General features: G+C 53.0%; 5 protein-coding genes across 6 annotated transcripts; 2 read left to right on the top strand and 3 right to left on the bottom strand.

Annotated features, from left to right (window-relative positions):
* Positions 1 to 236: 236 nt before the first annotated feature.
* On the bottom strand, positions 237 to 40,509 carry NUP214 (nucleoporin 214). 2 transcript variants are annotated; one of them, XM_050320148.1, is made up of 36 exons: positions 40,430 to 40,509; positions 38,732 to 38,927; positions 37,928 to 38,079; positions 37,435 to 37,639; positions 36,893 to 36,963; positions 36,489 to 36,552; positions 35,851 to 35,954; positions 35,437 to 35,543; positions 34,756 to 34,822; positions 34,131 to 34,254; positions 32,139 to 32,300; positions 30,610 to 31,054; positions 29,233 to 29,408; positions 28,444 to 28,535; positions 28,038 to 28,127; positions 27,533 to 27,682; positions 27,125 to 27,283; positions 24,906 to 25,009; positions 24,215 to 24,394; positions 23,673 to 23,758; positions 23,486 to 23,569; positions 22,923 to 23,159; positions 22,061 to 22,225; positions 20,988 to 21,096; positions 18,202 to 18,277; positions 17,422 to 17,530; positions 16,358 to 16,460; positions 14,717 to 14,790; positions 11,163 to 12,923; positions 9,659 to 9,729; positions 9,054 to 9,210; positions 7,653 to 7,802; positions 5,654 to 5,825; positions 2,124 to 2,266; positions 1,169 to 1,193; positions 237 to 473 (listed from the first exon to the last, which is right to left on the bottom strand). In XM_050320148.1, exons 1-36 carry the CDS (start codon positions 40,469 to 40,471, stop codon positions 440 to 442), a joined length of 6,246 nt encoding a protein of 2,081 aa, XP_050176105.1. In that variant the 5' UTR covers positions 40,472 to 40,509; the 3' UTR covers positions 237 to 439. The 2 variants fall into 2 exon arrangements, with proteins under 2 accessions (XP_050176105.1, XP_050176106.1); XM_050320149.1 differs by having other exon boundaries at positions 9,054 to 9,207.
* Positions 40,510 to 42,101: 1,592 nt separating this feature from the next.
* Positions 42,102 to 54,261, bottom strand: AIF1L (allograft inflammatory factor 1 like). Its single transcript, XM_050320131.1, has 5 exons — positions 54,140 to 54,261; positions 49,567 to 49,633; positions 46,502 to 46,543; positions 45,207 to 45,369; positions 42,102 to 43,601 (listed from the first exon to the last, which is right to left on the bottom strand). Exons 1-5 carry the CDS (start codon positions 54,215 to 54,217, stop codon positions 43,514 to 43,516), a joined length of 438 nt encoding a protein of 145 aa, XP_050176088.1. The 5' UTR covers positions 54,218 to 54,261; the 3' UTR covers positions 42,102 to 43,513.
* A 526-nt stretch (positions 54,262 to 54,787) lies between these two features.
* Positions 54,788 to 87,788, bottom strand: LAMC3 (laminin subunit gamma 3). The gene is given in 33 exon segments (XM_050319923.1): positions 54,788 to 56,784; positions 57,435 to 57,534; positions 57,668 to 57,814; positions 57,941 to 58,140; positions 58,265 to 58,367; positions 58,559 to 58,720; positions 58,831 to 58,963; positions 59,243 to 59,377; positions 59,492 to 59,568; positions 59,832 to 59,920; positions 59,923 to 60,036; positions 60,360 to 60,498; positions 60,580 to 60,758; positions 60,840 to 60,982; positions 61,096 to 61,249; positions 61,581 to 61,826; positions 61,909 to 62,097; positions 63,829 to 64,047; positions 64,303 to 64,415; positions 64,643 to 64,838; positions 65,146 to 65,262; positions 66,679 to 66,815; positions 67,026 to 67,124; positions 67,205 to 67,322; positions 67,501 to 67,689; positions 68,085 to 68,251; positions 68,844 to 68,974; positions 69,171 to 69,475; positions 73,013 to 73,545; positions 75,533 to 76,150; positions 79,216 to 79,327; positions 87,208 to 87,358; positions 87,643 to 87,788. Coding segments are annotated over 29 exon segments (4,725 nt in total). The 5' UTR covers positions 73,392 to 73,545; positions 75,533 to 76,150; positions 79,216 to 79,327; positions 87,208 to 87,358; positions 87,643 to 87,788; the 3' UTR covers positions 54,788 to 56,539.
* FIBCD1 (fibrinogen C domain containing 1) lies at positions 85,613 to 101,790 on the top strand. Its single transcript, XM_050319924.1, has 7 exons — positions 85,613 to 85,740; positions 90,682 to 91,158; positions 92,084 to 92,243; positions 92,968 to 93,104; positions 98,180 to 98,276; positions 98,631 to 98,810; positions 99,078 to 101,790. Exons 1-7 carry the CDS (start codon positions 85,669 to 85,671, stop codon positions 99,335 to 99,337), a joined length of 1,383 nt encoding a protein of 460 aa, XP_050175881.1. The 5' UTR covers positions 85,613 to 85,668; the 3' UTR covers positions 99,338 to 101,790.
* Positions 101,791 to 103,184: 1,394 nt separating this feature from the next.
* On the top strand, positions 103,185 to 103,691 carry QRFP (pyroglutamylated RFamide peptide). Its single transcript, XM_050320098.1, has one exon. It carries the CDS (start codon positions 103,305 to 103,307, stop codon positions 103,689 to 103,691), a length of 387 nt encoding a protein of 128 aa, XP_050176055.1. The 5' UTR covers positions 103,185 to 103,304.
* Positions 103,692 to 107,183: the final 3,492 nt, after the last annotated feature.

The following is a 107,183-nucleotide window of genomic DNA, read 5'->3' as shown; positions in this document are numbered from 1 at the left end:
ACTCAGTTTTAGCACTTCACTGAGATAAGCATGTGCCCCATCCTAGACTTAAAATTAGCAGGGTAAACCTCAGCCCCTTCTTAAGAGCCTGGGATAATCAGGCATTCTCTTAAGGAAGAATGTGCTGGTTTGTGTCAGGAACCAACTGGAGCTGCTCCCTTGTGTAAGGCAAGGGATGAAGAGAAAGCTGGAAACCCCAGAACATAGGGAGATAAACCCTTCCAACACAAATAACATCAAGGCAGATAAAATAGTTTAATATAGAGCGAGAACAAGTATTGCATAAAAATAAGCAAAATCTTTTCTTCTTCTTAAAAAAAAAAAAAAAAAAAGTCTGAGAACTCCTATTTAAAAGAAAAGCTGGTTGGATATTGATCTTGTAGGTGACTCAAGAAGGCAGGAGCTACAGCACAGTTCTACAGGAGAATTCAGCACCTTCCTAGCTTCTCCATCCACTAAATCCAGAGGAAGATCTGTGGAGCAAGGAAATGAAAAAAAAAAAGAAGAAAAAAAGAAAACCACAGCAATGAGTGCTAGAGCCTCCCTCAGGCAGCATTAATTCAGCAGATCTCTCAATCAAACCTCCAAGTCTCCCTGGTACCAGAAGCTTTTTATGAGAACACAGGAGTATTTCCAGCATCTTTTACCTGAGCCTGCAGCAACGCACCCTGAGTAGATATAATTGTGCTTATTCTAGAGCCTGTCATCTGCAGGGATCCATGATCTCTCTGCTTGACAGGGAAACAAAGTTTAAGAAAGTTGCTGGAAGGGACCCAGCCAGGCAGAGCGGATGACAGAGTTAACCTTTAGCTGTAAATCATCATCTCGCTTCAGCCACAGAAGTACCAATTTATTTCATTCCTTGTTTCAACCTGATAAATGGAAGAGATTTTTAGATTCTCACACACATAGTCAGAGCACACACATCGTGTCCCTGAGAGGTAGAGAAAGAGCATGATCCAACTGGAAATTCTCTCTTGTGAGACAGATGAACCTCACTGGAAAGCACAGAGCCTGGACTTTGAGCTCTCTGCAGTGCCACCAAAATGGAAATCAGCACCAGTATTTAATTGTTATTTTCAGAGCTTGCTCTTGTAAACTATTCAACTCTTTCTTCTGATTCTATTTGTATTTTTATTGAAAAATTAGATACAAAAATGGTACTTACGTGTTAGCTGAACCAAAACCAAACCCTGCAAAATTAGAAAAAATAGTTGTTAAAAGGGAAAAATGAACACATGAGATTTGTAGTAAATGCCCCCTCCCACACACAGATTGAAAAATATTTCTTTCCTGCCTTAGGCCTGGAAAAAAAAAAAAAAAAAAAAGATGGGCAAACAATGAAAGTCAAATCTCCGTCTAGGAGAGAAGTGACTTGCCTGGTTCCTCAGAGGGCTTGGCTTTCACTGCTCATCAGCCAGGCCATTCATTAGCAGCACTGCAGACAATGTGCCTGGTTTATTCAGCTCTCTGAGAGCAGCTTTCTGGAGATGGTCTGTGCTTTATGCAAGTCCTTGGTGACAGGCAGCCACCACTGAACGTGGCCTTCCACAGGCCCTGCTCTCAGCCCTGGGTGAATCACTGAGTTGTGGCATGAAAACCACTTGGCTGTTGGTGCTCCAGCTCAATTTTGCAGGGCATATTCCTCTGACAGCAGTACTTACACACAGAGACCCATGTGCATGAGCACTGAGGGGATATTAATTATTTCTCAGTATTTTCCTTTGAGGAGAAAGAGCAACTCCACAAAAAGGGATGAAAAGCAATAATCTGGTGAGGTGTGCAGAGGAGGGATGTACTGACATGCCACGCAGCACATCAGGGATGGAATTAGGGGCTAAAGGCTGAGAAGGTGCTATAGCCCACCCTGCAGCTCAGTCTTCCAGGACATGGTGCCTTCCCTATAGCAGAGCAGATTTTTGGCAGGGAACTGATGAGTCACACCCAATTTCCAGGGAAAACCAGAGATATTAGGGTCATTATATTTTCACAGAATCACAACTACGCTGAGTTGGAAAGGACCCACCAGGGTCATCGAGTCCAACCCTTAGCCCTGCACAGCACCATCCCCAAGACCATGTGCCTGAGAGTATCATCCAAATGCTAATTTTGGCCCCTCCTACCTCCTCCACCTGTCCCAAAAGCAGAGAATCCGCTGCTCTGTGTGCCGAAGCCGGTGCCCTGTTGCGACAGGGATCCAAACGTGGGGGTATTTTGGTTTGCCAGGGTGCCAAACGATGCCGTGTTGTTACTGGTACCACCAAACCTGCAGTTTTTAAAGAGAAAAGCTGTGTTTGTAAACACCTTCTCACTTACACTGGAAGTCTGTCCCCATACCAGCTAAGGGAGGATACATCAAAAGGTGAGAACAACTGATATGAATAAATATGATGGCTCATTTTGGAAAGAGAGTTTCTCGTTTGGGAAAGATTACTGTACATAGAAATGTCTCTTCAGCTCCCATTCTTAACATACACCAGGCAGAAAAGCAATTATGTTCATGCTTGCACAGGGTATGTTTTCAAGTGCTTGGAAATACCAACTCCAGCCATCAAATGGAATATATTTTAATTCACCTCTCTGTGTAGTTTTCACCAAAAGTAGTGCATCATTTAGTTTCACAAACAGGGCAGCAAACAGAATTAATATGAGCTGCTCATGGCTGCAGCACAAAGCAGAGCACAGATACAGAACCCACATTCCCAAATTTCAGGGTGTACCTTACTCACTGCCCATGGAACTGTCCGCACATTTCTCAATTCCTTTTTTTTTCCCCAGCCCATTTTGAACCACAAAGAGTTCCAGTGCTTCCCTGAAGATCTGCATCTACCTGGCACTTCTCCCCACCACCTCTGGCTCACTTCCCTAATTGCCTTTGGGGACTCAGATAAGAAACACTTTTATATATGGAAATCTGTCTCCTTTCTCCACCCACTCCGTCCAACCAGGCAGTGCAGAGCTCTCAGCACGACACACTAATGAGACCACGACGTGCATTGTGGTTCTCTGCCCCCTCTACACTTCTCCTAATTCTGAATGTAAGAAATGCACTCAAAGAACGACCTTCAGGTTTAACTTAAACTAGGAAAAAATGCACACAACGAGATTTCCAAATGCCAAGCTCTGCTAAAGCTCTGCAAGGGCACAACTCTACCAGCACTAACCCAGCTTGAGCAGAGCTGGACCAGTCACAGTGTGCCAGCTTTGCAGAGCTGTGCCTCACCCAAGCTCCTGTCATTTCTGACTTAAAATATGACCTGACAGCACGTTAACCCACCTCTCCATCCATCCACATCCAGTAGGCTTAAAAAAAACCCCAAAACACAAACCCACATCAAAAGCTATCTCTCCAGATAAAAGACAGCCCTTGCAGCAGTGTGACAAGCAAGTCACCTGGTAAAAGGACATCACCTCTCCTCTCCCAGACACTGCCAAGTGCACACACACTGCTCCTACAGACAGCAGGAGATACCAGGGCAGTTCAGTGACTTTGCATCTCTGGTCCTGCTACCCATCCCCTGTGCCTCTGCTTTGGCTCTTGACCCCTGTACCCTGCAGGCAGCTTCAGCTCAGAGCCACAAATGTGCTTTTCTCGGGAAAAGCAGAGCAGGTTTTTTTAGTTCTTTTAAAAGAGAAGCAAGATGGGGTGATACTTTTAGAACAAGAGGTTTTGCAGTGCTCCATCTTCTCAGGACTGCACCACAACTCACAAATCATGTCTATCCGGTGTAAGGCAGTGGAGGTGAAAACAGTGACAAGGAAAACTTGTGGTTCAAACTGCTGCTTTCAGCTGCAACTAAAACATGCCTGTTGGAAAGGCTACACACAGAATGAATAAGGAACAGCTTAAGCTATGGACAGATTTTTTTCCAAACATATAAAAGACATGAGATGCAGCCACTCCCCGGTAACAATTTAATCCAACCTATCTTGCCCAGGTTTCCAGGTCTTTTGTAAAGCTGCTGTGCAAAACACAATTGAGAGGCACTTGAGGTGAGTTTATGAAAGCAAAACATTATTTGCTCACAAACAGTCAGAAATGCAGACTCTGAAGAAGTGTAGTGGTTTCTATTTTTGACACCCCAGTCATCTATTGAGTGATGCAGATTTTTCAGAATTGAGGCAGTATGAATCACATGTATTTCAGTCAGCAGGGTGTTCTCAGGAACTTGAAGCTAATACGGCACAAAGTACTGGCAAGTAACTTCTTTGGAATTGGGAATTTTAAAGTTTCACTTCAGGAAAAAGGCAGAAAGGAAATCCCACACAGATGCTACATTATGCTGCAGCATTAAACTATTGCTCAACATTTTGTGGAGAGATTTGAATTTTTGTAAAGCTGCCTGGGAATTCTGCACACTCAAAGTTTTAAAAATCAAAATCAAATTCCTCGGGCAACTCTGAAAATATCAGACTGAGTCTGCACCTTTCTAGTAGAGAAAAAAATTGTCAAAACTTCCCACAAGTTCAGTCACTGAATTATCTTTCTTGATTCTACAGACTGCTTATGCAAGACCTCTGTTTCGTCAACACGCTGCTTGTTCTGAATCCCATTTTATCTTTTAAGCTTCCAACGTTGTCAGGGAGCACATCCAGTTTCAGTACAAAATCCTGCAGCACAATGGCTGGATGTTGGAACTGAACAACAAATCAGCTGAGTTAAGCCAAGCCAAGCCATCCCTACAAGTGCATCCTTCTTTGTGGAGATTCAATCCCACCCTTCCCAAAGGGACTCTCCAATTTGCTGCACCGGAGCTCAGGGCAGTAGAAACACCCAGCTGAAGCCTCTCACAGCTCAGGGGTACCTGCCCTAATCTCTCAGGGGATTAACAAGTGACACTTTGGGATGTTCTGACGTGCCTTACATAAAGGCAGTTCCTCCTGAAACCAGACAAAGAGACAAACACTTGTGAAATATGTAAACAGCAGGATTGGGAAGACATCCGGTTTCCTCTCCTCACTGGAAGTTTTTCCTCTTTTTAATTGGCTCTGTTCAGTCTGAGTTTAACTGCAGGGCGTGAGGGAGCACTGCTGGCTGGTAGCACAGCGTTCAAGAAGTGCACTCACTGCCAGTTGCAGAAGCTGCTCTGCAAGGTTTGAAATTCTGTATTTGCTGAACAAAGCCAGGAATAATGTGCTGTCTGCTCTGGTGCCAAGCACAGGCTTAAAGGGGTGCAGAAACAGGTAAAAACAATCAGTGTGGGATGAACAAAAAGCACTCTGGGAGCACAGGCTGTTACAAGTGCCACATCCCACAGGTGAGGGAACAGCCTGAATTCTCATTAGTAGCTCTAGCCCAAATCCAGCCAGTGGATAAGGTGGCTGGAGAGAGTCACAGATAACAATATTTGTTATTTTCCTTGCTGGGCATAGTTTGTAGCCCTAGGTTTGCACTCATTAAGTGAAATACTCCTGCATTTCCTTAGAGAATTGCAAGATGACATCTCTAAAGCTAAAGATTCCACACAGTAGCATCAGCATTAAAGTAAGATCACACACATTACTTCCTTTGGGGTTAGAGTCTTAAGCTTCGTGCCTTAATTGTTGTTTTAAAACAAAGAAACAAACCATCCCCGTATTCTTCCCGTTAATGCAGAGGTAACTAAGCATAATCTTGTCATGCAGGAATGTTGTTTTCCCCGGGTTGCCTTACCCAAATCCTCCAGCGCTGGCTGCTGCAGTACCCTCGCCGAACACTTTGCCTCCCGTTGAGCCCAGAGGGCTTGAAAAGGTTGGGGCTGAACCGAATGCTGGCACCCCTCCGAACCCAGGGGATCCCCCGAAAGTGGGAGGGCTGCCAAACACTGGAGCAGCACCGAAGCCACCTGAGCAAAACAGAGGCAAAAAAAAAAAAAAAAAAAAGAAGGAAAAAAACAAAAAAAAAAAAGGGACAAGAACATCACATAAATAATAACACAGAGAAAAAGAAAGGAAAAACTAGGTTTCCAAGTAGATAATGGGGTTTTTTCCATCTTATGGTATGAGCATCACGTTATTTATAAAACTGACTGCAAGGTGTTTGGTTGCAAAGGAAATGGGGAAGAAGTGCCTGAATGCATGTGGGAAACTGCAACCAAATCAAATGAGTGTCCAGAAGAAGACCACATTCTGGGTTCTCTTGTGCTACAGCTCAATCCTAGAGCTGCACTAGAAGGTGGTAATAGATTGCACATGCTTGCACACTGTGAAGGAATCTCTACTTGCTTTATAAAGAGTAACTCCCAGTATCTTAACTGTGAGACAGCAAGTGTGCACAATAACCATGTTCCAGTACAAATACATACAACAGGCCTTAGACTGGTGCTTTTATTATTATAATATATATAACCCCAGACATATTCATTCTTTACCATGGGAAAAAAAAATCTCATCTTACTTAGTCAGTTTTAAAGCTCTGCTCCTCACCATTTAAACAAAGGACTGTCCACAGGACTGCACAGAGCAATGGGGAATGAGAAGTCTCCTGCCAAGGGCAGGTGTATGAACACTTGCTGCTGTGATTTTATGCAGGGTTTTACCCTGGCTCCTAATCTAAAGCTCTGGAAGGACACACACAGGCATTCTGCAGACAGAACTTCTTGCAGGTGAGTGCTTAAAGCTGGAATAACTCCCGAGTGCAATGGGCAAGTCTGCCCCATCTCTCAGGATCAGAGAGCAGATGTAAGCTTGGTTTTTAGGTGCTCCAGTGATGCAAAGATTCAGGAGGTAGGGTATTATTTAATCCCAGTTCAAGTGGTGGAAAGTAAAATACAAGGATTAAATGCCAGGTCAGTGGAACTGCACAATTCCCACAGGGAATCACGAGCTGCGCTCTGCTCTTGGCAATTTCTGTTCAGGGTTTAGCTGCCTCCTGCAGCCCTCAATGGACTCGTACCCAGATTATTTTATTCTCTGTTCATCTGCTGATATTATTGGCCTGTTTGTAATTGCCACTATGGAACGGGAAGGACACCTGCTCCTTTGTTTGATTAGGGATGAGGATGGGATAGCACCGCACATTTTAATACCCAGGGTGAAATTCCAGTCCATGTCAAGGTAATGGATACTGTTTGGCTGTAAACACAAAAGGTCTGGAAAAAAAAAATAAATGCTAGGCCTGAATTATTTAAACACAGATCAGATATCTTGTTACCTCTATCTCTAGGAAGTTACAGCATTTATCCCAGGGGCTGAAGCTTTGCTCAGCATACACTCTCTTTTGCAATGCATTTAATATGTTTCACTTTCTTTTTCACTATTTGTAAGTAGTGAAATGGGGATACAGAGGGTTACAAAACCCAGAGTGAAGTTTGTAAGATAATATTCCAAGGAAGTATTTAAAATAGGAATAATTAATTCAGTTCCACATTCTGTACTCTTCGCTGTACAGAGTATAAGACCAGAACTAAGCTCTCTGTTCTTAAATTGCAAAGGGAATTTTTGGAATGAACATCTGAGGATATAGCTTACTGGGGGCTTTCTTGCACAAGAGTGTAAATTTTTGCCTTGAACCTACTACTTACAGTTCTATTCATAAGCCATTAGTTATTTGCATTTATTGTTCAGAGACAATGCTTATATGTGCAAATGAGTCCAGTCTGTAGAGAGCTAAGTGGCAGAATTTTAAATATTTCCCTGACAAACTAATCACAGTGGGTGGATTCCCAAAGTACCTGCTTTGTTTGGACTGGAGAACCCGAAGCCTTGGGAGGCCACACTTCCACCACCGGAGCTGAAGGTGCCCGTGGGCTTCTGCTCTCCAAAAGATGAGCTGCCAAATCCGAAAGTCTTTGCTCCGCTGTTTCCAAACAAGTTCGAAGAATCTGGGGGGATGAAGAACACTTGTCAACGGCCAATACTCATAACAGTCAATATTCTACACTGCACTTCATTAACTGAAGAGGCATAAAGGAAAATGCCTTTTCCTTCCCCAACCCCCAAGCACGCAATGAACACCACACAGTGAAAACAATGCCGAGAGAAGCCAAGTTTTCCCCAATTATGGGGCTTTGTAGTTCCACCAAGATCCATTCTGGATCTGATGGACCACTAACAACCCTTTATTGCTGCAATCTACTAAATCACCACGATGGATGATTTGTTTAGATGCATCCTGTGCCCCAGTCAGTAAAAGACAATCCCTCAGTGAGAAATCCCTGCAGCTACAATCAGTCTCTCCAGACAACACAAATATCAGCAAACCACAAATTAAAGATTCTCGGCTGTTCTGGCAATGGCCAGCATTTCTACACGTTACTATTTGACAGGACCTTAAAGCAGGAGAAATAACTCATGTTTTCATCTTTCACAAGGCTACACTGAGTTTTTGCATCTACAGTCAGGACACAGAACAACCAAAGCCTTTCTCTGGTGAATCATCTGTTTTATTTCATCACAAAACCCAGCTCTGCAATGAATTATTAAATTGGCAAGGTTAGAAAACTGACCTCAACCATTAATCCCAACGGATCATTAAAGATGTAATAAAATAAATGGGTTTACTCTCTCAAGACTTGAAGTGCTACTTTTAGCCACTTGCAGCTAATTCTGTAGCTACCTGCTTAACCACAGGTCATAGCAAAATTTGATAAAATTATTTTGTATGTGCTGCACAAAGACATTCATTTTTAGGAGAAGGTTGACAAAACTCTCCCTCACATATTTGTTAACTTGATTTCTCTTGATTCTTTAACAATTTTTACAGTCTTAGGGCAGATGGGAAATAATCAAAGCTTTCTAACTTCCAACTAAGTTGGAGGCAGAAATGCAGTGATATCGATTTAGAGTGTCTGATTTTAAGGAAGGATTTGGCCAAGAATTCCCTACAGAATATGGGCACTCTTCACACTTCCCGCATCTGCTTGTTTGTTTCAATGGCTTCCCTACTTGCTTTCCACAAACCTAAAAGAAAAATTCTGGATTATACATCACACACACTCTCAGTTACCCCCTCAAAGCCTTTTCCAAATTAACACAGAATTTACTCAAAGACAGCCAGCAGTAGAAAAGCAGATGGGATCACGAAAGCAGATGGAAATCACAGCACATTTTGTATTCTTGTTTTGCTCACTTACTCTGGGAAGCTGCAGATCCAAATCCTCCACTGGAGGAACCGAAGGGATTCTTATTGGCTGCATCCTGACTTGGCTTTCCTCCCAAACCACTGAAGAAGCCTCCATCTCTCCCACCACTTCCAGCTCCAAACAAGCCTCCACTGGAAGAAGATGGCTGCTAGAAAACAAAAAGGACAAAAAAGGGACTTAAGTGAAGTCAAAGCAGCACAAGGCTGCTCTTCCTGTCTGGCTCTGGCCTATTCTGGACTTATGAAGGGGCTGACAAACCAGCAACCAATCACCTTCCAACACAGAATGCCATGAAATTTTATTTAAGTTTGCCTCAAACTTCATCCATGGCATAGAGTAACACCTTTGAGACTTGCCCTACATTGTTCACTTTCCCCTTAGCATGGAATAAAGGCAGGTGACTTACTGCATCTCTGCCTTATCTTGCCTGTGATAAAATGTGCCTTCAAACCCCTCAGAAAACATTCATGCAGGTGTTGCTTTGGTGAACATATCCAATTGTATTTTGTTTTAAAATATATCAGAGATAGAGAACCCTGATCAAGTCCCCTACACCTCACAGTCCCGTGTTTCTACAGAAAGCCATAAATACTTGCCTGGCCAAAGACAGTGCCTCCAGAATTAGCTGCTTGCCCAAACACAGAACCTGTGTTACTAGAACCAAAACCTAAGAAAAGAAAGAAAAATAAACCACCAGAACTATTAGTAGGGTATAAGACACTCAGGGAGGTGACAATAGTCCAAGACAGGGAAAAGACAGCTCCTCCATACTGAAACCCAGGGATACAAATGATGCTACCAAACGTATCTAGGCTGCACAAATACAAAGCATGTGCCAACACACAAATACTAAAATACATTGGAAGTTTATTTGAGAGTCGTTCTCCTTCTCTCGCTGTCCAGCTTAAAAACAAACAGACAATAAGAGGCCTTTTCACTTGTGGGATTGTTGCTACCACCAAGAGAGCTGGATTTCTGTTAACATGGCTACAGTAGTGCTGCAAGTCGAGCACGAGCTCTGGAGCTTTCTGATTGCCCTTGTGTAAGGAGGATCTGAGCTTTGTTACCTGATGACTCCCGTTAAAGATAGTGAAGTGTTTTGATTAAAAAAAGAACTCCCCTTTCCATTTCCCAGTTCACTTAAATGCGCCTTTTGTAATAAAACTTGCATTTCTATAATTAGGAACACCTTTCTCGAGCAGAGTTCACTTCCCCCAATTTAACTATTCTCTGTTACTGTAGTTAAAATGAACAAGCAGTTGCCTCCAGTGCCATAATTTTTAATTAAATGAGCCTAATTAGTTTTTCTTCCTTGCAAACACATGCTCTATTATTACTATGTACTTTTCACTTTTCCCTGGGAGGTCTCTGAAGATTGTACAGACAAACCTCTGTAAAAAAAAAACAACCCAATAAATTGAGCACTGTGGAGAACAAAAGGACACTGACAAGGGAGGTTTGGTCTGTGTAGGTATTTGATTTAACTGTGTGGACAGGTAGATGGTCGTGCTACTGTTACATTTAATTTTGAGATGTTTCCAAATGCAAAAGCGGATTTAACAGATTATTCCTCACTAACTCATCACTTTGAGGGCTTAAATGTTTTTTTTGCCACTCCAGATGACAACATGGAATTATACCTGTTTGTACATCCACTGTTGCATGTCCTCAGTGCAGCCCACTGAAGGAAGGGTTGCATCTGTATTCATTGCCTTGGTTCTGGTTTCAGAGCTGCCTTGCCTCTCCCACATTTACAATTTACAACACTTACATTTCTTGTGCAACAGGCAGGACAAAACGTCATTCCAAATAAAATCAAGGTAAACTTGTAAGTATAAAATGAAGGCAGGATGGATTGACAAGGCTGCACTCAAAGAGAGGCCTGCTGATGAATACTGAAGCAGAGCAAAAGCTTCTTTGGTCTCCAACATTAGTCTCACCCTCACACACACTGAAGCTCCTGTTCTTACTAATTGAAAAAAAAACCAAACCAAAACAGAACAAAGAAAGAAAAAACCCACCAAAGAAAAATGAAAACCATCAGGTGCCACAGGGGAAAACCACCCCCCCCCCATGTCACATCTCCCAGTTTGCTCTCACCTGAAGCCTGGCAGAAGCTGAACGCAGCAGATGATGTGGTGGTGGTGACAGCGGCGGTGCTTCCGAAGACAGATCCCCCCTGCCCAAAGCCAGTGCTCTGCCCAAACACAGGGGGGTTGCTCTGTCCAAAGAGCCCCCCTCCAGTGCTGGCAGATGGCTGTCCAAAGAAGGAGCTGGAGCTGTTGGTGCTAGCCGGTGCTCCAAAAACATTCCCGCTGCTCGAGGCTGCCGTGGAAGCCGCCGGTTGGCCGAAGGCCGGCATTGTCCCAAACCCAGACTGGCTAAAGGTAAAGCCACTTGAAGAGCTGCTGGCAGGCTGCCCAAAGATGGGTGCCTGCCCAAAGGCTGGCTGACCAAAGCCCCCCGTCGTGGTGGTGCCAAAAGCAGAAGTACCAAAGCCCGAGCTGGCGGCCGGCGTGGTGGCGGCGGTGGCAGTGGACAGAGCGCTGGTGGTGAGCTGCCCGAACGGAGAGGATGCCGTGGTACCCGCTGGGAGCTGCCCAAAAACCGGTGGTGTGGAAGGAGTGGCAGGTGCATCACCAGCAGCAGGCTGGCTAAATGCTGAGCCAGAAGGGCTGGAACTCGGAGGCTGAGAGAACACCGAGGAGCCTGCAGAAGTGGGGGCAAACACGGGGGCAGCCACAGCCGGACTCTGCACAGCTGTAGTAACATCAGAGGGAGCAGCCAACACACCTGTGGCTTCTGCAGGAGAGGCAACGTTTGCTGCAGAGGTGGGTGCTGAGACGCTCTGATCTGGTGGGGTGGTGGCTGCAGACATGGCAGGAGGCACTGGGGCCTTCAAATCACTGGTGGAGGCAGGAGCAGCCACGGCCTCAGGGGCAGGCGGTGCCGCTGTGGTGCCAGAGCCCTCCAGGACGGTGTCCCCAGCTGTGGCCTGGGGTAAAGCGGGTTCTTTCACAGGCTCTGAGAGCTGTGGCTGAGGGGACTGTGCCACTGGAGGTGAAGACACAGCTGCTACAGCTTCATTTTCAGATGTTTTTTCTGACACAGATGGTAACTTGGCATCCCCTGCAGACTTACTAGAAGTTGCAGCAGGGACAGCAGCTTGTGATGAACTTGAGAAACTTCCAAATGAGAGGGACGTTGAAGCAGAGAGAGTAGAAGGGGTAGAGGTGGATGTGGTCGAGCTGTTTGTTTGCTGAATACCAAATGAAAAGGTGGGTTTGCTGCCACTAGAGCCTCCAAGGTTAAACACCCCGGAGGACCCTGCGTTGGTTAACTGGACATTGCCAAAGAGACTGCCTGTGGCACCAGTGCTGATGGACACAGAGGCCGTGCCAGCTGATGTGACTGATGCTGAAGCAGCTTCTCCAGCTTTTCCTAATGTCAGGGGAGCAGCAAAATTAAACCCAGAAGGTATTGTAGATACTTTAGTTGACTGTGTTCCTGCAACACTGGTGGACGGTGCTTTAGTGGTGGTCTTGGCATTATCATCTACTTGACCAACTCGTAGTCCTGAGAAGCTCCCAAGAGTTTCCCCAGCCAGATTAGTCTGAAACAAGTGATCTCCTGGTTTAGATGGAGCAACATCCAACTTGCCAGAGGCTGTGGGGGGAGCAGAAGATGTTGTTGCAGCAGGTTTGTTTGACTGGGTGCCATCTGCTGAGGAGCTACTTCCTACTACGCCTCCTGCAGCACTTGCTGACTTGTGGGACCCAAAAGCAAAGGAGCCCTCGGGAACTGGGGCAAGTTTGGAACTCCCAGCAAACAAAAATGGCTGGGTAGAGTCTTTAGCAGGGGCTGTTGGAGAGAGAGAAGAAGAGGTTACAAATCGAGTTAGGGTATGCGAAGCTTGTTTATCAGTCTTACAATATTAGTCCACCGTAGCACTTCACAGATTGTCAGTGCTCTTGCCTCAAAACTATAATGCCTCTGACCATCAGGCAGCTGCCGCTTTCATATGCAGTCAGGAGACAACAGTGGCATCTGAAGCCTTTATAGCCAGGGTGGCAGTGAAAAACAGTTACTGTCATGTCACAGCCTTCACTTAACCATCCCTGTCTTTGAGTACAGACAATTCCTGCCTTTGGCTCCTATTTCTTTTTCAACTGTTGGATAAAAACTTAGAAGACCTGGTTACTATAGACCATTTGTTATTGACACCACTTTCACCCCTTCTTCCTTGGTTCAGGTAAACAATTCCTGATATTCACTACAGAACTCTCTTTAAACCAAAGGCTCAGAACAGAGTTTAGGTCATAAAAATACTTTCTGAACACTTGAAGAGTCTTCTACAGATTCAACTCTTTACAAATTCAGCTGTTTATAGACCACCAATCAGTTTCTACACAGCCTGCTTTCAGCTTTGAAAAACTAGAGAAAAGCTCTCAAATATAATTTCCAAAGCAGCTCCACTTGTAACATCCACTGCTGTCCAACAGTGTGGAACTGCTGAAGTTTCAAGGGAGACTGGGTGAGTTTTATTTCATGAACTGTCATTTCATTTCTGAGCACCAAATACACAATTTCTGACTTGAAAACACCGCACTGGTGCTTGGACCTTGGGCCAATTCGGACAAAGAATAGGAAATCTGCATGAATATCAAATAACAAAGAGCAAAAGCTTCTTAGCAGAGCTGTTATTATCCTTCTGCTTTCCCCTGTAAGTATATTAAGTATATTTAAGTAACTGACACTCAATAACATATTGCTTTTTTCCTCCTGAGGCACTGAAATTCCTTCTGTTGTTGTTCCATCACCAGCTAATGGAGATTTCACAGAGCATTGTGAAGCATCTGCCCTCACACAACGCTGTGGTTTGCAAGTCTCTCTCCTGCACCTCCCACTCCTCCTTTATCTGTGTTATTTACCTTTTATGTTAACCAAACCTTCAAATTTTAAGCCCAGTCCATTCTCTCTGCTTAACATCAAGAGAGTATCAGTAGCATTACTGTGACTGTGATGGTCTAAGGATAGAAACAAGCCAAGATTTGTAAGAAAAGGTGTTATCTCTTATCAGAGCAACCAGTAACATTGGGAGCAAGTTTTCGACCATATGACCTCTTTTGCAAGACCGGAATTAAGAGACAGAAAACTTCAAAAATATTATAAAGAAGATGTATCGGTCCCCTTTGTCCAGGTTGAGCAAATATGGTCTACCTATGAAGTGGAAAGGCAGCCTATGTATTGTCACTTCAATTTTAGAAGCCACACAAAGCCATTCCAAGCATTTCCCTCCGATTACTAAATGCTCATTTCACTGGCTGACAGTTTTCTCTGTCAGTCCACCTCAGCAACTTTAAACCTACAGATTAGAGACAGCAGAGGAAATGACTACAGATGTCACCCTTTTCATAAACTGGTACCTCCTAGAAGTTCCTGGCAACAAATATTTTGCTTACTCTTAACAGAAAGGCAGGTGGTCCCGACTGCTGCGTGTCACGGGGCAGAGCCCTGCATGCAGCCTGTGCATGTAATGTTATTGCAATTTTAGTGCTACAACTGCAATGTAGGACAAGAACCACATGAATTAAGAAGAGTAAACATTCTCTTAGTAAGGAAGAGATGCTGTTGGCACACTCTCCCAAACTAACCTTGCGAGGAAGCGAGGCTGAGCGGCGCCGGTGATGAAGCAGCTGATGTGACACCACTAAAATTAAACACAGGCCTAGGAGGAAAGAGGAGGAAGGCAAAGAATGACACTTAGCTCAAAGTGTTGAAACTTCCAACCATATGATTAAGACAACTCTGAGACTCAGACTTGCACAAAGCCAGGCACACAGCAACAGTTTCTCCAACAACTAAACTGGAGGAGGGAAGCGTGCACATGGACTGTGCTCCATTTGTTTCCTCTCTGACAAGCCTTCTAGAGGGTTACAGAGAGTCAGAATTGAAAGTTCTTTTGACCACCCCTCACCCTCCCATGTTCTTCCTTTCTGCTGTATATTCTTTCCCCATGCAGCTTGGCCACTGAACACCATGCCCCAAAATTGATAGCTCTGGGGAGACCAGCAAGAGCAAAAACCACAATGGCAACTGGAGTTTAAAAGAGCTAAAAAGGGAAGAGTCAGTGCATGTACAAAAGGGAATAACACCCATCAAAAAGGAGATCACTCACAGCGAGACAGAAATGAAGAGTTACCGTAACTATTTCACATTGAAAACATTCTGTCTTGCAAAAATACTGTGATCTTTCATAATGAGCACTGGGGTCTTACAGAGATCTTCATTCCCTGAGGCTCTTAAAGCTTTCTCTGATTCTCAAAGACCAGCTGCTGATATAGAAGTCAGGCTGTGGAACTAAGACATCACTGACAACAGCACTGTACTTAGCATATGGTTTGCACACTGAGGCACTGCACATGGGACAAAGGCAGGGTTGTTTGCTTTTTGAATCTGAATTTCCATCACTCAAAAGGAGCCTTTCAGCCCTCTAAAGAGCACAGCAAGGCATTTGGGTAACATCTACTTGACAAACGTGCAGAGAAATGGGTAAGTCTGAAAGAAACCAGCCATTTGAAAGTACGTGTGTTCCGAAATACTTAACGTTGCCCACTTTCATAAAGAGAAATTCACTGGAGTGTTAGACTGGTAAACATGCAGAATTTCAAACAATCATGTCTAAGGAGCTGTCCCTCTCCCCTAAACATAGATTATGTTTAGATATGATCAAAGAAGTATTTGTGCCATCCCTGAAGAAACACTCCCCAAGAGAGATTTCAGAGTAACTGTATGTTCCTAACATGTGTCTTGGTTCGTGTTATTGTTATGTAACACCCATCACCAGATGGCATGGGGCCTCTCTAGTCACCTTCAGGAACTGACTTTTTTTCCAAGCCAAAACATGAAATTTGTTCTGCTGCACTAAAATAAATAATTCATTCAGCAAGCCTGACCATCAGGACAGATTTCAAATCCTAACTGGGGACTTGTTCAATACTCCACTGGAGATAAACCCCCAAAGCAAGCCAGTCCTCCTTTATTCTTGATTAGTTACACACTGAAAAAATCTCAAAGCAATGCAATCATGTGCCCAAGTCTCAGGGACCTTCACACCTCACTCAGGCTTTCACAAACAAGATCCTGCAAGAGCTCTGGTACAACTCCTGCCCTCCCAGCCTAACATTTGCAGGTGCCATTTTATGGCATCACACAGCTTGCAGGCAACACCTGCTGTAACAGCCCATACTCATATTTAATGTCAACCACAAAGAAATCTTAAGGTTCATACAGACCCCGCAGGGGAGAACGAGAACGCTTTGTTAAGCTGGGAAGTTGTTGCTTGTACTGATGTCACAGTAGAAGAAACAGCTGTAACTGTTTTTACTGTCCCTTGTCCTGTAAGTTACAAGAACAGCAAATAAATATATTGATAAAATACACTTACAAACAAACAAACAAAAGCACCCTGTCATCCAGCTATCAGAAAAGGAATTAACAGCTTGCACATGCAGTCTGCAATTTAATAAACTTCAAATAGAAAGGAAATGCTGTCCAATTCAGGAGCTGACATTTTCAATAAACCAAAATTTAAGAAGCATTTGCCAAGTCAAATATGATTCCTAGCTATTTTTACTGTTTTTTACCCCTGGCTAAGAGGCAACCTACATCCACGGATTAAAGGCAAAAGACCAGCAGAGATGGATTTCAGACATTTATGCAAGAGGCTTATAAACCCATGTCCAATGCAAGCATTATTATCTAATACACATTAAAAATCAATTCCTTCCTTCCCTGTCTCCTCTTCCCCCGTTTGCATGAATGATTTAAACTGAGCATTCCTTTCCTAAGAAACTTCCATACTCTGTGCAGCTGATCACAGTATCTGAACTGGCTCTGAAGTTGGTCTTAGAGCTCAGTGCTCAACACACCCAGCACCAAATTAGTTCATGTCAAGCTTGTTCAGGTACTCCTATAATGCTGTGTGTTTAAAAATCAAACCAGCATGTTTTAAATGTTTAAAACCAGCATGATTTTCATGTTTTTAAAAACAAAACAGCTGCTTCTGATTTGCTGTCAGAGCACAGCAGCCTTTGGAAGACAGATTACATGTCCTGAGCCCACTCTGAACAAGGAATTGTATCACTGAATTCCAGGTGCAGGAACAGAGACAAAACACAGGGCAGGGCAGAAAACTACTCTCCTGTGCTTCTGTAACCTGGTTTCTCAAATTCTCTCCCTCAGGATTGGCACAGCAACCTCTCAGGGGAGGCAAATCTTTCTTCCTGCCTTCATTCACCCTGACAGGTGGCAAGAGACATCCAGGCCTCATTTCCAACTCCCACTCACGACAACTTACCTGAGATCTTGTTGACAGATGATGTTGGACCAGCTGTGGATGCCACAGTGCAGGGTGCACACACAGAGGAAGGTGGAGTCTGTCCCTTAATGGAGCTTGTTAGAGGTGTCTAAAAACACAACACCACTTCAGGTCAGTGCAGGCTAACAAATGTCCTTCAACATTGGCTTGGTATTATGGGTGTCATGCAATGACTTAAGAATAAAATAGAGGAAGGTGGTCAAAGCACTTAGTGCCTTTCAATCTTGGGCCCATTATGTCTTGACACTTAAATACAGGGTCAGTACTGAACTTTTCCAACAGGTCAGTTAGCCCCCATGGGCAGCAGCTCAATGATTCCAGGGGACCAAAACTGCTGGGTTGCTTTTTTTTGTTGTGTAGGTATAAAACCCAGCAGCCTGTCAACCAGTAAGAAATGTTTTCAGTAGGATAAGTAAACTACTCTGTCCCTTGATTGCCTATCACTTTTTTGTTGTTGTATCTACCTAACACAGTTTTCATCTGCTGGTTTTTTTTGCTGCAAGCCCTACTGCAGCAAGGCTGTGGCCATTAGAAAGCTGCAAGCCTTCAAAAGTGAGAAAAGGCAAGACATAACAAAGATACGTCTCTGGCATCACACTGGTGAGGTCACAGATAGATAAATGGTTTGTCAAGAACGCAGGGCAAGCTGTGAGAAGGGATTTTTAGGTGATTTGTTCATCAGCAACAATTAAACCCCCTAAGTGTGCTGAGCATGCACAGGTAGTGTATTCCCCAGGGAAAGGGTTCTACATCGGGTACCTGCTTAGCTTGATTTGTAGCAACAGTAGCCAAAACTTGATGAACTGCCTGGGCTGCAGAGTGAGGTACAGACGATCTTGAAAAGAAAAATTAAACAATTATATGAATAACTAGTCTGAAAGAGGATTTCCTCTCCTCTCAGAAAGCACAGCTTCCAGAAGCCTCGAACAACCGCCACTATTAAAGATTCCACGCACAACTCCAAACGAACAAATCTGATTAGAGAATAAACCTCTTAAATGAATCAGCCACATTTAACAAAGGAAGTCTGCAAGTGTGTTTAAACCTCTAGACTTAAATGATCAAGTCTTCTTCACACACTCCTGTCTCTGAAGGGAGTCAGGTCTTTCTATTTTACAGGGAGTTGATGAAAAATCAGCAGGTAAGGAGATTACAATTTTATGCCTTGTGGATAACAAATCTAAGCAGCTTCCTTTATAGTGTGCAACCCAGACAAATAAATGCAATGCTCAGAAGTGCTGAGCAAGGAGACAGAGTTGGGAGGGGGTAGGGAGAGCATTTCCTGTCTTTGATGTGTAGCACAAACATTAACAAAGTCATGGCAAGAACCGTGATAAAATTAACCTGCATTCTGCACTACAGGTTTGGGAATTTCACCATGAAATAAATTGTACATGAGAACCCCCAGACAACTGCTGCAGAAAGGCAGCTTCTTATGGGGTGAAGCATCCAACCTCTGCACTGTGGGCCATTAACACACCAAATCACTGTAACTTGGGAACAGCCATCCAGTTTTAGCGCCTCCTCAAGGTCTGTGGCCCACCAGGCTCAGAAGTTTCAATGGCCAGAAGATTTCAGAAGCTTAAATTCAACACTGGTTGCATTGTTTTGGTGGCAAAGGTCAGCTTTCTTACCCTAGCAGATTCTCTCCATCTTGACTCCAGATCATTTGACCCACAGGTTCTCTGACAAGGCTATGAAAGTGCTGGGTTTGACTTCAGTTGTGGAAACTGGTTTTTGTTTTTTCCAGTGGAAACCATCTATCAGTAACTGGACTGGGACCACCAACAGACCCAGTCACAGGCCACTGAACAACTGATAACAACTGAAAAATCATTCCTGCTTAACAACCCGAAGAGTGTGCTGTGGCAGCAAAAGGGAGCCAGGATGTCTGAAGTAGCAAAAACTGATAAATTAACTTTGCTGGGTGAATGCTCTTCATTTTAGTGCTGAATCTGACTGGCAAGCACGGTTCATTTGGGTAGAATTTTTAGAAAGTACATTTTTATGAGGTCAGCTATAAAATAAGACTGTAGAAAGCCTTCAAGATATCAAGGTAGCTGGAGATCTATAAATTAGAGAGATCAATCAATACTGCCAGTCTAAAACTACTTGAAAGTAAGACAGGTCTTTAACTACAGCTCAAGTGAAAACCAATCTATGTATTGCTTGCTCACATCCTTCTCTATGCACTGCCAGTACTTTCTACTTTTTTCATCGTAATTCTGATGAAAAAGAGAGTGGAAAAGTCTTCCTGGTCACAGTACTGCTAAAATGCTCCCAGACTGCTTCACAATTAAAATGCAGAAGAAACCACGAAGCAAATGTCAAGGTCAGCAGCTGAGCACCACCACTGTAAGACTGTTCTCTGTTTGAAAAGCTGCATCAAAGGAACCTCACCTTTTTTTCTTTGACAGTGAAGAGTATACACAAGTGTATGAAAACCAGAAGTGATGCAACAACGGCAATTGCTCCAGGAGCTGCACGTATAGCTAACAGTTGTATGGATAAAGCATTTGCAACTCCATATGAACTTATAATCAGAGATACGTGGTGAATTTATCCCACTTTATGCAGTAAGCCAAACTTTGCTCACACTTTTCAGCAGTGCCCTTGCCTTCCCAGCCCAGAATATGGTGGCCATGCACTATCCTGGTCTTAAGCAGCAGTAGCAACTTCAAGCAAAGACAGTTTCAAGGTCACTACAATGACAGAGAAAAGGACTAGTTCTGTGGTTGGTGACAGAGCCTGGTGATAAGACAGAAATCTCTGGAATGAGCTGAGCTGGCTGTTGTCTGTACGAGGCAGAGCAGGGAGGCCGAGTGTTACAGCTAACTCACAAGACATCGTAACAACAACTTCAAGGTTAAATAACAGAAGTCAGCATTCATAATTCACTCCTCAGGAAGGCAGCCTTGCAGCTCTGTAGGTCCCCAAAGTGATCGGTCCCTAGTGACACACAACTCTTCAGTCAAAAATTCTGATGTCAAAAAATCTGAGACAAGTTTCCAGAAAAGCCAGAGCACAGTTCTGCCTCCCTCAGGGGGTGAATCTGGGAACAGACAGAAGAGGCATGACTCCAGAGGTTTTCCCTGTAATGGATGACAAAGTAGAAGGAAAACATCTGGACAGCCTAAAGTCAGACCACACTCAGCGACAGAGGGCTGCACTTCCCTCACTGAAAGAGGCAGAACAGAGGTAGTGACTGGAGAGATACCAGGTCCAAAGTACATATTAACAGTAAAACAACTGGATCTCAGAAGGAGAGGATGCACAGAAATGCATTTCACAGACTAATGGAGAAGCAGGTTAATACTGGACTCATCATTTGTTCAGGACAAACCATTAGCAAATCCTTGAATGACCCGGAAAGAAGATCTTTCTTTCTTTCTTTTGTTCCACAAACCCAACACTCTTCTCTAAATCCCCTTTAGGTTTTCCACAGCCAGACTTAAGTAAAACACTGCTACTGCTCCCCACTGGCAGATGTGCTCTAGTGCAAGTGTTACCGAAGGCCACAGGAAAGAGGGGCAGAACTCACTCACCCTATCACTGCAGAGACAGCTGGAGTCAACCCACCAGACTTCAGTTCTCGCACATTCACCACCTGAGGAACGTTTTTCAGAGTTGATTCAGTCAAGGAGGTGCTTACAGCTTTAAGGAACAAAAAAAGAGAGGAGGGAAAAAAAGAAAAGATGTAAAGACAATCTCCATATGAAGCATTTCATTCAAGATGGTGCCTGAGTGACTCCAAAAAAAAATCCATCTAAGTTTCTAGAACATATGTGGCATATCTGGCCCAAGACATCTGGTACCTCAGCCCTCAATAAAAACACCAGAGAAGTGGACAATGATCTACACAGTTGGTACAATTTTCATTGCTTGTTGACCAATTATTCTTAAGAACTTTCCCTTACACACATTGTAACACCTTCAGTTAACAGCAGTGACCTGTGTAGTTACTCCCCAGTCTCTGCCAGAATTCATGTCACTACTTAACTTTCTGCACTTAGGCACTCCTCGGGCAAGGAGAATCAACTAATCCAATTCCTCTACCAGTAACTGAGTTGTGTTTCTTTTCTGCACTGGCACTGCAGTGCTGGAGAAGCACCAAGAAATGTCTAAAGCCAAACAGGAAAAGCTTAGGTTGGGGAACCTTTCTCCTGTCAACTCAAAACCTTACAATCAAATCCAAGGCTTAACTCAACAGTTCACCTTAAAATTTTAAGTTTCGATATTAATTTGTTGTACAATTCAGGTCTTTAATTGCACAGTTAATAATGAATAGTTATTAATACAGGCCAGTGACATCCTTTCTCTGGTCTCCAAGAGTTTCCTGCACACAGAGCAATGGTTGTGCCGGGACCTCATTGACATTTCTGCCACTGCACAGATGAGAAAGGCAGAAGAAATCTGAGGTGGGAGTTCCTCAGGCATTTTGTACGAGCAGCTTCCAGGAAGAAGGAAGACAAAGAAGCACTGGATAGCTCCGAGATGCAACAACTACAGATCTGCGTCACATTTTGCCTGATGATCTTCTCCTCTGAGAGAAATAAATTCCTGTGAAAGCCACATTCAGCTGCTCAGAGGTCACTTGGGCAATTAGCCATCCTTTTACCTGGGGACTGGTTAGCAGCCATCTGCCTCTGCAGAGCTGCAGCAGCTGCTGCTTGTGGTGCTGGAACAGTGACAGTGGGAGCAGGGGCCCCGTGTTTCACCGTCTTTGTTGCAAGCATTGTGCTGTCTGCCCCTTGTGGTATGATCCTGTTTGAAGAGGTGGGCACTAAAAAACAAAATGAACAAAAACATTACAGTCCACTGTATCTCTGCAAACCAGAGAAGTCTTTGAAAGCCTTTGCTGAACTGCAGTTCCTCTAAGTGAACAGTTTCCTTCTGACAGGACTGCTGTGCAGACCTTTCAAAACAATCAACACAATCTGGCAGTTTTGGTGTATCCCAAGGAATTTAGCAAGTAAGTCTCAATACGTGTCATTTCAGTGCATTAGAGGACTTTTAAGTTTGTTGTTACAGACACTTCTGCTGACACTTTATTTTTCTCTCTGGCTTCAGAGATTAAAAAACCTCCCTCACACAAGGAAAACTGAGCGTATGCAAGTACAGTTCTTAGTGAGAGTTGCTGGGCTCACAACTCCTAACCTTGGCCCCGTCAATCAAATGCAGCAGTGCTTCAGTTTCCTAGTCTTTAGGACAGTATTTTAGGTCACTACAGTCTGAAAGAACCAGGCTATCATGAAAACACAGTCACTGAGTCAAGGTCTTTTAGTACTTTTAGCTCGAGTTGATGAGTTAACAATGCCACTGTGCTACTGCTCCTGGGAACTTGGCAGCATAAATCTGCAATCCTGCAATCTCACTTCTCCAGTGCTTGAAGCACTGGCAGTGGATACAGTGGTTAAAGATGCCCACAAGAACATACTCAGAATTGGAGAGGCACTGCAAACACAACTCATGCAAAGTACCCAGGGAGAGGTGCTGCTTCCCAAAGGACGGAGACTGAGCCATCAAACCAGGCTGGATAGAGGGAGTTCGGACCACAGGAGCATGACGAGGGACTGGGACTGGAGCAGCCTCTTCTTCCTGGTCCACTGCTTGGGAATCATCATTCTCCAGCGACTGGGAAACTGAGGATGTTGAGCTGACTTCATCCAAATCTTCATAATATCTTGTGGACAGGAAGGCAGATCGGGACAAACTTGCTGCAATATCAGAAACAAAATCATGTGTGCATTAAGTTGAGGGAACCATCCAGCCCAACAGCCACAACAGGTGCAGCCTATTTTAGGGTGCTCTTCTATTGGCTTGTTTTAATCCTGCATTGATAGGATTTGACTTCTTAACTGCAAGGAAAGGCAGCCTTCAACCAGGGAGCAACTGAAGAAAATTCTTACTGAGAGCAGATGGGAGAACAGGAAAGAAGAAGTAGGGGTTGAGAAGCCAAAAGGTAACTTCAGGACTGAGTCCCACAGCAGGTAGTCAGCCTCTCAGAAACCACTTCAGACTTCTACAGTAACTAAAGGTTTACCTGGAGCTGTAGATCTAACTGGTGGAGTCTTCCTCTTGGCTAGGAAATTCCTCAACTGTGCCTGCTTCAATAGGGACAGCTTAGCTGGAAAATGGAAGACAGTTATTAGTCTGTAATCGAACTGCAAGTCAAAAAAAAAAGTAATTCACATTTATGGTGTGAATGCCAGGAAGAAAGGATAAATTACCAGGTGCTTTGGGCAGAGGTTTGGCGTGTGATTTCAAGGTAGTTTTCATCAAAGCATTGCGCAGGCTTTCAAGGTCACTGTCAAAACTGGGACAAAACAGAGCAGGGGAAAAACATCATCAGCAGAAAGAAGCCAACCAAAGCAGGAACAGAAGTGGGCCAAAAGAGCCACTAGAACCACTGGCGTATCTGGAAGAACAACCCGCTCCTCTGGACAGCGTGTGATTTAAACTGCTGTTTTGGAAACTTCAAGAGCCATTCACTTCTTCCCCCGAAGTCAGACCAGCAGTATCTCAGCCTGGAGAATCTATTATCCCATTTACTATAAAACCCCTTAACTTTTAGGGGAAATTTCTGGCATCGAACAGCACGTCACAGAACACAACTGATGAGCTTCTGTATCACCTGGGCAGAGTCCAGCGTAGTTTTTCCTGTCCTCCCATACCATGCCCACATCATTCTTTGGAGGATGCACCTTTGCACACTGCTAGGGGCAGGAGAGAAGGAGTGTCAGCACCACTGAGGAATTCATGTTTCACAAACCTCTGAGCACTGCTAAGGGAGGTATCGCTGGGAACACTCCACTGGGATGTCTGATTATACAGGCGGAGCTGCTGCAGGCTGTTCACCAGGTGATTCAGCCTCTTCCTCTGCTGGTTGATTATCTCCCGGTTATTAGCCAGGGTGTTAAACAAAGTCTCTCTCTCAGGAACGACCAGACGCCTGCAGGGATCAGATCAAGAGATAAGGACCATTGTGTGTATCTGGCCACAGGCAGGCAAGCAAACACCAAGTGGTTTAGGGGTTCTGGCTACTTAAAACTCAGTGAGGTCAAATGTGCTTTGTTTTGAACAACACAGAAGTTCAGTTCATCTCCAATGCATATTTCTCCTTTAGATATGCTGCCAGTTTATTCATTTAGCTCATTTACTTCATGTTTTATCTGTCAGTAAGGTTTCATTAGCTACCATCAATGGATTTCTACAAACCTTAATAGTTTTTTTCTATAAGCATTATTTTCACTGTACAGAGACACAGCAAGCTGGTAACATGTATGAAGCCAGAGAGTCTAAACCTGTAGCTCCCAGCAGGTGTCTTAGCCAAGTTTTATTTACCCAGACCCCTTGAAAAAGATCATACTGTTAAAAGGCTTCTGTCTGTTGATTAGAGACTAATTCCCAATTCACTGATATGTTCTTTATAGTATTTCTGTACTCCAATTTCAATTACTTACTTCTGCTTTCTCTTCTGTTCCAGATGCCGATCCCACTCCAAATCCAGAACGTCATTCACATCCTGAACAGCAAACTTCACGTACTGGTGCAAGCGCCGAATTTCCTACCATGCAAGATAAAGTCAGTTTTTAATTCAATTCAGAAACCTCAGTTTTAGAAGCTGAAGACTCTTTGCCATGCAGCACTTCCCCATATTTCTACCTGGGCAGTTTTACCAGCACAACTAAACCAGAGGAAAATTTACTTATCAGTTAATGGGGTACACACAGGGTTTGGCTTGGGCATTTTACCCCAGCTCTCATTTCTCTCTCTAGAAATAATACTTTCCATAATATTTGCAAAACATTGCCAGATCTTGAAAGAAAGGGTTTTACAAACACCAGGCATTGTACAAAACAATCCTTTTTTTTCAAATGTCATTTCCAGAACATGAGTCATTTGCTCCCATTTTATAACGCTGAAACTTCTAACAATTATAAGTGATCAAAGCTTTGCAAGCAACTCACAAGGCTCTGGGAGACCAGCGTTCACAGACTATGATTCATGAAAGCATTCACAAGTGCTCACAACTCCCACATTAAGGCAAGGAATTAATTTGATTTTTATAGGTAGGAAAGGAAAAAAAAAAGGCAAGCATGGAGAGTGACTTATCCATGTCCACACAGTTGCACAACTGCCACGGATAAGCCAGAGACCTCTGGCCTCAAGCCCTGCTCCTTAAACAAACCCAGCACTCAGCCTCATTACTGTCATCCCTGGCATGGCCATGGCTTGAACTCTGACTTTGTAAATCGGAAATGAAAACTGCAGTTGGTTTCAGTTCATCCCAACAGAATGCTCACTTCAAACACAGTGATGAAGCAGCCAAGGAACGTGGCTCGGGAAAAATTCCACTGCAAGTGTTTTCAAGATACAGCATGAAATTCTAGTGTGACATCCCCAACCTGAAACCAAACCTAGTTCTGCTGTGGGCTTAGCGTTAAACACTGCCAAGGCGAAGTTTTCTCTCTCCAGCAGCTGTAGAGCAGCAACTCTCTGGATACCAAATCAGTATGGCTGGACATCAGAAAATTTTCAGGGTCTTTAAAACTTCATTGAAAACTAAGACACAAAGCTGACTAAGGGAGCTTTTCTCACCCAGGAGAATGGGGATCATGCAGACTGAGCAAAATTTAAGAGTCAGAGCTTTCTCACAAACTTTCAGAAAGTTGACCTGAAAGTTCTCTCCTTACTTTCCAATCCAATTCCTCTTCTCCCTCAGTGTGTTAGCCTTTCCTCATGATCCTCTCTCTACAACAGGGAAACATGCATTTCAAGATTATCTCTGAAGTCACAAGCATAAGCTTGAACTGTTGCAGAGACATACTGGACATCAAAGCAAAGGTGCAATTAAGACTGTGAATCAACCTACAGAACCCAGGTGAAGATCAGACCTGAAAGAACTGACTTTGTGTCAGCTCATTTCTAATAACTGCATGCCTACTCCCGATAACTACTGCCACAAAGATGACATTCAATTATGCCTCCAGCCTGCCAGTCAAACTTTTTGAGAGGAACTTATCAGTGTATAAAAGACCAAGTATCATTTGTAGGGCACATTCACTCTATTTTGCTTAGGGTTAAATAGCCCTCATCACCAGAGCTGTAACAAAGAGTGCTTCACCCCTATTTTCTTTCATGTCTTTGAAAGGCTCTTTATGTACTGCTGGTTATTTTCCTTTGTGCCCCAGCTTTTAGAATATCATTAAGCTTTATGCTCCACCATCCATGAAATTAACCACACAATTCTGTAAGTCATAATAAATCATCAAATTGTTCCAAAAGGCACTTGCTGAAGATAAAAATAATTCCAAGAACTCTTCTATAAAGTGTAGAAAAAAAGCCCAACACTCTTTTATCTGAAATCCCTGAGCAAATATTACAGGCTGAGAAGGAACAGGATGTCAAGAGTCACATTCTGAGCTTAGAAAAGACTTGGATCTCAGGTGAACTGCTTCCCTTCAGCAGGAGTTTTGAATCATCACTGCAAACGGTAAAAACTGAGAGGAGCTTTAGGAGAGGATTTTCAGAGTGCCTTCAAACTCAGGGAAAACAAAGCTCATTGAACTTTTGCTACACTGTGTTGAGGCAGCAAATACCTAGGGCAGAACAACAATGCTGGGCACTTGCACGTTGCAGACCTCAGTTATATTTTATTTAAAACTCTCTATTTTCATACCTGAAGCTGTGCTTCACTCTTGGGATCCAAAGGTTTCTTGTAGAGCAAGTGTAAATACCCCGAATTACGGTTCTGTTCGTTCTGTTCTTTAGCCTCTTCTACCCCTGCAAACCCCTCCAGCAGGGTCGTCTTCAGAATACTGATATCTCCGTGAAGTGACTGCAAACAGAAATAGAACAGATGGGACAAGGTTCAGAGTACCATTTCTCACTGCCATCTCCAGCACAAGGGCTTTTGCAAGTAGCTGCCTGAAAGCACAAATGCAAACGTCACCCCCACATTAACACGGCAGAGTCAGATGTTCCATTTGCATCAGTTCAGCTTTGGCAGGTTAAGCAGGAACATCAGGTGAGGAACAGTCACTGCTGAGGAGCTAAATGGTTTACAGTTTGAAGATACCCTGCTCACCTCTGTTGTCTCTTTGATTTCCAAGAGGAAGGTGCGAAGATCATCTGACTCGGTTCGCAACATCTTCATTTCCTCTGGAGTTCCAACTTGGAAAGAGGCTTTGGAAGTCCGGGCCTTCAGCTCCTCCATCTCCTTTTGAAAATGTGCAATCTGCAAAGTCAAGAGGAAGAAAGTGCAGCCTATGAAACACAGCAGGGTCTGGAACAAATGTCACAGCTCCTGGATCACGCTTCAGCTGCACCATGAACACCAGTCACTTCACAGCCAAAGTGGGAAATTTCTCTTCAACATTGAACAGGAAAGAACAGTCCATCTTTTTAGCACAGTGAGTGAAGATGACTGAAGAGGACACACAGACAGCAACTAAAACCAAGGTTGATTATCTTGGGAAAAATTTCCATTCTGATTCCTAAGCTACTTGCAAGCACCATCAGGGTACGATTGAACTGAAGTGTCTGTGGTCTTAAAAGTTTCTAAAATGTAGAAAACTGCTTCAAAATCTCACCTCCTCTCTAATTCCTGCTATGACAGGGTCTGAATCCTTCCACTGGTGGGTCTGCTTCTCTAAAGCTGCGTTGGGGGCTGCTGATTTGCCCTGGAAAAAAAACAAAACAAAGCCAATATTAAAGGATATTATTCATTGCAACAGGGAGCTTAGAATATAAAAAGATGTCTCATGTTAGAAACTCCAGACACCAGATAATCTGATTATAACAACACAGATCAAAACACAGCTCTCTAAAGACATGCAGAGAACATTGTTTTACAACCACAGATGTGCTGTTATTTAAATGTCAAAAGCTAGCTAATTGTTGGACTTAAGAATACTAGTTCTGTCCAAGGAATTCTAAGCAATTCATAGGCCATGCAAAACATTCACCCTCTGAAGAACCCAGTCCAGTTCCTGTTACCTGAGCAGAGCTTGGCTTTGCTGCAGATGGGGTGATTTTGGGTGTCTTCTGTACTAAGGAAGCTGAAGGAACATTTTGAGCAGGACGTGCCACTGGAATTTAAGGAGAGGGACGGTAATTTATGAACTTATACAAAGCTTGAGAAAACAGGTTATGATAAGACACACAATCACTGCTGTCAAATCCAACAGCAGCAGTGCCAGGGGCCCTAGTCCAAGAACACACCTTCCTCAGGTGCCTTTTCACTCCCATCCAGTAAAATCTGCTAACAGTAAAACCAGCAAAAAGTGCTAACAGTAAAAACTGCCACTCTACAGTAGCTGGCTGCACCACTCCTGAGGGCCTCGAGACCCCCAGTCACACAACCATTTGACAGATGGAATATCATTCTGCTAACAAGGGAGTGCCATCTGATTTGAACTCATTTGTGGTCCTTTTGAACTCTAGTCAGCCCAGACGAAAAGAAAGGCATCAATTTGTGTGACTGCCCAGAAACATTCATAATCAGAGCTGCATTACAGAGCCCTGAAAATGCCAGGACTTCTGGATGAATGCAAGCAGCTGAATATAATTGTTTCACATATGTCTCTCTGAGGAATGAAGAGCACAAATGGAAAAACTGCTGTTTCAAGACTAAGTGCATCACATCATTACAGTGTGCCAATCAGGAGGGCCACTAAAGCAGGAAAAAACAAGAAAGAAAAAAGCCCAGTAAAGCTCTCTATGTTCTAAAACTTTTACAGCATTGTTTATAATGCACTATTCCCAACAACAGGGTCAGCCTCCTACCCGTGGCAGGCACAGGGGATGAAGTCTTCAGTGGTGTGGCAGGAGAGGCTGGGACAGGCATGGACTGGCTCAGAGAACCTCCAGAAGCAGGTTTTGAAGTGGTTGAGAAGGAAAACATTGTGGAAGTGCATTGGCCACTGCTGCTCGTGGGAGAAGAGGTGTCTACAGCAGTGAACCTGCAACAGAAAGCAGAATGTCTCTCAGCTCTGAACTGATCCCAGCTGCCTCCCTCCATCCAAAACGAAGCATTAGGTTCCCATGAATTAGCATCCACTGGAATCAGCAACAACTCAAGCTCCAGCTATAAAATCAGGAGTGTAGCTTCTGGAGATGGTGGGAAGGAGCCACTCAGGGTAATTTCTGAATACGTGGAACCACAAAGACTTCTACCACAGACCCACCCAGTGAGCAAAAGCCAAATGCCAGCAAAAAGCACTACACTGCTTCAAAATGCACCTCGTCATTTTGCACCAACTGCAGCAAATCTGAGCTGCCTTTCAGTGTCATCCTCACAGCAAGGCTCAAGCAGAAATTCTGCAAGAAAATATGAATTTCTATTCATCTGCAAACTCGTCTCCTCAAGGCAGCCAATTTAAATATTCAGCCAATTCACTGATGTATCATTTGCTTTATACACAAAATATAAAAAGCCTTAAGAGCTCTCATCAGATCCTGGTGTAGTAAAGATTTTCCTAATTAAAAAAAAAAAAAAAAATCATTTGAACCATCGGAAATTTCTTGTGATACATTTACATGAAAGTTGCTTTCTATAAAAAGCAGCTCCAATTAACACAGCTCTGTATTTTAAACCATTTTTCCTAAAAATAGAGAGCAAGTCTCAGAAGTTGGAGGGAAGAGTGGGTATATGAAATCTGAGAACACTCCCTCAAACCCCTTTGGCATAGTTTCTAATCAATATTATTTTTTTAGTTGGTGTGAACAAGCTTTAAAGATTCCAGATCCTGTATTCAGTGACCAAGCATCCATTTAGGAACAAAATCAAAAGGTCTGGCACCTTCTCTGTCCAACACAAGAGTGGCAAAGCCATCCATCAGCTGTGGATACAGCTTCCCCTCAGCTCTCCAAGCTGCTCTTTAGGTTGGGGGTAAGGAACCTTCAACAAACACTCAATGAAACTTGTGCTATCACCACCCCAATAAATCAGTCCCAGACAGAAGGACTTTCTGAGTTTTTAACCATGATTTAGCCAAGACAGCTACATCTTAAAGAGAGGCTTCCTCAGTGCTTTCTTGGGAGCATGGGGAACAGCTCTCGGGGCAAAAATCCAGATACCATCTTCAGAACTAACATAGGTTATCCATGCCTGGAGCAATTTAAGAAGGAACCAGCCCCTGCATTCACTATTTATCTATTTACTTCTCATTGAGGTTCACTTTGACTGAAGAGGCTGAAGGTGCAAAAGATGACTTCTGTGCAGCAGGAGCTGTGGAGAGCGGTGGTCCAGGTGAACTGTCCGCAGCTGGTTTAAAGTTCATGGACCCAAAGGGAAAGGAGGTGGCAGCAGCTGCAGTGGTGCCCACAGGAGGAGTCATGGATGCCTTAGAAGCAGCAGAGGAGAATGTTGCTGCTCCAGTCAGAGCAGGAGTCTGGGCTTGCTTGGAGGCATCAGTGGCAAAGGGGTACGGTGGAGGATCACCGCCTGAGGAGCCAGGTGTCTTCACAGCCGAAGGCATGAAGGAAAAAGCAGCTGCCCCACCCGCCGTGGGAGGCTGACTTGAGGCAGGAGCAGCAGGAGCAACACCCGTTACTGTGTCAGGCTTTAGAGAAGTTGGAGGAGTGGTTGGAGTTGGGGCAGTGCTTCCTGCAAGAAGACAAATGGGAAAGGAGGAGACTCGTTTGGCTGCACTGTCTAACGGCAGAAGGTATTGCAAGGCCAAATGCTGTTTGATGGGCACAGCTCAGCACTGCCTCACTCACTGGACAGACAGCACAGTGAGGAAGAGAGGAAGAGAGATGGCAGAGCTGGGCCTGCAGTCCCCAAACCCAGCAAGTGATACAGAAAGTGCACCCAGTCCAAGGCACGATCAATACCACAATCTGTCTAGATTAATGTTGTCTGCAGTTTCCTGTGGAAAGGCTTCACCTTTCTCCATTGATTTTGATGAGGTTCCTGCCATCTCAAGTAAAACAGGCAATCAGCACACAAGCCAGCCAGCTCTGCAGAGGGGCAGGCTGCCAAACAGCAGCATTGTGGCTGGGGAAGGAGAAGCAAATTTGGGCTTAGAGACAAAAATGATGCATCTGCAGTTATTACTCCTGCACTCAGACAAGCAAAACAATCAGCTTATCTGCCTACCCCCGCACAGGAAACTGCCTATGTCACACTACACGGGGCAACACATCTATAATTCAAACAAAACTGCTGTTCTTCACCTGCTGACACAATTTTCACAGTGCTGCAGAAAGCTATCGTTTAAGTAAGATTTGCTGCAGCCAAACACCTTGGTTTGCATCATGACCTCCTGTGGCAAAAGTATGGAGGAAAACCATCAGCTCTCTGAAGGGTGCAGACCGTGCTCTGGGTCTGCAGAGTGCTTGATCCTTGTCCTCAGGCAGAGCCTGCAGTCCCTGCTGCAGTTAGAATCGTGCACCCCAAAGCTGGACAAAGGGCCTCCTAAAACCGCTTTGGCCCTGTTCTCCAAAGGTTGAGTCTAAGAGCACAGCCTGCAAAGTGCTTGAGATCCTACAAAGGACAGGACTAGATGATTCCACACTAATGCAAAAAAGACACAGAACAGTCGTGGGAGCACAAAACACCCATCATTACACAGAAAAAAAAAAAAATGTTTTCAGTGACCACATACATGTCTGACTACCAAACTGACAGACCAAGATGACACAGATCCACAAACGCAAGTGTTCTCCTACCCCACTGGAGCACTTACCTGCTGACTTTGGAACTCTCTCCCCTGCCAGCTGCAGCGGCTCCGGGGTCACGATAAGTGACCTGACGCCCGGGTTCTGGTTGATCATGTAAAACGGGCAGAGCACACCGTCCGTGGAGAGCAAGATCAGAACTGGAGCTGGGGCAAGGATCTTGTCATCACCTGCCAGAGACCACATATGTCAGTCCTGCTGTCAAAGCTCCTTGTTCTGTTCCTACTGGCATTGCCACCTTCATGTGACTCGATGAGCACAGCATTTCCTACATTTCTCCCTTCTTGCTTATATTTGCATTTTTGTTACCTTGCTTCTCTATGAAATGCCCATTTTTTCTTTTTTCCTTTTCTGGTCCTTTCTGTTATTGACTTCATGTTTAATAAATTCATAGAGGAAGAGTTATTTTGGCACTCAAATGTCACCTCCTGAATGACAAAGCCCAACTTCCACCTGTGAATTCCTGTGCCAAGCTTTTTCACACTTTGAAGCAGTCCTTTTTCCTCACCTGTATGCTGCTGCTGCCTCCTCCAATCCTCTGTCCCTTTCAGCAGTCCCCATATTCCACTGGGTCCTCTCACCTCATTAACATTCATCTTCATAAAGTACCAAAGAGAATTGCTACATAGGAAGCTTTTTAACTTTAAAGAAAGCCAACATAAAACAAATATCCTCGTGATCTGAACCTCTGATATAAAACACTTGTGTTATTTGCAGCTGCTTTGTGAGTCTGCTTCAGCTGAAAAATTCTCAGCACAGTTAAACACTCCCTATATATCTAAATAAAAAGTCTATAATGTTTTAACTGCCCTTAATTAAACAAAAGAACTCATATAATCTAGAATGCAGGAAAAATCTGCTATAATCATGGTGCCTTGTTTGTCAGGTAGTGCAGTGGATGGCCATGTTTCTTTACCTATTGATTCTTTAATAGGTAAGGGCAGTCTCCACATGGGAACAAGCTCCAGGACAAAAGAGGTTTCTTTGCAACCTATACTTGCTGTGAACTGCAAAGCCAATTGGCTGCACTCTGTGAGAATACACAGAATGAGTTAGTGAAAAGCGTCTCCAAAAACCTTTCTAAAAACCCTACAGGTTTTAAAAATCTGTCCTGACAGATTGCTTAATCCAGTAACCGTATAGATTAACAGAGAAAAGGCTTCAAATTCAATTTGGCATTCAAGTACAAAGTTTGACCTCAATTCCCTACTGTAGGTTTTCATTCAGGTAAAGTTCTCAGCTAACTGGCACCCTCCTGTGCTCTTCAGGAACTCCTGACTGCAGTACCTTCCACTCTGCCTGAAGGCATCTCTATTTCAACCTGTCTCTGGGTTTCAAGGGAGAGTTCTTAGAATTCACTAAGATACAACAGAGTAGCTCAGATGTAGCTTCAGACTCTGACAAGGTGCTCAGAAGAGCCTTCAGGCAGCACAGAAGGTACAGCAACAGTGCAGCTGCCTTAGAGCACAGCAGGGTTTAGGCAGTACAGACCCTGTGCTTTAATGCAGAATTAAAACCTACACATTCACCTCAGCAATCTTTGCTGTTTCTGGCTTTGAAACCAACCCACTTTTGCTTTAGATCAGTGCAAATGTACTTCATACAAAACAGTTCAGCAAAAGGACATAAGTGACAAGAATAAAGAGCACCTCACAGGCAGCCTGAAATCCCCAGTGTTAGAACATGACTCATTTAAACTCACTGTTATCCCAGTTCTGTGAAACACAGGTGTAACTCAGGAGCTTTGTTTGCTAAGGCTGTTACTGTAGTATCCCAGGCTGCTGAAAGCTCCAAGGAAGAAATGTGCTTAACACTTTGCCATTTGAATCCTCACACAAAAGGAAGGCCATGTGTTGTTGGTTTGGTACAAACGGCAGGAGGTGTGTCAGTCTCCCTCTCAGAACCATCTCCCAGAACCCTGAGCACCAGGCTGCCCCTCAAAAATACCTCCTACCTCGAGATTTTTAGACTACTCCACCAGAAGGACTAACAAGACTTACTGATCATGATGGGCATGTTACTGGTGTAGTCCACAGCAACACCAACAGGCAGAGTGTCATCACTTTTATCTGTCACGGGAAGTTCTGCTCTGCTGGAGTCCTCCAAAAGCCACGATTCCCAGTTCTGCAAAAAGTGAGATTATTGACTGCTGTTTTCCTGTGATCAGCTCTCTTCACAACTCCAGCCTGAAGGACCAGCTAGAGAGCATCTACTTCAATTTTTCAGATTAACAAATGTCAGAAGTATCAGGGCCCTTCACAGATCTGTGTGTGACTTCTCACACACCACTGCATGTCACCTCACATGAATCACTTTAATAAAGTGAGCTGGACCAAATTTTGAGACTGTTAAATGAATCATGAAAACCAGACTGCTAGTATTTGGTTCCACAACCCACTGTTTCTGTTTGTGCTTTCTTTCTGTGTCACACAAATCTCTTGTTCATCTAAGAATTGTCTTAAGGTTCTGTACAATTTAGAAGCTTGTTTAGTTTTGGGCTGCTTTTAAAAAAAAACATCATCTCATTGCATTCCAGGTTTTATACTTAAGATTTCTGGGAAAGATGAGGTACACATGCACAAATACAACACAAAACATATTCCACAAATGGAACAAAAATATTACCTGATCCCCTTGCTTGGCAAGAATGCTGACTTCTGTGGAAGCTGCTGAAGCTGCCAGAACCAGATCCCTGTAGGCACGGACACAAGCAGGTTAAAACTAACATGACAGTCCACTGCAAGGTCCCCAGCTCCACCACTCATTATCATCTGTATAAATCTGCTACCAGGAATCAACTAGGAATACAGTTATGCAATACAAAAATGACTTTCCCTGCCAAGATGAGGGAAACATGTCTGGTACATCAATATAGAACTTCTGTCTTTCAAAGCAATGGTTTGACAACCCCTCTATCATCATAAACAACAACAGTCCAAGTCAGGTAGTTGAAAAGTTAGAACAGCTTCTTCAAAAGAGATACATAATTAAGTGAGACAAAAGGCCATGCTTTACCCACCCAGTAACTTAAAATCCCAAGGGAAATAGTTATGACAGATTTTAAACAATCTTATGTACCTACGTGAAATCGTATGAATTCTCACCAAGGGAGTATGTTGGCACGGAGACAAAGCATGCAGGAGAAATAAGTTGTACTTTCACAAAGCATTTTCAAAATAGCAATTTAATTTCTCTCAAACTCAGGTATTATATAGTTTACAAAAAGAAGGAACACAGTATAGGGAAAGGAATGACCACTCAGACACAAACACCAAGGAAATGATTGCCAAGATTCCTGCTACTCACCATTCCTCAACAAAGCTGAGGAAGTAATGATGCTGTCTCTCTGTGCAGCTCCCATAGCAGGGTTCCATGAAATTCACAAACTTCTCTGGTCGCTTCTCTTCCTTTTTCTGTAAAATCAACACTGATAATTTATCTTCCAATGCAGAAACCGAGTAATCTCCCATAAATCTGCCTGCACCAGGGTACACCAATAATGTCCTAATTCGATCTCAGCAGAGAGCAGGCTGAACTTATTGATTTTCAGGTGGATTCTACTTCCTCCACTGGATCCCCCCCAGCCTCTAAACCACGATTTACCACAGCACCAAACTTGAGTTCTACACGATGCCAACAATAAAAGCAACTTGCCACTGTAACAAACAAGTCAAGAACAAGCAACAAACACTTGTGTTGCTGTGATTTGCTGGCACTTACAGGCAATATGGCTATGACCACTTCTGGGGGTGTTTCCAGAGTCCCATCAGCTGCTGCATACACGATGGTGAAGACGTATGTGCCAATCCACAGTACATCCAGAACTGAAAGAGAAAGCAAATACCTCAGCCAGAAACACTTCAGAACGATACTTCCTGGTTATCTTGTTTTTAGCTGTGCACAGCACACAAAAGAAGAAAGACAAACAAACGGCAACTAACTCCTTAACTGCCAAGTTCCAATGATTCTGTTTTTCTAAACTTACTATTTTTGACATTGAAGAGGCAAAACAATGAGGCGAAACTCATGTGGAATATGAGAATTGGATTTATATTCAGAAATCTTCATGCTAAAGGGAGATACTTGTGACAGTACTGTCTTATCATATCAGTGAGCAAAAAATAGCTTTCAGAATGCATACTGAAAACATTCTAGAAATAGAGCAGGACTCTGGCCAACTGATAATTTTTCTCTGCAACTCAGAGATACAGTATTTTTTCCCAAATATTTAAAATAAATCACACTGTAATTACATAACCAGTGCAGTATATAGCTACTACAACTAAAGACAACAGAAGGAGGGATGAGTAAAATATTTAAAAAGAGAAAACAAGTTAATAAGAAATAAAAATGTGTACCTTTAACGGGATTGTCCGAGTCATAAAAAGGAGGACAAGGGATTACTTTCTTCTCCTGTAGATTCTGCAAATAAAACAACCCTTAAATTCTAAGAAAAGACAACAACAAAGCCAACTGCAAGTTTTGCAGAAAGCCCAGAGAACTGTTTTAGAGCAACTCACTTTTCAACACCCATCATGGGCCACTCTAAAATTGTGACTTTTTAGTGACCATGCAAAGCCTTAAACTAAACACAATATTGGCCTAAAACACTTGAATATTACTGAAGCACTGGGGCAGCACCACATGGCTCACACCACGTGCCACCTGACTAAATGCTGTACCTTGTGATGAAAAAGAGATGAAAAAAATCATATTGCAAAGTATTAAGCAGACATAAGGCCTTACCACCACCAATACTTACAGGCAGATATTGCACCACGGTGCCATTTTGCCTCCCTACAGCCAGTTGTTTTCCCTTTGGGCTCCAACACACTAATTAAAAAAAAAAGAGAAGCACTAAGGAATCAAAGAGTTAAAAGGCCCCACAAAAACAGGACCAGTAAATAAAAACTGCTAGTTTTTTTCCCCGTGCAAAAAATCATGAATCTGAATTAAACATGGAGTCCTCCAGACACAGAGCAAGCAAGTCTGCACAGCTCAAAACCCAACAGCTGACGAGGATTATTTGCCTATTTTCCTGGAAATGAGAGCCAAGCCTGAGACAGCAAAAACCACAGGTGAGCCCACTTGATAACTCACAAGACTCAGCTGCTCCAGTCAACTGGGAAAGAGCAATTCTGTTGCCAACACACTCTGAGTCTCAAGTTTTTCCTTTTTGGGAAGAATTTTTTTAATGTTAAGAAACCTCCTCCCGAGACAAACAGCCCATGTTTTCACGCCCATCGATGTGCGCCTGCTCTTCACTGTCCAGCACTCCCTGTGCCCCCTGAGGATGCCACTCACCAGATGTCACAGCCACAGAGGACGGGAGGGTGGCGTAGACCTTCACAGAGTCTGTGACCTGCAGGACAGAGATGCTGCCATCGGACAGACAGATGGCCACCATGGTGGGACTGGCAGGGTTCCACTTCAGGTCGTTGACTGTGGCCGTGCTCCCCGAGTCCTTGGCCAGTTTGTGGTGTGCAAATGCCTGTTTCTGCTGCTTTGCCTTTTAGGAAAGACAAATACATGAGACAAAGCTGAGCACAGAATTCTCCCAAAGTTCATTGCTCAAAGCGGTTTTGACCTTCCTGTAAATTACTGATTGATAAAAAGACGCAGATTTTTGAGTTTACTGAGCAATTGCTTTACAAGACATCTCTCACAGAGAGAGACAGAAAATCCCACCCCAGCTGTGCTCCTCCCTCTGCTGTATTCTGAAAAAACAAACCAACAAACAAACAAAAACCCAAACAAAACTCAAACCCCAACCAAACCCACTTTGCACAGTCTGTACCTGATTCAGGAATGTGCGGACGTCAAAAAAGCTGATGAAGGCACCGATCTCGCTGGACATCATACACACAGAGAGGGTGAGATTGTCACAGCTCAGAGCCAGGTGCTGCACAGGAAACTTCATGGGGACCAAGGTACTCTGGACGTTCTCCACTGAAAACACAAAAGGAAAGGAAGATAGAATGAGTGGGACAAATTTAAACAGCAAGAACTGCTCTCGTAAAAAAATACAATTAGGACGAGCTTATGCAAAAATCCACAGTCCCATTAACAGCAGCTGCCAAAGGTACCACAAAAAACTGAGGAAAACAGAAACACTGAGGGAAAGGGGTACTGTTTGCAGGTAGGAAAAGTCAGCCTCACTGCATGGTACTAAACACAGGTGACCCTAAACAGGAGTACAGAGCTCCTGGTGACATGTTCCCAACAGCAATTAAGGTCCTTCCCCCAGAGGGTGGTTGGCACTGGGTACAGCCCCAAGGCTGCCAGAGCTCCAGGAGGCATTTGGACAAGGCTTTCAGGGATATGGTGGGGTTGTTGGGGTGTCCTGTGCAGGGCCAGGAGTTGGACTGATGATCCTTATGGATCCTTTCCAGCTCAGGATATTCTGTGATTCTATGAACTTCATTTCAGCTAGAGGTACAGCAGATATTGTTGCTGCCTTCCCACACAAGAACCTGTGGCAACTCAAACCATGTCAGAGCATGGCAAGGTCTGAATTATGTATCGGAAGCCAAGAGCTCCGTGCCATAAATCCCACATAAACCTGTCCCTGCAAAGACCACAGGATGTCAGCGTGCCTTACCGATTTTATTGGGATCTTCTCCCAGCTGGTTCTGCATGAGAAGATCTCTGGTGTGGAAGATCTGCAGGCTGGTCCCCCCACCAGCAAAGACCAGCCCATATTTGTTGGACACTGCAAGGAGGCTGGAGCGCTCTTTGGGAAGGTCATCGGGAGCATCAAAGATACGGACCTTCTTCAGGGCCCTGAACTGAAAATCCTGTTGGGAGAGAGTTGGGAAAGAGCTGTTCATGTGCTGGGTTTACTTCAGTTTCTCTAAGACAATAAGAGCCTCTCCACATGAGCTGCAAACCCCTGCCAAGGCAGAGCCCACATTGTTTGTGGCCATCCCAACAAATTTGATGTCTCATCCAGGAAAGACTGAGATCGCACCACATTTTTTCCACTGGCTGAATTTCCCTTCCGCCCGCTGCCTGTGCTCGTAAAACCTGCAGGAGATGAATCTGTCTGGGACATCTGACCTTCTCAAGGAATACACCAAAATCAGCCAAGGGATACAGAGGAAAAGAGAAAGAGAAGGGAATAGAGCAAATATAGAACAGGACTGAACAAAACCTGCAGCTACAAATCACACATTTGCTTACACGGACCTTTGGTTGCCATTGTAACTTATGACACACAGAACAGACACAGGCTTTCCTCTCACCCACCCCCAGAAATTACTTTGTACACTCAGACACTCAGACTTTTTTTTTTTTTTTGCGATAATTTCTCTCATAATTCACATTGTCCTTTTGGAAAAACGAGGGAGAGAAAATCAGAGTGAGAGATAAAAACCTCCAAAACCACAAAGTGAATTAAGAAACAGCAGTTGCACTGTTACCATGCAAAACCTGGGGTTCCCTTTGGGAATGAGTCTCCCTTCCCGAGGAGAGAAGGGAGATCTAACACTGGGTCTACTGCCAGTAACTCCAGTCAAGCATCTGAGTTTTACTCCCAAATTATTTCCAGAGCATTCTGGAAGTGCATCCCTGCAACCTGAGGAGCTGCAGGAACTCAGAAACTTCTGCAACACAAACAGCCCAACTCCTCTGTTTCTGAGGGCAGAAAGCAGCTGCACAAAGACCCGCATGTTCTCCAGGAAACCTGTTCCCTCGTGTCCCTGCTTACACAGCCACGGGCCAGGCTGGCACCACGCAGCAAGGCTCCAGTTTACACTGACCCACAGCTCCCAAAGCCGGGAGATTCCCAGCACAAGGCGCGCCCATTGGAGGACTCAGAAACGCATCACTCTTCTCCCAAAACAAGGTTCGTCCAACCCTCCTTCATCCCTGGAAGTGCCCAAGGCCAGGCTGGACGGGGCTTGGAGCAACCCGGTCTGGTGGGAGGTGTCCCTGCCAACAGCAGAGGGGCGGAACGGGATGGTCTTTACGGTCCCTTCCAACCCAAACCATCCTGTGGTTCCTTCCCCAGGAGTTACCAAGACCCCCCTCCATCAAGGCCACGCCAGACCCTCCCTTGTAGGAGATTCTGCTGAGCCCTCAAGTTCTTCACAAACCCTGAAAGGACGCCCCGAGCCGACCGCGGTTCGTGAGTGCCCCAAGCCCCTCCAGAGCCCACCCCCCCCCCAGCAGCGCACACCGAGCCCTCCCCAAGCCCTGCTCCCCTCCGGCGCTAAGGCAAGGCCCCCAGCCCGAGCCACGCCGCCTGTCGAACCCCCCCCGGCCGGCGGTCTGCCCCGTTACACCCCCCGCCCCTCACCTTCATCTCCCGCTCGGGGATCACGTCCATGTCGTCCCCCATGGCGGCCCCGCGGCCGCGGTCCCGCCGGGACGGCCCCCACACACCTCCACTTCCGCTTCCGCCCGCGCCGCTCTGGCCGCCACTCTTGCTGCTCCGGGTCCTCCCAGCGGGCCCTGCGGTTAATAAACCCTCCTCTTTTTTTTTTTTTCCCCCATACAGAGTCAATTAGGTTGGAAAATACCTCAGAGTCCAACCACCACGTCAACTACTCCACAGCACTCAGTGCCACGTCCAGTCTTTCCTTGAGCGCCGCCAGCGACGGCGACTCCACCACCTCCCTGGGCAGCCCCTTCCGATGTCTGATCGCCCTTTCTAGGAAGAAATTCTTCCTGATGTCTATCGTAAATCTCGAGATTATGTCCCCTCGTCCTGATTTTTTCCACATGGTCTGAGGGCGGGGCCAGAGCCGGTGGGAGCTGCAGGACCCCCATCCCTGTTCCACCCTGAGGGGATCCATCCCTGCTCCACCCTGAGGGGATCCATCCCTGCTTCACCCTGAGGGGATCCATCCCTGCTCCACCCTGAGGGGATCCATCCCTGCTCCACCCTGAGGGGATCCGCCCTGAGATCCAACCTGAGCCTCCCCTGACACACCTTTATGCCGTTCCCTCAGGTAAAATCCTGTTCCCATGGTATGGACTGCAGTGGGAGCACAGGGATGCTCTGGGTCAGTCCCTGTACACCTCCAGTTAGCGGTGGCTGAGCTGGAAACACAGAAGCTCTGTGAGCTGGAATAGCTTTACTGTGCTCCAGGGAAACACGAAAGCAGCACGTGGGGTTTTGATCACAACAGGACCTCCATTTCTTTGCTTGCTCCTCAAGTTTTGGGGCTTCAGCCCCCACTTAGCCAGAACACCAGCACCAGGCATCACCCTAGCACTCAGCCCTGCGGGGACACATTGAGATGTTTCCATCTTTAGTAGATTGTGCTTCTCTTTTCCAGGACCAAAAAGGACAAGGATTTCCACAGACAGAAGCACTGATGGCCTTGGGCAGTGACCTGACCTGTGGCAAACCACATCCAAATTTCCCTTGTGCAATAGGCTTCCTTTATTTTCTGTCTGAACAATGGTTTTACACACACAGCCCAGAAAAGCAGGTGCACTCCCAGAGGCTACCAGGCAGCAGAAAGCAAACATGGGGCTCTGATCTCAGGGAAATCCTGTCCTTTTGAGAAACACATGGAAACAGTGCACCCAGTCATTCCCCAGGAAACCTGGTCTACCCTTTTGATAATTCACATCAGACAAGAACCTCAGGCAACTGTTTCAAGAGCAGAGAGAATGAAGAAAACCACCACACTCTTTCAGGAGAAGCATTGCAAGTGTCTGCTCTTGTTTATTCCTTAAAACAAGCACTGCCACCTGCTCTCTTTCAGTAAGTCAGGGTTAAAAAAAACAAAAAAAAAAAACCACAAACCAGCTTTCAGGAAGTGGCCTCTGCATTTCATCACACAAACTCCATGGCATTTGGTCGGTTATTACAGACAAAGATCAGATCAAGACAGTCCAAACCTATCTCCAGGATCTGCTTAGGGGTTTATATTAACAGTCTTGGACACCAGCTCCCTTAATCTGCAACCAATCATATGGACCAAGCTTCAGAGGAGATAATACACACTGACACACAGTGTAGGTTCAGGAGATTTATTTTCAGTCCTTGAAGCAGACTGGTGCTGCCTTTGCTCATATTTTTTCTCTCCCTTACAGTTTTGGTTTTCACACAAACAGTAGTGAGGATGGGGGGGTTTTTTTATTATTTTTATTTAAAAGTGCAGCCTTTGGCAGGAACAATCAGCCTAGTAGAGTTAATCATCTGTATTTCCTTTAAAAAAAAATGTACTTATTAAACCATGATTTTAAAAAAGTTAAAAGCTGTCAAGAACATTTAAGAAAAGAGTAGGGAAAGGGCAAAGAGCAAACATCTGGGTTCCAGAAATTGTGCGTGGAACGAGAATCACCACAGTAACCAGAGCACGGATAGCACAGCCCCAGCTCCCACTCCATACTTCCAGCCACTCTGATTTTGCAGACTTGGGGGCTTATCTATGAGGGAAATGCACCCCACAGGCCCAGGGGACCTGGATGAAACACATCCAGGAAGGTCTGCAAAAACCAGAGGGACAGAGCAGCTGCCTGAGGACAGATCCTCATCTGCAACTGCCCTGGCAGGGCCCAGTTTGGTCACCCAAAGCTTTCTTTCACCCAAAGGTTTGACTTCCCCCAGGCATCCTGTGGGGCTGCAAAGGCATCACAGCTTGTTTCTGCACTCCATGGGTGGGACAGAGAAACAGCCTGTTCAGAGGTTATGCTCCTGGTCAGATCCAAGTCGAGATTCATCAGAAAGGGGGTCCCTAAGGTGGCTTTAACCATCCTCCCTCACAGTGGGAGGTGTTGGACCCCTGGGATCTGCCTGCAGGACGAGCCCCTGGAGCAGACAGAAGCTGTCCCTGAGGGCAGCCGTGCCCACCCCAAGCCAAAGGGCCCTGCAGGCAGATCTCTGTGTCCAAGCACATCCCCACATCCACCTAGAACACGATCAGGCAGAGCCTGATTTGCACTTCTGGGAGGTCAGGAGGGCAAGAACTGATCCAAAGTCAGGAAGTATAGGATGGAGCAGAGAAGGCACTTATTTCTTTTCACCCACGAAGCTGCTCCCAGGGGCTTTGCCAGAGAAATGCTCCATGTCTGGCAGCAAGGCCCTTTAGGTACCTGTTACGACAAGCACAGCTCTGAATCCATATGCTGGGAAGAAAGCAGCTCCTCGTCTGAGAAATGCAGGAAGAGCAGAGGAAAGAGTAAGATCACAGGGGTGTTTTGTTTTTTTTTTTTTTGGTCTCACATTACACTTGGTGCTACAGCTTCTGTCTAAGAGATCAAGCAGCAGAAAGACACGAGCTGGGGGTCTCCAGCTTCCCTTGCTGTTCCTCTAAGGCAGGTTAGTTGAAAACTAGGAATGTCCATGGTAAAAAGTAACAAAGCACAGGTAACCTCTTTTACAGACCAGCAAAGCAAACAGTGCCCATTTTGCAGCCTGTCCTCTTCAAGGGAGGCTGGCTATGTCTCTCTCTGGAGGAGGACCAGAAGGTTTTGGGTTGCTTTCATTGGCTTTTCCTTCAAACATCATGACCCTGCAAAACACAACAGATATTACCAATTAAAAAAATAAAATAAAATAAAAAAGCAAATGCATCTTTACCCATCATTGGGCATTATCTGCTGAAAAAGAGCATCTGGCTCCTCTGCAAAGGGCACCCAATAATTAACAGAGGAAGGAAAGCCAACAGAGGGCAGTGCTGCCAGCCTGGCTTTCCCAGCAGCTTCCAGGAGCGTGTTCCCAAAGTCTCTGCCGGTTTTCCTGCCAGAGCCCAGAGGATTAGCACATTTTATTTAGACAGCCACTTCCGAAATCCCCTGGGCACACATAGCAGGCCAAGCACTCCTGATGCGTTAACAGCAAACACCACCCCTGGCCCACCTTGGTAACCACACAGCACAACCTTCAGAAACCAACACCAAGCAGCAGCAGCAATTACAGTCCAGGGAGAGGGCAGGGACTGGCTATAGGAATCCCAAGCATTTTGCAACCACTAGCACTGTCTTCCTCCCTAAGGACTGCAGCTACGCTGGGAATGCCAGCTGCCTCGATGGATCAAAGGACTGCACTGCTCTTAGGACAGAGTTTTACATTTCTGCTCCTGCTCTAGAGAGTCCAACAGACAATGGGGTTTCTGTTAGCAAGAGAAGGGACCTGTTTGTGAAAGCTGCTGCAGCTGGGAGGAGGGATGGAAGATACAGGACAGGCTGCAGGCTCAGTCTGGTTCTGTGGAGAAAGAAAGGAGGAGCAGGGATGTCAGAAGTCTGCGTGTGCTTGGAAGAGGAGCATCCCAACACACAGAAACAGGGCACGCAGTGGGGAGACACTGCCAGCAAGGACGTAGCAGCTTAGAGGAACTTTCCTCCCAACCTGCCCTGAAAACTGGCTGTGTTTCTAAGCTGCCTTCAAAAAGGGGGTAAGGAGGATGGAGAGGAGCTGCTCCTATTCATGGTGGTTACAGACACAAAAGCAGGGCCAGCCTCTGTGGCTGTGAAAGGAAACGCCAGGCTTCAATGGGATGGAGATGGAGCCAAGCAATGTTTGGAAGCCATTTGTTACAGCAGCACTTTCAGAGCCCTGTTGAGAGGGCAGAGGGGGCCGTGGGAGGCTAGTGCTGGCAGCTTGTACCACAGAAAACCTCTCCCAGCATGAGCCAGCTGTTTCAAGCATGTGCCCCATCTCCTATCGCCTCCAAAAAATCAGGCAGGGACCGACCATCCTGTGGGAAACAGGAGCCAGCACTGCTGGTGTTGGCAGGACCATCATTCACCACTCAAGTCCTGCCACCATCCACAGGGGAAGCCAGCAGGAGCCTCAGGGAAGGGACAGGAAGAAGTCCTGCAGTGCTGAATGCCTGCACACCCTCGGGAAAGGAGGAGGATCACTCCCACGGAGCAGCACGTGGGAGGAAGGCTGTGCTAACACACAGCAGGCAGCTCTGCCGGGAGCACTTGCCACTGCTCAGCCTGGACATGGGCTTATACACCCTCTCATGTCACTCTGCAGACTCCCCATTCACAAGGGTCCTGTCTCCCTCCACGGATGCTGAACATGCACAGCTCCACCTCCAGCAGACAGAGCAGCTTCTGCTTCCCAGCTCAGGTCCTGTGTCTGCCCCGCTCCACCCCGGGACACTCACAGTTTAAGCACAGCAGAGCGTTTTCCAAGCATCACGTTGACAAAGTCCTGGTACGAGATGGTGTCGCTGACCCCTCCAGTCACCTCAGAGATCATCTTCTTCAGCTCTAGGTGGGTCTTTGGAGCCCCCAGCTTCTCCATCATCCTTTTGACAGACATCAAATCTACAAGAATAGGGAAACTGGTGCTGTTCAGATCTGACCACGCTGAGCACAGGCCGACCCCAGGGACACAGCCATGAGTTCCCAGCTCACCTGTGGGCCCCAGGGCTGACAGCATTAAGCTGTTACCAAAAGCCATGAGAAGCCTTCCAGTACAGTGTACTGCTGTGCTGCCCAGTACAGAGCATCACTGCCCAGTTCTGCAGCTCAGGATAAAAGCACAGCACACACAGAAGAGGGACAACTCTCCCAGTGCTCCAGAGACACGTGGGGACACTGCTCTCTAGCTCAGAGTGCGGTGCCAAGAATCACAAGGATGGGGAGGAGAGAAGCAAGACGGGGGTTAAAGCTGGAGACAAACAAGCTGTGGGGAGCAGGCGCCCCTGCCCAGCGCCACAGGCCATTTCCTTCCACTGCACTGCTGCCTGCTGAGACCTGCGGGCCCCTTCCCTCCCGGAAACCCTGAGTCAGGCCTCTTCCAGCTCCCCACAGGCTTCGCTTCAGCTGGAGGAGGGGAATGAGGCAGCAGCCTCCTGGAAGGGCGCAGGTCACAAGTGGTTACACTTCAATGTCAGCTCCAGGCCTGCAGAAGGCTGGGTCTTTATGTAACTGGTGCTCTCTGGACCCAAAGCAGGGTTGCTCAGCTGAGCCAGACTCACACCCAAGTCCTTTGCTTCCCTCTGCTCCCCTCCCTGCAAAGCAAAGAGCTGCTCTGCACCAGAAGTGCTCATGGATTTATACAGCTTCTGCCTCAAGCCAGGCAAACCCCAGGATTGTCCAAGCCCTGCGGGTTCCCAGCTCTGGATTCCCAGTTTTCCAGCAGAGGATTGAGAAGAAAGCCTCAGTAAATTTTAAAAAAAGCATTTAGAGCAGAAAGAAGTGGAGGAGCTAAATAGAACTTCAGGAGAACAGGACTGAGAAGAGCTTAGATCTTGAAGTAGGTGAGGAGAGACTATGGAAGCTGAGAAGCAGGAGCTAGAAAGCCAAGGAAGCCTCTGGCTGAAAATCAAGATTCAAGCAAGGCTGGACACAGAAAAGGCTACAAGTTTTCCTCCTCAGCACCACAAAGCAGCAGATACCACCTCAGCAGAGACTCAGTTGTTCTTCCAGCCCAGCATCCTTCAGAGCCACTCACCAATCTCCCCTTGATTGTTCAGGTCAAACTCCATGTATTTCTCTGGAAGAGACACAGAAGCAAGTTAGCAGGATGCTAGAGCAGGGGGTGTGCAGGGCTTTGGAGCACTGCCTGCTTGGGGCAATGAAATAAAAGATATGGAGATAACATTGATATACTGCTGAATGCAAACTTCAGAGAGGGAGACCACTCAAGGCCTGATTTTAGTACCCTTATCTCAGTTCTAGGGCTCTAGAATTAAGCACTCTGTAATTGTGGCTGCTTTTCATTTAAGCTGAAGGAAAACACTGGCATGAGAACAAGGTATCAGCTAGCCATGAGCAGCGTTAAAAGGTTTCCAGCCAGAAAAACAAAGCTCTGAACAGCCTCCCAGAAGGAGTAGCAAGGAAAACAAACCCCTGAGCACTCCCAAGATGAAGCTTGATCGGCTTAGGAGGGAGATTAAATGACGCAGTTGCCTGCAATAACAAGGGAGAGACTCCACAGTCCTCCCAACACTGTGCTTGCTCCCAGAGCACCTCCTGCCAGGAGAGATGCTCAAGGACCACATCAAGAGGGCCAAGCCAAGAACATGCCTGGGAGCAGTGATGCTGGAGCAGGTTTTTTTTTTTTTACCCTTCCAGCCTGCTGTCAAACACTGCTGACTCGAGCAACTCCAGCATTCTCAGAGAAAGGCAGAACCTGCTCCAGAAGGTCTGATTAGCTCTGCAGGACAAAAAAACTCTCATGCTGTAACAGGCAGAGCATTGACTTCAGTTAGAAAATTCAGGAATTCCATCCTGAGCAGTTTCTGCCCTTTGGAGTGGCACACCTGGGCTTTCTACGACCCCCCCCTTCCCCCTTTGCTGTTCCCCATTTAGACTTTAAGCTCTTCAGGCGAGGATTTGTCTGTCTTACAGACCATACAGCTCCCAGCACCTCAGGGGGCCCCCATCATCTCAGCTGTGCTAAATGAAAAGAGCAAGATGCAAGATGCCTGCTGCCACCATCCATCAGTGCTGAGCTGGAGAAATCACCACTTGCCCTGCAGTTAGCACTCGCTCCCCACAACAGCCCCCGAGGACTCAAATTAACTGAGCCCTTCCAGGCTGCTCCTTTCCCCCAGGAAGGAAAATGGAAAAGACCTTTTGCCTCTCCTCCAGGGACACCGGCAAAGCAGATGAGCGTGAACAGAGAAGTGGCAGGCTAATTTAAGGAGCCAAAGGGAAGGGTGGTTATTTCACACAGCAGAGTCTTCCCAGGACCTGTGCTTCCAAAGAAAATTGCTGGGTTAAGTGGACTGATGGGCAGCTAAGGGCAGGAAGCAGAGGAATGGCTTGGATGTGTTCAGCTGGGTCTCAGCCCGTGGATTACTGCTGTCATGAGCTGACCAAGACAGACCTACAGGAGTATCACGTACAAACCAAAGCCTGCTCATGCTTCAGGCAGGGGTAAATGTCTCCCTTCAAGCGTCCAGCAACTGATCAAAGATGAAATTGGGGCCGTAACATGTGCTTAGGGACCAAAGTGATGCTTGGTGTGGGACTGTCTCTCCCCACACTCTGCCCCACCACAACGACCTCGTGCAAATGAACTGGCAGGGGTCAGACACCCCAGCGTGTGCCTGGGGACACAAACCCTGCTCTGCCACATCCCTGCCCAGCACATGTTTTCTTTTCTTCTCAGCTGACACTTAGCCAAAAGTGCAGAGAACAGAGGCAGCTTTACACCAGCCTCAGCTTGCACACTGATCTTTTCCTCCCACCCCAGTGGCGGGGATTTGGTGGGGCAAAACCACGCGTGGTACCTCCCTCACAAATACATCTACACCAACACCGCACAGGAGCTCCCCAGGCCCAGCTTAGGGGGGTGCAGCATGAAGGGCAGCAGAGAAGAAACACTCCCCCCATCATCACACAATGAGCTGATTGTTGGGGGAGCTGGAGGAGGCGTTGGAGAGCGGGACAGGCCACGGAGGCAAACTCACGAGGCAGCGGGAGGAGATGCCAAAGGCTCTCATTACAGGGAATTCTGTGCCTGTGACCTACAGTTGCAATGTTTGAAGAGCCCCAATTGTGATGGGAAAAAATAATGCAGGGCTGCAGCCAAAAGCCAAAGTCACACAAAAGGCAACAGAAAAAGAACGGGGAGCACAGGAGGCTCCTCTGTGCCCAGCAGGGTAAGGGATCACAAAACCCCAGCCAGCTTCCTCCATGCTGGATTGCAAAGCCAAAATTCAAAGGGAAATAGCAGACAATGCCTGAAATGGAAGCAAGGTCAGGTTTTATTTGGTTAGAGCCAGGCTGAGGACAAGCCTTGAGTGCAGTGTGACGCACAGGCATGTTTTCTCAACTGCCTTCAGCCACTGCTTGGAAAGAAAGTGGAAGTACCCAGAACAGCCCTGCCAGACCTTGTCCTCTAACCAGTTTGGGGACAAGCTCCAGAGGACTCCAGGCTTTTGAGCTGTTTCTCTATTCCCTGTCCCAACAAATGGCCCAAATCTAAGCATTAGATCTGCTGACCCACTGGAGTTAGGCTTTGGCCAGGACTAGACTTATTACTGCCACTGCCTCCAGGGTCAAGTGGCTGGGGAAGGACCAGATCAGACTGATGAAACTTTCGAGCAGAGAAAGTCCCCAACTCCTTCAGAAAGCAGCTGAGACTTCTGCTCTGTGGGAAGAGGTCCTCCTACCCACTGGAAAAAAAAAAGAAAAAAATGAAAAAAAAGAGTCCAGCTATTGCATGGTCCATTATGCCAGTGAGCTTGTGTGGGTAACTAGACAGAAACCATCCTCCTTCACTGCTCCCCAGGGTTTTCCCCACGCAGCAGGTTTTGCAGTAATTTCAGCCACCAGGCAGGATGTCTGCAGGGTGACATGTCCCTGCCCTGCAAGTGGGAGAAACACAAAGGCTTGTGTGGAAAACAACCCTCCAGGGAGTTTCACAAGCAAGGCAAAGGCATCCATCCCAGCTCAGTCACTTGTATTTGGCAGAGAATCTCAGGCTGGTAAGATCCAAGTGCTGAGGAAAATAACCTGGTTCAGAGCAAACAGGCTGAAAGGACAGGGAAACCCTCCCGTTCTCACCTTTGAATGCTGCCAATTTCTCCTCCAGGTCTTCTTCATCACTGAACTTTGGATCACAGAGAAATTCCTATCACAGAAAAAATAATAGCCACAAGGTTAAAGATGCAAAGGAAAACACCTTAGAGGGCACATACAGAGGCAGCATTACCCAGAAGACCCACACAATTCCCAGAGAGCCACAGCTGACCAACAGCACCAGGAGACCTGAAGATGGGCTGAATGCCTCCACACCTTGTCATTAAAATTCCAGTGCAAAGGGAATCCCTCTGGTGTCTCAAATTTCCCACCAGCAGCTTAAGGGAAGACGGGACTCCATGTGCCTTTGAAATAACTGCATGAAACCCCATCTTCTTGCTGACCCAAGGTTTCAGCTCCCCACTGAAGGCTTAAGCACATATAGCACGTGGATTGGGCACCTATTCCCAGCAAGGGCTCCTAGTCCTTGCAAAAAGCACTCTTATCTCACACTTCAAACTCTTGGATAACCTCTGAGGGCTTGCAAATAGAACAGGCAAAGTTTGCAGAATGTCATACACCCAAGAGGATGGGAATGTGGGGCTAAGGGAAAGGCTCTCACTCTCTCAGAGCAGCTATCCATTTTCTCCCCCTACCCTGCTCACACTGGAGGGGAAATCCTGGGTCACTTCTGGTCACTTGTGCCTAGCCCCACCCCTAAAAACCTTCAGATACCCAAGAGAACAGACCACAACTTGCACAGCCAGCTCTACTGCTTTGCCCTGCCAGCAACACCCCCCTGCAGCTGCGATCAGCAGGGTCTTGCTCCTGTCCCTGCCCTCCCACACCGCCCAGCTCCAGCGAGCCCAGCACAGCTTAATGACTTGATCTGTGTTCAGCAACAACACCACATTCTTCAGTGTAGAAATCATTAACATCTGCACAGCTTATGCATGGCCTGTCCAGGACAAACCCCTCCAGGGGTTTGTGGATGGAAGGCTGAGGCTGTTCCCTATGCTGGGTATGTGTTCTTCACTGCTGTTCTCCGTGCTCATGGGGAAGACAGGAGTGGGTCACTAAGAGAAGAGGATTTCTGGCTCTGGTAGTTCTGGGGCAGTGTTGCTTGTGATTAATGAGACCACCTACCCAATGAAACCCTACCTAAAGCATCAGGACTGCAGGAGATCCACATGACCAGATGCTCTCCAGCCTCCAAGGCACACTGAATCCAGCTATCCCCAGGTGAGATGAACTGTGCCAGTCTGGCTGCTGGAGAAGCTCCAGCAAAGACACAGCCCCAGGCTCATGCCTGGTTCTGCTGCCACAACCAGCCTTGTGTGCTGATCACTGTCAGTCACCCTAATCCTGTTCCTCTGCTCTGGGTCCCTCCAGCCCATACACCTGGAGCTGCTTCCTCCTTCCTCACTGGGACAGGGGAGCTTGGACCTGCCCAGGGAGTCCTCAAATCTTCACTGCCAGTTAATCACTGCTATGGCAAGTCTTTTACCTGCAGCTGAACTAAGGTTTTGTAGAGGAAACCCACTAGGACAGAAGTGACTGCCATCCTGCCCTCCTACCTCGTGAACTCCAGACGTGCCACCAGAGACCATGCCCATTAAACCAGTGTGACACTGACTTCCCTCATCACCATGGTCACCAGCTCAAATTGAGAGCTGTGGTGAAAAGCGACATTCCCAGTTCCTTCTTTCGCTCTCCTCTGCCAACTCAATTTCATTTATCTCCGTTATTTCTACCCAGGGGTATCATTTACCAGCCCAACACAAAGGGCCCAATTGAGCTCTGAGACTTGGGCTCAGGCAGCAGCAGAAGTGACCAGCAGCAAGGTGCAAGAGCAGGACAAGTGACACTGAGCACATCTAGGACCCCTTGAGTTTCAACCTGAGGGGGACTGGATAGACCACCAGCACCCCAGCTCTGCTCCAGGTGGAAGGAAGCAATAGGGGGGTTGTATTTGAAAGGCATTCCACCCTCCACATTGTGTGTGAGCTGGGCTGTGACTGCGATAAGGCAAACACTCACAATAGCACACAGGAATTCAGTCCCCAGGGCCTGTGACTCAGAGTGGCTGAAGTTCCTCCTAGAGCCCTTTGCTAAAGTTCCCATTTTAAGGGGCATGTTCTATTAATAAGAACTGCTTAATAAGCCTCTCCCCCGCTCCTGCCCTGAACAGCCTTTCTTGAGCTGTTGAGAGACTTTTCTAAGCCAATAACCTCAGTCACACAAGTCCCAGCTACCTGCAAGGCAACCTAAGCAAAAACAGATTCTTCCTTGCTCCCCAAAAAGGTGACCCCAACTGGCAGGCCAAGCTCTTTGAGATGTTTAAGTGTTCAGTACCAGCTGCCCTGCCTGCTGGTGCTGGGAAGGGGCTGAGGGATGCTCCTGCCTGCCCCGGATGAAAGAAGTGGTCATCTGCTCTCTAACAGGCTGAATTTCTTCCCCACAGCCCAGCGTATTAGTGGGTAAAACTAGGTTGAAACTAATCTGTGCTGGATTAGACTTGCCACCTTGATGCACGAGGCTGAACAATGTGATTGCCTTCCCTAGGAAGAGGGGAACAGGCAAGAGGGGACCCCAGAGGAGCGTTTTCAAGCTGGAAGAGAGAAGTCAATACTAGGACTCAGCTGTCCTTCAGCAGCACATGTGCACTCAGGATGCTGCCTGCCAGACCCTTATCCCAGTGAGAGCTCCAGGGAAGAAACCAGCCAGGAAAACAGGGCTGGGAGGGAGCTAATTGTTAGGATGAGACAGTGAGACTAAGCCAGACAGGAATTCGGCCTGATTTGCTTTATTAGGAGCACTTGACTGTTTTACAACCCAGGGGCTCTCCGGGTCTTGGGAAACCCCCTCCCTGGCTCCAGCCACAATATCAGCCCAAGTTTCTTTATCAGCTCTGTGACTGAGAGGTGTGCGAATGTTCACACTGCACTCCCGCACTGCCACGCAGAGCTGGCAGAGAGAGCATAGCAGGGCAGCGTGGGGGCTGCTGCCCTGAGCACGATGGCTTCTCAGGATCCACGGGCAGCTGCTACCCGTGCTATCTGCAGCTTGGTTTTGAGCTGCTCAAACCCCCTCTCCCAGTACTGAGCCAACACATAGGGCAGCAAGGATGCGAACAAGCAGCTCCATCAGCAGGAAGTTATGGAGCTTGTTTTGTTTTTTTCATACAGACCTCACCCAAAGAAAAAAAAAACAACCAGAAATGATGGCAGCTTAGGGGATTGATAGGAGCTTGTGTCCCCTGTATGGGAGAAGGAAGAGCCCCCAACCCTGGGACACAGCAGAGGCAAACCAGCAGCATCCCAGGAAGCACAGCTTCTCAGACTCAGTCCTACAGCTCTCACCAGCTGAAAGATCACATATCCATCCTGTGCCTGAGTGACACTGGAGGATGGTTCTGGAGCAGCAGAAGCTGCAGCAGTAGGTACACCACAGTCCCTTCATCCTCAACCTAAGGGCCAACTCCACCTTGGCTAGGGGAGATATCTTAGGCTCACCTATGCCCCTTCTTGGAGCAGAATGTGCCGTGTCTGCCTTTCAAGGGTTCCTTTTTAGCCAAGTGTTCTTATTCTACACCTTAATGCTGGAGCACTTCTTTTTCCACTCTTATTCCACAGCAGCACACCCTAGTTTCTAATTAATTGAATCATTTCTAATGACTTAACTAATGACTTAATTCCCTCTCCAGTGACCTACATAAACTTGACCTCCGCTGTCTCACTGCTGTCTGGTGGAACATATTGGCACTTCTCACAGCTCAGGCAGTTTGAGGGCAAGGTGAGCCACTGTCTCCTCCAGGCTCTCATCTTATGCAGCGATTAGACTTCTCCACCTGGAACACCAAGGTGCCACTGGCTATAGGAGAAGGCAACCACCAAACCCACCTGGAAACTACCCTAGAAATCCCAGCATTGATTGTTTCAAGGTTAAACCCTTCTTTTCTCCCTCAGGACCGCTCTTAGCCGGGAGGGATGCCAAGAGAACTGCCCCTGCCGCCATGCCAAGCAAGGGACAGGGCAAGCCCGAAGCTCCAGGGAAAGGACCTTGCCTGACCCTGGCGTGAAGGGCACAAAGCCCAGCGCACTTTGCACTAATCCAGGAGCTGCCATTCCCCCTGCTCAAGGTTTGTGGCAGGTCCAGCCATCCTGGGCTACACATTCACCACCTGCTGTAGAGAAAAGCTAAAACGGCTGGAGTCAGCTCTGAGCAGCAGCAGCTCCTCATTCCGGGAAGAAGAAGTTGAGAAAGAAGTTGAAGCGCTCAATACAGTGAAGGGGAGGTTGAAATCCTCCAGGAGAACAACAGACCCTGTTCTTGCTGGAGCAAGTTCCCAAGGGGAACTTTCACGGCAGCCGGTCCCCACGGCACTGCGGGGAAAGAGCCACCTGCGAGGGCAACACCAAGGCGCGGTGAGGATGGAGCACGACCCCCGCCGGGCACCCCCCGCCTCCTCTGGCCACATCCCCCTCTCCAAAGGGGTCGGGCAAAGGGGGCGGCAGCTCCCCCTACACCCACCACCCTCCTCCTCCTCCTCCTCTTCCTCCTCGCCAACCCCTGCCCTCCCGGCCGCCCCCAGCCCGCTCCCCCGCCGGGGCCGCACCTTGTTGATCTCCTCCAGCCGCCCGTCCTGCGGTGCCCTCCGCAGCCCCCCGCCGCTCGGCCGGCGCGGAGCCGCCATCGCACCGAGCCGCCCCGCGCCCGCCGCCGCCTTAAATAGGGGCGGGCAGGGCCGGGCCGGGCCCTCCGCCCCCCGCCCTTAACCCCTTCCCCGCCCGCCGCCGGCAGCGAGAGGGTGGCGGAGCCCGCCCGGCACCGGGAGGGCAGCGCGGACCCGCGGGGGCCTCCAGGCACCGCCGCCCGTGGGATCCCCGCGGCGGGGAAGGGACCGGCCCCTTCTGCACATCGGGCATCGCTCCGCAGCCGCCCCGGGATGGGCATCCCCGCGCCGCGGCTCCCCCGCGGGAGCTCCGTGGGGGGCGATACTCCACAGCCGCTTTCCAGCTGCTGGATAGACCCTGGAGAGCGAGCAGCGGGACAAGGGATGGACCGAGGGACAGCCGCAGCCGGGCTGATGCGTGTCCCGGCCTGGAGCTGCTGTGGCGATCGCCCCCGCGATCTCAGCCTGACCCCTTATGTTGGGAACATGTACTAAAGTGGTGTGTAGCAGGACTTGTCGGGCGTTCGCCCCTCACCACTCCAAATCCGGCCGCATTTCAGCCCCTGCTCTTTAAAAGCGGCAAGAGCAGGTACAGCGTCTGCCCTCCCGCTGCCACGCGCCCTGGCCGGGCAGCTGCGTGTTGTATTAAGAATTTTTAATGGATACAGCTCTAGGCAGGTGTTGCCAGCTAAAAACACAGAATTCTGGGGAGAGCAGGAGGGAGCATGAACCACATCTTCATCAGCAGGCACACGGCAGAGGCTTGACATTTCTGTAACAGCAGCAAATTTGTGTGTTCACTGGAGATGTATAATTGTCCTCCCAGGGAGACGGTAAGTGGCCATGGCTCCCTGCCTCTGGCCAAGCCGGATGACACTGTGCTCTCACTGCTCCATGATTTTGCTTTCCCAGAGCTGTCCTTGGGCAGAGGGAGGGGGCCCCGCCATTACATCCCCCCAGCTCTGGCACCCCACTCCTTGGGCAGCTTTTGTGCAGAATTATGAGGGCAAAGGGTTTGTTCTCAGTAGGAAAATCCCATGTCCCTTTCAGGCCACTGGACACACTGAAGATGTTGCTGGGGGAATTCAACATCCATGGCAGCAATTTTACATAAATTACACAAGACTTTAGCAAACCTGATTTCCAGCACTGTGAGCAGAAAAAGACAGGTAAAACTGGTTAAAAAATGAAACCTGCTCCAGCCTGGGGACATGTTTTGGGTCTTATGGGAATGACTTCATCTACCTGGAGTCACGGCACAGCCAGCACAGGGTGGGCTGAGCCAGGACCTGCCTGCGTGGCCACACAGCCCAGCCCGCATGGGAGCACAGGGGAACACACATGCCTTTCCTTTAAAGGCAATACAGCCACCGACCTCTGCCACCTCGTGGGAGTGACACTGGCAGGAGCTGGTGTCCAGCCTTTCCCCATCCAGTCTGTGCTGGCTGCACAGCCTGGTGCCACCAGCCAGCTCCTCCCAGTGGGGAGGGGGCGCAGGTGCTGATGTGGGGCTGTGGGTGATGCAGCCCTCCCACCTCTCAGCCTAGTGCCTGTGCCACCCAGCCCCTGGGACTGCAGTCATGGGGCTGGCTTAAAGCAAGCAACAGCAGCGTTGTGCTGCCCTGGAGCAGGGGAACAGCAAGAGCTGACCTGCCCTTACCCTGCAGCAGGTAGAGGATGCCCCACCTGCCTGCCAGGAGCTGTGTAAGGGTCCAGCTTTGCTTCTGCTTGTTAATTTAGCCCTGCCTGCTGCAACCTCCCTTCCCTTGGAAAACAGACAAGCTGTATGCCCGCTGGTGAGCAGCTCTCTGCCTCCCTTCACAGGGATTCCTCTCTGCACCTCTATGACCACAGCACATGGGCATGATACTGCAAGGTACTGTGCAGCAGGTGAGAGCCTCTCTCATCTCCTGGGGCAGGAGGAGGGACTGCTGGGTGTTACAGCTTGGGTATGTCACATACTTGGTAATCTCTCCCTGCCCAGTGTGCCATGCTGTGGTGGGGAAGGAGGGATGGAGGAAATCTGTGATGGTTCTTTGTTCACTCCAAGGTGAGAAACCAGCCCTGTGATGGCTCCTCATCCTGCACAGAAACGTTGGTGGCCCCTGGAAGCTGGCTGTCCCCCCATCCCAAGGACTGAGCTGGTGGCTGGAGTCTTGCTGCAGAGCACTCGGAATGCAGAGCCTGAACCGGTACAGATAAAGACCTGGGGTGAGATACTCTGTGGAGGGCAGTGTGAGTAGCAGTGGGAGGGATTGATGCTGGTTAACACAGGGTGTCCTTCCCTCTGCCTTTCCCTGTGCAGGGGGGCACAGAGGGGATGGGGCAGCAGCCAGCAGCTGGTCACTTCGAGCAGCCCTCGGGGAGGCTCCGCAAAATATCCTCCAGGTTCCGCTTGTCAGCCTGGATCTCAGCCAAGTCACTCTCGAACGCTTGGATCTTCTCCTGCTGCCGGGCTGCCTCCTGCTGCAGCCGGCTGAGCTGGCCGGCCAGGGAGCCCGGCGTGGCCAGGCGCTGCCACAGCTGCTCCAGCTGCACTTGCCCGGCGCTCAGCACAGCCTCTACCTCCATGTCCTGCTCCAGCTTGCCTGGACGAGGGGAGAGGACATGAATGAGAGCAGGCAGCCAGGCAGGAGAGGTTCTGGACATGCTCCAGGGGCTCAGACCCTTGGCACCAGGCAAACTATAGGGAGCAGGTGCAGCAGGGCATGGAGGCTTTGCAGCTTTCCAATGATCACAGATAAGCAAACAGGACTGTGGCTCCAGGCAGGGCCCGGAGATGGGTGATGATGTCTACCCCTTTACAAAATTTCTTGGATGCAGGACTCCTGGAGTACTCAGAGATGTACCCAGATGATCAAAGCAGGAGAAGCTGGAGCAAAACCAACCAACAACAAGGAGTCAACCCAGCCCAGTACATCCCTCAGCTCCAAAGGGACTGAGCTCTTAACCCAGCCCTGCTCCTTCTGAAGGTGCCAAGGGAGATCAGTGTCCCCACACCAGGCATGAGCACGCACATTCAGTAAGCCCAAATTCATTCTTCATGGGGGTTCTCCTCAAGACATGAACTTTCAAGAATTTTCACTGAGACCATGGGTGATCTCAGCCAAAGAGCACCCAGCTCAGCCTGGATGGCTGGTGAGAAGGACGCCCAGCATCAGTGATCAGGAGAGCCCTGGGCCCCTGAGAACCCAGCCCTTCCCTGGGACCCTGCCCCCCATTCCCACCCAGGTCTCACCGAGGCTGCTCAGCAGGTTGTTCAGGGTCTCGATGTCCGACATGAGTGAGCCCCGGGCTTCCTGGAGACTTTTTGCTATCTCACTCACATCCGTCCCCACCTTCCAAAAGAGGCAGAAACCCAGATCAGGGACCCTCTTGGCCCTTGACTGGATGGGAAAGGGGATCCCAGGAACATCCCCGAGCCCACCCAGGCTCCAGAGGACACAGCCTGCCCAAGGGCACCCAACTTACCTGGTGTGCTTCCTCCAGGTCCCCCCTGAGCTTCTCAGCCATGTGCTCCTGTCGCGATAGCTCCCCCTGGGTCTCATTGGCACGCCTGGCGAGCTGTCTGGCATGCTTGTGGGCCCGTTTGCTCTCCTGCAGCACAGCCCGTGCCCTCTGCGAAGGAATGGAGGTGGGGACGGTCACCTGGGGACATGCAGCCCTGCCTGCAGCAGACTGGGCTCTGCCTGTGGTGGCTGCCAGCCTGGCTATGCCCAGCAGTTCCCCACTCCCCACTCAAACCTTGGCACTCTCCTCAGAGACTTGCTCAGCCTCTCCAGCTGTCCTCTGGGCCGTGGTGGAGATGGACAAGGAGTTTCCCAGTGTCTTCTCTGCCTGTTTAATCTTCTTCTGGGCATCCACCAAAACCCTGTTCCGCACAGTGGCCATCCTCCTCCTCAGGGCAGCCAGGCCCTTCCGATGCCGCAGCATCTTCCTCATGCCTGTGGGGACACATTGGCCTTCACCAAACTGTGGGGGCAAATGGGCCCTTCTCCACTTGGCACCTAGAGCCAGTGTGGTGAGAGCCAAGCTGTGGCTGGACATGCTCTGACTGGTGCCTTTTACCTTCCAAGCTGGCCAGGAGGGACTCAGCATCAGAGTGCACAGCTTTTCCATGTGAGACAGCCGAGGTGGCCGTGTCACGGGCAGAGCCAGCCCGGTCCCGCAGCTGAGAGAGGAGAGGACAGGGAAGGAGTGAGGCTGAGGAGTGCTCTCATTTGGCATGGGAGCTCCTTGGGAGACCCGTGAGCCCAAGGGGAGATGTCTCCCAAAACATCCTTTCCCTGGCTGTAGGCACAGTCTCTCCTGTCACTGGAGCAACAGGGATGGGGTTCCCCATGCAAGTGAGCAAGCAGTTACCTGCTCAAAGCCATGAGTCCTCTGCAGCTCCAGGCGCAATCCAGCTGCCAGTGTGCGGGATGCCTTGACAGCCTGCTGAGCCAACAGCTCCTGGGCTGTTGCTGTCTGCTCCAGCACAGCCAGGTCCTGTGCCAGGGCTCCAGCTTGCACTGGCAGTACCTGCTGTGGGGTCAGGAATGCCAGAGCTCTGTGAGAGCATCTCCCAGCCCAGGAGGCAGCACTGCTCAGGGGGTAGGGTTACCAGCAGGAGCTGTAGCTTGGGTGCTGCTCACCTGCCCCAGAGCAGCCACCTGCAGAAGTTTCTTGGCCATGTCTGCATTTGCCTGTTGCACGGCTGACAAAGCTCTCCTGGCCTCTTCCATGCCCACACCCAGCTCCTCCTGCGCCCGCTGGATCTCCTCATACCTGTGTGGACAGGATGCTGCTGTCAGCCTGGGCCCTCTGGTCCCTCAAAGGAGGGAAACCTGGCTCCAGAAACGGATGTAGCAGAAAAGGCAGAGGGCTTTTCCTCGACACCCACAGTATGGAGCACCCTGTCTTTCTACTTGGCAACTCTATGGTGCAATGATTTTGACAGGACTCAGCACATCCCCCTGTTGGGCAGACGCCAAATCACTGTGATCGAGTCCCGTAACAGGGACCTGGCCAGAGGGAAGGAGCTGTGGTGCCCTGCCAGCCCCTCACCCAGCCTCCAGCTCACGCTGCGCATCCCGCGTGGCGTTCCCTTCCAGCAGACTCCGCAGGAGCTCGGAGCTGGCGTTGGAGGCACGCAGCGCTCTCCTGACCACCGCTTCCACCTCTGCAACAGCGCCCTCGTGGCTGCAGGGACAAGGACACTCAGAGACGGGATATTAGGATTGGCCCCCTGAGAAAGGAGCGGCCTCCCCGCATCCCCGGCTGGGCAGCCACCTCGTCTGCCTGCTGCAGCCATACCTCTTGGACAGAGCCCGTGCCTCCAGTGCCCAGTGGCTCCAGTTTGTGGGCTGCCCTGGGATTTCCTGGGGAATCTCCTTGAAATGCAAACAGCAGCAGTGAGACCCTGGCAAGGAGGAGGGACTCTCAAGCCCCACCAGCCCAGCACCAAGACCCTCCCAAAGGGCTGGAGCGAGGGAAATAGCTCCTCTTGACTCAGCTGCAAGGAGGGTTATCCACACACAGACCCCAGGCTTTCCTGCTCACCCACTATGACGGTCACATCCCACCCCACCAGTCCTGGGGGTACATCCCACTGCCCCCCAGGATTGCCACCAGCCCCCCCAGGAGCCCAGCTCACTGTGGTAGCCAGGGTGTCTGCAGCATTCAGGATCTCCCGCTGTGCTGACTGCAGCACGACCCCGATCTCTGACAGCAGGATGCAGGTCTTGGGGGTCCGTGGCCAGAGCAGCTGGTGGCCTGGCTGGCACTGGTGAGGCGGCCTTGTGCAGTGCTCAGAGCCCCTGCCAGCTGCCCCACCTGTGCCAACAGGGTGGCCCAGGCACCTGTGGGCAGCACAAGCAGCTCGTTGTCCACAAGCACCTCGTTGTGAGGTGCTCAGGGATCCCTGCTTGCCTGTGGGGCTGCCCCATGGCCCACACCCCACGCCCCACATATTCCCCCTCTGCCCTCCTCTCTGGGTCACCCTGTCACCCACACTGACCCCAGTGCTGACCTGGGAACTCCTTGCACTCACCCAGCATGTCACCCCACCCTGCAGGAGCTGAGGGCACCCAGAGGGGTCATATGGTGACTCCCATGGTGGAAAAAAGAGGATTCCCCTACACCTTGCAGGAGATGAGGAATAGGGGTGTAGGGACCCTTGTACCTTGCAGGAGGTGTGAGCTGGGCAGCCCATCTCCCCGGGGTGCATCCCCCAGCATGAGAGACTGGCCTGGGTGGGCATTACAGCCTGGTTTCTGCAGCCATTCCTCCATCTCCTGCAGCCTGGCCTTCAGCTGGTCAGCCTGTGAGCAGGACACAGGGGGACAGTAAGGCGGGGCAGGGGTCGGGGTGCTGTGCCCGTCTCAGCAGCGCACGGGCTGTACCTTGTCCTTCACCAGCCCGTAGCAGGCAGGACACTGCTGGCAGTGGGAGCTCAGAGGGTCGAGGAAGAAGTTGGCCTGGCACTGGTCGCACTTGTAGCCCACGAAGCCGGGGCGGCAGAGGCAGGTGCTGTTCTCGTGGCACTGCGGGGTGACGGAGCCCAGTGGGGAGCAGTTGCAGGCTGCAGCGGCGGCAGAGAGGTGTCACGCTGTGCCTGCCAGCCCTGCCTGAGGGACAGAGGCGCAGTCTCCACCCCCATTACCTCGGCAGCCCCTGGCAGAGAAGCCAAAGAAGCCGTGTTGGCAGCGGTCACATTGCCTCCCCGTGACACCTGGCTGGCAGGAGCACTGCCCCGTCACTGCGTGGCACTCGCTGTCACGCGACCCTGTCGGGTGGCACTCACAGCTGGCGTGAGAAGTGGGGGGACATGAGCAGGCAACGGACACAAAGAGCAGGGAGCAGAGCCAGGGACACAGGGCCACCCTGTCCGTGGCAGCCCCACGCCGTGCCCCACATACCTCTTGCACCCCACAGTGGGCTCCAGGCCGTAGTAGCCAGGTTGGCAGTGCCCACAGGCTCTGCCTGTTACGTGTGGGAGGCAGTGGCACTGGCCCGTGATGGGATCACAGCCCTCCAGCCCTGGGTCTGAGCCGCTGGGTTTGCAGTCACAAGCTGTGGGAGACAAAATAGCACCTACATGCTGGCACGGAGCTGGTGAATGGGACTGTGGGAATGGGACACCAGGGCCAAGTCCCCCCACCCAATGTGGAGAGTCATATCCCCCCATCAAACAGGGCTTCGAGGGGCTGAGTCCCTGCAGACCAGAGTATCTCCAGGGAAGGATGCAGTGGAGAAAGTGGGCAAATGCCATTCCAGAGCATTTGGGGCTAACCTGGACCATTCCATCACCCCCTAAACTCCCAGGGCATCCCCCTTCCACCCTCTGCCTCCACTGCTGGGAGGATTTTGGCTGCGAGTGAGCTGTCCCCAGGACTGTACGTACGTGCACACTTCCCAGCAGGGCTGGGAGCCAGCGCGTCCCCGTAGAAGCCCGGCCGGCACCTCTCGCAGTGCTCGCCCATCGTGTTGTACACACAGCGCAGGCATCGGCCAGACACAGGGTCACAGTTCCCCACGGCATTGAGATCCACGTTCCCATGACACTGGCAGGGTTCACAGGGATGCACAGGGCCCCTCTGCCCCAGGGGGTCCCCGAAAAACCCGTCATCACAGAGCTCACAGCGTTTCCCTGAGGAAGGTGAAAAGATGGGGAGGGTTTGGCCGTGTCGGTGCTGCCCACAGCTCCTGTGCCCACCCACCCCCAGCCTCACCTCTCTGCCCCGGGGGGCAGTGGGTGCAGACCACCTCCCCACTGCTGGGCACCTCGGTGCAGGGTGAACCTCCGGGGCAGGGGCACGGCTTGCAGTCATCAAAGCGCCCTACGAAGGGGTTGCCATAGAACCCGGCGCTGCAGCGCTCGCAGGAGGGACCCTCTGTGTTGTGCAAGCACCGGCAGTGCCCTGTGGGGAGAGAAACAGAGCTGAGGGTCTGCAAAAACCCAGCCCCAAATAACAGCGGGGACCGTGGGAGGGATGGAGAGCCCAGCGCTGAGCTTGGCACACCGGGTGCCAAGAGGGATGCCCAGCTCCAGCCAAAGGATTGCGCTGGGGTCGCACATCTAGAGCCAGTACTCGGAACATTTCCCCTCCCTTCCTTGTCCTTGCTCAAGGGAGAAGGTTTTGGAGAGGACAGGGGGCACACAGCTGCGCGGGGACAAGGCAGAGCTGGCACAGGCAGCACCTTCAGTGTGTGTGTGTGGAGGCTGACGGCGCCTGCCATAATCAACAACACATTTCTCAGCGTCCTTTCCAGCCTGTCATGGAAAACTCAAGCAGCCAGCCCGGCACCCACTGGGGAGCATCTCCTCCAGAGCGAGCCGAGCTGGTGAGTCAGCATTCCGAAATCGGCTGTGAGGAGGAGAAGAAGGAGGAAGACGAGGAAGGGTGCTCAAGGAACCCCCCACCTCCAGGCAGATGCTCTGCTTCACTGGGGAGAGGAGGAGCCAGGGGGAAGATTTTCCCCCACGATTTGTGGGGTCAGGTCATACCACGAATGCTGCGCAGGAGGGAACTGGTGGTTTTTTTCCATTTTCCCCACCTCCAGGCAGTCAGACAAAGGAAAAGAAAGGACAAGCGGGTGGCAGGAAGAAGTGGAAAAATAAACTAAAGGAAGTGCGCGGGCTGGCAGAGCCCGGGCCGGGACATCAAAAGCCTGGCCCCATCCCTGGGGATTGTGCAGCGGCGCCAGCCCCAGCTCTGTGAGATGAGGGCGAGTTTGCAGAGCTGCCACCACCCCCAGGGGCTCCCCTCTATCCAGGATCTCTGGGTAACAAATGCATCATTGTATTTCCAAGCTCTTCCCAGCACTTGTCGGAGCTGCTGTTGTCTGCAGGGGATGGGGTCCACAGCAGCATCTCATGAGCCCCAGAGGGCTCTGGTCTGCATTTCACTGAGGCTGACAGCAGCAAGGCTGGTGTTGGATTCACATAGCCACCTCAAGCTCCATGGCAGCTGTTTGCAGTCCTGCCCCCCCTTCCCCATCCAAAGCCAGCCAGACACTTTGTCTGGCAGCAGAGGTGAGTGACAGCACCCTGTGAACCATCCCAGACACAGCCATGCTGCCCCAAAGACTTTGCTTTGGCCTTTTCCTCCCTTCATCCACAGTCCCTGCTGCAGTCACACACGTCTGAGTTGGACCTGGAGGCAGAACAGGGCTTGGGCTGGCAGCACAAGGGCCAGCTCCTCCCATGCCTTCCCACAAGCCTGGCACTGATGTGTTTTTCTGCTCTTTTCCTTGTTTCTCTGCTCAGATCCACCCTCAGTTTGCAGAGTCCAGGGCTGCTGCTCCACTCATCAGGCAGCGATGCTGCCTGCGAGACCCAGCCTGGCAAAACCCTCTGCCTCTCTGCTGCCTTGACCCCTGCTCCCACACTCCTCTGAGGACCAGCACCCTTTCCTTCTCCTCCTTAAAGGTCATACAGTACCGTGAAAAATGTCCCTCTAATTATAAGTTACCACCATTATTGCACTTCATTAATTATCTCTGTCTTTGCAGCTACAAGTCCAGTCCCTACAAGCAACTCAACCTGCAAATTTTGGGTACAGTGACCTCACCAATGGTTTCAGAACAAGCAAAGACACAGATTTGTCACTCATGCCTGGGCTGAGTGGAGGGGCTGGGGGGGTGCACACCTGTGAGGGGGTGACAGTCCCCGTGCTGGTTGCAGGCGCAGGGCACGCAGCTGACGAAGGGGCCGCCGAAGGGGATCTCCCGCTTGAATCCGGGCGCGCAGGACTGGCAGAACTGGCCGGCATAGCCCGTGGGACACGTGCACTCCTCCACCCAGCCCGCCCGTGTCCCCAGCCCAGGGCTGGCAGATGTGAGCTGGACCTCGCTCAGGGACAGCCTGCCTGCGGGAGGGGAGAGCGGCCTGAGAATGGGATGGCACATTCCACGCTCAGCTCTCGAATTCCTGCCTGGAAATGCTCCAGACAGGCACAGGAGACACGAAAACACCTTCTGGAGAGCTCAGGGGTGTTCACAGTGAGGAGCCAGCCCCTGCTCCAACACACCCCCTGCAGTGCCTCTAGTTCATGACGCTGTTTCAGTGTCCCTGGCCCATCCCAGCTTGGTCCCTGTGGGAATGTTGTGTGCAGACCACCCACCTCGCACGGGGCCGCGGCTCACACGGAGCCGGAGGGCGGTCAGGTTGGAGAGCAGGCGCTGGAAGCTGAAGGCTGACAGCAAAGGCTCTGCACCCTCCTCTGCCTCGTGCAGCCTGTTGGAGAAGGAGCATGGGAGCAAGGACAGGGCCAGTCTGAGAGCCACGTGCTGCAGGATATCTTGGCTCCTTGGCTGGGACCCAGGCACAGCAATGAGGGCACAGTTAAATCCCCAACGGGGGCAGAGAGTGGGGCTGAACCCCATAGCAAAGGGCAGCCCAGACAAGATCAGACACACTGCCCTAAACCCCACTGAGGTTCCCCAAAGCACTGTGACAGGTACCTGAAGGTGACAGCTTGCTTTCCATGCTGGGGCAGGCTCTTGCTGCTGGGCAGGGTGATCTCCATCCCCTCACCCTCCAGAACCAGCTGGACTTGGAGCAGGGGCATCCCGGGCTCTGTCCCTGTCCTGTTCTCCACTCCCAACAGCAGGGACAGGAGCTGCCCATAACTGAGGCGCTGGTTCTGCAGAAACTTCTCTACAAGGGAAGAGAGGAGAAAAATCTGTAGGACATGGAGGAGTCAGCTCTGCTGGTGAAAGTCCCATTCCCAGCAGCATCATCAGGAGCCAGAGTCACCCTCCTAGAGCAGTGCCAGCTCCAACCTGCGCTCCCAGGCAGATCCACTGTTCCAAACTTCCCCACCACCTTGTACTATTGAAACACGCTCAGCTCTGGGATAGAGCCCAGTGCCTCACACACCAGCAAAGCAGTGGGACACCCCATGAGAGCACCAGGGGATCCCCATAGCAGAGCAGCACCCCAGGGACCCAGCACACTACAGTACCTGGTGCAAGAAAATCCACCGGCTCCTCTCCATCCCACTCCGTGACGATCTCCCCGCCAGCCCAGCGCAGAGGCAGGTCTGTGGTGCCTGGAGCTGTGGCAGCCCAGCCCTCCAGCCCTGTGTGACAGCACACAGTGGCAACATTCAGCAAAGGGAGCACCATTGGAGTGCTGCTTCCAGGGGCTCTGTCCCTTCTCCCCAGGCTCTCCAGGGTCTTTGCAACACCCTGTTCCGCTCGGGCTCTGTGCTCTCATGCACTAGAGGGTGGCCCTAGCCACCCCCTATCTGTTTATTTTTTTTAGATTTGGAGGAAATTATTATCTTTAAACTTTTGCCTCCCTGCCTGTGCTGCATTGCTAACATTACTGTGGGCTGGAGAGTGCAGGAAGCCTGGGGAGAGACACTGTACAAGCCCAGGGAGAGATGGGGCATAATTGCATTAAGTTGGTTTTCTTCAGAAGCCAGTTAAACTCTCCTCCATTCCCTAGGGTTATTTCTCCCAGCCCTGCAGGACAAACAGTTGGAAATCCCTTCTCAGCTCTCAAGTGGGCTGTGCTCAGCTATCAAACCATCCCCAGTTTGGACTCTTTCACTCAGGACAGGAAAATTCCATCTGATCCAGCTCCACTGTAGATTGGGGAGCACTTTGGGAGTGGGGGTTTAGGAGGATGTCTTGTCTGCATCTCAGCCCAGGGCTTCGCTAAACCAGCCCCAAAAGGAGAAACCCCAAATTGGCTGTGTGAAGGGTGGAAAAAAAGACTCGGTTTAAAGCCTGGCTCTGTTTCAAGGCCGTGGAAGACATTCCAGCAGTACAGCAATTGGCAGCGCAGCTTAATTGCAATCAGGATCAACCCGTGCCTGGCGGGTTCGTATCCATCTGCTCGTCAGGGGGCAGGCGAGGCAGACGGGGGGTGCCTGCGGTGAGTGCCCGTCCCTGCAGGGTGCAGGGGGGAGTCCTGGTGAGCGGGGACTTGCGGCGAGGGCTGCGGTGTCCCTGCAGCAGGGCTGCACACGCCGGGATGCGCGGCAGATGGCAGGGTTTCCCCGAGCATCCCGCACACATCCAGCCCTGCCACCGCAGCCCTGGCTGCAGCCAAGCAAAGAGCACCCCATCCTGCTCTCCCGGCCACCCTGCCACACAGCAGCTGAGGGTGGAGAGAGGAGGGAATAACAGGGAAAGTTCACAGCAGGCTCCATCCTTCTAGATTTTAACTTTCTGAGCTGATTTTTAATGCTCCTGCAGTCACTGGTGTTCTGGGGAAGACATGCCTGGCCCCACAGCCCTCCCTGAGCCATGCACAGCCCCCGGAGCAGGTTGGCATGGAGGTATACCACGAGGGGGCAAAAGCAGAGGCTTAACGGTAAAATAGGGGCAAGCCAGAGAAGATCCCCCCTGGCCATCACCACTAGTTAGCCCCAAAGGGGAATGCTCAGCCCCCAAGAGGGATGCTCAGCCCTACCCTTCCCAAGCTTTTTTGGGTGGAGGTGGCACAGCTGTGCCTGCTGTTTCACCCAGGGCTTAGTGGTCAGTACCGTGGCTGAAGTCGGAGCGGATGTGGCTCTCCTCGTAGCCATCGGCTGCCGTGCAGGCGGTGGAGTGGCCGTAGCAGAAACAGCTGGTGCAACCAACGGGGTTGTGGGGCTGCAGATTAAACCAGCCTGGCTGGCACCTGGGCACAGGGAGGAAATGGGAGCACGTGGCACAGGGTAGGCAGAGCTGCAGGGAACCCAGGGTGGGACACTGGTGGCAGCTTCTTGTGTGCCCAGTCCCAGTGATCCAGAGGGATGCAGCCCCACAGTCTTGCCACCAAGTCCTGTCACTGATCCCAGACTGGAAAGAGACAATGGTCCCATCCCCATCCCAGGGCTGTGGTACTTACCTGTTGCACAGGTGCCCCTCCACCCTCTCCTTGCAAGTGCAGTGCCCTGTGTTGGGGTCGCAGGTGCCAACGCTGCCCGCCGGGTCGCAGATGCAGGGTCTGCATGGAGTGAGATGAAGGCATGAGGTGAGATCTGCTTCCATCCCGCTGCTCCTGCCTGGAGTCAGGCTCCTCCTCACCTGCAGCCACCTTCACTGAGGCTGTGGTAGCCGTCCTTGCAGCGCTCACACTTCCAGCCCGTCACGTTGGCTTTGCAGAGGCAGGTCCCCGAGTTGTCACACTGGGGCTGCAGGGAGCCTGTGGGGACCCCGGCCAGCCCTGAGGCTCAACAGGATGGACTCAACAGAGACACAGGGTGGGGGCAAATGTGGAAACCCCAAGCAATGGAGAACCCACCAAAACTCTCCCTCCCTGCCAACTCCAGCCGGGACAGTGGCTGTGCAGCCAGAGCCCAGCTGGGCACAGCCCCACGCACCTGCAGGGTGGCAGTGGCAGGGCTGGCAGGCTGCCTGTGGCTCCCAGCGGTAGTGGTTCTGGCGGCAGCGCTCGCAGTGGGGCCCGGCCGTGTTGTCGCGGCAGTTGCGGCAGTGCCCGCCGTGCCCACTGCGCCAGTACAGCTCCCGGTCGTAGAAACACTCCTCGGAGCGGCCGCTGCAGTTGCAAGCTGGGGGGGGAAGGCAGGAGAGGGGGTGAGCACCTGCGGGGCACAGGGCTCACCTAGGGGTTACAGCAACCTCCTGTGGGGTGGGATGAGCCAGAAGGGCCCGCTTGGCTCAGCAGTGGGAGCTTTCAGCGGTGCTTCTGCCACTGGAAGCAGAGGCGGGCGCAGCACCATGCACAGAGCAGATGGCTGCGCTCACGGGGTGAGGGAATGGGGAATCTGCAGGGTGATGCTGTGAAGGGAAGCCCTGGGGTGCAAACCCTCCCCCCTTCCCTCCCTTACAAAGCAGGTGCTCTCTTCCTGTGCACAAAGGGCAGGAGAGGAGCCACTGGATGAGCCAACGCAGCACCAGTGTGGCCACATACCTTGATCACAGGGACAGCCCGAGCGATACTCACGGAGACACTCGTTGGCAGCCTCGGCTGTGCCGCGTGCCCAGGGCCGGTCCTGGTGGAAAGGCTGGCAGCGCTCGCAGTCCACGCCGGCCGTGTGGTGCTGGCACACACAGACCAGCTGCCCGGCCTCGTCCGGCGCGCACTCGCTGGCATGGCCATTGCATTTGCACCTGTGGTGAAACCCCAGCACGGGGGAGCCACTCTGAGCTCCGGTGTGGGCAGTGGGACAGTGCCCAGGCTGTGTGTGACCCTGCCAGGCCGACCGTGGGGTGAAAGCAGCTCGAGGCTGCGCTGGTGCTGAGGTCGCCCGTGGTGTCCCTGAGGTGCTCCCAAGTCTGGTCAGTCAGAAGGTCACACGCTGAGGGTGACCTGTGCTAACCAGCTCCATCTGCTGACCCCAAGGGCAGACAGGGCAGACAGCTCCTTCCAGGATGGAGAAATTTCCCACTCCTCCCAGCTGGGGAAGGACACATGCAGCACAGCCCACGGGCAGCACTGAGTGGGTGCCAACATAAAGCCAGTGGAACATGAAGAGGAGCTTGTGGGGAAAAGACCACCTTTCTGTATGACTGGGGAGGCTCCAGGTTTAATTATCCACATCTGAATTTCCAGCTCTGGTTTACACATGGAGGAAGCCACATCTGGTCTGTTTTCCCGAAACCACAGTTCAAATAAGACTGGTGTGGAACAGCTGCCCCAGCCCCACAGCCCCAGGAAGGTCCCCATAACTCCTGCCCTCACCCCAAACTGGCTACCCCTCACCTGCCACCAACGGAGAAGTCAGAGATAGCGTAGTAGTATGACTGCAGCACCTTGGGGTCCTTGAAGATGTCATCCCCAAACGTGTTGAGCCGGTTCAAGGAGATAAGCAGGTCAGTGACTGTCACCCACTCCTGCAGGGGACACGGGAAATGCACCTTGTCGAGGGGTTGGGGCCACCAGCTCCCACCCCAACCGGGACTCATCCTGCACCTTTCCACACAGGGAGGGATGCTGGGCATCACCAGTGCTTTTACCCCACATGGGTGCAATAGTGCTCTCAGTCCCCAGGGGGATCCAGACACCCCCCACCTCCCACCCTGGCAGCACCTGCAGCGCGGGGCTCCCGTCGAAGTTGTAGGCACTGGGCCGTCCCTCGAGCGTGGAGAAGGCCACGTTGCCCCCGCTCAGCGGGGAGATGTCGCTGAACTCGTCGGTGCAGAAGGCCACCTGCTCGTCCTCCCCCGGCCTCAGGTACTGCCGCGGCCGCTTCCCGTAGGTCTTCTCGCAGGATGCGCTGTAGTACTGGAAGGGCACCCAGGGCCCCTCAGCGTGGCTGCGCTTGTAGATGGCGAAGCTCTCGGGGCGGCTGGTGTGAAACTTGAGCCGCACGTAGGTGATCTCGTAGGCTTTGCCTGCGGACAGACCCACCCTGCCTGTGACCCTCTCCCGGCCTCCCGATGGGCACCACCAGCCTAAATTATCCCAGTGCCCCGTCCTGCAAAGCTGCTGCCATCCTGCTGCTCCTGCCACGTTGTCCCCCTCTCCACACCACAGCCAGAAGAGAAGAGATCACCATCCAGCTGCCTTTAAGCAGCTCCTCCATAGTGCAGCTCCATCCAGCTCCAAACTGGCTCTCACCCCAATGCAGAGCCCACCCCTTGCATGGGTGAACTGGGTGGGTTGCGTGGCCAAGGAGTCACTGCAGGCCACAACACTGAGAGTATCCCCAGGGCAGTGGTGCCACGGGGATGGAGAATTGGAAAGGGTCAAGGACAATCCCTTTCCCAGGGATTCGCAGGGAGTTGCGTGCCAGGACCCGGCCTCGCTGCCGTGTTTGCTGGGATGAAGACAAAGAGAGGCCACCAATCCCTGGGGCAGCCAGCAAGCTCTGAAAGCACTTGAAAGAATTAGCAGAAAGGAGAAGAGAAAACACCAAAGTGAACATCAGACTCTGTTAATTGCCAGAGATGAAGGACCAGCTCAAAGCCTGGATTGCTCCATAACAACACCACTCCTGACAGCACAAAACAATTAGCTGCAAGGTTTTGGCTTTATTTGAAAAGATAATGAGTTGGGAATGTTATAGGGGTTATTCCGGGACTAGGAAAACAAGCCTTTAATTGGGCCCATATGAATACTGTCGCGTATGCGCTGCGACTGCTGCGGGGGAGCCGAGGCAGCCGGCTACCAGCGCTGGGAAAAGCAGCTGCATCCCATCAGGGATGCGGGGAGCGCCCGGCTGAGTGCCTGGAGCTGGGGACAGACCTGCTTCCAGCCCACCCGGAGGTGACGGGGGCCAAGGAGGGTCTGCAGCCAGGCTGTCCCCCCATCACCACGCTCCCCTGGGCCTCTCCCTTCCCTCTGGGACCCCTCTGGGCCCTTGCCCTGCACCCTGAGCAGGGGGGGATGCCTGGCAGGCGCCGGTTCCCAGACAGCAGGGTCCCAGGGGGGTTGTCTACCAAAACAGCGAGGTCAGGGCCATCACCTCCCAGAGCAGTTTCCTCTGGGAGAGGAAGGGAGCTCAGTGCTGTGTCAATAAACAGCCTCTGCCCCAAGCGGCCCCGTGCGAGGGGAGGGGGTGGCCAGGCTGGGGGAGCCCCATTTCGGTGCCTCCAGCCGGGATGGAGGAGACTTGCTTCCCTGTGGAATCATCCCGAGGGAGCGTGTGCTTATTCTAGACAAGGTATTCTAGGCAGGTTTTCCAATCAGCCGATTTCTACTTAGAAAAACCTGAACAAAGTGTTCACCTGCCTCCCGCAGAGCCTGAACTGCAGCTCATATGGCACTGGGGCCTCCATGAGGATTTTGGAGAGCAGCCTGTGGGACAGTCACATCACTTACACGTCCCCAGCCACCTCCAGCCCCACAAAACCTCAGCGCTGGGCTCCCGTCCCACAGGAAAAATCAGAGGCAAAGTCACAGACACGGATGCTGCCCAATCTAGACACTCCAAAATGAGCCACTGGCATTCAGGGAGCTTCCTGAGGAGCCCTGGTGCCTGTTGCCTTCACAAGCCATGGATATTTTGGGTTCCTCCCTGACGTCTGACAGGGCAAATGCAGGAGCCATGGACACTTGGGATGATCGACCTGCTCCGAGTCTGGGGCACTGTAATGGCACGGCTGAAATCTCCCAGGGAAGAGAGGTTTAAAGGAGGATAACCTAATTAACGCCAGTCAACAGCACACAGGTAAACACAGGTCTTGTCCAACTCATTCCACATCTTATTTAATAAGCTCCCCAGGTAACCACTCTGGAGAACCTACACGGCATGTGTCTGAGCAAGACAAACAGGCTGGGGGGACACGTTACAGGGGTTAAAACACCCCATTACTCGGTGGAGCTCACGAGCAAGGACTCATCCTTGGAGGCTGCAAGGGCCAGTTGGACTTTTCCCCCTTAACCCAAGCGAAAGCATTAAGGCACCAATAAAAAGGTCTGCAGCTGGGACAGGAACAGGGCCCAGCAGCTCTGGGAAAGTCAGACAGTGACGTGCCAAGCACCAAAAGGGCACTTTTTAGCACAGCAAGATATAGGAGCCATGCAGGACAAGGGGACATTTGCAGAGGATGCTCTGGCTCAGGAAGGGCCACAGGGACTAGGCTGGAAGATGAGCTTGGTACAATTCTATAGCCTTGGCTGTGTTAACACAGACACAGCAGGGTGGGCACAGGGACTGGACTTCACAGGAAACTCAAGTGAAGGGTCCAACAGGGACCACAGAGGAGCCAGGGAAGGGCTGGAAGAAAGGCAGAGAGTGGGAAGCAAGCCCCAGAGCCTGTGGAGCCCGCACATGTCGCTGTGCCGAGCTGGGACTGGTGGCCACAAACTCTCCTGGCCACACAGGCCGCACTGGGGTGGTCTGTGCCCCAGGACACGCAGGGATAGATTTGGGGCAATCTGACAGTGGACAGGAGGCTGGCAGATCCCCTCGGGCAGGGCTGGCAGGAGCGGGAGCAGGGATGGCAGGCTCCTCCGGCATCGCTTCCCATGCCCAGCAGGGAGCCCAGCCCCGGCCCAGGGACAGGACCAGATGTCCTCCCGCTCGCAGGGGGCTGGGAAAGCGGCGACCTCCGCCCTGCTGGGGCAGGCACGGACCCTCCACCGCCACCGCACCCCCAGCCAGCCTGGGTGCCACCAGCACGGCTCTGGGCCACACCAACACACTCAGCTGTCCCCTTACCACGCCCGGCTGTCCCCTTACCAGCTCCAGCCGCAGCCTCTCCACTACCCCCCTTCGGCATGCAGATGGCAGGAGACTGCAGAGAATGAAGATTTTACAGTGCTGGCCAACAGCCAGGATAGTTTAGATGGTAGGAAAATGTTATAAAACCTTTTTAAAATGCCAGGCATGCCCCGTGGGTTTTAAGTACCCTCCAAGCAGGCGGCTTGCACAGTATTTAAAACACAGAGGGGCGGATCCCAGCTGGGGAAACCTACTGGGACTGAACGATATGTGCAGAGCTCTGCACCCTGAGACATACTCGGCACCCTCAGCAATGCAGGGGGTGAAATGGCAGGGGCTTGGCCCCCACGGTTCTCACTCGTCCTGGGCAGAGCTCTCCCAGGGTTGGGAACCACCTGTCTCCTGCTCCACAGACCTCCATAACCAGTAAAAAGCAGCCTGGGGTGAAAAGGAGGGCAGGCACCCTGGGCTTGGGAGACTGGGAAGCAGCACAGGCAGGCGCAGCCGCTGGCATCCTCCCCCTGTGAAGGACCAGGGCTAATGGACAGGGCAGACCCTCCCTGAGTCCTTTCAGTGCTTTGCAGAGGGCACCTCCCTCCTTGCACCCCCTAAAAGACCTGGGGAGGGTCCTGTCCTTAACTCAGCACGGGCACCAAGAGCTACCGGACGCAGGAGCATCCACCCTTCCCCCCCACATCTCTGCACCCAGATCTCGGTGCCCCCACAGCCGGTGCCCCTCACCAACAGCACTGCTGGCACTCACCGAGGTGCAGGGTGATGTTGACGGAGTTGGGGTGCTGGATGCCGAAGGCCATGGACTGGCTCTGCCACCAGGTGCTCTCCTCCTGGCTGTGGAAGTCGGTGAGGAAGGAGGCGTTGTGGTGGAGCCGGGGGTCGGCGGCGTCGCAGCGGTGGCACAGGGCGCTGTCGTGGCGGGTGCCCATCTGCAGGCAATAGTCCTCCGGGGGCGACCCGCACGTGTTGGTGGCCCGGACGGCCCGGCCGAAGGCAGCGTTCTCGAAGTCGGGCATGCAGCGGCGGGGCTGCCCCCGGGGGTCCCAGCAGGCGGACGAGCCCCCCGCCCCCAGCCCCAGCCCCAGCGCCAGCAGGGCCAGCAGGCAGAGCCCGGGAGGCCGTGCCATGCCGGGGCTCGCCTGGCTGGACTCTGAACCTCCTCCCGATGGCAAGGCGGGAGCAGACAGGACGGGATGGGATGGGACGGGACGGGACAGGGTGGGATGGGACGGGTCCCCCTACCCGGCACCTCCTCTCGCTCCGAGGTCCATCTTGTGGAAGCTGCTGGGAATGTCGAAATATTCGCGTGCGAGCCAGAGCTGTGGGGTTTGGTATCCCCGCAGGCCATCCTGGTCCCCAGACTGTGGGGATGGGCAGGATAGGACCCTCCAGTGGGATACATCCTGGCCCCGTTGCTTTGGGGAGGGGGGATTTGCACCTCCAGCTGCACGGATGTAGCAGAGCTCCTCCGTTTCTCAGCCCCAGGAATGAGCTGTGGTGGTACATGCCTCACATGTGGCTTTTCTTTCTTTATTTGGTGGTGGTCACCACGTTTCTTGCAGCCCCAGAATCAAAAAGAGGTGAGGGAAAGGCTTTGGAGCAGACCCAGCACCCTCTTCTCCCCTGACACTGATTTATGGGATGCCAATGCTACCCCACTCACACCAACCTGGCTGGGCTGTGGGTCTGTGACACCCCCTCCAATGCCTCCACACCACCACCCACAAGTGAAGGTCCCATTTCTGCCTGCTGCCATGGGCCAGCCCAGTCCCCTTGACCAAGGTGAGGGCACATCCCTGTGGAGGCATCTCCATGGGGTAGCAAAACCCCATCATCACCAGACCTCATTAACAGCTCTCAGCTAATCCTAATTATAGTCTGTGCCAAAGGGATCCCTCTGCACCCTCCAGATTTGACCCAAGGGGACAAGAGGGCGACAGCAAATAGGGGGAGAGGCAGACTGGCACGGTGCCATGCCCCTGGGCAGACCCTGACCCACACTCCACTCCACAGGAGGTGTGTTTGCAAAAGTGGGGTGCACAGGGGGAACGCTGCCTCTGACTCCCACGCTGCTTCACTGAGCCGCCCACAGGGGCCTTGGAAACTTAGCTCTCATTTATAATTTAAGCTCCCTTCTTCCCCTTCCCTTCCACTCTTATTTATTTTATTCTCCTTCCCCGTACACACTGCGGGAGAAAGCACCGGAGGGGAGCTGTGAATCAGAGTCCTGGGCAGCGGCTCCCTCAGCAGCGCCGTTTCAAAGCCCCATTATCATATATTGACCCAGGCTCTGACAGCCAGAGCCAGCTCCGCTGGGAAGGGTGAATTTCCCAGCACCGAGGAGCTGTGCAGCAGCTGCCTGGGAACGGGAGGCCAGTGGCAAACCCACTGTCAACCTCCGGGGAGAAGCAGAAGGGTTTTCAGCTCGAGAGTTGCCCCGCACATCTCTGCCACCAGTTTTAAGCAGATTTGAGTCCTACAGGGATGAGGTTTTCCAGATGTTTTGCTTTCCACTTGCTGCTGAGGCAGCAAGCTTCGGGCAGGAGATGCTCTCTTGTGTCATGGGTTTGCTTCCTCCTCCTTGGAGGCGACACACACAGAGGAGATGCTTTCCCTGCCCAGCTCATCCCCTCTTGCACAGGGATCCACATTAGAGAGTGATGAGACCATGTAGTGGGGGCTCAGTCTGTGCCCTAGGGATGTACAGAGGATTCAGGCAAAGCTGATGAGCATCCCAACCTCACCTCCTCCTCCAGCACAGCCCACTCAGCATGGGGGGATGGCCCACAGGGCCAGGGTTTGATGGCAATCGGTGGTGACACCACTGTGCTCAGCAGTGGGAATGCTGCAGCTGGAGTGGGACCTGCACATCCTCAGACTGGTTCAGCTGCACCCCAGGCTGAATGAGCCCCTCATCTTGCCAGGTGCTGGGCACAAGGGTGCCTCTTGCCTGCAGAAGGAGGTTCCCCTTCACATCTAATGTTACTCTATGAGAGAATGGCAGGAGTAGCCCCCACAGAACACACCTTCCTTGCACTGTGATTCCTACCACTTTTGGATGGTGGCTTCTCACAGCAAAACCTTCAAGCACAGATGCATCACCTTGCCATAGGTGAACTTCACCCCTGGAAATGATGAAGAGCTAAAGCTGGATATGGAACCCCCTTGTCTGCTGGGAATATGGATGATCTCGAACAAGAGTGTCCTAAGAGTGATCAGAGCAGGGGTTTGCCCCCAGCCCAACTGGTATAGCAAAGCCCAAACTCACCTGAAGTTCTCTGTACCTGGAGAGACTTCACCCACTGCCCCAGCACTTTGGTCCACGCGTGGCAGAGATGTGGTGACCAAGGCTGTGACAACACACCAACCTTCCCAGGAGCCTGGGAGGGGGGAACCTGGAACCCTGCAAGGGTTAAAAGCCGTGGAGGCGGAGAGGAGAAAATGTTCTTCTGATTTGCTTAATGAACGTTAATTAAGAAGACAGAAGATAGCAGATTCCTTCAGGGTAGAGATGAAAGGCTAATTAAATCTGGAGAGCGAGGAGCGGGGCCGGCTGATCCTTCTCGTGATCAGACCTGACAAGGCAGGCATGGGGCAGGAGCGAGGTGTGCCGGAGCCCACAGCCCCCCATCTCCCAAGGCCCAGCTCCAGGCTGGCAGCACGGCCAGGTTTTGACAGAGTGCACAGGACTGGGTGCCACCACCCACTTACCTGCCCCAATCCACCCCATGGAGCTGGGTGGGACCCGGCTTGGTGCCCTTGACTCCACTTGGATACAGAGTGATACTCTGAGATGGGCACACCCTGGTTTCCAGCAGAACCTTCTCCAGAAGGGAGGGGCTGACCTTGCTGTAGCACTGGTGAAGACAAAATGGCCAGTGCCTTCCTGAGGAAGAGGAGGAGAAGAAAATTTGGTCACTCAGTGGTTTTCCCCAGGTCCCAGCACCCACAGGAGCTCGGCACAGGTTAAACAGGAGCAGGTCAGAAAGGCACTGACCACCACTTTGTGCCGTGGAGGGACAAGGCTCTGGGACAGACACCTTCTCCCCATCCCTGGCTTTCAGCCCACAGGCTGCCTCTCTCCCACAGAGTGGGCAGCTCCTGCCACAGGTGATTTGCCAAAAAGGGCTTTTCTGCCCATAGCTGAGACCTGGGAGGCTGTGGCACGCTAACAGGATTCTGCTGGCAGCTGCTGCCTCCGCACCCGCACTCCCCTCCAGCTTTCAGCACAAGCTTATTTTTAAAAGCAGAGTGGCTCAGCATCCCAAATCACAACCCAAAACTGCAGCAGCCCTACCTGGCCTGCCCCTAGACTGTGACCAGTTCCCTCTCCCATCCCATCCTTTACCCTGGGACTGGAATGGGGGCTGGAGGCAGGTTCAGCTGCACGACGCCAGGAGCATTTCAAAGGGCACAGCCACAACGCTCTGCCACTCTTCCAGCACACAGAGCTCTGCAGGGAGGGACATCTGGGGTGATGGGGTGCTCCTTGTCAAAAGTAGCAGCCCCTTGGGCAGAGGGGAGGACAGGGCAGCTGCCAGCCCACCCCCCAACTCAGCTCACCGTGGGGCAAAAGACCCCATTGAGGGGGAACGGCACGTGCAGTGTAAATAACGGCTGGAGCTTCTCTCGTGTGCACCGGCTTATTTTGTAAACCTGAACTTTGCAAAATGTCACAAAATGGAGAAATGAGAGGCCTGGGATGAGTAAATCTCTATTAGAAATTCCCTGGGATGGCAGCAGTCATGTTCTCGCTCGATGATGGCACATTACAGCCCAGCCCGGCTCGGGGAGCGGGGTCATGTGTGGCGCTGATTGCAGAAAGTATTTAATTAACACTGCTGTAAATACAGCGCTAGTGATGCCAACCAGACCGCGGCGGGGCAGGATGCTGCTGAGCTGCAGGAAGTTTTGCCAAGGCAGACAGGAGAAGATGAGGGAGGGCAGAGAAAATTCGGCAGATTTTGTCCCTGCCTTGCCGCAGCCCTTGGGGGCATCAGGAAGCACGAGGAGGATGGGACAGTGACAGTGCCACCTGAGAGGGTGTCCCCTGAGCAAGAAGGGCTCACCATCAGTGCCCAGACAAGTAGGAAAAACCCATAACTGGGAAACAAACTCTGTCCCAAAGCAATTGCCAGGATACACATCACCATTCTCTCCCCTGATGCACAAATGGTTTAGAAGTCACCTTTTCAGAGCTAATCATCCCCAGATTCTCTCAATACCTGGCAGACAGTGAAAAGAGTAACATCTCAGCTTCACTCATGCATGACCACAAGCTCATCATCTCACTGATGAGCTGAATGACACCAGATCTGACCCAGCCCAAGGACACAGGGTGACAGATGAGCCATTGCTGTCCCCAGAACACACACTTCACCCATCTCATCAGGCTCAGGAGGTCAGGGACCACAGCAGGAGCAAGGGCTGGGTCAGAGTAGGACCAGCCAGTTCCAGGCACAGCCAAAAAGACCCTTTCCCCGCCTGAGCTCATCAGCAGCTTAATGACACCCGCTAAAAAGCTTCAAAGTCCCTAATCACTCATCATATTACGGCTGCTCACGAGTGAGGCCAACCAGTACAAACCTCCTCAAAGCCTTTCTAATTAATGAGCAGGAGCTTAGGCTCTCCCAGCCCAAAAGCAGCATCTCAGATAAAACCAGCAGCCTCCTGCCAGCCCCGACCCCTTGATAAACCCCTTTAATGGGCTTGTGAGCATCACCTGAGGACACCCCATTGGCTAAGGAGACACATCTGTCTGTCTGTCCTCTCCTGCCTCCCTGCTGTGGGTAGGGAGATGTCCATCTGCCCATCCATCCATTGTTCCATCCATCCATCCATCCCTCCATCTGTCCCCAGTGTGGCAGGGGCCATGGGATGTGCCTGCCATGGCTGCCCCTAACCCTGTGCCAGGTCCCCTGACATGTCCCCTGCCTGTCCCCATCCACGAGGTGCACAGAGCATCCCCTTCACCAGGAGGGCGGGTGACAGCTGAGCAGCAGCAGATGCCACCAGATGGTCACCACAACCAGAGACCCGGATAAACCGATAACTGGGAGGGTGCTGGAGCCCCTCATTTCCGAAGTGACTCCCTGTACCAGTCCCGACTGGAGCGAGCTCAGGATGGTGGCACTGAGCTCCTGCTCACAAAGTCCCTGGGACCTTTGCAGCTCTGGGACACCTGCATCAGCTCTGCCACAAAGGTTTGTGGCTGCTGTCACCCCCCCACCCCAAGGCTCTCCCCTGAGAGGGGATGAGCACTTGCAACTCATCACAGTGATGGTTTCTCAAAGGGCTTTGGAACAGCAAGCTCAGGAAGTGCTGGTGATGGGCTCTCAGGTGGCCTTGGAAAAACAGGCTTGGAAAATGCTTAAGCACTTTTTGAGCCTGCTTTTCCAAAGCCCCCCGAAAGCCCATCGCTGTGACGAGCTGCGAGTGCTCAGCCCCTCTGCCTCCCCCTTCCCTCTCGCTCCCATCAGTCAGAGATGCTCCAGTATACTCTGTGACAGATAAGAAGTTGCTGTGGTACCTTTGACTTTAAAGCAGGAGAAATAACTCCTCTATAACGTGAGCTACCGTGTCTTTATATTCCCAAGCGTGTCTCCCGGGATCGGGGCTGGGGCTGTGATTTAATATTCTCATGGAAACCAGTGCCCTCATCCAATTACCACGGGGATTTCGGTGCAGTCAGCAGCTGAGCCGCCGGTAGCCCCCGGCACGGGAGTGAGCCCTGCAGGGGACCAGACCCACCACGATCTGGCTGGAGTCACCCCAAAACTGCTGCGAGGGGGGTCCTGAGTTAACTTGGCACCCCCAGACTGGGGCTGTGCCAAGGACTGGGTTAGACTGGGAAGCTCTGGTGGGAACTGGGAGAGCGAAGGAAAGACGAAGCATCGCTCCAGGCGGCAGCAGAGAGCTCTGTGGGTAACATCCCTGGAGATTTCCACTTACCGCGGGGATGAAATCCCTCTGTTTCAAACTGGAATGCCTGCTGCTCCGCATCCCCCTCCAGCCACGGAGCCTGGATGTTCCCTGGTAATCCTGCATCATTTATTTTCATTGGCTGACAGAAAAAAAGTGCCGTCAGAGAAGCAGTGTTAGCTATGCTGGCTGGCATGGAAAACGTTGCTTTAATTGTATTTTATTTGGCAATAAGGAAACAGAAGCAAGAACAAACCCTCCAGATATCTCCTCTCTCCCCCCATTTAAAAATTTCAATTTGGTGATTTTATGACAATGTTGCTGATAAAGCCCAACAAAGCACATTAAAGTGAGATAAGTGATTTATCCTTTTCAGTGACACATGATCTTTGGACACATTTCCCAGTCTATAAATATTAAGACAGTTTAAAAAAACAACAAACCACAACCAAACTTGTTTGGGGTTTTTTTTCATGTCAACTGTTATTTTTCAAACAGCAAACTCACTATTTTTTCTAACCCTTTTTTCCATCCTTCTGATCTCTAAAGGCAAACCCAGGGAAGTATTGGACATCCAAACCAAAAAGCAGCCTCACTCCCTCCAGCCCTGGCCTGGGCATCACACCGTGTCCTGCTGTGATTTTACACTTTCAAGGCCATTTTCCTTGAAAATTTCCCTTCCATCCTATTCCCAAAGACATGGTGTCATTGATTTACAATTGAACCGGGAGGAAGAGCCTGGCTCGTGCTCTGCCTCTCCTGATGCCACTGGGAGCTGCACCAGCTGGCCATGATTTGGGGGTTCTCTGACCTTTTCCCAGCACCTCCACAAGTCAGGAGGGTATAACCTTCCAAACTACCACGACGTCCATGTATAAACCTGAGGATTTCTCTGTGCCACCTGGAATAAAAAATTCTGAGTCTTGACTTAACCAGCCCAGCTCAGTTCCCCCATCCCGAGCATCCTTCCAGCATCCTGCAGATTTATTTGCTGCATAAAAGCCCTGCTCACACCCAGCGTGGCAGCGACGCCTTCAAAGCACCAGGTGTTCCACATGGTGCGGGGGGGAGCCTGGGAAGGGGTTAATGGGTGGGCAGAGGCAGTGCCGGGGAGTTGCTAGGAGACTTGGGGCTTTAGGATGCTGGATGTGACGCTCAGCCAATGGAGGAGTCCTCTGAGGACTAAATCTGCTAATTTGGGTGTCACTGATTGCCAGGGTTAGGGGTGGATGTGGGTGCTGAGCAGGGCTGACCCTGACCCCCCTCCTCTCAGCCTCACACCGATGCTTTCCCGTCCTGCTCCCGCAGTTTCAATTAAACCGCTGAATTAATCTCTTGCAATAAACTCGGCCGCTATTGCAGTTTGCTTTGGGATTCATCATCACTTTTCCAGCAAATACAGCAATTAAACAGAGAGGTCTTGGTAGCTTGGGAGGGAAAGCTGGGGCTCCCCCGGGCTGATGGCTGGGATCAGGGTGCCTGCCCCCCCTCAGGGATAGCTTTTGTCAGCCCAAAGCCCTTTCGGGGGCTGCTGCTAACGATGGAGCTGGGAGAGGCACTGCTGCCCCCCCTCACCTGCATATGCTCCTCCAGATGGCCCAGGCTGCTGCTCTCCATGTGGGAAAAGGTTTTAAATTAAAATCTTCCCTGTGGTTTTTGGCGATTTTTGGCTGGGCTTTTTTTCCCCTCACTTTCCATTGCTCTGATCCAGTTGCCACCATTACGTGTAGATGGAACACCAGCACAGTGGAGTGGAGGGGTGGGGAGGAGGGGAGGCACAGGGTGGTTTTTAGCCAGGGGCCTGCCCTGCAGAGGCAGCCATGCACCCCAAAATGAGCCCCTCTCAGGCCAAGGTCAGCTCCAACTCCCCACAGCCCTCCTTGGATGCCTGGAAGCAGAATTGCTCCTCTCTGGAGAGCCCCCGCTGAGCCCCTCAACCAGCCCCTCTCATCAGCACCAATGTCCCCCTGTGCCACCATCCCCTGCCCTGCCAGAGGGGCAGGAGGGCTCCTTCAGATGCCCAGCACTCTGGATATCCATCCTAGCAGGATCTGACCTGGCTCTGCTCCAAACCAGAGCCTTCTCCTTCCTATCAGCTGCTCATGCTGTCCCCTCCACCAAGCGTACAGCCCCTGGCTTTGCAGGGATGGGATGGGGGAAGTCACAGCCTTCCCTCAAAGCCCCGTGCCTGGCAGAGGACCAAGACCCATGCTGGGGCAGGATCTGGCCCCTCCAGGGACTCTGGGATGCCAACTTTTCTCAGAAACAGCGGATTACAGCACATCAGCTCCGATCAATACTCTGCCACGGCAGAAAGCAAAGGGAAAAGAGGAACAGAAAGAGGTTTCTCATTTGCAGGGGATTTGGGGGTTTTGTTGTGTTTGGAGGGAGGAAAATAAAAGTCTGACAAAGGGCTGGGCAAGAAGGGCCAGAAGGTGAGCACAGCAGCCCCCCACCCCCCTGGGGCACTACTGCAGGGTGGGACCCTCTGAAACATGTGGGGTAGGGAAAGCATATGGGCATGGGGTGGATACAGGGTGGGCATGGGGTGCTCCACCTCCACCTGGCACAGGGGGTTTGATTCTTTCCTCCCCAGATCAGGGCATCCACAGCAAAACCCTCCTGGCTTCCACCTCACAAGCAGGGCAAAAGCTGGAGGAGAGGGTTTGGCAGACGGGAGAGAGAAGAAGGGATGCTCAGCCCCTGGTCTGGTCCTGCTGAGACCCTCACAACGAGCGACCAGGCTTGGAGATGCTCTAGACAAAACGGGGGTGTTAAAGGATGTTTCTTGGAAACCCAAATGTCTTGCAGGGGGATGAGATGCCCCAGGAGCTGCTGCCACTGACCCACTGTTGGCTGCAGCCCAACACCTCTGTACGGGTGGTTTGTCTGATTGTTTGAGCCATCGATTCCTCCCCTTGGAAAAAAAAAAAAAAAAAAAAGGGCCCCGGCACAGCGAGCGATGTCCTGCCGAGCTTCTCAGTGATGGACAGAGCGCTCAGCCCTTGGGAGAGATGCTCCTTCCCTGACAGACAAAACGGCCTTTCCCTGCCAGACGGGGGAGCCTGCACAGAGCAGTGACAGGGACAGGAGCTGGGGACACCACGGGCTTCCCCTCTCCCAGCCAGGAACCCCCCAGCACCCAAACTCCCAGCGGGGACAGCACCCACCGGGAACCTGGCAGGTTTTTGTCACTCCGGGTCAGCGGCCTGGTGAAGGACCAGCGAAGGACCATCCGGGCATCGCAGCGCTCTCCCCTCGGCTGCTTTGGGATGAGGCTCACGCGCCTCCTCTGCATTCTGTGCTCTCGCCGGCGCGGGGACGAAGAGCTTTGAAGGAGCTGCCCTTTCATTATTAATATGATGATGATGTCTGACGCCGTGCGTGTGCAGCGACGGCTCTGCCTCCGGGGGCACCCTGCCAAGGAAAGCGCACGCTGCTCCTCGGGGAGGGGTCGGTGTCCCCCCCCATGTCAGCCTTGCCCCCAGCCCCAGCACAGCCCCTCACTGGGCTGGACCCATGGGACATTGGTCCTCGCACCAGCTCTGGCCCTGTGGCATTCTGTGGATGCAGACCAAGTGTGGCTGAACTCAGCAAGGGGGGTAAAGTGTCACTGAGCCCCGTCTTGGGGTGTCCCACTCTCTGGAGTGTCCTCTTCCCTGACCCAAGCCAAGCCCCTGCCCAGCACCACCACTGCAACTCTGCTTGCTGCCTTGGACCACAACATAGAAGACAGAGTCTGAAATTTGTAAAAAAGACTCTGTTTAGTCCATGGATCTGATCCAATGTTGCTTCAGTCGTTTTCTACCCCCAGGCCAAGCCGGGACCCCCGGGCAGTGTAGGCAGAGCTGGCTCTGGGAAGGGAAACACTGCCAGGAGCCGCAACTCCCAGCAGGACCCGCAGCCTCCCGGCATCCTCACATCAAACCTCTCTCCCGTTTTTGCCCTCAGGCCGCAGCTTGAGACATGAATCATCCCCTCTGTCTGTCTATAGATCAGGGCTGGGCTGCTGACAGAACCCCTTCCTCACCCAGCCAAGCCCCTGTCAGGCCCCAGGGGAGCTCATGCCCATCGATGCCCAAGTCCTTGGTGCACCCTGATCACCAATCCCACCTGGCACAGCCCAAGGAGCTGGATCCAGGGCTGTGGGGCCATGGGGCTCATGTGGCCGTGGATGCCCATACCCATGTCCCCAGTGCCGCAGCTACAGCCAGACTCCATGATGGGTAACACGAGGTGACACACTCAGTGTGAGCCAGGGATGAGCCAGGCCAGTGTCCCTGCCATCCCCTGGCCCACCAGAGCACGGGCAGGGCTCACCCATGGCTCGAGAAACACAACCCTCTACTCCAGGCAGGCACTCTCTATCCCGCTCATCACGTTGCTCCCAGACTGGAAACTGGGAAGAGCACTGGGACCTGCTGAGCACCTGCACCCTCACAGGCACCCCTGTGCCAGGGTGCAGCAGGGACACCCCACACAGGGCCAGCCCTGCCAGGAGGCTCCCAAGCATCCCACCCCGCACCACCTCCGCGATTCGGCTGCGGGTTATGTCAAGGTATGTTGGATTGCAAATTAACCGTCAGGCCTCTGCACGGTCCCGGCTCCATCTGCAGAAAATGAGTTGCTGGACTTGGAGAGTGTCCAGTTGTGCAGCTCGGCGTGCCTAACGCCCAGGGCTGACAAGCCACTGAATCACTCCTCCTCGCGCTGCCAGGCCACATGAAGCCAAGATGCATTTCTTTTTAATGATAAGTTTTTATTGTTTGGAGTTCAGCTAAAACAGCCTCCCGGGTGCCCGTGGCCTCCTGCTTCCAGAGTGGCCGAGCAGAGCCAGGGGCTGAGCCGAGCTGGTGTGGGCACATCAAACAGCCCACTGGTGGCACGAGCTGGCCGGTCTCAGCTGTAAAGGGAAGTCCTTGAAAACCGTCCGTGGGGAAGGAGCTGGGCTGCCAGCCATGAGCATCGCCCGGTAAATCCACACACAACATCACCGCAGCCAAAGGCAGGGTTTGCACCTTGCCAGGAAACCACACACACACACACACACACACACACACTCTCACACACTCTGACTGCTTGAGGCTATGCCTGTGATTCCCTCCCTGCTCCAGAGAGCCCTTTTGGAACCAGCTGACCCAGCACGCACTAACTCTTCCCAAAATGGGGTGTGTGTCCTGGAAAGAAGCTGCTTGGACCCCTGCCCCCCAACACACAACCAACCTGACACCTCCATACCTGACCTGCTACCACATGGGAGCTGCTGAAGGGTCCCAGCTTGGGCTGAGCTCCAGGGACAGAGACCCAGGGGGGTTTGAAGCAACCCCCAGCCCCATTGTGCTGCCTGCCCAGGGGACAGCCCCATGTTGCAGGACAAGAGTGTGCGGGGTGGGTGCAGAGCCCCTCCAGGAGGTTTCCCAGGAGCTTCTCAGCACGGAGAGAGAACCCAGCCTCCCTCCAGATGGATTAAGGCAGGGCTGAGCCATTGCTGCTCTCATGATGCTCCTCTGAACCTCTCAGCAACGCTCCTGCCCGCAGGTCAGACAAGTGGCAAATAAAAGATTTACGGGAGGTGCGGCAAAGCTATGGGAAGGAAAACCACATCCACTCGGGAGTGGCGGCACATCAGGCCGGGAGGGACTCCTGGCACGCAGGGCCAGCACCACTGCTTTGGGCTGACAGCGCTGGGGTTTGGGCAAGGGATGCTCCAGTGGGCATCAGTGCGACCCCTTAGGGGGGGAGCTGCTGCCTCCTCCCGCGCCAGCCCGCACCAGCTTCCCACTGTGCCTGGGCTTTGCTCTGAGCCCCCCAGCACTTTGGCTACCCTTGGGCACAAAGGTTATGGGGGGGGGGGGCGTGCCAGTGCCCCCCCCTCTCTGCCCAGCACCCTGCCCATTCCTGCCCACCGGCGGGACTGAGCCCCGTCAGCTTGGGGGTGAAGGGGCGTATCTTTGGAAAGGGGGTGAGCGGGTCCCCAGGGCATCCGCCTTTCCTTTCGCCTCCCGGTCCCCTACAGCACCCCGGCCCCTCTGGCACCAGCCCCCGCCTTACCTGCTGCCGCTCCTCCAGCTGTGCTGCCACATCTGGGCAGCTGTGGAGCCCGGGGCTGGAGGAGGGGGGATCTGGTCCCAGTCCGGAATGACTGGGGCGGCCGTGGGGCTGCGGGCTGTGCTGAGGGGGCCGGGGAGACCCCCCGGGGCATCACTGGGTGGGGGGGCCGGAGCGGGGCCGGGGGAGCCCGGGGAGCAGGGCGGGCGGAGAGGGAAGATCCACCCCCGTGTCCGTGCCCGTGTCCTCCCTCCCTCCTCTTCCTCCCTCCCTCCTCCTCCTCCGCCGCCGCCGCCGCCGCCGCCGCCGCCGCCGCCTCCTCCGCCGCGGCCAGCCGGGCAGTGCGGGCGGGCCGGGGGCTGCGCCGCCGGGGAGGAGGTTTGGGGGGTTCTGGGGGGGTCCGGGCACTTACTTGGGCTGGAAGTTGGCGGCGAGATGGGGAACGAGCGTTGGAAAACCGTGGGAGGAGCCTCGCAACTTGAGGATGGGCAGCAGGAGAAATCGCAGGTACGGGGCGGAGGGCGGAGGGGGGAGGTCAGCCATCCCGGGGGTCCCACCGAACCCCCAGTTCCCCCAGCGAGCTTTTCTCCGAGTGCAGCCCGGCATGGTGAGCTGCCTCCCGGTCTTTCCCGTGCGGAGCCCCCCGGGTCGCACTCCTCCCAGCCCACCCCACCCCCGCCTCAAATTATTGTGTTTATTAACCCGCAGCCAGGGTCCCCCCCCGCCAGCGCCGGGGCTGCCTCCGGCCGGGCAGCGGGCGATGCTCCGGGGCTGCCACACTCCTCTGCTGAACCGCTGCACGCTTTAAACTGCTTAAATAACCCTTTAAAAGGGATTTGGCATCTCAGCTCCCCGCGGCAGCCGGAGTCATCCCTCCCTGTCCGGGGGCTCCCGGCTGCCTGGCCCGCTCTTAACCTCCAGGAGCGCCCCTGGTTTTTTTTGGGGGGGAGGCCGGCGTTGCGGCGGGGTGCGGTGGAGCGGCGGCAGAGCCTGCGGTGACACGCGGGGGATCCGGCACGTGCCGGAGCCTGTTTGCACATCCCGCTGCACGTGTGGCAGCTCCCCCATCCCCGGCGTGGCCCGGCCGCGGAGCACAGCGGAGCAGGCGGGGGATCTGAGCATCCCGCAACGGTTTGGGTTTGGAAGGGACCTCAACGCTCATCTCGTTCCAACCCCCCTGCCGTGGGCAGGGACAGCTTCCACTAGACCAGGTTGCTCAAATCCCCGTCCAGTCTGGCCTTGGACACTTCCAGGGATAGGCACAGGCACGGCCGCACGGCCGGGCACGCTGGGCGCAGGCAGGGTGGGAAGAAGAGGTGCTGAGTATGGGCAAAAGCGTCTAGGAAGAGCTGGAGGAGAGCGAGTCTCCGATTGTGACTGGAGGGAAGGAGCCAAGAGCTGGCAGTGTTGCCCTTCCTCCGCACCCCGGCGCTGGGCGAGGGTGGGGGAAGCAGCCGTGAGACACGCTCGCCCCCAGGTCTGACACTTCCCTGTCCCCTGCCACCCGCAGTGAGGCAGGAGAGGGACTTCTGCCTGGCTTGGCCCTTCTGCACACACCCCTTGCCTGCGCCCTCTTGTCCCCGGTCAGCCCTTTCACGGGAACGGCTTCTGCACCTCAGGGGAGCGGGGCTGCGCACCCCGGGAGATCCCTGACCCCCCAAGAGAGAAACCTCACTCTTCTCTCCCCGGGAAAGCTGCCTTCCTGTGCGCAGCCCCTCCACGCAGGGATCCGAGCAGCGCCATCGGGCTGGAGCTGCCACCCCCCCGGCTTTGTGTCCCCCCCGTGGCCCCGAGAGTGAGCTGGGCAGGACAGATCCAGCCCCACCTCCCGCAAGGCACTGCACGACCCTGCCTGGAGCTGACGGTTCACGGTGGGTTGCAAAGGATGCACAGAGTTTCCCGTGCAGCCGGTGCTGCTATCCCAGCTTCTGTAAGCTCCGGCGAAATCCCAGCCCAGCCCGCCTGCATGCTCACCCACAGAGCCGGCTCCGCTGTGCTCACCAGCCTTCCCGTCTCCTCTCCTCTTCCCGATCCGCAGAGCGTGGCGTGGGAGCGGTCGCAGGCAGGATCTGGGTGATGGAAAGAGCTGGGAACGGGAGCGGGATTCAGTTCATCCTCTCGGTGCCTGCGGGGAGCCAGAGGAGCGCGGCGCTGGGCTCCGGGAGGCAGCTGGGATACAGCCCCGGCGCCAGGCTGGGAACAGCAGGGCTGGACAGGCGGGGAGGGTGGAGAGGGACAGGGCAGTGGAGCAAGCAGGGCAGCGGCTGGGATGCAAAATGAGCTGCTCGAGCAGCTCTGGGGCAAGCAATGAGTTCAGGGAAGAGGGGGGCGGGGGGTGCAGGGGACTGACCCTTGCTGCCCTGGGGTGCCTACAGTGCTGGGTGGGCTCCAGCAGGAAGGTGAGGGTACCTGGGCTAAAGTTTGCACCAGCAGCTGAGCCTGGGCAATGCAAAGCAGCGTCCCCCTGCCTCAGAAGCAGAACAGCGGTCCTGGTTCAGGGGGAGAGCACCCAGGCTGCTGGGTTTGCTGGGATTGCTGCCTGCCATCCCACAGCAGCACTTGGTGGTGAGCCGGCAAGGAGCAGTGGCTTTGGCAGGAGCAAAGGGCACCTCCTCCTCAAAGAGCATCTCCCAGGGCAGAGCTCAGCCTCTCCTGCCACCACTGTGTCCATGCTCTGCAGGCACCAGCCACCTCTGTCTGCTCTGGGGACAAGTCAGCTCGTGTCCTCCCCTCCTTTCAGGCTGAGTGTCTCTCCTCCCCAGCACAGGCCGTGAGGAGGCTGGGGGATGTTTTGGGGGGCACGATGGGGTGCAGGGCAGCCTGCAGGTGGCTCATGCAGTGTGGCTGGGGCACCAGGGACACAGTCCCCACAGGTGACCAAGCACAGAGCCACTGCCTGAGCCAGTGCAGGGCATGAAGAGCCCGGGTCAGCTTTGCACCAGGGACAAAACCATGCCTTGGTTTCTGCCTGGGGCTCTTTCCCAAGCTCCAGTCCCAGCTCTACAGCAGGTTTGCAAGTAAAGCTCCGCTCCTCCTGAGCACCACCCAGTCTTGCAGCTTCTGCTCTCCTCAGGAAGGAGTGATTTGGAGACCTTGGGACCTCCAGCCTGATAGATGTCTCCAGAGGGATATCAGGAACCAGGGCAGGGGGATGTCCTGCAGCTGCATGGAAGTCTTGTCAAGAAGATCCAGGAGCCTGAGGACATGGAACAGACAGCAGGAACCCCTGGGGTCATGAAGGCCGTGGCCATGGTGGTGTAGGAACGTGTGTCAGAGGCATCCACAGGGTCCAGTGCTGAGAGCTGGCCATGCTGCTGTGCTGGGGGAGTTTGGGGGGACCCCCATCCCTGTTTGGAGCGTTGCTGGTGCCACTGACTGAGTTTCCCTCCTCTCCCCACTGCAGGTTGCCAGGTAACACAACCTGCCAGCAAAATGCCGTGGGACTCGTGAAGCTGCTGCCACTCAGGATCTTGTGGTTCCAAGCAGAGGGGATAATTTTGGAAGGGGATTGGTCCCCTATTCCTGGTGCCAGTGGGAGGGCAGTGATTCTATGTCTTAAAGGCTGGAAAGCAGCTGGATACAGCTCCCAGTGTGATGGTAGACCTGAGCAGAGCTGCAGGATTTTGGTGTGTTAAAGCCCGGTTGGGATTTGTGTGGCTGTGGGAAGTGAAGCATCAGCTGTGCACAGCTCTGCTCTGAAAATCTTTACTGCTCAGAGAGGTCCCTCGGCCCATCCATGTGCCCCCTGAGCTGGGGACATCAGTGCAGTGGGGAGCAGCAGCAGCAGGATGGGAGGGCACAAAGTTATGGAGCTGAAGGTGCTGTGATAGCCAGGACAGCCACAGGGGCATGGCCCCTGCTCACCCCGTGGATCCCAAACCACCCAATGCTGGCTTTTGTTCAGCAGCCATCCCTCCTGTCACTTCTGTGCCTTCAGGGTGCTGAGGGGCTGGGTTGAGCCCAGGTCCTGGGTATCTACATAAGGGTCTCGGCAGTGGACATCTCCCACCTCTGTCTGCCACCATCCTGCTACTCCTGGGTGTCCCTTGTGCCCCCAAGCCAGGGCTCTGTGTCTACAAACACTGGAAAACTCCTTGACCCTCTGCTTGCCAAAAGCTCCCCTTATTGCCTTTGACATCTCCTTTTATCGTGCGCTGAGGGGCTGAGCCTGAGGCTCTCTCCTTACAGAGCTCCCTGCAAGTGGCTTCCCCATTCAAGCCAGTGCTGTCTGCATCTCCAGCCTCCCTCCATGGGCTGGGGAAGAAACCTGGAACATCCCCCGGGGCTGGTGGCCGGCTGGCCCCTCCGCAGCTGGGGTCACCTTAATGCAAATGGTTGCGTGAGCGTGAATGAAATGAAGGGTGCTTGAAGGAAGGTGTCACTCCAGATAGATGTGCACAGGAGGGGACAGGGCCTGGGAAATCTTTGCAGATGCAGCAATTTTCCCCTCGTTTCAGAGGAAAGTAGTCTTTGTCTCTCTGAATCTGCAGTTTGCTGCCAGCCCTGCAATTCCTTGTGACAGCCGTGGCCAGGGTCAGGGGAAAATCACAGCCTCTGTCCTGCAGGTGTAATGAGGAGGGGAGGTGGAGGGGGACTGGGAGCTGGCGGGATCGGGTGGCAGCTCACTCCCTCTGCACTGACTGCGTTGGCATTTCATGCTCTGCAGGGAGAAAAGGCTCTTGGTGGGCAGTGGAGCAGCTCCCACAGGCTGAGCCAAGGGGTCTGTACAGCAGCAGAACTGCTGGAGGGGCCTGGGGAGGGTCAGAGATCTTTCCCACAGCACCTTCCCCTCACCAGTAGGCTCTGGGACTGGTCTAAGGGCTTTGAGAGCAGCTCTGCTCCCCTTCAGCAGGCAGGGAGGGTGCAAGGAGGATGGGGACATGTGGCATGCCACATCTGGGAGATGCCCCATGCAGAGCAGGTCCCCACGATGCTCAGGGCAATGTGTCCCCAGCAACAACCCACACCCTCCCCTTGCTGCTGGGCTGTCCTCCCTGCTTTCCCTGCAGTTGGCCTCCAGGGGACACAGGGGGTGTTTTCCCTTTTTCTCCCCATATTTGTGCCCAGGGCAGCAGGGACCCCCACATGCTGCTCTCCCAGGGAGCCAGGACTGCTCCAGCCGAGGATCACCACCGTAAATAAAACATGCCAGCGGGAGCTGGTGGCTGCCGTGCCTTCGCTCTCGTTATTATTTCATACCCTGCTCCCAGGCGGGTTTGGCTGCTTTGCTCACTGAGTGTTCACCCGTGGCCTCCACATCCCTGCCAGAGCCTCAGGGCTCCCTGGGGTCTCCCACCTCCCCTCTTCTGTCACCAGCCCCATGGCCAACCTTGTTGCTCTCTCACACCCCCCAAAGCCTGTGAGGGTTTGAGCCTACCTGTTGGAGGAAAGGGAGCGGGTTGGGTCTGTCCCGACGGGCGCCGACGGTGTCTGTCTCTCTGCCGACAGAGGATGAGCTGTGGGTACATCCTGTGCACCGTCCTGCTGTCAGTGGCCGTCCTCCTGGCGGTGACAGTCACGGGGGCCATCCTCTTCATGAACCACTACCACACGCCCGTCACCGAGTCGCCCCCGGTCATCAGCACCAACCCCGAGGAGGCCAACGCGCTGGTGACCATCGAGAAAGCCGACAGCTCCCGCATCAACATCTTCATCGACCCCAACTGCCCCAGCGCCGCCGGCACCCTGGGCCGCATGGAGGGGATGCAGATCTCCCTGCTGCGCGCCGTCACCGACCACGACGCCGAGGCCAAGGCCACCAAGAGCCAGCAGAAGGCCCTGCTGGTCACGGTGGCGGACGAGGTGGCCAAGCTGCTGACGCACGCCGTGCAGCTGCGCGCCGACTGCGACGGCCTCAAGAAGGGGCACAGCGCCATGGGGCAGGAGCTCAGCGCCCTGCAAGGAGAGCAGGGCAGGCTCATCCAGGTGAGCTTCGGGGCTCCTCGGGGGTAGAACACCCTGTCCCACTGTCCCCGAGGGCATTGCTGGTTGCAGCGCCCCTGCCCGTGGTGTCTGGGGGAGACCTCCAGCAGAAGGAGCTGAGGTTGAAGGTGGGTTCTTGGGAACTGCAAGTTGGGAAGTGTCTCTTTGCCAAACCACCCCAGTGCCAGTGAGCTGGGCATGCAGCCTCCCACACTGTGGTTCTCCTGGCTCCGGGTCTAGTTTGGAGGCTCCAGTCAGAGCTGAGCACAGCATAGGACCTTCCCACGGGCAGTTCAGGCAGCAGTCACCCTCCCCTTATTTACAATCCCCCAAATTGCCAAGCTGATGAACTGTATTGCAATGCTTACCTGGGTCTGCTGGGGGTCTGCCAGGTGTTGTAGCAAGGTCCAGGACAGGGCTGAGTACTCCTCTCCATGCCCGACCCTCCTGCTGCTCAACTCCCTCCATCAGGAGCTGTTTGTTTCTCGCTGCTTCACTTCACTCCCCATCCTGCTGCTCTGCCACAGCCACCCCGTGTCACTCTCCCAGCCCGGGTCACCTCGGGGGACGATGAAGAGCTGGTGGCTGCCTCAGGACACAGCTATTCCTGCCGCCTCCGTGATCCTGTCCTTTGCCCAGAGATGCTCTTTATCCTGAGGGGTGGCAGCACTGACATACCCAGGTCCAGGGATTTCCCGACCCTGGTGGCAACAGGCACTATCTGGACCCTGACCCACAGCCAAAAAGAGATGCTGTGAGGGATCTGCTGTGGCTTTATGTCCCCACCATCCCATGCCCTGGCAGGGAGCACTGCTGAGCCGTGGGAGCGGGCAGAGCATCCTCACAGTGTCAAGGGGCTGGGGCGTGGAAAGGGTTTAACCACATTTAACCACAATCCCGTGTCCCCCCGTGTGTCCCCTGCCCACAGCTGCTCTCGGAGAGCCAGACCAACATGGCTCGGCTGGTGAGCTCCGTCAGCGACGTCCTGGACACGCTGCAGAAGGAGCGGGGCGGTGCCCGGCCCCGCCTCAAGGCTGACCTGCAGAGAGCACCGGCCAGAGGGGCGCGGCCCCGGGGCTGCTCCAACGGTGAGACTTCATCCCTGCCAGTCTCCGGGGACAGGGATGCGCCTGGGGTTGCTCTCGGGAGGAGGGGGAAAACCACCCAAGATGGGGCAAACCGCCCTGGAGAGGGGATTTAATACAGGGAGGGGGCTGGTAAGGAGGTGGAGGAGGAGGGACATAGAGAGGTGTGTCCTGGAAGGGGGCGTTTCTCACCGTGTTTCTCGCCAGTTGTCTATAAAACAGCACAAAAACCACTTCACGCCCCTGCAGACTCACCTGCTCCCCAGGCAGATGTATCTGGGGCAAAGGCAGAGCAAGGAGTGACCGTTTGCCTCCATTTGGGTGCAGAGGGTGGCCCTGCCCGGGCTCAGTCACATTTATCGGTGTTTGGTTGAGTTGCAGCTAAGACTGTCCTGGGGCCATGAGCAATGCCCACACTCTGCCCACAGCCCTCTCTGGGCATCGGCTCCCCCATCCCCAGCTGGGTCCCAGCGTGCCCTTGCCATCACACAGGGGACATGGGGTCAGTCCCTACCAGCTGCTGGGGGCTCCCCGTGGTGGCAGCGTCCCCCTGGGCACCGCCCGCCATGGGCATTGGAGGAGAAAGGAAGGAAAGAGCAGACAGCACCAAGCAGCCGACTAGAGCTGGAAGCAAGGTTGGGAGCCTGGAAGAAATGGCAAGACACTAAATTAGATCATTAATTAACCAGCTTTCCTCGTCCCACCCCATCCCAATGCCACGCTGCAGGCTCCCGGCCCCGAGACTGCTTTGACATCTATGTGAGTGGACAGCAAGAGGATGGGATTTACTCCATCTTCCCCACGCACTATCCCTCCGGCTTCCAGGTCTACTGTGACATGACGACGGACGGGGGCGGCTGGACGGTGAGCGGCCACCAGGCTGGGGGACACCAGGGGATGGCACTGCTGGCCATGGCCTGGCCCTGGGCTGGGGTACCGGGGGTGGGAGATGTCAGTTTTGACACTTCAGTGTGTCATTGGGATCTGGCACAAATGCTGATGGGGTCTGGCTGTGCACAGGTGCCCAGTCAATGCCCACGCCGGCAGCAGACTGAGCTTCCCAGTGGTGCCAGCCAGACCCCTGAGCTGGAGCCCAGCAGCCCTGCCCTGGATTGGGCTGGGGAGTTTGGCTGGAGCTGGAGGGTGGTTTCAGGCAGAGAGTTGGATGCCAAGGCATCCGAGGAGTTTGTCCTTCTCAGTGGCCCTGGGGCACAGCTGGGGCACAGCATGGCTGCAGTTGTGCCACGGGACACGTGTCTGTGCTTTGCTGGCCACAGTGAGCTGGTGCTGGGGCTCAGGACGGACCCAAAACCCAGCACTCTTGGCCTCATCTGAGGCCGGGGTGCCTGGGGCGCCTGGGATGCTGTGCTGATTCACTCTCTCCCTGGCTGCCCTGTCTGATTCACTTTGCCACGGCGGCTGCGACGGCCCCGTAATCACAGTAATGGGGGCAGGGAGCAGGGGGAATGGGGGACACGCCACTGGCAGCCCCAAACTTGGAGCCCCCCCACTGCCCCAGGGACCACTTGGGTGTGAGCAGCCTCCCCTACCCTGGAGGGCATCACTTGGGGTGCCAGCAGGGCAGAGAGGGGGTCCTAGGGAGGCGGTGGGGGCTCACTGGGAGGGGTGGGCAGGCAGCCTCTGCCCTGGGGACACGCTGGGTGAGCCGAGCTAGCCAGCACCCCTCCAGCTGGGTGCTCTAGGAAACAAATCCCCACGATCTGATTCCCCTAAGCAGCTTTGAGCAGTGCCAGGAGGGAGCTTAGCCCCCCTGCCCCCAAGGACTGATGAGCCTTCAACCTCCCAGAGCCCACCCTGTGTGGGAGGAACCTGTGGTCTGTGGGCTGGTGCCAGCAGCTCAGGTGGGGAAACCAAGGCACAGTGCAGCCCTGGAGAGCTCATCTCTTGGGGGCTCATAGAGGGAAAAGGGGAGGACCTCTCTGGTTCCTCAGGGTGTGGAGGGTCCTTGCAAACCCCATGCACAGTCTGCACAGCCTCCACCAGCCCCAGCCATGCCTGAAGAGCAGCCCAAGGTGATTAGCGAGACACTCAGAGGCTTATTTAAAGCTGCTGCAGCCGGGAGGGCTTGGGCTGAGCTGGGAAGGGGGCGAAGTAAATGATTTTAAGCCCAGCAGCACCGTGGGGGTCTGAGAAGGGGGTGACACCACAGCCTGGCAGCACCTCAGCTGTGCCCTGTCTCGATGGGATGAGGAACCAAACCAGGTTCTGAATCCCAGTGTTCCAGAGACAGACACATCCAGAGCAGGGTCAAGGGCACACAGCCCAGGCTCCTGTTTCTTGTGGCTGCTCTGCAGCAGCAGGTCCCAAACATACCTCCAGTCCCTTGGGTACAGGGGTTGTCTCAGCCACGTCCCACAGGGCTGGGGATGAAGAGGGTCCTTGTGCCACTGGCTTATCCAGGCTCCAGGTAAGCCACGGCACGGCAGGGTGTCGTGGTGCAGAGCCTGGGAAATTTCCCTCCCCTCCTCCTCCTCTCTGGAGCGATTACTCCTGACATTTGGGCTTATTTGCATGTGGGTGGGTGGGTGGAAGTGATGGCAGCAGCCGAATCAATTTTGACTCGGGAGCTTGGGAGCTGCTGAGCTAAGCTTTAGCCTGCATGGACAGCTTAGAGACCACAGGGCAGAGGAAAGAGCTCACTGGGTGCTGCTCAGCACTTCCCTGTCCCCACGGTGTGATCTGCGGTGCCACCCTGTCCCCTCACCAGAGGCAGGTCCCTCGTCACTCCCCAGTCCTGTCCCTCGGGGAAGGCTGAGCAAGGCACAGCTATTTTACCCCCCCTTCTCGGTCCTGCCTGCCAGCAGTGGGGCCACATTTGCAGCTGCTGGGGATATGGATCCAGGTCAGTGCCCTGTGCTGATGGGAACATCCACATCCCGCGCTCAGCACCGACTGTAATTGCAGTGGCTGCCCCGGGCTGACCCCTCCTCGTGGCAGCGCCGGGGTCCAGCTCTGTGATTGCCCAGCCTGACCCCGACTCCCTCCTTGACACTCACCTCCAGCACTTTATTAAAGTAATAACGGGATGACGGATGGCAGAGAAGTCTCAGAGTCTCAGGAGGCTTCAAAAAGTTGCCTTTTCACGTGCTGTTTGTCTTTGGAGTGTCTTTGCAAATGCCACACACGCTCCTCACGGCGCCCCTGAGCCTCCATCCAGCATCTCGGCCCTGTAAGCGATGGGGCCACGGTGGCTCTGTGTGCCTCAGCATCATTTTCCATGTACAGCACCCATTGGGAAGCGGTGGGAAAGCTGAAGGATGTGGAAGAAAAGGCTGTGCCAGCAGGATTAGGGCTGTGGTAACATTAAGTGACAGCTTCCAGCTCCATGGGCACCTGCCGTGCCGGGCACGGCTTCACCAGCTCATCCTTCACCAGAGGGGTCCCAGAGCAGGCTGGGGGATGAGCAGACACTGATGCATTGACACATGGGCTGGGTAAGCCAAAGGCAGCGGGAGAGAGGAGCCTGGGGAAAAACCTGTTGTTTCCAGAAGATGTGATTTATGTGCCGCCACAAACAGGGATGAGACGCTCCTGCTGGCGGGGACAGGCAGGAGCAGCCGAGTTCCCAGGATGGGCAGTGCTGCTGGCTGGGGTGATCAGCACTTCCCAGAGACTGGTCCTGCAATGCTCTGGGATTGCCTTGTCCGTGGCTGAGCCTGAAGATGGTCTGCCTGCTGTGACGGGGCTCAGAGGGACACTGTGGGGCCAGGGCTGTGGGGTCTGTGCCACGGCTGCCAAAAACCCGACCAGGAGCCCGAGCACTGCACAGGCAGAGAAGTGATGGCAGAGTCTGTCCCCAGACTGGGGCTGTAGTGGGGTTTCAAGCACAGCAGGGGGTTGGTGGAGCTGAGGGAGAGGGAGCAGAGCCCTTCCTCACAGCCAGTGCCACAGCAGGCACAGGCTGATGCTCCTGTTTTTTCCGCTTTTAACCCATTTTTCTGGTTTGGTGCCTCTGCAGGAGCCTGTCCCTGTCCTGCAAGTGTGACTGGGGGAGGCAGAGAGCGAGGGAGATAAATATTTCAGCCTCGCCTTTAAAGGGAAGGAAATCCTTTTTGCTTAAGAGGGGGGTAATGCATATTTGATGAGGAGGAAAAGAGCAGCGAGGCAGGGCTTGGAGGACGAAGAGCCTGTGGGTCTCTGGTGCCCCCAGCATCCTGGTACACCCAGTGTTCCAGTGCAGGCAGCATCCTGGTGTAGGAGGCAAGGAGGAGTGCACAGTGGATGCACAAATGAAGCACGAAAGGGACTGTGCATAAGAGATGATGAGGTTGGAGCAGGAGACTTGGGAGGACACAGAACCTTGAGCACCCGCCAGCCCTTCCAACCCAGTTTCATTCCCCCTCGAGACTGAGCCTGGTGGGCAGTGGGGCACTGAGGGCTCCTCTGGAGTGATTCCTGGTCTGTGCCAAGGCTCAGCCAACGGAGCCATGTCCCTCATGCTTCCCTGGGCACCACTCAGGCAATTGGCCTATTTAAAACCACGGGTCAAAGCCGATTAAGAGGGAGCACTGGTGCTGCATCCACTGCCTTCCCCACAACGGCAGCGCCGGAGCCGCCGCTGGCTGAGGAAAATCAGCTTCAGGCCCCCGTCCAGCCGTGCTGTCCCCCTTTCGCAGCAAGCCCAAAGAAAGCCCCTTTAAATGGGCTTAACCACAGCTTCTCAAGTGCTCAACGCAGGGATAAAAATTAAGGCTCTAATTCTAGAAGGTAAGTACAGCAGGATCAGAGCAGGGCCATGCCGAGGAGCGTGTCGGAGCCTGCAGCCAGCAGGCGCGGCCCCAAAAACGCCCGTCTGGTGAAGGGCAAACCGGAGTGAAGCTCCTGAGGGATGAAACCCTGCATGTGCAGGAGGGCAGGAGCAGCCCAGGGGAGCAAAAGCATGGTGGCTTCCCAGCCGGCATCAGGGCTCATCAGTGTTCCTGGAATCGGGGTCCAGCCCCAAGGATGGGGTGCTCTGCCTGACCAGGGCATGAGATGGCTTTTCCTAAACCACTGAGTGCTCCCTGCCACAGCCACGGGAGCACAGAGCTTGGTGGGAGTGGGGCAGGCTGTCTCAGCCAACTTTAATGCAATTAATCCAGGACTGGAGGCTTAATTAAGTTCAAATGGTCAGATATGAAGCAGCATTTTCTGGATTGCTGTCAATAAATCAAACCCGAAACTGTGGATAAAAGGGGATGAAACACGCAGGGCACAACACGCTGATGAGCAGATGGGAGAGGAAAAGGGAAAGGCTCCGAGGAGAAAAGACGTGCTGAGCCCTGGGATCTGGAGGCTCTGCAGGGGTCGGGACAGTCAGTGCCCCACAGATAATTTCTCTGGGAGATAAAGTCTCTGGGCGACTAACGAGGCCATCACAGGGATGATGCCTTGGAACAGGGTGGCTGCCCAGGAGAGCGTGGAGATCCAGGAGGGGGAAATCAACTGCTGGGTTTTATGCAGCTCTGAACACATGCTGTTGGCAGGAGGGCTTGGACTGATCTGGGCAGCACGAGCTGCAGGACAGACCTCAGGCCATGCTGTCCATCCATCTGTCTGTCCGTACCTCTGCTCCCATGTGCAACAGCAGACCCAGGCTGGTTGGAGGCGGGTGCAGCATGCTCACCACTCCCAGGGGCACAGGACACCTTCCCACAGGAACATGCCACAGGTTTCCAGGGCGCTGCTCCAGATGGATCCTGTGAAGAGTTTTGTCTGAACTGACTCACCCAGCCCTGGGATCCGGCAGGCGATGATCCAGCATTTCCCTGGGGACCTCTCCCCAGCATCCCTGTATGGTGACTGAGCATCCCTGTGTAATGACTGAGCTGGTGGGGTGCCTGTGTCTAATTAGGGCAGCACGGTGGGGAGCAGGGGGGCTGCCTGGGCTGCACAGGCTCAGAGCAGCCCCACAACTGATGCCCTGTGTGTCTCCCCAGGTGTTCCAGCGGCGGGAAGATGGCTCTGTGAACTTCTTCCGTGGCTGGGAAGCCTACCGGGATGGCTTTGGGAAGCTGACGGGAGAGCACTGGTTAGGTGTGTGGGGCTGGCACTGCTCACTCCTGGGTGGGCTGGCAAAGCCTGGGGTCTCCTGAAGGGGTCCAGGGTTTCCTTTGCAAGGGAGGGCACACCAAGACACCCTTGGCCAGCACCCATGTCCTGGGAGTGCTGGGCTGGGCAGGCAGGGAGGGTGTCAGGTGGCTGCACAGGGCAGGGAGGCAATGGGGCTGTTTGCCCCCGAGCTGAGGGTGTGCCCTCAACCGTGCAGCCAGGAGAGAGGGATGGAGGGTGGGAACCCCTCCCTATCCCACCCCGGGGCCCCTCCCCAGGGACCACAGGCTGCCCCGTCCCCAGCGGGGTCCCTGCACTCACCACCTCCCTCTGCTGCAGGGCTAAAGCGGATCCACATGCTGACAGTCCAGGGCAGCTACGAGCTCCGCATCGACCTGGAGGACTTTGACAACGGCACCGCCTTCGCCCACTACGGCAGCTTCGGGGTGGGGCTCTTCTCTGTGGACCCCGAGGAGGACGGGTACCCCATCACCGTCGCTGACTACTCAGGGACGGCAGGTAAGGCCGTGGCAGGGGGACACACGTGGGCCCATGGGCGAGGAGAGCCCACAGCCACCAAACCCCCTCGCTGGGTTGTTCCAATCTCCTCTGGCAGTGGCACCAGCTGTATCCCTGTGGCTGCAGGGAGCTGGAGGCAGTTAAGGGGCTTTTGCAGGAGGAGACCCATTGTAGGAATCCCACTGTGGTGCCCAGGGGAGTCCCATGGGACAGGGAGCTGGCCCAAGGGCAGGAAGGGCTCACCACAGCTCCTTTCCCCTGGGACAGGTGACTCCCTCCTGAAGCACAACGGGATGAAGTTCACCACCAAGGACCTGGACAACGACCACTCTGAGAACAACTGCGCAGCTTTCTACCACGGTGCCTGGTGGTACCGCAACTGCCACACCTCCAACCTCAACGGGCAGTACCTCAAGGGCCACCACAGCTCCTACGCCGATGGCATCGAGTGGTCCTCCTGGACCGGCTGGCAGTACTCCCTCAAATTCACCGAGATGAAGATCCGGCCCATCCGGGAAGAGAATTAGCTGGATGGCACGAGCCTCCCCGCACTGTGCCCAGCCCCCTGCCCTTCCCCACCACCGTCCAGCCCCGTCCCCACCAGCTGCTGTCCTCCCCATCCTCCCCGAGGGCTGGCCCATCTTTGAGGGGCCTCTGGGGAGCACCTTCCCCCAGTGAGGGTGACTTTTATCTCCTGGGCATCCACGGACATTGCTGGACCTTTGTTTCCCATGGCCATGGCTCCGCTGCAGCCAGAATGGGTGTCCTGGCCGGAGCGTGACCCGTGGCTGGTGCTCATGGCTGTGGCAGAGAGGGCAGTGGGATGCAGGGATTTGGGGAGAGGTGCCCAACGAGGTCCAGCAAGGGAGAGAAGGGGCTGCCTGGAGATAGGGAGGGATGCAGTAGCCCAGGTAGGCTGAGCACCTCTGATCACCTCTGCTCCGGGCACAGACTGCAGGCAGTGGCCTCACCAAGGTGGCAAGTTACTGGGGGCACTTGCCACGGGGAGCCCCAAGACCCAGAGCCCCCCAGACTGGGACAAGGCTGCTCCACAGTTCCAGCTCCCCCCATGGTGCTATTAGTGACGGGGAGGGCTCAGCTGGGTCAGCCTGACCGTGCCAGTGATTCTTTCTCTGGACTACAGAACATTTGCCTCTGCCCCTGGAAGAGCAACACAGCTGGGAAGGGACAACTACCAGCTCGTTAGTCCCTGTTGTTCCTGTCCTGCCTCCTGGAGCCTCCCCGTGGGTCAGGACACCCCAAAGCAAGCTGGTGCAGTACTGCAAGGACGCCCACCCAGAACTGAGCATGGCATGGAGCTATTCTGGCAGCGCTGGAGAAACGGGGAGCACATCAAGTAGGAGGAGGGGGCGAGGAAGGTTCACTTCCCAGCACAGCTCTGCCTGCTTTTCGCAGCTCCTCCCCCCCAGCCAGACTCACTCGGATTCACATGGGCCATCCAGAAGCTGTGACCTTTCCCCCAACCCTTGGCTTTGGGCAGCACAGACACCTCCCCTCTGTGAGCGCCCTCCGCTCACTGCCGGCCTGGGGACCCGCATTCATTTTCACCCCGGCTGAGCCGCGCGCTGGCTCGGCACCTGCAGATATCCAAAGCCTTTCATTCCTCAAATCCCGTTAAGGTTTTGCAAAAAAAGAAGCCCCGAGTGGGGCTTAGCATCTGCAGGGCCCTGATAACTGGGCAGCAGCAGTGCCACGCACCAGCCAACCCAAGCAGGAGCTGCTATGGGGTGCAGGACTGATGTCTCTTGCTGGCTCCCTGGAAGGACTCAAATGGGGGATTTCATCCAAAAAAAAAAAACTAGAATCAAATGTGAGAAGGCTCTGGAGCAGGGAGGGAAGGAGACAGCAGGGACCCTGTCACCCTGTCCATCATTTTCTGCCTGTGCTACAGCAGTGATGGGGAGCAGAGCCCTGGTCCCCAGAAACACTGTTGGACAGATGGATGGACTGAGGAGGGGAGGAAAACTCCCACCGTCCCCATTTCCAGGGGGGCTTAAGGCATGGGGGATCAAAGGCTCAGCTTCCCAGCTGTGCCAGGTTTGTACTGCCCTCTGTGATTCTTCTTTTTTTAAGCCTTCCCACCTCAGATCCTGTGCTGGACAAGCCCATTCACCTGCTGGGTGAGTCCCTGTCTGTCTGTTTTGCCAGGAAAACAGGGACAAACAATGTATTGGGATAGTTTTTCCCTGTTCCAGAGACATTCCTCAGAGCCCTCAGGCGAGGATGAGCTCTGAGTGCAGGCACCAGCTCTGCCTACTCCAACCCTGCCCAGAGCAGCTGCTCAGGCTTTCTGGAAGGATGGAATTTGGGGAGCTCAGCAGTGGCATTTCCCAACTCAAGAGCAGGAGCCCCTGACAGCTTCCCAGGGGCTTCCTGTGCCCCACTGGACCTCTCCAGAGAGGGTCCCGCCTGCACCCCTCTTTACTTTCCGTTCATTTATTTTGTGGAGTAGCTGTAGCTGTGTTTTCTAGCACTTGCCTTTGTGCCAGGAAGGCACGTGGAGCCATGTGCCGGGTGGGAAGGCTCTCCCCTCCCCAGACCCCTCCACTGGTGTTTTGCCACGCCGGGGAGGGGACACTGTACGTCGGTTTGTCGGTAGCACATCCTTGTGTAACTGCCTGTGTCATCCAGGACCCCCCCAGTGACTTTGTTTTGACTTGCACGAGAGGTATTTAATCCATGCCAAGACGCAGGATTTCCCAGGATTATTCCCAAGAGCGCACACATTGCTCCATGGCCCTGGATTAGGTTAAACCCGTCCGTGGTGACACCTCCCCGGAGAGGGGAGGGCAGGGGCGACTGGGGGGTCTGGGATGTGGCCACGTACCTTCCCGGCGCAGCCCTGAGCCAGGTCGTGGTGTGTAGCAGTGCCGTGAAGTCTCTCTAGGTCGTGTGTGAGTGTGTCCAACGCTGTACATGTGGACTTTCTAAACTCCTTAATAAAAGGATCTCATCGTTAGCCAAGCGTCTCAGCGGCCATGCCCGTGGCGCAGCGTGGGGACATCGCGGAGGGACCTGCCGCGGTGATGGCAAAGGGAGCGACCCTGCGTGGCTGCAGCTCCTTCCCTGTGCCAGGCTCCTGGCGTGGAATTCCTGGGAACTCCATCACTGAGCCAGAACCGCTCTGCAAAACAAGGGCTGGGGAGAACCAGGCGGGCAGTGGAGGCTTCCCAGAACTCCAGCCCAAACTGAGGCACCGTGGGACCTCAGGGTGGCCCTGGGGCTGGGACTGGGAGGGTGGCAGAGCCAAAGGAACCCTCTCCTTGCTCTGACAGGCATTACCCTCAGCCCCTTCCCTCTGAGCTGCTCACCCCACGTCCCATTCTGTCACAGGCCAGGCCAGACCCAGAGGGGACAGCAGGGTCCCAGGCACTGGGGGCCATGTTTCAGCACTGGGGGCTGTATGCATTGACCAGGGAGGGTGGGAGCGCTTGGTCTTGTCCATGTGGGGCCAGTCCCTGGGGGAATTTGGGGCTGCAGGAGTCTCTCTTGATGCCTGTGTACCCACCACACTGGGACCCCCACGAGCTGCACATAAGGACACACCAGCCGAACGGGGGGGACACACTCCTGCACCCAGACAAGACCCTCCCTCCAGCAGCACACCCAGCTGCCAGGGACTCAAGGCCAGCTCCCAGCCACCGCTCCAAACGAGGCAGCAAATGAAGGCGGCGCGTTAATGAGCAGTGTTGCCGTACTCACATTGTGGCAGCTCCACCAACCCCTGTCCCCCCCATCCTCCTTTCCAGCCCCATCCCCGAGAATCCCACCCTCTGCTCTCTTTGGCCACACGTTCAAGAGGTGACACAGCAATTAAACCAGGCGGGTATTTAATGGCCCGGGGCGGGCTGGCTGCTCATCTGGGCACTGGGCAGCACGGAGCAGGGCCAGGGCCGGCAGCGCTGGGCAGCGCCAGAGCAGAGAGGTGAGTGGCTCCCTTCTGTCTGTCTGTCTGCCCCCACATACCTGCTTCACACCTGCAGCCAGTGAAGAGGCAAAGGCTCCCTGCGGGCAGGACTTACTCGTAGGGACAATCAGGGTGATGCACAAAGTCCTCCCGAGGTGCCTCCAAGAGGAGCGGGCAGCTCTGGAGCCCATCGCCCTGCCCGGCTCTCAGCCCCCCACCCCGGCAGAGCCCCCCTGGCTCCCGGCCGCGAACCAGGGGAGTCGCTGCAAGGCTGGGGTTTGCGAGCTCGGAGCTGCTGCTGCTGAAGGGCGGCGGGTCTGAAGGAGGCATGGGGCGAGCTCAGACTCCCCCAGCACCCGCACTGGGGCTGGGTGCTGGTGTGGAGGCTGCAGAAGGAGCAGTGGGTGTTTGGTGTGGGGTGGAGCTCTGGCAGGGCCAGCAGGGCTGGTTTTGGGGGTGCAGCAGCAGGGGTGAACAACACGTGGCGGCCGAGGGCATCCCGTGCTGCTGCCTCCGCCGCCGCCCGAGGATGCTCTGCGGTTTACTGACCTGCCTTTCCCTCCCAGATGAGAGCACCCTACTCGCTGTCCTGCCTCTTCCTCCTGAGCCTGGGGGCCTGCTTCCCTCCCGGCGAGCGGCGGGAGCCAGGACGCCCCGGGGAGGGGACCCTGCTCGGTCCCAGGTGGCAACCAGCGGCGGAGGACCCGGGCGCCGGCTGGAGGGCAGGGGCGAAGCGGAGGCGAAGCGAGGAGCTGGACGCGCTGCTGGGCATCGCCCGGGAGCTGCGGGGCTACGGCTCGGCGGGGGCCGGGCAGCGGCCGGGCAGGAGGGGGGGCTCCGAGGTGCTGCCCGCCGCGGGGGAGAAGCGCAGCGGCACCCTGGGCAACCTGGCCGAGGAGCTGAACGGCTACAACAGGAAAAAAGGGGGCTTCACCTTCCGCTTCGGGAGATGAGGGCTTGGACTTGATTCCCCCCCCCACCCCCCACCCTCCAGGGGGTCACCCCGTCCCGTCCTTCCCTTCCACCTCGCCTGGGTTTGCTCGGACAAAAGGGTATTGGGGGGTGGGTTTGCTGCTGGGATTGCCTCGGGGATGGGGGACACGGCGTTTGCTCCGCTCGCAGCCCTGCTCTAGCTCTCACGTCCCTGTTCCCAACCGGTGCAACGAAAGAAGAGGAGGGTGCCTTAAAAAGAAGCCACCACAACCCTTTCCTGGTCACAGACAGATTTTGCAGGGGCACAGGGAAAGGGCCCAGCACTGGGTCTCCAGTGCTGCAGCACTGGCAGAGAGCAGGGATGGCACACCAGGACAGGCAGTGCCAGTAGGGCCAGGCAGCGAGGCTGGAGGGTTATAGTGGGATAGTCCTGGTGGTGACAGTCCCCAGGGACTGCCTGTAGCTGCTGTCCAGGTCTGGCTGTTAAGGAGGAGAGGGTCCTTCAGAGCTCTCTGCTGAGTTGCTGCTCTCCTGCCTGTTAAGGAAAAGTCCCTCCGGCAGCAAATTCTGCTTAGTGTCAGGATGCCACTTACACGAGGCAGCTCCTGCGTGCAAAAACCAGGGCAGAGCAGCGGGGTTGGAGAAAATCTTGTCCTTAGCACTCCCTGGCATGAGCACAGAAACCTGCCCTGGCATCACAAGTCCTGCCACAGCCCCAAAACCCCTTTCACTCCCTGACCCCCAGAGCAGTCCTCACCAGGGTGAGGTGGTGATGATCAGCCCTTTGTGTCCTTGCCACACCACCCCAGCACCTGCCTGGAAGCCTGGCCCTTCCCAATTCCTTCCCAGCCTCATCCCTACCCATTCCCAGCTGTAGAATTTGGGTCACACCCAGGGGCCATTGAGGACTTCTCAGTGTCTCCCTGCTCTCCAGTCCCCGGTGGTGCAGCTTTGGAAATCACTGGCCCCAAAAACCAGCACAGCCACGGCAGTGCAAGACAAACCCCACTGCCCAGACACTGCCTTCCCCTCCTTTGGGCAGACTGAGCTCTGCCAACGTCTGCTCTGTGCCTGCCAGAGGTACCAGCAATCAGAGCTCTAACTACCTGCTGCAGGCACTAACAGCAACTTACACACTGAGCGACTGCTGATATTTCATTGCAGGCACAAAAATGAGCCGGGAGATGATTTGCAAGTGCTAAATTGCACCCTCAAAAATCAGAGACCGTGGCAGGACTTGGTTGGGGGAGTAAAAAGATTAAAAAAAAACCCCTAAATCAGGCTGCAAGAGGTGCATTGTAATATCCATCAAGCAGACAGACCACTTAATGCAGTGCTGCGTGAGTTGTTCTGGCAGCAGGAGCAGTAACTAAAGGCTGGATGGAGGGAGGAGCTGGAACCCCCGGGAAAACATCAGCCATGGGGTTCAAGGAGAAGTGATGGAAACACTGGACCAGGCTCATCTAGGGAGGGTGCAGAACGGGAGGGACTCCAGGTTTGCAGGGATACGGGCGATGCCAGGGCTTGGCCCTCACATGGGGACACCACCAGCTGCGAAGGCGAGGAAGGGCATTTCCTTCCCCTGCATCCCTGCTGCCAGGACCATCTCACACTGTGGGGACCACAGCAGAGACCAACAGCACTCAGGACGGCTGAGCCCACACAGCCAGGCACCCCAGGCACCCCCAACCCACCCCCATCCCTCTGGATTCCGCCCCACCACGGGGCCCTGGTTTGGATCGGGACGCAGGCGCCGCGCTCGCATCCCTCGGTGGAGACGGGAGCTTTATCGATGTTTCTATGGCAACTACTCCTTTTCTTCCCCCTTTCTTTTGAGTGTTCAAACCATCAATAAATACGCACTGATCAATTTTACCCTGCACTGGAGTCGGGGGAGGGATGGGGAGGGAGGAAGGGGAAAGAGTTTTGGAGCAACTCTGGGTTAGTGAGGGCCGGTAAATCCTTGGCTTTGCTGTGATGGATCATTGCAGGGAAAAGTGGCACTGGCTGCTGCGGAAAGGGAAAGGAAAACTGCTGGGCAATGCTGTGGCCACGGGGATGCCTGAGCTGCTGCTCTCAAGTGCAGGAGAGGAACAGGCTCAGAGCAGCACGATAAAAGCACACGCATAACAAGGCTGATTGATGTGCAATAACCTCTGTAGAACTCACTGAAAAGTGAAGCACTTACCTGGCAGGTGGGACAGAGCTGGGCTCAGCCCCTGCACCCCGGGGCTCCTTGATGGGCAGCTTGGTGCCACAGGGGCGATGTCATGCCCCTCCTCACCCTCTGGCAGGAAAGGGGCTCACGACAGGCTGAGATGAGGGGCAGGTGAGGGGCTGTGGCAGCCCTGGAGCTCGCCTTGGCACACACCTTAGGGTGCCTGGTGTGCTTGGGAAGAGGCAGCATTCCAGGCTCTTCATTATTGCTCCTTGGTGATTAACTCTGCAGGGAGAGGGGAGGTAAAAGTAAATGGAAAATAACTGCCTGGAGTCTGGGGGTGTGTCTGGGAGGAAGGAGGGGGGAACATGCAAAGAACGATCCACAGGAGGCTGGAGAGCCTGTCCCTGCACACTGGACATGGTATCTCCCATCCAGCTCTTCCCAAATCCTCCCCTCCCCGGTCCCTTTGTGGAGCAACTCCTGAGGGGACACCCAGACCCTCCACACCTTTGTGAACCCACCTGCACACCAAACTGGATTCACTGTGGAACAGCCACGCAGGGTGGCAGAGAGGAGCGTGGACACGGCAGGACATTCCTGGAGCTCTGGCACCACTGTCTGCTGTGCCAGCCCACCCACACAGGGATGGCACCAAACTGGCACTGGATTCTTCTGCACAGGGTCAGTGGACCCAGGCAGCAAGGGCCGATGCAGACCCTTGCTGCCAACATCACCACTGCTGGGACCCCCTAAAAAACACCCCGTTATCCTCCCCTGCCCAGGCACAACCCCTGTCCCTGTCACAGCCCTGTTTCCTGCCCATCTGCTCCATTCCCACAGGCTGCTCCTCACCTTTCCCCCACCCCAAGCAGACTACAAACAAAACCAGTGCAGCACCACAAACACACACTACGGGAACAGCGAATTTCAGAAGCCCAGGGGATCCTCTGCAGGGAAAGAGCCCGATTTAAACACGTCCAAGGGACTCAGGAAGAGGCTCGTGCATCGTAACTGGGTCATGCAGTGCTGCGGCTCCGGGAGCACAGGTGGGACCTTTATCAGCAGAATGGATGGCAGGACAAACACAGAACCCCTGACAGGGGGGAGATTGCTGGAAAAATGTTCAGCATGGATTGGCTTGCAGGTCAGCTTTCTGCTGAGCTGGAGCTACCGGTCAACACCCACCAGGCAGCACTGCCAGGGAGTACAGCTCTGAGCCCAGCCTCTGTATAGAAAGGACTCACAGGGCTGCCCCTCATCCACAGCTTTAGGGGCACCAGCACTGCCCAGGCATCAGGACTGACCACAGACTGATGCAGGAGCATCATTCCCAGCAGCCCACCCAGGCCAG

The sequence above is a fragment of the Myiozetetes cayanensis genome, unplaced genomic scaffold (genome assembly GCF_022539395.1).
Source record: "Myiozetetes cayanensis isolate MyiCay16 unplaced genomic scaffold, myiCay2020 scf23, whole genome shotgun sequence".
Taxonomy (NCBI): domain Eukaryota; kingdom Metazoa; phylum Chordata; class Aves; order Passeriformes; family Tyrannidae; genus Myiozetetes; species Myiozetetes cayanensis.
The sequence above is the reverse complement of the archived record's forward strand: the minus strand, read 5'-3'. Positions and strand labels throughout refer to the sequence as shown.

Excerpts from the sequence above, each read along its gene's own strand:
- NUP214 (XM_050320148.1), bottom strand. The coding sequence starts at position 40,471 with ATGGGGGACGACATGGACGTGATCCCCGAGCGGGAGATGAAG. Across the intron at positions 37,640-37,927 it reads TCCGCACATTCCTGAATCAG|GCAAAGCAGCAGAAACAGGC; the intron begins GTACAGACTGTG and ends CTTTCCTAAAAG. Across the intron at positions 24,395-24,905 it reads GAACAGAAGAGAAAGCAGAA|GCGTCTGGTCGTTCCTGAGA; the intron begins GTAAGTAATTGA and ends TGATCCCTGCAG.
- AIF1L (XM_050320131.1), bottom strand. The coding sequence starts at position 54,217 with ATGGCGGCTCCGCGCCGGCCGAGCGGCGGGGGGCTGCGGAGGGCACCG. Across the intron at positions 46,544-49,566 it reads GAAATTGGCAGCATTCAAAG|AGAAATACATGGAGTTTGAC; the intron begins GTGAGAACGGGA and ends TGTCTCTTCCAG. Across the intron at positions 43,602-45,206 it reads CGCTCTGCTGTGCTTAAACT|GGTCATGATGTTTGAAGGAA; the intron begins GTGAGTGTCCCG and ends TGTGTTTTGCAG.
- FIBCD1 (XM_050319924.1), top strand. The coding sequence starts at position 85,669 with ATGGGGAACGAGCGTTGGAAAACCGTGGGAGGAGCCTCGCAACTTGAG. Across the intron at positions 92,244-92,967 it reads GCCCCGGGGCTGCTCCAACG|GCTCCCGGCCCCGAGACTGC; the intron begins GTGAGACTTCAT and ends GCCACGCTGCAG. Across the intron at positions 93,105-98,179 it reads CGGACGGGGGCGGCTGGACG|GTGTTCCAGCGGCGGGAAGA; the intron begins GTGAGCGGCCAC and ends GTGTCTCCCCAG.
- QRFP (XM_050320098.1), top strand. The coding sequence starts at position 103,305 with ATGAGAGCACCCTACTCGCTGTCCTGCCTCTTCCTCCTGAGCCTGGGG.